Here is a 142,976-nt window from a genome sequence, read left to right as displayed (position 1 = left end):
TAAATTTTCTTTTCTTTTCTTTCTGCGACAACACAAACTCCTGAATGTGTACATGAGTACATGCTGCTGCCACTATAAAACACAACCTGTGTATTTCTACTCAAAGTACTCCTGAGAGATGTGTATCGCACTATACGTGACATCGACTGTCTCCACTCTTCTGCACAAGTCTGTTGATATCATTATTTTCAGCTGCATCAGCATTATGGTATTATATCAGATAAATATCAGCTGAAAATCATCAGCCAACCATACAGCACGGAAAGAGATCTCATGACTACACAGGATTTACCCCAGGGGCCAAACATATGTGGGAAATAAGAGGGAACCCAAAGTAGAGCCTTGGGAGACACCACACACCTATAGGGGAGAACAAGAGGAGAGGCCAAGGCTTACAGAGAAGTTAGATAGATAGATAATAGATAGATATTAGATATTAGATATTAGATATTAGATAGATAATAGATAGATATTAGATATCAGATAGATAATAAATAGATAATAGATAGATATTAGATATTAGATAGATAATAGATAGATATTAGATATTAGATAGATAATAAATAGATAATAGATAGATATTAGATATTAGATAGATAATAGATAGATATTAGATATTAGATAGATAATAAATAGATAATAGATAGATATTAGATATTAGATAGATAATAGATAGATATTAGATATTAGATAGATAATAAATAGATAAAAGATAGAGAGACAGACAGACAGACAAATGCTTTTATTTTACAAACACGCTATCACGTGTGCCGATGAAGCTGCAGCACACTCTCTCCTTGAGTCTGCCCCCCCCACACACACACACACTCACGGCTGTACATTCGTTCTGAAAGGAGGATTTCATTGAAAAATCTGAAATCTGCCCACACACTCTCAGAGAGAGAGAGAGAGAGAGAGAGAGAGAGAGAGAGAGAGAGAGAGAGAGAGAGAGAGAGAGCGGGAGAGAGAGAAAGAGCGAGAGAGCGAGAGAGCGAGAGAGAGAGCGAGAGAGCGAGAGAGAGAAAACATGAAGATAAATAAATAAAAGACATGACAATGGTTGTGGATGGAGAAGTTGGTTTTCTCCCTCCGGTGGCTGGGCTCAGCTCGGGGGGGGGGGGGGGGCTCGGAGTAGAGCTGCTGCTCCTTCTCGTGAAAAGGGAGAGAGGAGGTTCAGGCATTTTATAAGGAGGTCTCCTGGGTGCTTTATATCCCATTTGGCTGAGGAATGGAGCTGGAAAGTGTTGCTGGGAAGTTGGATATCAATAAAATCCTCTTTTAATTTTCTGACATTGTTTCCATTTGTCTGCACTTTTGCTTCTGTCTCTTTAATAAGACTTCAGCTCTGCAGTTAAGTCACAGACTCCCCCACCCCCCCTCACTTCCTGTTAATATTGAACTTTCACTTTCTAGCAGAACAGATCTGAACATTGAACACTCAGCAGATCACAATCATATTCAAGCAGCTATTTTACAACCAGGTCTCTTGTCTGTGTGAGCTTGTTGCTGCCAAATTACTTTTGACCAGATATCAAATCAAAGGCTTGAATTACTTTTTACAATCGTGTCCTGACACATCAGAGAAACCAGGAAGCATCTGTTCCTCCCTGAAGAGACGCAGGCTGAAAACCAGACGATCACATTCACCTTCCAAACCAAACTAAACCAAACCAGACCAGACGTCCTGAGTGAGTCCAGCTACAGGAGAGAAGAGTCAAACTACAACCTGCCGACGCTCCACACACTGACCGTGAGTTTAACAAACACCTCGACTCAGAGGGGAAGTGAACCTCAGTGAAGTTCATGGAGCTGTGACTCACTGACTGTCTGTTTTCAGCTTCACCTGGAGACTCAATGGCTTCCAGATTAGAAGAGGATCTCTGCTGTCCCGTCTGCCATGATGTCTTCAGAGATCCTGTCATTCTGTCATGTAGCCACAGCTTCTGTAAAGACTGTGTGAAGAGCTGGTGGAAAGACAAAGAAGTAAAAGACTGTCCACTTTGTAAGAGAAGATCTTCAAAGGATCATCCGCCTTTCAACCTGGCGTTAAAGAACCTGTGTGAGACCTTCTTACAGGAGAGAGATCAGAGCTCTTCACATGCTCTCTTCAGTCAGCACTCAGAGAGACCCATCGATGAAGATGCACAAAAACACAAGAAGCAGCTTCAGGAAACTCTGGAGCCCTTGAAGGAGAAGTTACAGAGTTTTGAACGTGTTAAAGTAGAGTTTGAACAAACAGCAGAACACATTAAGGTCCAGGCTGGACTCACAGAGACGCTGATCGAGGAGCAGTTTAAAAAGCTTCATCGGTTTCTGGAGGAGGAAGAGGAGGCCAGGATGGCTGCACTGAGGGAGGAAGAGGAGCAGAAGAGTCAGATGATGAAGGGGAAGATTGAGTCTCTGAGCAGAGACATAACAACTCTTTCAGACACAATCAGGACCACAGAGGACGAGCTGAAAGCTGAAGATGTCTCGTTCCCGCTCAACTACAAGGCTGCAGTGGAACGAGTCCAGCAGCGCCTCCTGCTGGATGATCCACAGCTGGCCTCAGGAGCTCTGATTGACGAGGCCAAACATCTGGGCAACCTGAGCTTCAACATCTGGAACAAGATGAAGGACGAGGTCTCCTACTGTCCTGTGGTTCTGGATCCAAACTCTGCTACTCCAGGTCTCGTCCTGTCTGAAGATCTGACCAGTTTGAGACGAGGAGAGTATCAGAAGCTTCCTGACAATCCAGAGAGGTTTGATACTTACTCCACAGTCCTGGGATCTGAGGGTTTTAACTCAGGGACTCACAGCTGGGACGTCCTGGTTGGAGACAGTACTGACTGGACACTGGGTGTAAGAGCAGAGTCTGTCCAGAGGAAGGGAGGCGATCTGTCTGGAACATGGAGATTATTGTTCAAAGAAGGTAAATACAAAGCAGGGTCACCATCAGCATCATCTGATCTCTCTGTGCAGAAGATCCAGAGGATCAGAGTGAAACTGGACTGGAACAGAAGAAAACTGTCATTCTATGATCTTGATACTAACAAACACATTCACACCTTCATACACACTTTCACTGAGAAGATGTTTCCATACTTTAGCATTAAAGATCCCTTGAAGCTGTTACCTGTGAATGTCTCTGTGACGCTGGATCAGAGCCGTTAGAGATAAAGATTTTATTCATCATTATTTCTTCAAGAGAAATCTGCTGAATTTAAAAGTTATACTCCTTATTCTAAAGCTTTGTTTATTTCTCCTTTGACTTTTCCACGTGTGTAAAAATATTTCATTATTTTCTGATCTTTATCTTTGGTTTTAACTTTAATGGAAAATGTTTTCTATTATTTAGATTTTGTGTGGGTCCATGAAGTTGAGCAAACTGATCAAGATCCACATAAAAACACATTTATCAATAACAGCTGATCATTGTTCACATTCAACAAACTTTAATAAAACTCTTACATGAGACATGATTCATGTTTAATCACATAAAGTCTGTTCACATATGAAATAATCCAACATGTATGAACATTTGTCTGTTTGATGTGATGAAGCCAAAATGATTCTGTCTGTAAAAGTGTTTATTCAACAGCAGCCTCGTGATGTGATTTTAATATTGTGATAAAATAATAAAAACTATGAAACAGAAACAGAGTTCTGACCTTTTTTTAAGTTGAAATGTAAACATAACATTATCTGTAATTTAGTAGGATTTAACACTCAGATAGTTTCAGTTTTTTAAATTGAGTTATATATACATGTATTCATTACTCATAACTTTTAAATAAGTTAAACAATTTAATCAATCAATCAAACAACAAGCTGCAGACGTGGACCGAGGAGAGGTGCTTCAGTTAAACACACACACACACACACACACACACACACACACACACACACACACACACACACACACACAGTTTCAGGTGAAGCTGTTCTTCAGCTGCTCAGTGGAGTTTTTTTTCTCAATTTTTTTATTGTCTTTGATTCATGAACCAGTTTATTATTAATTATAAGACGAAGAAACGCAGCGCACAGCGAGCCAGACTGAGAGGATCAACCGACAGCAAGATTCAAGAGTTTATTGTCACGTACACAACGATTACATTAAGCAGTCGCTTGCAATGAAATGCTTGGGTCACAGGCTCTCTTATGACAATGCTCATTAAAAGCAGACAAAAAATTGAAATAAAACAGATATCTAAAATATATATTTATATTTTGCATTGCTTATTGCTTATTGCTTATTGCGTATTGCATATTGCATATTGCATATTTTATATTTTACATTTTATATTTTATACTTTCTATTGTATTTTGTATTTTGTATATTGTATATTGTGTCTTTTAAATTTTAAATTTTAAATTTTAAATTTTAAATTTTAAATTTTAAATTTTAAATTTTAAATTTTATACTTTATATTGTATATTGTATATTGTATTTTGTATATTGTATATTTTATCATTTACATTTTAAACTTTATATTGAATATTGTATATTGTATATTGTATATTGTATATTTTATCATTTACATTTTATATTTTATACTTTATACTTTATTCTTTATACTTTATACTTTATACTTTATTTAGGGCCCGAGCACTGACATGAAAGGTCAGGTGAGGCCCTATTGAAATTGTAAGGATTATTATTATTATTCAGGCGAATGAATTGGCTTTTTGAGGGCTTTAACATGCTCAAATTCTTACCAAAATTTTGAAAGTGTTGAAAATTTACAGATTCTGGAGGAATTTTCAATGGGAGTCGCAAAATGGCTCAACGGTGCCCCCCCGAGACCCCCCGGAACGTGTTCACATTGACCGATCTTCACAAAAATCGATACACAGGTGTATCATGACCAGTGTCAGGATTTCAATATTTTAGCTAGTGTGGCTCTGACTGAACTCTATGCAATAAAGAAAGGGGGGGGGGGGGGGGCATGAACAGTTTGGGTCAGATATTATGCCTTCACACAAAAGATTAATAATAACCTTTTTCTTTCCTAGTCTGTAATCTACAAATTAGAATGTATGTGCGTCACGTTGTTGTTGCCTTGATTTGATTTAGTTGTTTTGAATGTCTGTATAAACAGAACGTACAGCCGATATAACAGAAACATAATAATCTTTTCTCCAGATGTAAACACCATTGGCCCTCACAGCCTCAGCTGTGTCAAAGCCTTGGGAGGGGCTCCTTGTCCCCTTCCGAGGAGGAAGAACCAATATCTACTGTTATAAATATATTAAACCCCTTGTGTCCGGGGCCATTGTTGACTTCCTATTGCTAACTTAACTAGCATAGGCTGTGATAATTGTCCATTGCTTTGCTGATCCATACCTGTTCATTGCTTCCTAAATAAATACTTGATTGAATAAAACCGAGTTCGGATCTTCTAATATATAAGGATACAAGGAACACGCCTGACACCAGACAAACAAAAAAGTCTTTAGGTGCAATTGGAAAAACGCAACAGGTGAGCTAGATACAGCTGAGCACTTTTATGGCTCATTATAAGCTCTAACAAGGCTTCAGTAGCCGTATGTGTGGAGCCCACTGGGAGCTGCTGTGAACACCTTTTCTCACAGGGCAGCTGAACACACACACACACACACACACACAGAGTAAAGAAAACAATTTTCACGCCGTCAGGCTGTGTACACGCTGGATTTCCTAAGTCTGCAAACATTTTTTAAATTTTCTTTTGTTTTCTTTCTGCGACACCACAAACTCATGTGTAACTGTTGCCACTGTATTGCTTTATGTTGTAAAGGTTTTCTAATGTTTATTTTGTTTCTTGTATATAGCATTATTGTGACATTAGAGTAAAGGCTTTTATTTTGAAGCCTTGGCTGAGCTGCTTGTAAGAGGCGGAGCTTCCTGGGAGAGGGAGAGAGCCAGAGAAGGAAGCAGAGGTGGTGACACACAGGGAAGCAAGCTGAGGTGGTCCCACACATGTTTAAGACTTCTTAGAAGTTAAGAAGATTCCTTTTCAGTGCATGCAGCCAACGAGGTATTTTTGTCTGTTTGTCATTTACTTTAAGTTTGATTGTAATCATTGATACTGTGTTGTTAACTGTCTAACGTTGTATGTTATGTGTTTGTTACCGTGTATTACCCAGTTTTCACGGTTTGATGTGGAGAACAAGTCTTCATTAAAGACCCGTAGAAGAAAACCATTTGCTGTCTGAATGTGCTTGGGAGGGAGTCACAGTGAAAACTCGGACTGTTCGTCGACGCAAGTGGACGAAGCAGCAAGTCTCAAGCTAGGCGAGCTAATCTCCACGTGGTGGCTACGGTGCTTGGAACAATCGTGCAGATGAGTCGAAATCACAGACTTTCACACAGTTGAAGACGCACACACACACGCTGAACTGTTGTGTGAGTGATGAATGCAACTTATTTGCTTATTATACAAGTATAACTGAATCTTGCCATTTACTTTACAGCCAGTCAATTTAAAGTGTGTTTTGTTGTTATACTAAGTGAAGGCTATTTTCCATTTGATGTTTAAGTTCTCAATAAGTGTTCCAAGGGAACCGAGATTTAATTTATACATCTCCTAAGTGCAGTTACTGCTATTGATAATCATAGCTTATGATAATATTTTCAGTTTAAATATTAAAACACTGCAGATACACAAATTTAATACAGATTTGAGTAAGCTTTAGTAATTCATCCAGACATTTATTATACTCCAGAGTTCTTTTATTTACAATTTACACGTAAGCTAGGGTAAGCTATTCAAGACCCTTCGATAATGGCAGAGCCTAGTCAGTCCTTAACCCAGGTAAGGGATAATGTAAGGGATAGTGAAAATGAGCTGGCTGAAGATCAAGTTAGAGAAACTGAAGCCCAACCAGAGGAAGTGCCTCAGCCAAGACGCAGTGAACGGATCCGTAATCTAACAGAGAAAGACAAAGAAATGCAAGACGAGAAAATTAAACTACTGCAACAAAGATTTAACTACATTTATCGAAAATGGAGAACACAAGTTAAATCCGCTAAGCAGCCATTATCACAATCATCAGAGCCATTAGCAGACAGTCTGCTTCATGATATCATCGGTGACACCAGAGGCCTTTGTGCAGACGTCCAGAGTGTTTATGAAGAGCTGCGCGGAGTCACAACACCAGACCATGACATGCGTCGAAGAGTGGATTGGTGTGTAGAGATTTCTAACTTCGTCGTGTCCAAAGCCTCAAGTCGTCTGAGTGGGAAGACGCCAGAGAGAGAAGAACAAGATTGGCCAAATGCAAGCTCTCTTTGGAACTCAAGCACGAGTGAATCAAGAAGCAGCTCCTCTATCTCAAAGAGCGCCTCAGAGCATTCAAACAGGTCTTCTGTGAAACATCAAGAAGCTGCCGCCGACGCTGCTGCAAGCCAAGCTGTTCTGGAAGTGTTGCAAGAACAAGAAAGAGAACAATTGGAAATACAGCGCCTGGAAGCAGAGGTTAAAAAGAAGATTGCTGCTCAAGAGGCCGCCGCTCTAAAGCGTAGATTAGAGCAAGAAGCAGAAGAGGTGAAGAGAAGAATAAAGAGAGAAGACGAGGACGCTAAAATGAAAGCTGAACTGGAAGAAGAGCACACAGCTATGCAAAGAACTCTTGAGGAAAGACGGAGAAGAATACAGCATTTGGAGGCCATGAAGGAGCTCAGTGCAGCAAGAGCGAGAATGCAGGTGTACAACCAAGAACCAAAAGACATCCTAGGCCATGGGTTGGTTGCAGATAACCAGCTGTGGAGCCCCACAAGACACCTGTCCCTGCCTGTGTTTCCTGCCCCTCAAGCCGTCACAACCTCCACAAGTGAAAGCACAACAGAGCTTGTCAAGGTCCTGGCAGATGCTTTAAGTGCCAACAGAATCCCAGTTCCTGAACCTTCAGTATTCAGTGGCAATCCATTGAAATACAGTGACTGGAAGCTTTCTTTCCAAACTCTGATAGACCAGAAGAATATTCAAGATAAGGAGAAGATATACTACCTCCGTAGATATGTAAGTGGACAAGCCAAGAGTGCACTGGATGGCTATTTCCTACTTGGGACTGAATCTGCCTATGTGTCTGCATGGGAGATTTTGGAGGAAAGATATGGAAACCCATTTACAGTTGCAAAGGCATACAGAGACAAACTCCAAGCATGGCCCAGGATCGGCACTAGGGAGAGCTTTGAGCTCAGAGAGTTTGTTGATTTTCTCAGAAGTTGCGAGGCCACAATGGTCCACATCAAAGCATTGGAGATTCTAAACGACTGCAATGAAAACAGAAAAATACTGTTAAAGTTACCTGACTGGCTAACTGCAAGATGGAATCGGAAAGTCATAGAAGCTGAAGAGAAAAGCAGCGAGTTCCCCTCATTTAGTCAGTTTGTCAAATTTCTGATAAGAGAAGTGAAAATTGCTTGTAACCCACTTACATCATTGCAGTCACTGAAACAAGGTGAAATTGAAAAGCCAAAACAACAAAGATATCAAAGTGTTAACGCAAAGACACTGACTACAAGCTCCAATGAAGACAGTGTGAAAAGCTGCACTTTCTGTAAGAAAACTGGGCACACTTTGCTCAAATGCAGGAAGTTTGTGGAAAAGGCCGTCTCAGATAGAGTCAAGTTTGTCCAAGCTGAAAGGCTGTGCTTCGGTTGCCTTAGGCCCGGTCACCTCTCAAAGAGTTGCAACAAAAGGAGCGTTTGCGACACATGCAACAGGCGCCATCCTACTTGTCTGCATGAAGAGAGAGACAAAAGCCAACAAAGAGCACCACAAGTCACACAAAGTCCAAGTCAAGACAGGTCAACTACAAGGCAGGAATGGAGTAGGGAAAGGCCCCAAGCAACACAACGTGAAACAATTGCAGTAGCTACTTCAAATAGAGTAATCCTTGAGGATACTAAGAAACAAACATCTGCAATAATTCCTGTCTGGCTGTCATCTGCCGCTCAACCATCAAAAGAAGTACTTACATACGCTCTTTTGGATTCACAAAGTGACACGACCTTTGTTCTCAGTGAAGTAGCTAATGCTTTGGAGGCCGACAAAGAGCAAGTCAAGTTAAAACTCTCTACTATGACTTCAAGAACAACACTGGTAAGCTCTCAGAGAGTAAACAACCTTCAAGTCCGTGGCTTTTACTCCTACAAGAAGGTCTATTTACCACCAACCTACACACGTGACTTTATTCCCGCCAACAGAACTCACATTCCAACAGCTAAAACTGCCAAAGCTTGGTCCCATCTAGAACACCTCCAAGATAATGTGGCACCTTTACAAGACTGTGAAGTAGGTCTGCTCATTGGGTACAACTGCTCGCAAGCCTTACTCCCACGAGAAGTTGTGTCTGGCGAAGAAAATGAACCCTATGCACAGCGCACAGACCTTGGGTGGAGCATTGTCGGCCATGGGAATGCCTGTGTAGATTATGGAGATGCTATCGGAATCAGCCATCGCATAGTAGTGAGGCAAGTGACACCAGGAGTTAACCCCTCAGTCAGTCTGAAAAGTGAAGTACACTATGTGAATAGAACCAAAGTCAAAGAAATCACCCCCTCAGACATCCTTAAGGTCCTTGAATCAGACTTCTCAGAAAGAGTTGGAGAAGAGGATCCTGTGTCTCAAGATGATCTCAAGTTCCTGTCAATGATAAGAGAAAACATCACACAAAAGGATGATGGGCACTACGAAATGCCATTACCGTTCAAACAGGAAAGACCAAAACTACCGAACAACAAGATATGTGCAACACATCGTCTTAATTGTCTTCAAAAGAGGCTAAACAAGAATGAAGCATACTACAAAGATTACGTGAACTTCATGAACGACATAATTTCATGTGGCGATGCAGAGAAAGTCCCTGAAGAGGAAATTGACCACAGCCCGGCTTGGTATATTCCACACCATGGAGTTTATCATCCGCAAAAACCAGGGAAAATTCGCGTGGTATTTGACTGTTCTGCCAAATTTCAAGAAACATCTCTTAACGATCATCTACTCACCGGACCTGACCTGACAAACATGTTAGTGGGTGTCCTGTGTAGATTCCGAAAAGGCTCCATCGCAGTGATGTGTGACATTGAAAGGATGTTCCATCAGTTTCATGTGAAAAAAGAAGACCAGGATTACTTACGATTCCTATGGTGGGAGTATGGCAATCTGGAAACCACACCCTCAACCTACAGAATGAAAGTCCATCTGTTTGGAGCGGCTTCGTCTCCCGGCTGTGCCAACTTTGGCCTGAAACATCTGGCGGCACAAGGGCAGGGTTTGTACAGTGAAGACACGATCCACTTCATACAAAGAAATTTCTACGTAGACGATGGGCTGGCAAGTGTTCATACTGAGAGGGAAGCCATCCAGCTCGTCAAGGAATCAAGAGAACTTTGCTCCGCTGGCAAGCTAAGACTCCACAAGTTTGTCTCCAATGACGAGAATGTGATGGCATCCATCCCAGAAGAAGAACGTGCCACAATTAAAGAGCAAGACATGGCCTTGAGCTTACCTCATATGGAGAGAGTGCTTGGAGTTGAATGGTGCATCACTTCTGATTCATTCAGATTCAGAGTTCAAGTAAAGTCCAATCCACTGACCAGAAGAGGTGTGCTCTCTACAGTAGCCTCGGTGTATGATCCATTGGGATTCATGGCACCTTTTGTCCTTGTTGGGAAACAAATTCTTCAACAAATGTGCAGAGAAAAGATTGGCTGGGATGATGAAATTCCAGCAAACCTAAAGCCCCAGTGGGAGTCCTGGATCAGAGACCTACCCAATCTAGCTGAAATGGAAATCAAAAGATGCTACTTACCTTCAAGTTTTGGCAACATTAAGAGTTATGAACTTCATAATTTTTCCGATGCAAGCACCTCTGGATATGGTGAGTGTACTTACCTGCGAGTCATCAATGAGTCCAACGATGTCCATTGCTCGCTATTAATGGGAAAATCAAGAGTCTCACCAACCAAAGTGACAACAATACCAAGACTGGAGCTCAGTGCAGCAGTAGTTGCAGTCCGCACCAGTGACATGCTCCGCAATGAATTGGAAATCCAAGACCTGCAAGAATACTTTTGGACGGACTCTACAGTAGTCCTCGGCTACATAAACAACGATGCAAGAAGATTTCAAGTGTTTGTAGCCAACCGCATACAAAGAATCAAGTCAAGTACAAAGCCTGAACAATGGTTCCACGTTGCATCTGAGGATAATCCGGCCGACCATGCGTCCCGAGGATTGACTGCAGAGCAACTCAAGAACTCCAATTGGTTCAGCGGACCGAAGTTTCTTTGGCAAAAGGACCTACCTGACAGAGCGCGCAAGGTGGAAGAAGTTAAGGAAGATGATCCTGAGCTCCGCAAGGCTCTTGTGTTGAGTACTAAGGCAAGGGAAAACAGATCATTTTTAGACCGCCTTGAGAAGTTTTCTGACTGGTCAAGGGTAGTGCAAGCAGTTGCCAGATTGAAACGACGAGTTAAAGAACACAAAGCTGACAAGCAAAGAACCAATGAAAGTACAAGCTTGGAAGAAAGGAAAGAAGCAGAAATTGCTATCATTAAGTTGGTCCAAGAAGAAGCGTTCCCAGATGAGATAAAGAGCTTGAAAGTGAAGAAAGTGATCTGTAAGACAAAGCACAGCAAGCTGTACAAGTTATGTCCATTTTTGGATGAAGAAGGGAACCTAAGAGTGGGAGGACGTTTAAGTCAAGCTACGTTACACCCATATGTGAAGCATCCAGCAATACTTCCAAGAAACAGTCACATATCAGACTTAATTATCAAGCACTTCCATGAAAGAGTTCATCACCAGGGACGTGGAATGACTGTTAACGAACTGCGAGCTAATGGATTGTGGATCCTGGGATGCAGCAGTGCAGTGTCGTCACACATCTTCAAATGTGTCAAGTGTCGAAAGTACAGAAGATGTACTGAAGAACAGAAAATGGGTAACTTAACTGAAGATAGAATGGAAACAAGTCCTCCGTTCACCTACACTGGCATCGACTGCTTTGGTCCAATCCATGTTAAAGAAGGAAGAAAAGACATTAAAAGGTATGGACTTTTACTAACCTGTCTATGTTCAAGAGCTATACATATAGAGATGCTTGATGACATGACGACTGATGCGTTCATAAATGCCTTAAGAGCATTCATTGCTATAAGAGGAAATGTTCGTCAACTTCGAAGTGACCAAGGAACCAATTTCATTGGTGCAAGAAGAGAGTTTGCAGAACTCATGAAAGGAATGGATGAAGACAGAGTAAAGGCTCTAGGATGTGAATTTCTGATGAATCCTCCAGCGGCAAGTCATATGGGTGGCGTCTGGGAGAGGCAAATTAGAACTATAAGAAGTGTTCTCACTGCCATTCTTGACCAGTCAGCACAAAGACTTGATAGCTCATCTCTCAGAACTTTTCTATATGAAGTGATGGCGATCATTAATAGCAGACCACTTACCGTTGAACACTTGAATGACCCATCCTCACCTGAACCTTTGACTCCAAATCATATTCTTACAATGAAGTCCACCATCATTCTTCCCCCACCTGGACAGTTTATCAAGGAAGATCTTTATCTTCAAAAGAGGTGGCGTCGAGTTCAATATCTAGCCAATGAATTTTGGATTCGATGGAGAAAAGAATATCTTTTGAGTTTACAACCAAGACAAAAGTGGCAGAAGAACAGAAGAAACCTAAAAGTAAACGACATTGTGCTTTTAAAGGATGATCAAGCCCCACGTAATGAATGGAAGCTGGCCAGAATAACAGCAGTTTATCCAGGGTCAGATGACAGGGTGAGAAAGGTCAGTTTGTTAGTTAGTGACACCACATTTAACGAAAAGGGTAAATCCACTACTAAGACAGTTTTCTTGGAAAGACCTGTACATAAGTTGGTTACTCTGCTTGAAGCAGACCCAGTTTAATATGTCTAATGTTTATCTTCATTCTATGGAAGAAGTTTAATGTTTTATCTTTGCATTCCATATGTAATGGTTAATGTCAGATGTGTAATGTTTTAAGGTCAAAGACTTTAACTGCAACAGTCAGTATGTATGAGGAAATCTCAGAGTAAGGTTTTGTGATTTGGTGGGAGTGTAACTGTTGCCACTGTATTGCTTTATGTTGTAAAGGTTTTCTAATGTTTATTTTGTTTCTTGTATATAGCATTATTGTGACATTAGAGTAAAGGCTTTTATTTTGAAGCCTTGGCTGAGCTGCTTGTAAGAGGCGGAGCTTCCTGGGAGAGGGAGAGAGCCAGAGAAGGAAGCAGAGGTGGTGACACACAGGGAAGCAAGCTGAGGTGGTCCCACACATGTTTAAGACTTCTTAGAAGTTAAGAAGATTCCTTTTCAGTGCATGCAGCCAACGAGGTATTTTTGTCTGTTTGTCATTTACTTTAAGTTTGATTGTAATCATTGATACTGTGTTGTTAACTGTCTAACGTTGTATGTTATGTGTTTGTTACTGTGTATTACCCAGTTTTCACGGTTTGATGTGGAGAACAAGTCTTCATTAAAGACCCGTAGAAGAAAACCATTTGCTGTCTGAATGTGCTTGGGAGGGAGTCACATCATGAATGTCACCAAATGACTGAGTACATGCTGCTGCCACTATAACACACAACCTGTGTATCTCTACTCAAAGTACTCCTGAGGGATGTGTATCGCACTATACGTGACATCAACTGTCACCACTCTTCTGCACAAGTCTGTTGATATCATTATTTTCAGCTGCATCAGCATTATGGTATTATATCAGATAAATATCAGCTGAAAATCATCAGCCAACCGTACAACACGGAAAGAGATCTCATGACTACACAGGATTTACCCCAGGGGCCAAACATATGTGGGAAATAAGAGGGAACCCAAAGTAGAGCCTTGGGAGACACCACAAACCTATAGGGGAGAACAAGAGGAGAGGCCAAGGCTTACAGAGAAGTTAGATAGATAGATAATAGATAGATATTAGATATTAGATAGATAATAAATAGATAATAGATAGATATTAGATATTACATAGATAATAGATAGATATTAAATATTAGATATTAGATAGATAATAAATAGATAATAGATAGATATTAGATATTACATAGATAATAAATAGATAAAAGAAAGATATTAAATATTAGATATTAGATAGATAATAGATAGATAATAGATAGATAGACAGACAGACAGATGCTTTTATTTTACAAACACGCTATCAGCTGTGCCGATGAAGCTGCAGCACACTCTCTCCTTGAGTCTGCCCCCCTCTCCTCCCCCCCACATACACACACACACACAAACAACACACACAGACACACTCACGGCTGTACATTCGTTCTGAAAGGAGGATTTCATTGAAAAACCTCAAATCTGCCCACACACACTCTCAGAGAGAGAGAGAGAGAGAGAGAGAGAGAGAGAAAACATGTAGATAAATAAATAAAAGACATGACAATGGTTGTGGATGGAGAAGTTGGTTTTCTCTCTCCGGTGGCTGGGCTCAGCTCGGGGGGGGGGGGGATCACAAACACATTCAAGCAGCTATTTTACAACCAAGTCTCTTGTCTGTGTGAGCTTGTTGCTGCCAAATGACTTTTCACCAGTTATCAAATCAAAGGCTTGAGTTACTTTTTACAATCGTGTCCTGACACACCAGAATATAAACAGTGAATGTATTGCACATGAACCGTTGATATTACACAGGCAGATGAATCAGGCAGTTAAGAGTTAAAGTGTTAGAGTGCAGTCCATAAGGGAGTGGCAGAGTTTGTACTGGCAGCAGAGATGCTTGTACAATTGTTTCAGGTTTTACATGTTTTATCATCCAGCATCTCAAGCTCCACCCTCTCCTGACACACCTGAGAAACCAGGAAGCATCCGTTCCTTCCTGAAGAGACGCAGGCTGAAAACCAGACGATCACATTCACCTTCCAAACCAAACTAAACCAAACCAGACCAGACGTCCTGAGTGAGTCCAGCTACAGGAGAGAAGAGTGAAGCTACAACCTGCCGACGCTCCACACACTGACCGTGAGTTTAACAAACAGCTCGACTCAGAGGGGAAGTGAACCTCAGTGAAGTTCATGGAGCTGTGACTCACTACGTTTACATGATGGCATAAACCCGATTTCGGCTGAAGCCCGGTTTCTCTATCCATGGGGGTTAACTGCTCTATCTCAGGGTACATGGCACTGAGAAATCCGACTCTTGTCCGAAAGCATTTCATACCCCGCTACGATAGGTGGCGCTGTTTTCATTACAGCTAGTGGTAATACAGCCATTTCCGCTTGACCTCGTCACCACTACCAACAAAAAACAACAACAGCCTGCGAGAAAGATGACGAACGGAGAGCAAAGTGAAGCTACGTACCTCTACATGATGTTGTGCATGTTTACTCTAGGAGTACTGCCAATGCGAACGGCGCATTTCCGGGTCACGGCCAGGGAGGGAGGGGGGCGCAGGATCTCAAGCATGCGCAAAGACAGCATCTCCAGTTGTTGTCTAGCTTCCAGAGTTACATGCGTGCGTTGTCCGATATACAGCCAAATCCGATGTACTTATCTGGGGGAGGTTATCCGTCTTCAGTCTGACACAAGAAATCTAGATTTGTGGAGTTACATGAAATGGATCTTCGATTGAAACCCAACAACGCCAGAAATCGGGTTTCAATCGGACACATGTAACCGCAGTGACTGACTGACTGTCTGTTTTCAGCTTCACCTGGAGACTCAATGGCTTCCAGATTAGAAGAGGACCTCTGCTGTCCCGTCTGCCATGATGTCTTCACAGATCCTGTTGTTCTGTCATGTAGCCACAGCTTCTGTAGAGACTGTGTGAAGAGCTGGTGGAAAGACAAAGAAGTAAAAGAGTGTCCAGTTTGTAAGAGAAGATCTTCAAAGGATTTACCACCTTGTAACCTGGTGTTAAAGAACCTGTGTGAGACCTTCTTACAGGAGAGATATCAGAGCTCTTCACATGCTCTCTGCAGTCTGCACTCAAAGAAACTCAGACTCTTCTGTCTGGACCATCAGCAGCCAGTGTGTCTCGTCTGCAGAGATTCAGAAAAACACACGGGCCACAGAATCAGACCCATCGATGAAGCTGCACAACAACACAAGAAGCAGCTTCAGGAAACTCTGGAGCCCTTGAAGGAGAAGTTACAGTGTTTTGAACGTGTTAAAGCAGAGTTTGAACAAACAGCAGAACACATTAAGGTCCAGGCCGGACTCACAGAGACGCTGATCAAGGAGCAGTTTAAAAAGCTTCATCAGTTCCTGGAGAAGGAAGAGGAGGCCAGGATGGCTACACTGAGGGAGGAAGATGAGCAGAAGAGTCGGATGATGAAGGAGAAGATTGAGTCTGTGAGCAGAGACATAACGGCTCTTTCAGACACAATCAGAACAACAGAGGACGAGCTGAGAGCTGAAGACGTCTCGTTCCTGCTCAACTACAAGGCTGCAGTGGAACGAGTCCAACAGCGCCTCCTGCTGGATGATCCACAGCTGGCCTCAGGAGCTCTGATAGACGAGGCCAAACATCTGGGCAACCTGAGCTTCAACATCTGGAACAAGATGAAGGACGAGGTCTCCTACTGTCCTGTGGTTCTGGACCCAAACTCTGCTCATCCATGGCTCGTCCTGTCTGAAGATCTGACCAGTTCGAGACTAGGAGCGAGACAGAAGCTTCCTGACAATCCAGAGAGGTTTGATTATTACGCCATAGTCCTGGGTTCTGAGGGTTTTAACTCAGGGACTCACAGCTGGGACGTCCTGGTTGGAGACAGTACTGACTGGACACTGGGTGTAAGAGCAGAGTCTGTCCAGAGGAAGGGAGGCGATCTGTCTGGATTATGGGGAATATGGTTCAAAGAAGGTAAATACACAGCAGATTCACCATCAGGACCATCTGTTCTCTCTGTGCAGAAGATCCAGAGGATCAGAGTGAAACTGGACTGGAACAGAAGAAAACTGTCGTTCTATGATCTTGATACTAACAAACACATTCACAGTTTCAATCACACTTTCACTGAGAAGATGTTTCCATCCTTTAGCATTAAAGATCCCTTGAAGCTGTTACCTGTGAAAGTCTCTGTGACGCTGGATCAGAGCCGTTAGAGATAAAGATTTTATTCATCATTATTTCTTCAAGAGAAATCTGCTGAATTTACAAGTTAAACTCGTTATTGTAAAGCTTTGTTTATTTCTCCTTTGACTTTTCCACGTGTGTAAAAATAATTCATTATTTTCTGATCTTTATCTTTGGTTTTAACTTTCATGGAAAATGTTTTCTCTTATTTAGATTTTGTGTGGATTCATGAAGTTGAGCAAACTGATCAAGATCCACATAAAAACACATTTATCAATAACAGCTGATCATTGTTCACATTCAACAAACTTTGTTAAAACTCACACGAGACATGATTCATGTTTAATCACATAAAGTCTGTTCACATATGAAATAATCCAACATGTATGAACATTTGTCTGTTTGATGTGATGAAGCCAAAATGATTCTGTCTGTAAAAGTGTTTATTCAACAGCAGCCTCTTGATGTGATTTTAATATTATAAAATAATAATAAAAACTATGAAACAGAAACAGAGTTCTGACCTTTTTTAAGTTGAAATGTAAACATAGCATTATCTGTAATTTAGTAGGATTTAACACTCAGATAGTTTCAGTTTTTTAAATTGAGTTATATACATGTATTCATTACTTTTAACTTTTAAATAAGTTAAATTAAATCAATCAATCAAACAACAAGCTGCAGACGTGGATCGAGGAGAGGTGCTGCAATTAAACACACACACACACACACACACGAACACACAGTTTCAGGTGAAGCTGTTCTTCAGCTGCTCAGTGGAGTTTCTTTTCTCTATTTTTTTATTGTCTTTGATACATGAACCAGTTTATTATTAATTAATTATTAGACGAAGAAACGCAGCGGACAGCGAGCCAGACTGAGAGGATCAACCGACAGCAAGATTCAAGAGTTTATTGTCACGTACACAACGATTACATTAAGCAGTCGCTTGCAATTAAATGCTTCGGTCACAGGCTCTCTTATGACAATGCTCAGTGTATTAAAAGCAGACAAAAAAATTGAAATAAAATAGATATCTAAAATATATATTTATATTTTGCATTGCTTATGTCTTATTGCTTATTGCTTATTGCATATTGCGTATTTTATATTTTACATTTTATATTTTATAGTTTCTATTGTATATTGTATTTTGTATATTGTATATTGTATATTGTATCATTTACATTTAAAATTTTATATTTAATACTTTATATTGTATATTGTATATTGTATTTTGTATATTGTATTTTGTATATTGTATATTTTATCAGTTACATTTGAAACTTTATATTGATTATTGTATATTGTATATTGTAAATTGTATGTTTTATACTTTATACTTTATACTTTATTTAGGGCCCGAGCACTGACATGAAAGGTCAGGTGAGGCCCTATTGAAATTGTTAGGATAATTATTATTATTCAGGCAAATGAATAGGCTTTTTGAGGGCTTTAACAGGCTCAAATTCTTACCAAAATTTAGAAAGTGGTGAAAATTTACGTATTCTGGAGGAATTTTCAATGGGCGTCGCTAAATGGCTCAACGGTGCCCCCCCCCCCGAGACCCCCGGAACGTGTTCACATTGACCGATCTTCACAAAAATCAATACACAGGTGTATCATGACCAGTGTCAGGATTTCAATATTTTAGCTAGTGTGGCTCTGACTGAACTCTATGCAATAAAGAAAGGGGGGGGGGACATGAACAGTTTGGGTCAGATATTATGCCTTCACACAAATGATTAATAATAACCTTTTCTTTCCTAGTGTTGAATCTACAAATTAGAATGTATGTGCGTCACGTTGTTGTTGCCTTGATTTGATTTAGTTGTTTTGAATGTCTGTATAAACAGAACGTACAGCCGATATAACAGAAACATAATAATCTTTTCTCCAAATGTAAACACCATTGGCCCTCACAGCCTCAGCTGTGTCAAGGCCTTGGGAGGGGCTCCTTGTCCCCTTCCGAGGAGGAAGAACCAATATCTACTATTATAAATATATTAAACCCCTTGTGTCCGGGGCCATTGTTGACTTCCTATTGCTAACTTAATTAGCATGGGCTGTGATAATTGTCCATTGCTTTGCTGATCCATACCTGTTCATTGCTTCCTAAATAAATACTTGATTGAATAAAACCGAGTTCGGATCTTCTCATATATAAGGATACAAAGAACACGACTGACACCAGACAAACAAAAAAGTCTTTAGGTGCAATTGGAAAAACGCAACAAGTGAGCTAGATATAGCTGAGCACTTTTATGGCTCATTATAAGCTCTAACAAGGCTTCAGTCGCAGTATGTGTGGAGCCCACTGGGAGCTGCTGTGAACACCTTTTCTCACAGGGCAGCTGAACACACACACACACACACACACACACACACACACACACACACACACACACACACACACACACACACACACACACACAGACACACACACACACACAGAGTAAAGATAACAATTGCAGGCCGTCAGGCTGTGTACACGCTGGATTTCCTAAGTCTGCAAACACTTTTTAAATTTTCTTTTGTTTTCTTTCTGCGACACCACAAACTCATGAATGTCACCAAATGACTGAGTACATGCTGCTGCCACTATAACACACAACCTGTGTATCTCTACTCAAAGTACTCCTGAGAGATGTGTATCGCACTATACGTGACATCAACTGTCACCACTCTTCTGCACAAGTCTGTTGATATCATTATTTTCAGCTGCATCAGCATTATGGTATTATATCAGATAAATATCAGCTAAAAATCATCAGCCAACCGCACAGCACGGAAAGAGATCTCATGACTACACAGGATTTACCCCAGGGGCCAAACATATGTGGGAAATAAGAGGGAACCCAAAGTAGAGCCTTGGGAGACACCACACACCTATAGGGGAGAACAAAAGGAGAGGCCAAGGCTTACAGAGAAGTTAGATAGATAGATAATAGATATATATTAGATATTAGATAGATAATAAATAGATAATAGATAGAGAGACAGATGTTTTTATTTTACAAACACGCTATCACCTGTGCCGATGAAGCTGCAGCACACTCTCTCCCTGAGTCTGCCCCCCACACACACACACACAGAAACACTCACCGCTGTACATTCGTTCTGAAAGGAGGATTTCATTGAAAAACCTCAAATCTGCCCACACAGAGAGAGAGAGAGAGAGAGAGAGAGAGAGAGAGAGAGAGAGAGAGAGAGAGAGAGAGAGAGAGAGAGAGAGAGAGAGAGAGAGAGAGAGAGAGAAAACATGTAGATAAATAAATAAATGACATGACAATGGTTGTGGATGGAGAAGTTGGTTTTCTCCATCCGGTGGCTGGGCTCAGCTCGGGGGGGGGGGCTCGGAGCAGAGCTGCTGCTCCTTCTCGTGAAAAGGGAGAGAGGAGGTTCAGCGTTTTATCAGGAGGTCTCCTGGGTGCTTTATATCCCATTTGGCTGAGGAATGGAGCTGGAAAGGGTTGCTGGGAAGTTGGATATCAATAAAATACTCTTTTAATTTTCTGATATTGTTTCCATTTGTTTGCACTCTTGCTTCTGTCTCTTTAATAAGACTTCAGCTCTGCAGTTCAGTCACAGACTCCCCCACCCCCCCTCACTTCCTGTTAATATTGAACTTTCACTTTCTAGAAGAACGACCTCTGAACATTGAACACTCAGCAGATCACAAACATATTCAAGCAGCTATTTTACAACCAGGACTCTTGTCTGTGTGAGCTTGTTGCTGCCAAATTACTTTTGACCAGTTATCAAATCAAAGGCTTGAGTTACTTTTTACAATCGTGTCCTGACACACCAGAGAAACCAGGAAGCATCTGTTCCTCCCTGAAGAGACGCAGGCTGAAAACCAGACGATCACATTCACCTTCCAAACCAAACTGAACCAAACCAGACCAGACGTCCTGAGTGAGTCCAGCTACAAGAGAGAAGAGTCAAACTACAACCTGCCGACGCTCCACACACTGACCGTGAGTTTAACAAACACCTCGACTCAGAGTGGAAGTGAACCTCAGTGAAGTTCATGGAGCTGTGACTGACTGACTGTCTGTTTTCAGCTTCACCTGGAGACTCAATGGCTTCCAGATTAGAAGAGGATCTCTGCTGTCCCGTCTGCCATGATGTCTTCACAGATCCTGTCATTCTGTCATGTAGCCACAGCTTCTGTAAAGACTGTGTGAAGGGCTGGTGGAAAGACAAAGAAGTAAAAGAGTGTCCACTTTGTAAGAGAAGATCTTCCATGGAGCTACCACCTTGTAACCTGGCGTTAAAGAACCTGTGTGAGGCCTTCTTACAGGAGAGAGATCAGAGCTCTTCACCTGCTCTCTTCAGTCAGCACTCAGAGAGACCCATCGATGAAGATGCACAAAAACACAAGAAGCAGCTTCAGGAAACTCTGGAGCCCTTGAAGAAGAAGTTACAGTGTTTTGAACGTGTTAAGGTAGAGTTTGAACAAACAGCAGAACACATTAAGGTCCAGGCCGGACTCACAGAGACGCTGATCGAGGAGCAGTTTAAAAAGCTTCATCGGTTTCTAGAGGAGGAAGAGGAGGCCAGGATGGCTGCACTGAGGGAGGAAGAGCAGCAGAAGAGTCAGATGATGAAGGAGAAGATTGAGGCTCTGAGCAGAGACATAACGGCTCTTTCAGACACAATCAGAACCACAGAGGACGAGCTGAGAGCTGAAGAAGTCTCGTTCCCGCTCAACTACAAGGCTGCAGTGGGACGAGTCCAGCAGCGCCTCCTGCTGGATGATCCACAGCTGGCCTCAGGAGCTCTGATCGACGAGGCCAAACATCTGGGCAACCTGAGCTTCAACATCTGGAACAAGATGAAGGACGTGGTCTCCTACAGTCCTGTGGTTCTGGACCCAAACTCTGCTAGTCTACGACTCGTCCTGTCTGAAGATCTGACCAGTTTGAGAGGAGGAGAGAGACAGAAGCTCCCTGACAATCCAGAGAGGTTTGATACTTACGCCTCAGTCCTGGGATCTGAGGGTTTTAACTCAGGGACTCACAGCTGGGACATCCTGGTTGGAGACAGTACACACTGGTTACTGGGTGTAAGAGCAGAGTCTGTCCAGAGGAAGGGAGGCGATCTGTCTGGAACATGGGGAATAATGTTCTATGAAGGTAAATACAGAGCAGGGTCACCATCAGCATCATCTGATCTCTCTGTGCAGAAGATCCAGAGGCTCAGAGTGAAACTGGACTGGAACAGAAGAAAACTGTCGTTCTATGATCTTGATACTAACACACACATTCACAGCTTCATACACACTTTCACTGAGAAGATGTTTCCATACTTTGGCATTTTAGATCCCTTGAAGCTGTTACCTGTGAAAGTCTCTGTGACGCTGGATCAGAGCCGTTAGAGATAACGATCTTATTGATCATTATTTCTTCAAGAGAAATCTGCTGAATTTAAAAGTTAAACTCGTTATTCTAAAGCTTTGTTTATTTCTCCTTTGACTTTTCCACGTGTGTAAAAATATTTCATTATTTTCTGATCTTTATCTTTGGTTTTAACTTTCACTAAAAATGTTTTCTATTATTAAGATTTTGTGTGGATCCATGAAGTTGAGCAAACTGATCAAGATCCACATAAAAACACATTTATCAATAACAGCTGATCATTGTTCACATTCAACAAACTTTATTAAAACTCACACATGAGACATGATTCATGTTTAATCACATAAAGTCTGTTCACATATGAAATAATCCAACATGTATGAACATTTGTCTGTTTGATGTGATGAAGCCAAAATGATTCTGTCTGTAAAAGTGTTTATTCAACAGCAGCCTCGTGATGTGATTTTAATATTGTGATAAAATAATAAAAACTATGAAACAGAAACAGAGTTCTGACCTTTTTTTAAGTTGAAATGTAAACATAACATTATCTGTAATTTAGTAGGATTTAACACTCAGTTTCAGTTTTTTAAAATTGAATTATATATACATTTATTCATTACTTATAACTTTTAAATAAGTTAAATTAAATCAATCAATCAAACAACAAGCTGCAGACGTGGACCGAGGAGAGGTGCTGCAATTAAACACACACACACACACACACAAACACACACACACACACACACAGGTGAAGCTGTTCTTCAGCTGCTCAGTGGAGTTTTTTTTTCTCTATTTTTTTTATTGTCTTTGATAGATGAACCAGTTTATTATTAATTATAAGAAGAAGAAACGCAGCGGACAGCGAGCCAGACTGAGAGGATCAACCGACAGCAAGATTCAAGAGTTTATTGTCACGTACACAACGATTACATTAAGCAGTCGCTTGCAATGAAATGCTTGGGTCACAGGCTCTCTTATGACAATGCTCAGTGTATTAAAAGCAGACAAAAAAATTGAAATAAAATAGATATCTAAAATATATATTTATATTTTGCATTGCTTATTGCTTATTGCTTATTGCATATTGCGTATTGCGTATTGCATATTTTATATTTTTCATTTAATATTTTATACTTTCTATTGTATATTGTATTTTGTATATTGTATATTGTGTCATTTACATTTTAAATTTTATACTTTATATTGTATATTGTATATTTTATCATTTACATTTTAAACTTTATATTGAATATTGTATATTGTATATTGTATATTGTATATTTTATCATTTACATTTTATATTTTATACTTTATACTTTTTACTTTATTTAGGGCCCGAGCATTGACATGAAAGGTCAGGTGAGGCTCTTTTGAAATTGTAAGGATTATTATTATTATTCAGGCAAATGAATAGGCTTTTTGAGGGCTTTAACATGCTCAAATTCTTACCAAAATTTAGAGAGTGGTGAAAATTTATGTATTCGGGAGGAATTTTCAATGGGCGTCGCAAAATGGCTCAACCGTGCCCCCCGAGACCCCCGGAACGTGTTCACATTGACCTATCTTCACAGAAATCGATACACAGGTGTATCATGACCAGTGTCAGGATTTCAATATTTTAGCTGGTGTGGCTCTGACTGAACTCTATGCAATAAAGAAAGGGGGGGGCATGAACAGTTTGGGTCAGATATTATGCCTTCACACAAATTATTAATTATAACCTTTTTCTTTCCTAGTGTTGAATCTACAAATTAGAATGTATGTGCGTCACGTTGTTGTTGCCTTGATTTGATTTAGTTGTTTTGAATGTCTGTATAAACAGAACGTACAGCCGATATAACAGAAACATAATAATCTTTTCTCCAAATGTAAACACCATTGGCCCTCACAGCCTCAGCTGTGTCAAGGCCTTGGGAGGGGCTCCTTGTCCCCTTCCGAGGAGGAAGAACTAATATCTACTATTATAAATATATTAAACCCCTTCTGTCCCGGGCCATTGTTGACTTCCTATTGCTAACTTAATTAGCATGGGCTGTGATAATTGTCCATTGCTTTGCTGATCCATACCTGTTCATTGCTTCCTAAATAAATACTTGATTGAATAAAACAGAGTTCGGATCTTCTCATATATAAGAAAAGGACAGTCAGGACGGCAGGAAAGATCATCGGTGCCAACCTGTCCACCATCCAGGACCTGTACACCTCCAGAGTCAAGAAACGGGCAGGAAGGATCACTGCAGATCCTTCTCATCCTGGTCACAACCTGTTCCATCTCCTCCCCTCTGGGAGGCGCTACAGATCTCTGTTGACCAAAACCTCCAGGCACAAAAACAGTTTCTTCCAACTCGCTGTCTCACTTCTGAATAGCCAACCCACTGTGGCACTTTGCAATAACACTGGATCTTTATAATAACCACTGTACAGTTTCTCCCGAAATTATATTATATTATATATAATATATATTATAATTATGGTTATGTTATGTCATCCTCACTGTATAACCGTAATACACATACCGTTTAATAATTATCACTGCAATTCTTTTCTTAGACTGTCGCACTGTTTGTATTTTGTATTTTTTTTGTTACTGTTTGTATTGTACTGTTTTGTTTTGTGATGTGTATTCTGTGTAAGCACACTGAGAGCCACTTTACTTTACCGAGTAAAATTACCTGTTTGTGCAAACTTACTTGGCCAATAAACCTGATTCTGATAAGGATACAAAGAACACGCCTTACAGCAGACAAACAAAAAAGTCTTTAGGTACAATTGGAAAAACGCAACTGGTGAGCTTGTCACGATACAGGGTGAAGATGATGGACCCAGATGCAGAGATAGTTAACAAAAGAGTATTTGATATAAAAGAGGCTTAAACTAGACAAACACAAAAGGAGTTAAACACAAAACTTAAACACTAAAGGAGTTGCAAATAGGAAAGACAAGAACATGAGGAAGAAAACACGAATAAGCTTACACGAGGCTCAGGAGATCAGGACAGCACCCAGAAACACAGCAGGAAAAACAGACAATCCGACAGAGGACAAAGGGAAGACAGAGGCTTAAATACACACAGGGAAGGCAGGGCAATTGAACACAGGTGAAACACATGAGGGCAGGGCTGACAATCACAGACAGGAAGTGAAGACGGAAACAACACACAAGGAACAGAGACTACAAAATAAAACAGGAAACAGAAACAGGGTGTGCAAACATGAAAACAACTAGAACAAACACAACAGAGATTTACTAAACAGAAAACACTTTTACAATTAAACTTAAACATAGACTAAAGTGCCAGATCCTGACAGAGTGTTACGGCTCCAGGATGTTAGCTTGCTACGTCTAGGGGGGGAGTAGGGGAACCATAACACATGTTACTGTTAGGCTGACTCGGAGAACAACAAAACAGGGCACAACAGCAAACTGGATCAGTAAGTGTGTTTTATTTAGCCAGCGATCCGCCAAGGGGAATAGGGAACTATAAGCGGAGCCAAAGCAAAGAAAACAAGATAAAGTGACAACTAACTAGTGCACACATACAACCTAGCTAATACATACAGAGGGTGGCCCCGCTCCTAACCTGATGTGATAACAGAGTATGGTCTACGTGATGGCAGTGTAAACCCAAGGGTGTCTTACCTATTCACCTAAACCCCGGTGGCATCTCACAAACAAAAGGCAACAGCTCCACACAGCCCACACACAGGCAGACAATGGCCTCTCTCCCTGGAGACAAAACAGGTGCAAGTTATCAAGGCCTGACGACACTAATTGGCCAACAGACAGCTCCCAGATTGGACAGGGGGTTGGACGATGGTGGAGGAACAGCCAATGGTGTGAGACCTGCAGAGACTGAGAGGGGAGACACAGGAAAACAACCACACACGTAACACCCCCACCCATAAAAGCAAACATCACACACGAGAAAGGGCATCCGCACACATATTCTCGGAGCCCTTCTTGTGACGAATCACCAGGTTGTACCCCTGCACAATCAGCGCCCACCGCATGAGGCGCTGGTTCTGATTATACATCCGGTGGAGAAAAACCAGCGGATTGTGATCCGTGTAGACCACAATTGGCCTAGAACTCGATCCCAAATAAACTTCAAAAAACTGGAGTGCCATCAGCAAAGCCAGAGCTTCCTGCTCAATAGTAGAGTACCGTGTCTGGCACTCATTGAACTTCCGTGAGAAGTAGCAGACCGGATGGTCCAGCCCGTTGGAATCCTCCTGGATAAGAACGGCACCGGCACCTACATTGCATGCGTCTACCTCCATCTTGAATGGCTTCTCAAAGTCAGGAGCCACCAGAACAGGGGTACTACATAGCAGAGTCTTAACAGAAACAAAAGCGTGTTGGCAATCTGGAGACCACGCAAACGGGACCAAGGGGCTCAGCAGACTAGTCAGAGGGGCGACAACAGAGGAAAAATTCCTACAGAACCCACGATAATACCCAGCCATACCCAAGAAGCGGCGCAGCTCACGCCGGGTGATGGGCACTGGGAAGGCAGTGATAGCAGTCACCTTAGCCTCCACGGGGCGCACCTCACCACCCCCAACCTGTTTACCAAGGTAAGTAACGGTAGCCCTACCAAACTCACATTTTGCCAAATTCAGCGTCAAGGAAGCCCTCGCCAAACGCTGGAACACTGTTGTCAAGGTATCTACATGAGCAGCCCAATCAGACGAATACACAACTACATCATCGAGGTAAGCAGCACAGTGTGGGACGTCAGCTAAAACAATATTCACTAAGCGCTGGAAAGTGGCAGGTGCATTCCGCATCCCAAACGCCATCACTGAGTACTGCTGAAACTTGTCTGGAGTGACAAATGCGGAGATCTCCGAAGCACGAGCAGTAAGTGGGACTTGCCAATATCCCTTTAACAGATCCAGCTTTGTCACATACCGGGCAGACCCAATGGTGTCCACACAATCATCAATACGCGGCAACGGGTACGAGTCAGGAACCGTGACTGCGTTCACCTTCCTATAATCCGTACAGAAACGGAACGTGCCATCAGGCTTGGGTACCAAGAGGCATGGTGAACTCCAAGGACTAGAGCTCGAAGACGCCAGACTATTCTCTACTAAATAAGACACCTCCTGCGACATGATCAACCTTTTCGTAGCGTTAATGCGGTATGGATGCTGCTTGATAGGTGCTGCACCTCCCACATCTATATCATGCTTCAAAACGTTGGTCAGGGAAGGAACATCACCGAACAGACAAGGGAACCCACGTATTAGGGCTACCATGTCAGCCCTACGTTCCTCATCCAGATAGGCCAGATGCGAGTCCAGAGATGACAGCATCCGAGAGTTCAACAACCGAGGGGTCTGTTGAGGAGCACTCCGCAACTCCAATCCATCCTCGTCACCCTCAGGAACCTGGTAGGAGCCTGGAACCAATACAGCTGGAACGGCAGACTTGACTGTGGGACCCGTAGACCCTTCTACGGAGTCCTCAGGAGGAGTAACTTTTGCATGATACAACTTAAGCATGTTAACATGGCAAACTCTTGTCTTGCGCCTCCGATCTGGGGTCTGTATAACATAATCTGTGTCACTCAACTTCCGTCCCACACAATAAGGACCGGAGAAACGGGCAGAGAGGGAGGATCCGGGAATGGGAAGCAGAACTAGAACCTGGTCACCCGTCTGCAGGGAACGTGGGACAGCCTTCTCATCAAAGTGACGCTTCATCCGCTTCTGTGAGGCGGACAGAGCTTCCCTAGCGAGGGCACAGGCACTGTGCAACCGTTCACGGAACCGGCTCACATAAGTTAACACATTTTGAGAAGAAGCACTACCCGAGATAAGCTGGTCTTTCAGAACTCTGAGAGGGCCGCGTACCGTATGTCCAAAAACAAGGTCAGCCGGACTAAACCCTAAGGACTCCTGAACGATCTCACGAACCGCAAACAAGGCAAAAGGAACACCCTCATCCCAGTCTCTCCCGGTCTCGAGACAGTACTTTCGCAGTATGGATTTAAGCGTTTGGTGCCAACGTTCGAGAGCACCCTGAGACTCAGGGTGGTAGGCACTGGAAACTCTGTGTGTAATAGACAAAGATGTCAGCACCTGCTCAAAAAGGTTAGAAAGGAAATTACTTCCTTGATCAGTTTGCACCACTTTCGGGAGCCCAAACGTCGAGAAAAACTTAACCAAAGCCTTGACCACTGCCTGAGCAGTGATTTTCCGAAGGGGAATAGCCTCAGGATACCGTGTAGCAACACACATAATCGTCAATAAAAACTGGTTACCAGTCTTAGACTTAGGCAATGGGCCAACACAATCAACTAACACGTGCTCAAAAGGCTCACCTAACGCGGGTATCGGACAGAGAGGAGCGGGTGGAATAACCTGGTTTGGTTTTCCTGTGACCTGACAGGTATGACAAGTACGACAGAATGCAGCTACATCACGTTTCAGTCCAGGCCAAAAGAAGTGCCTTAGAATCCTGTCATAGGTTTTCGTGATACCTAAATGACCAGACCATACGTGACTATGAGCAAGTGATAGAATATCCTGTCGATATGCAACAGGCACTACAATCTGATAGATCACACTCCAGTCACGTTCTGAATCAAGAGATGAAGTCCACTTACGCATGAGAAGAGCATTATCTAGGAAGTAACCCACCTTACCGTCGATATCCCCACCCGGAGTAACAGCCTTCCCATAACACTGCTCCAGTGTAGAATCTACCTTTTGCATAGCAACCAGCTTATCACGAGTTATCGGTAGAGGCAATGGGTCGAGACTAAGGCCAGCACTCTCAACGGCACTGTTCTTATCCGGCTGTGGAGGGGGCACAGAGGTAGAACCAGTAACCTCATTTACGTCCCCCACTGGGACAAGAAAGGAGTCAGACAGGTCAACCACATTACTCAATGGTCGGGACTGCGCCCGTGTAACAGCCCCCACCGGAAAAATCCCAGGGAATCTCTCGGCTAACTCATCCTCAGCGTTAGCTTCGGGACAGTCCAATACCTCCAACATAGGCAGCACTCTGCCTCCAGCAATATCATTGCCCATGATAAACTGAACGCCTTTTACCGGCAGGTTATGACATACCCCGACTTTGAAAATTCCACTGACTAAATCACATTTTAAATGTATCAGGTGCAAGGGGACTGGCACAAATCCCATCTCTATGCCCTGAACCAAAACACTGGAACCACAGAATGAATCACCTGACAATGGCACTGCATCAGAGAGGATAAACGACTGGGCCGCCCCAGTGTCACGGAGAATCTGAACCTTTTGCTGTTCCTTTGGATCACCGGTCAGTGACACAAGACCACTCAAAATGAATGGTTTGTAGCTGGGGTCAGGAAGGTCAGAAATGCACACATTCGGCATAACTGCCACAGAGCGAGAAACTGTACTTATCAACCCAACCCCCTTTTGTTGTTGAACGGGCGGTGGATGATTTCTCATACGAAGCTGACAGTCAGCAATTAAATGGCCAAATTCATGACAATAATAACACTCCCGTTCCTCCCTAGAACGTAAAGGTAGCGAAACTGACCTGCGAAACTGAGTGGTTGGAGAGGTAGAGAACGAATGAGCGGGCTTGTGGGTGAGTACAAACTCGTCCGCTAATACAGCTGCCTGGGACATTGACACCACTTTTTGCTCATTCAAGTATGTTACTATACGTTCTGATACACTATTCTTGAATTCCTCCAGCAGGACTAATTCTCGAAGAGAGGAAAAATCTGTAGTTTTAGTGGCGGTGCACCACCGATCAAACAAGGTGGCCTTCTCTCGAGCAAACTCCATGAAAGTACGATCAGGAGACTTTTTGCAACTCCTAAATTTTTGTCTATATGCCTCAGGTACTAACTCATACGCACGAAGAACAGTGGTTTTAACAATTTCGTAATCTAGACTGTCCGCCAATGAAATGGACGCCAACACCTCCTGAGCTTTACCAGTTAGTTTACACTGAAGCTAGAGGGGCCACACCTCTTTAGGCCACTGCATAGAAACTGCGATGCGTTCAAACACACCAAAATAAGAATCGATTTCCGATTCCCGGAACTGCGGAACCAACGCCATTTGTTTAGTCACATCCAATGTGCAAAATGAGCTAGCTAGTGGAGAAGAGAGGGTGGTTTGGGGTGAACGTGCTGCACTTGCAGCCTCCAATTCCAACCTCCGTAGTTTCACCTCCTTCTCTGCCTCAATCCGTCGGATCTCCAGATGGTGCTCACGCTCAGCTTGCCTCTCTCCACGCTCAGCCTCCATTTGCAAGCGGGCCAACCTTACTTTCAGACGGGCGTCCTGAGACGACATTAATAAAGTAGGTGACAACGGATTAAAGCGTGGTAAGGTAGCGGGTGGCTTAGCCTCTGCCCCAGCCTGCATGTCCTCCCTATCATCACTACAAGGAGAAGCCGCATTCACACCAAGCACCTCCTTGCCCACCAGCATATCCACGACACACTCCTTAAGTCTCGCTTTGAGCAGGGTCCCCTGAACTGGAAACTCAAAATGAGCCGCTATGGCATATAAATCAGCCTTCCGGCATCTGTCAATTCGATCCATAGACGGATCAGCCAAAAAGACACCCAAATCAAAAGCCTCCATAACGAGCCCTACAAAAACAACTACTGCCTATCTTATACACACAAACCAGCTACACTATGTGCACACCTGCATCGAACACCTCTAAGCCAGCCCGACGTGGAGTCCTACAATGAGGATCCCGGATGAGCCCCCAAATATGTTACGGCTCCAGGATGTTAGCTTGCTACGTCTAGGGGGGGAGTAGGGGAACCATAACACATGTTACTGTTAGGCTGACTCGGAGAACAACAAAACAGGGCACAACAGCAAACTGGATCAGTAAGTGTGTTTTATTTAGCCAGCGATCCGCCAAGGGGAATAGGGAACTATAAGCGGAGCCAAAGCAAAGAAAACAAGATAAAGTGACAACTAACTAGTGCACACATACAACCTAGCTAATACATACAGAGGGTGGCCCCGCTCCTAACCTGATGTGATAACAGAGTATGGTCTACGTGATGGCAGTGTAAACCCAAGGGTGTCTTACCTATTCACCTAAACCCCGGTGGCATCTCACAAACAAAAGGCAACAGCTCCACACAGCCCACACACAGGCAGACAATGGCCTCTCTCCCTGGAGACAAAACAGGTGCAAGTTATCAAGGCCTGACGACACTAATTGGCCAACAGACAGCTCCCAGATTGGACAGGGGGTTGGACGATGGTGGAGGAACAGCCAATGGTGTGAGACCTGCAGAGACTGAGAGGGGAGACACAGGAAAACAACCACACACGTAACACAGAGCTAGATACAGCTGAGCACTTTTATGGCTCATTATAAGCTCTAACAAGGCTTCAGTAGCCGTATGTGTGGAGCCCACTGGGAGCTGCTGTGAACACCTTTTCTCACAGGGCAGCTGAACACACACACACACACACACACACACACACACACACACACACACACACACACACACACACAGACACACACACACACACAGAGTAAAGATAACAATTGCAGGCCGTCAGGCTGTGTACACGCTGGATTTCCTAAGTCTGCAAACACTTTTTAAATTTTCTTTTGTTTTCTTTCTGCGACACCACAAACTCCTGAATGTCACCAAATGACTGAGTACATGCTGCTTCCACTATAACACACAACCTGTGTATCTCTACTCAAAGTACTCCTGAGAGATGTGTATCGCAGTATACGTGACATCGACTGTCTCCACTCTTCTGCACAAGCCAAGGCTTACAGAGAAGTTAGATAGATAGATAATAGATAGATATTAGATATTAGATAGATAATAAATAGATAATAGATAGATAAACAGACAGACAGATGCTTTCATTTTACAAACACGCTATCTACTGTGCCGATGAAGCTGCTGCACACTCTCTCCTTGAGTCACACAAACAACACACACAGATACAGTCACGGCTGTACATTCGTTCTGAAAGGAGGATTTCATTGAAAAACCTCAAATCTGCCCACACACACTCTCAGAGAGAGAGAGAGAGATAGAGAGAGAGAGAGAGAGAGAGAGAGAGAGAGAGAGAGAGAGAGAGAGAGAGAGAGAGAGAGAGAGAGAGAGAGAGAGAGAGAGAAAATGGAGATAAATAAATAAAAGACATGACAATGGTTGTGGATGGAGAAGTTGGTTTTCTCTCTCCGGTGGCTGGGCTCAGCTCGGGGGGGATCACAAATACATTCAAGCAGCTATTTTACAACCAGGTCTCTTGTCTGTGTGAGCTTGTTGCTGCCAAATGACTTTTCACCAGTTATCAAATCAAAGGCTTGAATTACTTTTTACAATCGTTTCCTGACACACCAGAATATAAACAGTGAATGTATTGCACATGAACCGTTGATATTACACAGGCAGATGAATCAGGCAGTTAAGAGTTAAAGTGTTAGAGTGCATTCCATAAGGGAGTGGCAGAGTTTGTACTGGCAGCAGAGATGCTTGTACAATTGTTTCAGGTTTTACAGGTTTTATCATCCAGCATCTCAAGCTCCACCCTCTCCTGACACACCTGAGAAACCAGGAAGCATCTGTTCCTCCCTGAAGAGACGCAGGCTGAAAACCAGACGAGCACATTCACCTTCCAAACCAAACTGAACCAAACCAGACCAGACGTCCTGAGTGAGTCCAGCTACAGGAGAGAAGAGTCAAACTACAACCTGCCGACGCTCCACACACTGACCGTGAGTTTAACAAACACCTCGACTCAGAGGGGAAGTGAACCTCAGTGAAGTTCATGGAGCTGTGACTGACTGACTGTCTGTTTTCAGCTTCACCTGGAGACTCAATGGCTTCCAGATTAGAAGAAGATCTCTGCTGTTCCGTCTGCCATGATGTCTTCAGAGATCCTGTCATTCTGTCATGTAGCCACAGCTTCTGTAGAGACTGTGTGAAGAGCTGGTGGAAAGACAAAGAAGTAAAAGAGTGTCCACTTTGTAAGAGAAGATCTTCAAGGTCAGAACCACCTGTTAGCCTGGTGTTAAAGAACCTGTGTGAGACCTTCTTACAGGAGAGAGATCAGAGCTCTTCACATGCTCTCTGCAGTCTGCACTCAGAGAAACTCAGACTCTTCTGTCTGGACCATCAGCAGCCAGTGTGTCTCATCTGCAGAGATTCAGAAAAACACACCGGCCACATATTCAGACCCATCGATGAAGCTGCACAACAACACAAGAAGCAGCTTCAGGAAACTCTGGAGCCCTTGAAGAAGAAGTTACAGAGTTTAGAACGTGTTAAAGTAGAGTTTGAACAAACAGCAGAACACATTAAGGTCCAGGCCGGACTCACAGAGACGCAGATCAAGGAGCAGTTTAAGAAGCTTCATCGGTTTCTGGAGGAGGAAGAGGAGGCCAGGATGGCTGCACTGAGGGAGGAAGAGAAGCAGAAGAGTCGGATGATGAAGGAGAAGATTGAGTCTCTGAGCAGAGACATAACGGTTCTTTCAGACACAATCAGAACCACAGAGGACGAGCTGAGTGCTGAAGACGTCTCGTTCCTGCTCAACTACAAGACTGCAGTGGAACAAGTCCAACAGCGCCCCCTGCTGGATGATCCACAGCTGGCCTCAGGAGCTCTGATAGACGAGGCCAAACATCTGGACAACCTGAGCTTCAAAATCTGGAACAAGATGAAGGACGAGGTCTCGTACTGTCCTGTGGTTCTGGATCCAAACTCTGCTAATCCACAACTCGTCCTTTCTGAAGATCTGACCAGTTCGAGATGGGGAGAGAAACAGAAGCTTCCTGACAATCCAGAGAGATTTAATCATTACGCCTCAGTCCTGGGATCTGAGGGTTTTAACTCAGGGACTCACAGCTGGGACGTCCTGGTTGGAGACAGTACTGACTGGGCACTGGGTGTAAGAGCAGAGTCTGTCCAGAGGAAGGGAGACAATCTGTCTGGAACATGGAGAATAGTGTTCTATGAAGGTAAATACTACGCAGATTCACCATCAGGAAGATCTGTTCTCTCTGTGCAGAAGATCCAGAGGATCCGAGTGAAACTGGACTGGAACGGAACAAAACTGTCGTTCTATGATCCTGATACTAACAAACACATTCACACCTTCATACACACTTTCACTGAGAAGATGTTTCCATACTTTAGCATTGGAGATCCCTTGAAGCTGTTGCCTGTGAAAGTCTCTGTGACGCTGGATCAGAGCCGTTAGAGATAAAGATTTTATTGATCATTATTTCTTCAAGAGAAATCTGCTGAATTTCAAAGTTAAACTCGTTATTCAAAAGCTTTGTTTATTTCTCCTTTGACTTTTCCACGTGTGTAAAAATATTTCATTATTTTCTGATCTTTATCTTTGGTTTTAACTTTCATGGAAAATGTTTTCTTTTATTTAGATTTTGTGTGGATTCATGAAATTGAGCAAACTGATCAAGATCCACATAAAAACACATTTATCAATAACAGCGGATCATTGTTCACATTCAACAAACTTTATTAAAACTCACACATGAGACATGATTCATGTTTAATCACATAAAGTCTGTTCACGTATGAAATAATCCAACATTTATGAATTTGTCTGTTTGATGTGATGAAGCCAGAATGATTCCGTGTGTAAAAGTGTTTATTCAACAGCAGACTGATGATGTGATTTTAATATTGTGATCAAAATAATAAAAACTATGAAACAGAAACAGATTCTGACCTTTTTTAAGTTGAGATTTAAATATAAAGCCAAAATGATTGTGTCTGTCAAAGTGTTTTCATTCATTCCTCAACAAAAAAACCACAGACGTTTAGTTCAGCTTCAACATTAAAATTTCTCCTAAAAGCTGAAGCTGCATCGACTCCTGTTTGTGAGCAACATAATAAAACATGTTGTGGTTCATGTTGAACCGTCTCCTGCTGCTGTGACACACACACGTTCAGTAGTAACATGTCGGCAGCCATCTTGTTTCTGACGCTCCGTCCTCATGGGGTCGTCCCCAGTGTGTGACTGCACATCGATCTACTGACTGAATGTTTCATCAACGTGTTCCAACACAGATTCACAGTAGAAATGTTTTGCATCCCAAACGCAGCAGCACGGAATACACACGTGTGAATGAGCTGCAAACAAAGATGGAGGAACACGGAGTTTGGTTTCAAAAGAAACGAGGGAAGCTTCAACGTGACCTTGTGTCTTCCTCCAACATCACAGGTTGATTCTCTGCTGGAGGAAGTGATGGCTGCTTCTGTGACACACGAGGTCAGTAGAGATGCTGCTGTCACTAACTCTGGTCTGGAGCTGGAGATCTACATTCAGGGTAAATTCAGTCAAGCAATGTGATGACATCATCACTCTGTGGTGGAGACTCAGTCAACTGTGATTACATTTCACCAGAATCACACTTTGACCTCATTGTCATGTTTCTGTTTCAGCTCTGTTGATGGATGTTCTCAGTAGATGAGAAAGTCTGCTGTACGTGAAGGGCGCCATGTTTGTTTGGAGGCTCCGCCTCTGATTCACAGAACACTGCAGCGTCAAGTCTGCGTCATTACGTAATATCATCTTTATTTTTTAAACAGCAAAAAGAAAATGTGACAGATCAGTAACAAGTAACTATATAATAATAATAATAATAATAATAATAATAATAATAATAATAATAACATAAAAATTGTGGATTGTTGTCACGTTGACCAGGTTCATGTCAGAAATAAAGTTTGTGAGAACATTCATAGATTGTCGAATAATTTTAAATGTCTTTTTCTCTGTTTTTCTCTGACAAATTGTATTATTTTCATAAATATATATATATATAATGTACATTCTATTGTGTACAATATAAACAGACAGGAGGAGTTTCAGCTCTGTGCAGTTTGATGATTCGACAGCAGGGAGTGCTAGTCACATACTGAAGAGTCAAATGATGGTTCAAAACATACAATAAACCAGTAAATATCAACTACACACACACACAACCACAAACACCATGACACTTTCATGTGACCTCTTCACTGCTGATGTGCTTTTGAGCATTGGTTGAAAATAACAAGGTACTCTACATGAGTATTTCCATGTAATATTACTTTTACTCGACTACATATCAAATGAAAAACATTGTACTTCGACAGGCTGACAGGCTGACAAGTAACAAGTAACTATATAATAATAATAATAATAATAATAATAATAATAATAATAATAATAATAATAATAATAATAATAATAATAATAATAATAATAATAAAAATAACAATAATAATAACATAAAAATGTAATTATACATATTAATATATATTTAATTATCTCGTGTAAGGTTGTGGATCGTTGTCACGTTGACCAGGTTCATGTCAGAAATAAAGTTTGTGAGAACATTCATAGATTGTTGTCTTTTTCTCTGTTTTTCTCTGACAAATTGTATTATTTTCATAAATATATATATATATATAATGTACATTCTATTGTGTACAATATAAACAGACAGGAGGAGTTTCAGCTCTGTGCAGTTTGATGATTCGACAGCAGGGAGTGCTAGTCACATACTGAAGAGTCAAATGATGGTTCAAAACTAGAGCTGTCAAACGATTAAAATATTTAATCGCGATTAATCGCATTTTGTCATAGTTAACTCGCGATTAATCGCAATTAATCGCAAATTTGTATCTATTCTGAATGTTCCTTCATTTATTATTTTTCCATAATTTTACTTTCGTTTTAATGCTCTTATCAACATGGAAAAGTGGATTGGCTTGCTTTATGCAAATGTTTTATATTATTGAAAAACAACATTGCCAAACAGGGCGGTACAAAATAAAATTATAAAGTGCACATTTCAGGTAAACAAGGACTCAGCCTATAGTGCAGTTAAACCATGGCTTAATATTTTCTTTTTTTCAAGTCTGCTGTGAACATAGCAGTCAGTCCTCTTATTTCAGAAACAATGAACCATAACAGTTAGGTTACCAATAAAAGGTAAGCCTACTACTTCTTAGCTACTCAAACAGACAAGCAACAAATAACAAACAAACAAAATACACAGGCAGGTGTCGGCCTACTTTGAAATAAATGAAACACAGAACTTTGTAGGGCTATTTGAGTCCTCCCCATATTTGTGGAAAATGTATGAAATAAGAAGTACCCTATTTTTAAATAAATAAAAACATATAGCTGCAGCCTAATAGTGTAACGGACAGGGCCGGGTCTAGACAGGCATGTATGAGGGGGCAGCCACAAATCTTGAGGGGGCATTGTGCTTTATTATATTATTATTATTATAAATTGGGATTTAGTTTGAGGGGGCACAACATTTATTTGAGGGGGCCAGGCCCCCTCTTGCCCCTGCCTAGAACCGGCCCTGGAAACGGACTGGGTTTATGTTTATGTTTGGTTTTGACGTATGCTCAGTAAAACACTGTTGAATGAGCGCTCTGATGTCTGACGGTCACTGAAGGGGTCTGGGTGGGACATGTGACTGTTTGGACCAATAGGATGGGGGGATCGGGGATCAATGAGGAAGTGAAGTGTTGTTGATGTCTGCGAGTGACGGAGTACGAGCGAGAGGTGCACATGTTCGTGTAGAGGAAAATACCAGTTACTAAACCACGAAGAAGTTCCGTGTCCTGTGGGACGCTACAATAGCCTTAAAATATATATTTTAGGTGGCGAAATATTAAAACAAAAAGCTAGAGCAGGTCAGACTGGAGGCGAACACAGATACTGAAGCTGCAGCTGCAGCTCTGCTTTAACTCGAGTTAAAAAAATTGACGGCGTTAAAATGGGTTTGCGTTAACGCCGTTAATAACGCGTTAAACTGACAGCCCTATTCAAAACATACAATAAACCAGTAAATATCAACTACACACACAACCACAAACAGCATGACACTTTCATGTGACCTCTTCACTGCTGATGTGCTTTTGAGCAGTGGTTGAAAATAACAAGGTACTCTACATGAGTATTTCCATGTAATATTACTTTTACTCGACTACATATCAAATGAAAAACATTGTACTTCGACAGGCTGACAGGCTCTCTCTCAAACTACAACAGCACAGGTTCGTTTAAATCGCTGGGGCAAGAGACGTGTTTAAATCAATATAAAACTACTTTAATAAACAAAAGGCATATAATCAAAACACAATAAACACACAAAATAAACCAAACACTTGAGTTAAAAGATATATAGTATTTGGACAGGGCTGTGACTCACCGCGGCGACGAGGACCAAACAAAAGGGGGAAAGGGATTAAGAAAACAAACCATCCGTGACACAGCACACCAAATAAAACGGGTCGTGAAGAAACTCCCTCCACCAGGAATTGGGTCGTCGCCTCCGGGCCACAGCACCTGCCCACGACAAAAAATGATTAAAACAAGTCAAGGTTTAAAACGATGTAAATAAACAAAACAACACAACTAAATAACACATACAAAACTATCTAAAACACAGTATACTTGATTGAAAAGAGAAGTACAAGATGTGGGCGTCCCTAACTGTCTCTCTCACTGTCTCTCTCTCTCTCTCTCTCTCTCTCTCTCTCTCTCTCTCTCTCTCTCTCTCTCTCTCTCTCTCTCTCTCTCTCCATAATTTGCATCAAACTAATTTAATCTTGTGTAGCGAGGTGGCGGCTATGGGTAATATTGTTGTCTACAACGCCACCTGAGGAGTCTCACCTCAGGAATATTATTAAGTGTGGTGTGCATACAACAGCACAGGTTCGTTTAAATCTCTGGGGCAAGAGACGTGTTTAAATCAATATAAAACTACTTTAATAAACAAAAGGCATATAATCAAAACACAATAAAAACAAAAGACTCCTAGTGGCAGGGCGGGCGCCCGCATTTGGCCACACTTGGATCAGGAGGTCAATTCTATTTCAGCTCAGGAAATGAAGGAGGGGTGAGGAGGAGAGGAGGAGAGGAGGAGAGGGCATAAGATTTCATTGGACCTTTATAAAAATATATTGAAAGATAAAGACAAGGGGTGGGCTGTCCCAATAACTGTTGGGACGGAGGGGTTCAGCCAAATGTTACTGCTGTATAGCCCTCGAAACGAAGAGTTTTCAGACCCACACGTCATAGCAAGGGGGACCCAGAATGCCTTGCGAATCACCGGCAAGCTGGGAGAGCGACCCACAGATGTAGCTTTTTCTCCATGAATAAGGATTAAAATTACAATTATGATTTTAATATCTTAGTTTCAATGTATTATTGTCCTTTTTAATTACAACAACCTTAAAAGAAGATTGCGAGCGTGCTAGTGTTAGCATGCTAGACACTAGGTCACTGATGCCTCTCCTCTGCAGCACCTGACCTTTGTCTATACTTAGGATCAGACACAAACCTCTTCTCGAGGAAGTTAATATTTTATAACAACTTATCTTTACTTTTGCAGAACGATCTCTGAACTTTGAACACTGAGCAGATCACAATCACATTCAAGCAGCTATTTTACAACCAAGTTGCTGGGTTATGTGGACGCCCTGCGTATAGATATACGTTTTAATATACTTACCTCTAGTGAATCTGAATGTAGTTCATTGATTTACTTTATTGGTGGTTGGCTGTAACGAGTCTGTTCTCCTCCTCTCTGCAGAGGATTCTGTAAAAGGCCGGGTCCATACCAACACACTGTCTCCGTCATGTTGTCGGGCTGCACTGCGTAATCTTGTAGTGGTGTGTAGTTTTAAACCTCAGTACTACATGAACCTTTTAGTATTTATTTGATGGTACAGTGTATGTTGCTGTCCTCGCTGTCTCCTCCTCTCTGTCTCCCACAGTTGTCGTTAGGACGCTGTCCCCGAGCAAACCCGACCTTATCACAAGGAAGAAAGCAAACTCCCATGTTTACATATGTCTGTTGTTTTGTTGTTGACTTCATGCCTCTGTTATTTTAAATCATTTTGATTTTGCTAGATTAAAGTTAATGAATCACAGTTTGCCTCGTTACCAATCATTCCTGTTTGGGGAAGCCACAGAGCTTTGCCACATGATTAACTGGTAAGGAGTCAGGGTTTGAGGGATCCTCCTGCCCCTGAGCGGGAGGGGGCTCAGTCGGGACAGTTTCTCCTGCCCAAGGGCAACACATTTAGTTTTATAAATTTTATTTGTGTTGTTGTGATATTTGGTAATACGTTATTTGAAAGCTAATGTTAATTCTGTGATGCTCTTCTTAGAATCAGACTCTTTCCTTACATGCAACTAACTACTTCCTTTGACCGGCACCAACACTCACACACTCCTCTCCACAAACACACACCTGTGAGCTCAGCCCCATGATCCCATCACTCCAGGGGGTCTTTTGTCTTCATAGTGGCCAGCCGCCATTTTGAAATCACACTTTGTCACTCACTCACACACACACACACACACTCACACATGGATACTCACATTCAATCAATCAATCAAGGAGAAGAAGGAGAAGATTGAGGCTCTGAGCAGAGACATAACGGCTCTTTCAGACACAATCAGGACCACAGAGGACGAGCTGAAAGCTGAAGACGTCTTGTTCCTGCTCAACTACAAGGCTGCAGTGGAACGAGTCCAGCAGCGCCCCCTGCTGGATGATCCACAGCTGGCCTACGGAGCTCTGATCGACGAGGCCAAACATCTGGGCAACCTGAGCTTCAACATCTGGAACAAGATGAAGGACGAGGTCTCCTACTGTCCTGTGGTTCTGGACCCAAACTCTGCTGCTCCATGGCTCGTCCTGTCTGAAGATCTGACCAGTTCGAGACTAGGAGCGAGACAGAAGCTTCCTGACAATCCAGAGAGGTTTGATACTTATGCCATAGTCCTGGGATCTGAGGGTTTTAACTCAGGGACTCACAGCTGGGACGTCCTGGTTGGAGACAGTACTGACTGGTCAGTGGGTGTAAGAGCAGAGTCTGAACAGAGGAAGGGAGGCGATCTGTCTGGAACATGGAGAATAGGGTTCTATGAAGGTAAATACTCAGCACAGTCACCATCAGGATCATCTGTTCTCTCTGTGCAGAAGATCCAGAGGATCAGAGTGAAACTGGACTGGAACAGAGGAAAACTGTCGTTCTATGATCCTGATACTAACAAACACATTCACAGCTTCATACACACTTTCACTGAGAAGATTTTTCCATACTTTAGCATTAAAGATCCCTTGAAGCTGTTACCTGTGAATGTCTCTGTGACGCTGGATCAGAGCCGTTAGAGATAAAGATTTTATTGATCATTATTTCTTCAAGAGAAATCTGCTGAATGTAAAAGTTAAACTCGTTATTCTAAAGCTTTGTTTATTTCTCCTTTGACTTTTCCACGTGTGTAAAAATATTTCATTATTTTCTGATCTTTATCTTTGGTTTTAACTTTCATGGAAAATGTTTTCTATTATTTAGATTTTGTGTGGATCCATGAAGTTGAGCAAACTGATGAAGATCCACATAAAAACACATTTATCAATAACAGCTGATCATTGTTCACATTCAACAAACTTTATTAAAACTCACACATGAGACATGATTCATGTTTAATCACATAAAGTCTGTTCACATATGAAATAATCCAACATGTATGAACATTTGTCTGTTTGATGTGATGAAGCCAAAATGATTCTGTCTGTAAAAGTGTTTATTCAACAGCAGCCTCGTGATGTGATTTTAATATTGTGATAAAATAATAAAAACTATGAAACAGAAACAGAGTTCTGACCTTTTTTAAGTTGAGATTTAAATATAAAGCCAAAATGATTGTGTCTGTCAAAGTGTTTTCATTCATTCCTCAACAAAAAAACCACAGACGTTTAGTTCAGCTTCAACATTAAAATTTCTCCTAAAAGCTGAAGCTGCATCGACTCCTGTTTGTGAGCAACATAATAAAACATGTTGTGGTTCATGTTGAACCGTCTCCTGCTGCTGTGACACACACACGTTCAGTGGTAACATGTCGGCAGCCATCTTGTTTCTGACGCTCCGTCCTCATGGGGTCGTCCCCAGTGTGTGACTGCACATCGATCTACTGACTGAATGTTTCATCAACGTGTTCCAACACAGATTCACAGTAGAAATGTTTTGCATCCCAAACGCAGCAGCACGGAATACACACGTGTGAATGAGCTGCGAACAAAGATGGAGGAACACGGAGTTTGGTTTCAAAAGAAACGAGGGAAGCTTCAACGTGACCTTGTGTCTTCCTCCAACATCACAGGTTGATTCTCTGCTGGAGGAAGTGATGGCTGCTTCTGTGACACACGAGGTCAGTAGAGATGCTGCTGTCACTAACTCTGGTCTGGAGCTGGAGATCTACATTCAGGGTAAATTCAGTCAAGCAATGTGATGACATCATCACTCTGTGGTGGAGACTCAGTCAACTGTGATTACATTTCACCAGAATCACACTTTGACCTCATTGTCATGTTTCTGTTTCAGCTCTGTTGATGGATGTTCTCAGTAGATGAGAAAGTCTGCTGTACGTGAAGGGCGCCATGTTTGTTTGGAGGCTCCGCCTCTGATTCACAGATCACTGCAGCGTCAAGTCTGCGTCATTACGTAATATCATCTTTATTTTTTAAACAGCAAAAAGAAAATGTGACAGATCAGTAACAAGTAACCATATAATAATAATAATAATAATAATAATAATAAAAATAACATAACAATTGTGGATTGTTGTCACGTTGACCAGGTTCATGTCAGAAATAAAGTTTGTGAGAACATTCATAGATTGTCGAATAATTTTAAATGTCTTTTTCTCTGTTTTTCTCTGACAAATTGTATTATTTTCATAAATATATATATATATAATGTACATTCTATTGTGTACAATATAAACAGACAGGAGGAGTTTCAGCTCTGTGCAGTTTGATGATTCGACAGCAGGGAGTGCTAGTCACATACTGAAGAGTCAAATGATGGTTCAAAACATACAATAAACCAGTAAATATCAACTACACACACAACCACAAACAGCATGACACTTTCATGTGACCTCTTCACTGCTGATGTGCTTTTGAGCATTGGTTGAAAATAACAAGGTACTCTACATGAGTATTTCCATGTAATATTACTTTTACTCGACTACATATCAAATGAAAAACATTGTACTTCGACAGGCTGACAGGCTGACAAGTAACAAGTAACTATATAATAATAATAATAATAATAATAATAATAATAATAATAATAATAATAATAATAATAATAATAATAATAATAATAATAATAATAAAAATAACAATAATAATAACATAAAAATGTAATTATACATATTAATATATATTTAATTATCTCGTGTAAGGTTGTGGATCGTTGTCACGTTGACCAGGTTCATGTCAGAAATAAAGTTTGTGAGAACATTCATAGATTGTTGTCTTTTTCTCTGTTTTTCTCTGACAAATTGTATTATTTTCATAAATATATATATATATATAATGTACATTCTATTGTGTACAATATAAACAGACAGGAGGAGTTTCAGCTCTGTGCAGTTTGATGATTCGACAGCAGGGAGTGCTAGTCACATACTGAAGAGTCAAATGATGGTTCAAAACATACAATAAACCAGTAAATATCAACTACACACACAACCACAAACACCATGACACTTTCATGTGACCTCTTCACTGCTGATGTGCTTTTGAGCATTGGTTGAAAATAACAAGGTACTCTACATGAGTATTTCCATGTAATATTACTTTTACTCGACTACATATCAAATGAAAAACATTGTACTTCGACAGGCTGACAGGCTGACAAGTAACAAGTAACTATATAATAATAATAATAATAATAATAATAATAATAATAATAATAATAATAATAATAATAATAATAATAATAATAAAAATAACAATAATAATAACATAAAAATGTAATTATACATATTAATATATATTTAATTATCTCGTGTAAGGTTGTGGATCGTTGTCACGTTGACCAGGTTCATGTCAGAAATAAAGTTTGTGAGAACATTCATAGATTGTTGTCTTTTTCTCTGTTTTTCTCTGACAAATTGTATTATTTTCATAAATATATATATATATATAATGTACATTCTATTGTGTACAATATAAACAGACAGGAGGAGTTTCAGCTCTGTGCAGTTTGATGATTCGACAGCAGGGAGTGCTGGTCACATACTGAAGAGTCAAATGATGGTTCAAAACTAGAGCTGTCAAACGATTAAAATATTTAATCGCGATTAATCGCATTTTGTCATAGTTAACTCGCGATTAATCGCAATTAATCGCAAATTTGTATCTATTCTGAATGTTCCTTCATTTATTATTTTTCCATAATTTTAATTTCGTTTTAATGCTCTTATCAACATGGAAAAGTGGATTGGCTTGCTTTATGCAAATGTTTTATATTATTGAAAAACAACATTGCCAAACAGGGCGGTACAAAATAAAATTATAAAGTGCACATTTCAGGTAAACAAGGACTCAGCCTATAGTGCAGTTAAACCATGGCTTAATATTTTCTTTTTTTCAAGTTTGCTGTGAACATAGCAGTCAGTCCTCTTATTTCAGAAACAATGAACCATAACAGTTAGGTTACCAATAAAAGGTAAGCCTACTACTTCTTAGCTACTCAAACAGACAAGCAACAAATAACAAACAAACAAAATACACAGGCAGGTGTCGGCCTACTTTGAAATAAATGAAACACAGAACTTTGTAGGGCTATTTGAGTCCTCCCCATATTTGTGGAAAATGTATGAAATAAGAAGTACCCTATTTTTAAATAAATAAAAACATATAGCTGCAGCCTAATAGTGTAACGGACAGGGCCGGGTCTAGACAGGCATGTATGAGGGGGCAGCCACAAATCTTGAGGGGGCATTGTGCTTTATAATATTATTATTATTATAAATTGGGATTTAGTTTGAGGGGGCACAACATTTATTTGAGGGGGCCAGGCCCCCTCTTGCCCCTGCCTAGAACCGGCCCTGGAAACGGACTGGGTTTATGTTTATGTTTGGTTTTGACGTATGCTCAGTAAAACACTGTTGAATGAGCGCTCTGATGTCTGACGGTCACTGAAGGGGTCTGGGTGGGACATGTGACTGTTTGGACCAATAGGATGGGGGGATCGGGGATCAATGAGGAAGTGAAGTGTTGTTGATGTCTGCGAGTGACGGAATACGAGCGAGAGGTGCACATGTTCGTGTAGAGGAAAATACCAGTTACTAAACCACGAAGAAGTTCCGTGTCCTGTGGGACGCTACAATAGCCTTAAAATATATATTTTAGGTGGCGAAATATTAAAACAAAAAGCGAGAGCAGGTCAGACTGGAGGCGAACACAGATACTGAAGCTGCAGCTGCAGCTCTGCTTTAACTCGAGTTAAAAAAATTGACGGCGTTAAAATGGGTTTGCGTTAACGCCGTTAATAACGCGTTAAACTGACAGCCCTATTCAAAACATACAATAAACCAGTAAATATCAACTACACACACAACCACAAACAGCATGACACTTTCATGTGACCTCTTCACTGCTGATGTGCTTTTGAGCAGTGGTTGAAAATAACAAGGTACTCTACATGAGTATTTCCATGTAATATTACTTTTACTCGACTACATATCAAATGAAAAACATTGTACTTCGACAAGCTGACAGGCTCACAGGCTGACAGGCTCTCTCTCAAACTACAACAGCACAGGTTCGTTTAAATCGCTGGGGCAAGAGACGTGTTTAAATCAATATAAAACTACTTTAATAAACAAAAGGCATATAATCAAAACACAATAAACACACAAAATAAACCAAACACTTGAGTTAAAAGATATATAGTATTTGGACAGGGCAGTGACTCACCGCGGCGACGAGGACCAAACAAAAGGGGGAAAGGGATAAAGAAAACAAACCATCCGTGACACAGCACACCAAATAAAACGGGTCGTGAAGAAACTCCCTCCACCAGGAATTGGGTCGTCGCCTCCGGGCCACAGCACCTGCCCACGACAAAAAATGATTAAAACAAGTCAAGGTTTAAAACGATGTAAATAAACAAAACAACACAACTAAATAACACATACAAAACTATCTAAAACACAGTATACTTGATTGAAAAGAGAAGTACAAGATGTGGGCGTCCCTAACTGTCTCTCTCTCTCTCTCTCTCTCTCTCTCTCTCTCTCTCTCTCTCTCTCTCTCTCTCTCTCTCTCTCACCATAATTTGCATCAAACTAATTTAACCTTGTGTAGCTAGGTGGCGGCTATGGGTAATATTGTTGTCTACAACGCCACCTGAGGAGTCTCACCTCAGGAATATTATTAAGTGTGGTGTGCATACAACAGCACAGGTTCATATAAATCACTGGGGCAAGAGACGTGTTTAAATAAATATAAAACTACTTTAATAAACAAAAGGCATATAATCAAAACACAATAAAAACAAAAGACTCCTAGTGGCAGGGCGGGCGCCCGCATTTGGCCACACTTGGATCAGGAGGTCAATTCTATTTCAGCTCAGGAAATGAAGGAGGGGTGAGGAGAGGAGGAGGAGAGTAGGAGAGGAGGAGAGGGCATAAGATTTCATTGGACCTTTATAAAAATATATTGAAAGATAAAGACAAGGGGTGGGCTGTCCCAATAACTGTTGGGACGGAGGGGTTCAGCCAAATGTTACTGCTGTATAGCCCTCGAAACGAAGAGTTTTCAGACCCACACGTCATAGCAAGGGGGACCCAGAATGCCTTGCGAATCACCGGCAAGCTGGGAGAGCGACCCACAGATGTAGCTTTTTCTCCATGAATAAGGATTAAAATTACAATTATGATTTTAATATCTTAGTTTCAATGTATTATTGTCCTTTTTAATTACAACAACCTTAAAAGAAGATTGCGAGCGTGCTAGTGTTAGCATGCTAGACACTAGGTCACTGATGCCTCTCCTCTGCAGCACCTGACCTTTGTCTATACTTAGGATCAGACACAAACCTCTTCTCGAGGAAGTTAATATTTTATAATAACTTATCTTTACTTTTGCAGAACGATCTCTGAACTTTGAACACTGAGCAGATCACAATCACATTCAAGCAGCTATTTTACAACCAAGTTGCTGGGTTATGTGGACGCCCTGCGTATAGATATACGTTTTAATATACTTACCTCTAGTGAATCTGAATGTAGTTCATTGATTTACTTTATTGGTGGTTGGCTGTAACGAGTCTGTTCTCCTCCTCTCTGCAGAGGATTCTGTAAAAGGCCGGGTCCATACCAACACACTGTCTCCGTCATGTTGTCGGGCTGCACTGCGTAATCTTGTAGTGGTGTGTAGTTTTAAACCTCAGTACTACATGAACCTTTTAGTATTTATTTGATGGTACAGTGTATGTTGCTGTCCTCGCTGTCTCCTCCTCTCTGTCTCCCACAGTTGTCGTTAGGACGCTGTCCCCGAGCAAACCCGACCTTATCACAAGGAAGAAAGCAAACTCCCATGTTTACATATGTCTGTTGTTTTGTTGTTGACTTCATGCCTCTGTTATTTTAAATCATTTTGATTTTGCTAGATTAAAGTTAATGAATCACAGTTTGCCTCGTTACCAATCATTCCTGTTTGGGGAAGCCACAGAGCTTTGCCACATGATTAACTGGTAAGGAGTCAGGGTTTGAGGGATCCTCCTGCCCCTGAGCGGGAGGGGGCTCAGTCGGGACAGTTTCTCCTGCCCAAGGGCAACACATTTAGTTTTATAAATTTTATTTGTGTTGTTGTGATATTTGGTAATACGTTATTTGAAAGCTAATGTTAATTCTGTGATGCTCTTCTTAGAATCAGACTCTTTCCTTACATGCAACTAACTACTTCCTCTGACCGGCACCAACACTCACACACTCCTCTCCACAAACACACACCTGTGAGCTCAGCCCCATGATCCCATCACTCCAGGGGGTCTTTTGTCTTCATAGTGGCCAGCCGCCATTTTGAAATCACACTTTGTAACTCACTCACACACACACACACTCACACATGGATACTCACATTCAATCAATCAATCAATCAAATTTTATTTGTTGCCATCTTCTCAGACACACACGGACAAACTTAGATTTAAAAATCCCAACTGTAACGGTCTGTCATCATAGTTTGTATTTTTCAGTCTCTTTGTTAAGAGGGTTTTTTCCGTTTCCTGTTTTATTTTGTAGGTCCTGCTCCTCGTGTGTGTTCTTCCCTTCCTGTTCTGTGATTGTCTGCCCAGTCCTCATGTGTTACAACTGTGTTCAATTGCCCCTGCCTACCTTATGTGTATATAAGTCTCTGTGCGCCCCTTTGTTGGATTGTTTGTTGTATCTAGGTGATGTTGTGTCCTGCTCTCCTGTCCCTGGACCCTGCAGCCTCAAAAAGGGTCCTGCTGTGGGTGGCGGCCGTTGGAGAGGGGGGGGGGGGAGCCTCTCTCCTCTGCAGCGTCCTCGCAGGTTCCAGTCCCCAGTCCTGGCCGAGTCCCAGTCTCCTCCAGGTCCGAAGTCAGGGGTCCTTGCAGCGCCTGCTCCAGTCCCTGTTGCATTAATGTGAAGTTTGCTAAACTCTGAACTCCATAGCCCTCATCTTTGCTACTACTGATGTGGTCATTTCGTGAAAGTTAATAATTTAATTATTCATCAATGTTCCTAATATGTAGCAATCATGAGAATTAATCAATACATTGTCTCTTTTCCTTCCTTTGAAGGCTGGTGCCCAGAGGTAGCTTTAATGTAAACTACAGTTATTATTTAATATCAATATGTTTCCACATTTATTGATTGCCCAGAGTCACACCATATAATGCTGTCACACTTAAGGTATAATAATCACAACAAAATGTACAATCATTTGATGTCATAATGTTTACTGCACGCACACACAAATTAATCAGCAAATTTGAGATGATTTTAATTAATAAGACCTTTGTCTATAGGATCTGACACAAACATCTTCTTGACAAAGTTAATATTTTATAATAACTTATCTTTACTTTTGCAGAACGACCTCTGAACATTGAACACTCAGCAGTAAACGATCATATTCAAGCAGCTATTTAACAACCAGGTCTCTTGTCTGTGTGAGCTTGTTGCTGCCAAATGACTTTTGACCAGTTATAAAATCACAGGATTGAATTACTTTTTACAATCGTGTCCTGACACACCAGAGGAACCAGGAAGCATCTGCTCCTCCCTGAAGAGACGCAGGCTGAAAACCAGACGATCACATTCACCTTCCAAACCAAACTAAACCAAACCAGACCAGACGTCCTGAGTGAGTCCAGCTACAGGAGAGAAGAGTGAAGCTACAACCTGCCGACGCTCCACACACTGACCGTGAGTTTAACAGACACCTCGACTCAGAGAGGAAGTGAACCTCAGTGAAGTTCATGGAGCTGTGACTGAATGACTGTCTGTTTTCAGCTTCACCTGGAGACTCAATGGCTTCCAGATTAGAAGAGGATCTCTGCTGTCCCGTCTGCCATGATGTCTACATAGATCCTGTTCTTCTGTCATGTAGCCACAGCTTCTGTAAACTCTGTGTGAAGAGCTGGTGGAAAGATAAAGAAGTAAAAGAGTGTCCACTTTGTAAGAGAAGATTTTCAAAGGAACAACCACCTTGTAACCTGGCGTTGAAGAACCTGTGTGAGGCCTTCTTACAGGAGAGAGATCAGAGCTCTTCACATGCTCTCTTCAGTCAGCACTCAGAGAGACCCATCGATGAAGATGCACAACAACACAAGAAGCAGCTTCAGGAATCTCTGGAGCCCTTGAAGGAGAAGTTACAGTATTTTGAACGTGTTAAAGTAAAGTTTGAACAAACAGCAGAACACATTAAGGTCCAGGCCGGACTCACAGAGACGCAGATCGAGGAGCAGTTTAAAAAGCTTCATCGGTTTCTGGAGGAGGAAGAGGAGGCCAGGATGGCTGCACTGAGGGAGGAAGAGGAGCAGAAGAGTCGGATGATGAAGGAGAAGATTGAGGCTCTGAGCAGAGACATAACGTCTCTTTCAGACACAATCAGAACCACAGAGGACGAGCTGAAAGCTGAAGACGTCTCGTTCCTGCTCAACTACAAGGCTGCAGTGGAACGAGTCCAGCAGCGCCCCCTGCTGGATGATCCACAGCTGGCCTCAGGAGCTCTGATAGACGAGGCCAAACATCTGGGCAACCTGAGCTTCAACATCTGGAACAAGATGAAGGACAAGGTCTCGTACTGTCCTGTGGTTCTAGACCCAAACTCTGCTCATCCACAACTCGTCCTTTCTGAAGATCTGACCAGTTTTACACGAGGAGCGAGACAGAAGCTTCCTGACAATCCAGAGAGGTTTGATATAAAAGTCTCAGTCCTGGGATCTGAGGGTTTTAACTCAGGGACTCACAGCTGGGACATCCTGGTTGGAGACAGTACAAGCTGGTCACTGGGTGTAAGAGCAGAGTCTTTCCAGAGGAAGGGAGACCATGTGTCTGGATACTGGAGTATACAGTTCCATGAAGGTAAATACAAAGCACGGTCACCATCAGCATCATCTGATCTCTCTGTGCAGAAGATCCAGAGGATCAGAGTGAAACTGGACTGGAACAGAAGAAAACTGTCGTTCTATGATCCTGATACTAACAAACACATTCACAGCTTTGTACACACTTTCACTGAGAAGATGTTTCCATCCTTTAGCATTAAAGATCCCTTGAAGCTGTTACCTGTGAATGTCTCTGTGACGCTGGATCAGAGCCGTTAGAGATAAAGATTTTATTCATCATTATTTCTTCAAGAGAAATCTGCTGAATTTAAAAGTTAAACTCGTTATTCTAAAGCTTTGTTTATTTCTCCTTTGACTTTTCCACGTGTGTAAAAATATTTCATTATTTTCTGATCTTTATCTTTGGTTTTAACTTTAATGGAAAATGTTTTCTATTATTTAGATTTTGTGTGGGTCCATGAAGTTGAGCAAACTGATCAAGATCCACATAAAAACACATTTATCAATAACAGCTGATCATTGTTCACATTCAACAAACTTTATTAAAACTCACACATGAGACATGATTCATGTTTAATCACATAAAGTCTGTTCACATATTAAATAATCCAACATATATGAACATTTGTCTGTTTGATGTGATGAAGCCAAAATGATTCTGTCTGTAAAAGTTTTTATTCAACAACAGCCTTGTGATGTGATTTTAATATTGTGATAAAATAATAAAAACTATGAAACAGAAACAGAGTTCTGACCTTTTTTAAGTTGAAATGTAAACATAACATTATCTGTAATTTAGTAGGATTTAACACTCAGATAGTTTCAGTTTTTTAAATTGAGTTATATATACATTTATTCATTACTTATAACTTTTAAATAAGTTAAACAATTAAATCAATCAATCAAACAACAAGCTGCAGACGTGGACCGAGGAGAGGTGCTTCAGTTAAACACACACACACACACACACACACACACACACACACACACACACACACACACACACACACACACACAAACACACAGTTTCAGGTGAAGCTGTTCTTCAGCTGCTCAGTGGAGGGTTTTTTCTCTATTTTTTTATTGTCTTTGATACATGAACCAGTTTATTATTAATTATAAGATGAAGAAACGCAGCGGACAGCGAGCCAGACTGAGAGGATCAACCGACAGCAAGATTCAAGAGTTTATTGTCACGTACACAACGATTACATTAAGCAGTCGCTTGCAATGAAATGCTTGGGTCACAGGCTCTCTTATGACAATGCTCAGTGTATTAAAAACAGACAAAAAAATGTAAATAAAATAGATATCTAAAATATTTAGTAATATTTTGCATTGCATATTGCATATTGCATATTGCATATTGCATATTGCATATTGTATATTGTATATTGCATATTGTATCATCTACATTTAAAACTTTATATTGAATATTGAATATTGTATATTGTATATTTTATCATTTACATTTTATATTTTATACTTTATACTTTATACTTTATTTTTTATATTTTGCATTGCTTATTGCATATTTCATATTGCGTATTGCGTATTGCATATTGCGTATTGCATATTGTATATTGTATATTTTATCATTTACATTTTAAACTTTATATTGAATATTGTATATTGTATATTGTATATTTTATCAGTTACATTTTATATTTTATACTTTATACTTTATTTTTTATGTTTTGCATTGCTTATTGCATATTGTATATTGTATATTGTATATTGTATATTTTATCATGTACATTTTAACTTTATATTGACTATTGTATATTGTATATTTTATCATTTACATTTTATATTTTATACTTTATACTTTATACTTTATACTTTATACTTTTTTTTTATATTTTGCATTGCTTATTGCATATTGCGTATTGTATATTGTATAATGTATATTGTATATTGTATATTTTATCATTTACATTTTAAACTTTATATTGAATATTGTATATTGTATATTGTATATTTTATCATTTACATTTTATATTTTATACTTTATACTTTATACTTTATACTTTATTTTTTATATTTTGCATTGCTTATTGCATATTTCATATTGCGTATTGCGTATTGCATATTGCGTATTGCATATTGTATATTGTATATTTTATCATTTACATTTTAAACTTTATATTGAATATTGTATATTGTATATTGTATATTTTATCAGTTACATTTTATATTTTATACTTTATACTTTATACTTTATTTTTTATGTTTTGCATTGCTTATTGCATATTGTATATTGTATATTGTATATTGTATATTTTATCATTTACATTTTAACTTTATATTGACTATTGTATATTGTATATTTTATCATTTACATTTTATATTTTATACTTTATACTTTATACTTTTTTTTTATATTTTGCATTGCTTATTGCATATTGCGTATTGTATATTGTATAATGTATATTGTATATTGTATATTTTATCATTTACATTTTAAACTTTATATTGAATATTGTATATTGTATATTGTATATTTTATCATTTACATTTTATATTTTATACTTTATACTATATATATTTTTTTTATATTTTGCATTGCTTATTGCATATTGCGTATTGTATAATGTATATTGTATATTGTATATTTTATCATTTACATTTTATATTTTATACTTTATTTTTTATATTTTGCATTTCTTATTGCATATTGCGTATTGCGTATTGCGTATTGCGTATTGCGTATTGCGTATTGCGTATTGCGTATTGCGTATTGCAAATTTTGTATTGTAAATTGTATACTTTATATTGTGTTTTGTCCCTTTAACACCACTTCCCGTTCCAGCTCAACTCTCGCGGGACTTGCGGGTCGCATCACGCAGTCTCGTCCATGAACTCAGACTCTGAAGAACCGGCCTGTGATGGCGGCTCCTCGGCGGCTCCAGCCCGCTTCTCGTCCCGCTTCTCACTCCGGACCAGTGGAGCTCGGACGGTCCCACCGGGCCCAGTGCTCCCAGTGAAGACGCCATCCCTCCAGGGTGAGAGAAACCACCGCTAGAGCCCCGGGACCGGCGAGGGTCGATGCCCGCCGTTAGTCGCCATCTCATCGGCGTCACGTCGTCCTTCATCCCGGAACGAGACGATGTTAATTCAGTTTAAAACAATAAGGTTTTAAAATGGCTGATCAGCGTTTTCCCTCCTTCACACGTTTATTATTAATGGCGTCGCTGACAATAACGTCACGTCATCGACCTTATTGTTAAAAATAAAACCTTAAAATGATATGATGGTAATGGTATTGTTAGACAGTATATAAGAATAGTACAGTATATATGGTATATAATATAACATAATATATATTTATATATGATAGTAATTATACCAATATACACAATACAATATAATCACATATTTCAATATATCCATTCATTACTGTTCAGGGATGCTAGTGGTATTTCTATATCTGTGTGTGTGTACATGTGTACTTCACATTCTCCTGTGAGTCTTTCATTCATTTATCCAGATGGTTTAATGATTTACACATAATCAGAGTTTAATTGCCTGTATATTATCTACAGTGTGAATCCTCTTCTCCAGCTCAGAGAGAGGAAGTTATGAATTCTGTAATCTGCCTCTGGAATAATCCAGCCGAGCCTCCACTGGTTCAAACACGACATAATCTGCTTTAATGGTGGAAATACATCAAACACACAAACCTCTAGTGTAACATCTTGTTTTAACCAGTATGTTTATTTTATTCTTTTAACATAAACTATAGAAAATATCTACTCAAAAAATACCTTTATTCTTTATTCATACAATTCTTGGGATGTTCTCCAAACTCTGTATAACGAGAGTCTGCCTCAAAGTATGATGGATTACATCATCTCATGTGTGACCTTTGACCTTTTATGTCTCCACAGTTGCTTCCCTGGCCTTGCTGCTTACCCACAATGCATTGCCAGAGGCTTCTGTGTGTCTCCTACACTCCGCTGTAACGTTGCCAACACTCCATCTTTAGCAGTTTGCAGTTTCTTAGCAGGAAGTTAAAGGAGCCGTCTTTCTGAAAGCATGTCCGGCTCAGGGGATTTACCAGGTGAGGGTTCGATATGATACTTAAACAACTTTCATTTATCCTTTTATATCCCTGTGTCTATTCTCTGGTATCTCGTCAAATGTGTTTTTCCAAAAGAAAACTCTGATCCAGGATTATTTGCTGTTGTTAAGTTGTCATCCCTGTTTGTGTCCGCAGCCATTGAGGGTCCTGGGATGGACGGGATGAGGCTTCCCCTCGGGATGACCCGCCGGGCCCTCAGCTACGACGACAACATGGAGGCCCCCATGTCCACGCCCCCCAATGACATCAGCATCAACAACCTGTGGAGACGCCCCATCATCCCGGAGAGGAAGTTCTCAAAGCTGGCTGAGGTGAGACGGAGCTTCCTGAACATGGAGATGGAGATGGAGGAGGAGGAGGAGGAGGAGGAGGAGGAGAAGGAGGATGATGATGATGAGGAGGAGAAGGAGAATGAGGAGGATGATGATGAGGAGGATGCGGAGGATGAGGAGGAGGATGCGTAGGATGAGGATGCGAAGGATAATGAGGAGGAAGAGGAGAAGGAGAATGAGGAGGATGAGGAGAATGAGGAGGATGATGAGGAGGAGGATGAGAAGGATGAGGAGGAGGATGAGGAGAAGAAGAATGAGGAGGAGGATGAGGAGGAGAATGAGGAGGATGAGGAGAATGAGGAGGATGATGAGGAGGAGGATGAGGAGGAGGATGAGGAGAAGAAGAATGAGGATGAGGAGGAGAATGAGAAGGATGAGGAGGAGGATGCGAAGGATGAGGAGGAGAAGGAGAATGAGAAGGATGAGGAGAAGGATGAGGAGGAGGATGAGGAGAAGAAGAATGAGGAGGAGGATGAGGAGGAGAATGAGAAGGATGAGGAGGAGGATGCGAAGGATGAGGAGGAGAAGGAGAATGAGAAGGATGAGGAGGATGATGATGAGGAGGAGAATGAGAAGGAGAATGAGGAGGAGAATGAGAAGGATGAGGAGGAGAAGGAGAATGAGGAGGATGATGATGAGGAGGATGCGGAGGAGGAGGAGGAGGAGGAGGATGATGATGATGAGGATGTTTCTCTGCTTCCAACAGGAGGATGAGAGCGGTGCAGTGAGTCAGCCTACGTTGCCGGACAGCGCCCTCACCAGGTCACCGAGCGTAGTGAAAACCAAGGCCTCTTCCGTCATCATGCACTCCCTCATCACCAGTATGTTACAGTTATTAATAACAGTTATATACAGGCACACTTTTCATATTTGACCCAGTTCCTTTTGCCTGAGAACAAACTACCATGTTTAATATCAGGGCTCCAGCACTGAGAGGAGATATGAGCTTGTAAGACATAAAGTTGTAAAGTTGTTTTTCTTAAATCAGACAAACACAGTGTGTGAAGAAACTGTAAATATTATATTTGAAAACGAGTGGTAACCCTAAAATGAGGTTAAATTAATAAAGTTTTTATTTACTTATTGTGGAAAAGGTGGAAAGCTGAGAGATACCTTCTGCAGTCACGAGTTCTGTAGATGTTTGTCACCTTTTTGTTCAGAACATCCAGCTGGTTTTAATGTTGGATTTTTGAAATGTACACTGTCACTTATTATCGTAATTGATTTTAAATATTCTCTCTCTGTGTGTCTCAGAGCAGACTCAGGATAGTGTGTACAGGTTTGAGCAGAGGGCGGGCCTCACCGACAGCAGCTACACCCCCCACAAGGGCCTCACGGCGGAGGAGACCAGGCTCCACCACCGCATGCCCGAGTCCCTCCAGGTGAACAAATACACTTCATAAACCTAATCACACAGACGTCACCACATAAATACACAATGCATCCAAGATGGAGCTGATACTTGATTTGTATGAGCACGTGTTCACGCAGAAAACTCCTTGAAGTCTTATTTAAGTTGGAAAGTACAAAGGACAATAAACCTCTGTTCAGCTGTTCCTAAGAAACTAGATTATTCGTTTTATCTTTTGATTTACTGATGGTAGTAATATGGCTTAAAGTATCTAGGACATTTAGAAATATGGGACAGAGATTCAAATGAATTTTGTGAAAGTCCCGGTCCATCTGATCTGAACTGAACTCCAAACTGAAGATTCCTTTTGTCTCTCTTTAGAAACTACAGATCCAGAGTATGGAGGCGAAAGAGGAGCGTCAGAACTCCTCGGCTCAGTCCACTCCCTCCAGCACGCCGCACAACTCCCCAAAGCATCAACGCAGGTACACACACACACACAGACACACACACATTCTCACTGTTTCCTTCATCCTGTTGGAGTCTGTTCCATCCCGACCTGAAAACAACTGGACATCGTTAACTGTCTCGACTTTTAACACTGTTTGGTTTCATTTTGTTTTTTCCCTAGGGGCTGGTTTGGGAGTTCGGGGTCAGAGGTCAGCAGCTCCTCCAACAGCAGCATGGACATGGGAGGAGAAGCGGGCGCGGTGGAGAAGTGGAGCGTGTTCTCCACTCGGCCCTTCCTCCACAAGTCGACCTCTGACCTGGGATCAGATCCGGCACCTGCAGGTAAACCTCACAGCCAGACACAACTTCCTGTTTGTCTCCAGCTTCTGAAGAAGAACAGTCCAGTTAAAGCTCAAATAAACACAGACTCCCTCCTGACCATAAACAGACACTCACCGGGGGGGTGGGGGGGGGGTGTTGTTCAGTATTTGGGTTAATAGTTGAACATGTGACCTTCAGACCGACAGTAAACACTGAATAACATCCAGAGCTGATGGTCGGTGAACAGTTTGCTTGTGCAGCAGAGTTTCTCAGCAAGTCAGTGATTTTTAAAGTCGGATTCAGATCATTGAAGATGAGAAACTGTGTTTAGATTTTCACATGTTGGACGATTCTGTTTGGAAACTGAGAAACTCTTTTCCCCAGGATGACTTTGGGTAAGTGATTTAAGAGACGTGACAGAAGTTTGTGTTGGGTTTAGTTTTACGAGCGAAGGAGACAAGGTTTGTAGACTTTTGAACAAACTAATTTGACGTAAATAACAAAATCCCTCACATTCACCTCCCTCCTGATGTTCAGATATTGTCAATTATCAGCTTTAATAGTTTATGTTAACGTTATTTTTCTTATTCTAACTAGAACTCACACAGACCTAAAACAGTTATTTAGTTTGAAGAATTAAAATATACATTTGAACAGGTATTATTATTGGCTCTGAGACTCTGCTGTCATTGATTATTGCCACTATCATAAAATACATTCCGAATCATCTATAAAGGGATGGTTCATCACAAAATGGCATGAGGTGCATTCAGGGACCGTTGGAAATGCTAACGTCTGTAGCTTAGCCTGTGTTCCTCCTCCGTGATGACAAAATAACCTCGGGTGTCTTCTTTGTCTCTGTGCACACTGAATGTTTAATTGACAGAACATTATGTCAGTGTGTTGAACAACATGATAAAACACAATTCACATGATCTTCTACCAACAATCTCCTGTTTCCCTGATAAACCCAAACACACCACAGAAACATAACAAATACAGAAAGCTGATTTGAGAATCTGGTTTCTCCTTCTGTCTTCTCCCAGCAGGCTTTGCTCTGCAAGCGTACCGTGGCGCCCAGAAGCCGACGCCCATGGAGGTGATGAAGTCGCAGGGCACGCGGATGGCCGACGCCACCGACCCTCAAAAGGTGGCTCCGCCCAAGATGGAGATCCCCTCAGTGGAAGGTCGGCGGCAGGGGGCGCGACCTCACAAGCTCCGACCCCGAGACATGAACGTCCTGACGCCCTCTGGCTTCTGAGTCTGTGGAAGCTGCTTTAGGTCCCGTGAGATAAAAACCCCACCGTGTTGTTAGCAGGTATCTCTGAACCCACAGTCACACATCCACCGTTTAACTACAGCGTATTCACCGAGGTAAAGATCTGGGAACGCAGTGATGTCGCTGAAGACATGTTCCGAAACCTTTGTGACCGCTGGAGTCTTAGATACGGTACAAGTTGCTTCCCTTTGTAAATCATTACAAAATTAGTGACATAAACTTGCATAAAGGTCGCGAGAAAGCTAATTTCCAGGGAAAAGAAAATTGCACTTTCACCGGGGTGACACTAATATACTTTAGATTTGTGTGCTGGTCAATACCAGAGCTTCACAGTGGTCTTTTATAAAGTAAAGACTCTTTCACGGGACCTTTAGCAGAAACACCAGACCAACACTGAGATGTCCATCATCTTCACAGCTTTCCCATCCGCGCTGCTTCGACGTATTTACTGTGCTGCTTAGCTGTCAAATCAAACATTTCTCCTAGTCGTCACTCTCCTACCTGTTACATGTGTCTGCAGCATGTTGAACCGAGCCCCCCCGAGTCCAAACAACACGGAGGGCCACTGTCGGATTTATTCCTGAGAAAAAGTCGAGCTGAAGTTGAAGATGATTCTCTGTAAAACGCACTTTATTCCCACTCGACTCAGAGCTGCTCTCCTGCAAACCAGCAGGTTGCTGTTGGTTTAAATCTCTCATTCCTGTTGTTAATGGGTTCGTCTCACTAAGCAGAGCGGAGACAGGGTAGACTCATAGTTGAAAAGAACAAAAAAATATTGAATATTTGACTCAGGTAATTTGGCAGGTTGCTGCTCACTGATTTGTTTTGTGTTACCGTTCTTCTCTAACAATGTTTTAATGTATAGAATTTGTTTGTTTTTTACCTGCCACTGAACTTACTAAGGACCAGAAGAAGAAAAAAGTTTCCACCTGGTGTGTGAATATGTAAAAGTCTGAGCTGCTTCTTTAAATAATGCAAATGAGGAAGAAGGTTTAAAGTAGAGTCCAACCGACATGGGGGAGAAAAAAGATTTCAGAGGTTACGGCCGATATATTTATTTTTATAATTGGGTTCTGACGTTCATCAAACTCGTAGGACAAAGAAATGTTAACGAGACTTGGTATATTTTATAACTTGACCATAATTTCAAAATAATTGAACCATTATTACAAATAACTATAAATGAAAACAGAAATACAACAAAATGCACTTATTTTCTGCATTTACTCTGTAAAATAACACAAACGCAGATACCGATGTGTCGGTAAAAGGCTCATCTCCTTTGATTTCTATCGCCCAACCATTATATCGGTCTGACTCTATATCAAAGCCAACGAGAGGTTTACGTTTTCTGACTGCAAATATGAAGGATTTCTGTTTTTGATGATTTGATTTGTGCTGTGTGCACTGACTGAAGAGAGAGAGAGAGCTGCTGTGCACGCCGGCTGTTACTGCAGTGATCTTTTACTTTAATTTAATTTGTTGTACTCAAAAGAAGGTGAAAGAGCTTCACACACACACTCTCCTGCTTAAGTTTTAGGTGAATTCAGTCGCCACAGTTCACAGGAAACACTGAAGAAGAAAAAATCCCACCTCGCAAAAAACAAAAAGCTGAAATATATGATTTAATTTATAGACCACTACATTTTCCAGTGATTGCTCCTGCTCCCGAGGTGTAGAAGGTTTCTACAGTTTGCAATTGGTTATTGATTTTTTTTATGCAAGGTCACTGTCAGATGGTTTATTTGAGGGTTTGGTAGAGTTTGCAGTGAGTTGAGGTTCACTCTGATGATGAAAACACAGGCGGGTAGTTGTTATTATTTTTGCACTTTGAGTTATTATGTGGAAACAGTCTATTTCCTGGTAGTAGAGTCTCTCCGTGTGTGACGTGACCTAGCAGAGTTTGTGTTTTAATGGAGTGAACGTGTCACCACCTGTTCCCTTTTTCACGTGAACAAAGCTAAAGCTGGACACAAAACAAAACAAGCTCTCGAGCCAGCGACTGTAAATAAGAAACTGTTTCTCCTCAGTTACATGTCTTATAGCTGAAGTGATTTATTTGTGTGTAAGTGACGCTGTTCCCTTTAAATCTGTCCCTGACTGAAGCGACTCGTCTCACTTCCCTCTGTACCATGACGTCGCACTAAGAGATGAAATCTGTTTCTGTTGATCTGTTCAGAATTTCTTCCAGTTACTGTTTGAGACATTTGACTTGATTTATACAGTTTGTATTTGGTTTATTTCCCTTTTGCCAAAACAGTTTGGAAATTGAAAATAAATGTCAGTCTCATCACATTTGTGGTTTGATAAATGTGTGATTTTTTTTTTTACTGCACCATCACTGTTGTCTTTCTCAGAGTTTGAAAAAGCAAATCAGTTCAAGTTGAGCCTTTTCCATTGTATGAGTATTTCCCAATCATCTGCAGGAACTAGTTTCAGCCTCTAGAGGGCAACAGTTCGACATCCAGTTCCATCAGGTCTTATATATATTTATATTGGTTGTAGCTTGTGACTGATATTATTGGTAGGAAAAGTTTATGCATTACATCAGAACATGACTTCACCTGACACACTATTTCTTCTTCCTCTTCTTCTTCCTCTTCTTCCTCAGTTTGACGGCAGCTGGCATCCCAAGCGTTGCATTACTGCCCCTTCAGTTTTCACTATTACATCATCAGACACATTATATGACATCATATACCTTCATAGTGATGATGATGACATCATGTAACATCATGACATCACTATGAAGTGTCTATAGTTGTCTTGGATGCAGAGATACCCAGAACAAATGTTTTTTTTAAACTATGCATGAAGTAATTTTCTGACTTCATGATGTTAATGATCATATGATTGGAATAATCTTATGAAAAATGTGCGGCTTAGATTATAATAATAAAACTGTATTTCTCCCCCCGAGTTACCCAGAATCCTTCAGTGATACCAAGTGATGAGATGATCTGTAGCTTTAAAACGAACCAGGATCAAATATACTGAAAATATGAACATATCTCATTGTGTGGAAAACACTTTCTCTTGTATTTTATTGAAAGTTGTCGTCATGCACAGTGAACAGATGATTGACAGGATCGTTGAACATGTTCAGTCTGTTGCTCACACTGTGAAACAAACTGTTTCAGACTGTAGGAGCTCCTGCACTGCAGGTTTCTGGAAAAACAAAACATTCAATGTAGCATCCAGTCAATATCTTAGTATTATTATTATTATCATAGCAAAAGAAGCCAGTGGCAAATCATCCAGAAATCTCTAAACTCATTTGATGTTTGAACATTCTGTGCATCAAATTGTGATTTAAATTTTTTGAGTCCTTTCTTTATGAAGTTGGTTTCAACTTTGATCTGTCTGGTCCTGAGACGGGAAAAAACAAAGAACCAGAGATATTCAGATTTTCAAATCACAAAGTGAATCACTTGCAGGAAGTGAAGGGTCCGTCTGTTTGGAGGTTAATAAAAACCTCGAAGTGTTTAGTGTCTCCTGACACGATGAAAAGAGTCGGACGAATCTTCAACGCCTTAAAACTTTACCACTTGGATTTCAAACTTCCTTTACATCTAGACAATCAAAGCTCAGAACCTTGAACTCAATGACCTCTGGAAGATCCCAGTTTTCTCTAGTTTTCCCACTTCACGACTTCACTATGAGTTCGCTGCCCCTCATATTTTTTAGAACTGGGACTGAAACCTTTTTTGTCAGTAAGGAATTCATCGTCTCTCACAACAGTTCTGAGATTCATTTATTCCTTTCTTCTTGAAATGCTGTAGACTCTGAGACGGTTAACATCAAGTGTTTGATTGTGTTGTAGCCGAGGAAACGGGACACGCTTGTTGTCTGAGAATCTTGGAGACAATTCTGAGTGTGAGGTGGACCGACTCAGATCTGGACCTCTGGACCGAACCAGTCAGATCTCTCCAGGTGTTGTACTGTGGGCATATAGACGAGGATGACAACATCCCAAACTGCCATCTGATTTCTTCAGACTCTCCTGGATCACAACTTGTATTTCTTGCCCTGGTTGTTTAGGATTTGAAACCTTAATGTTCAACGTGAAGTTGGATCTTCTGCGTCATCTTCTTCTCTCCCTTCCTGTCTATCGTCCTTTGACTATTCCAAACATGTCACATAATTTCTATCTTGTCTTTTTAGAGACTCCCCCCTCCTCTCCCATCCTCTCCTCCTCCTCTTCTTCGGATCTCTCCGTACATCTGGAAGAACTGCTCCATCTCTCTCTGCATGGTGTCGTTGCGTCGGTCTGCATCGGCCTTGGCTCGCTCCATGTTGCGGATCTTGATCTCGGTGACGCTCTGGCTTCGCCTCTGCTGCTGGAGACTGACCCGGAGTAGCGCCACCTGCCGCTCCAGGACGTCATTACAGCGCTCCAACCTGCAGCACAGACAACATATCACTGACACGGGGATTCTAAGCAAACACGTACGGAAGCGTATTGCATTCACTTAAAAAAAAAGAGAAAAGTTCGAACTTCTTTTTTTTTTCCTGTTTTTGGAACTTTTTTATTTTCTGATTTTACGAGATAAAAATCCTGTTTTTCGGAGTTAAGTTTTCTCCGGAAAAGGCGTTCCCTTAACCCTGCCTGAAGCTCTCACATGCATGGAGTATGGTTGCTGCAACAGACTGACTAACTAGCGGTTTGTTCTATTTTACGAAAGAGGACACCAGATGGTCATTGAATCGGGACAACACACTTGTTTATTTTCCTTCACACTTTTCTCTATCGATAGAACCCCTTTCCGTTAGAACCCCTTTCAAAACAAGAGTCCCAACCACCAACCTGCTTATAACAGGAACTACACGTCAATCTTCTATAATAAAGCCACTAACGGGACAAAAATAAAAACTATCCTCGACCTATCTGTAGCATATCCCCCGAAAGATGGTCGAGACTTTCAACTGATGTTTTCAGGTTTATTTGACGCTACGTCTATGGACGCTATACGTCACTTTCAAAAAAATGGAAAAAAAAATTAGCGAAAAACAGGATTTTCTATCTCAGAAAAACAGGAAAAAAAAAGTTCAAAAAACAGGATTTTTATCTCGGAAAAACGGGGGGGGGGGGGGGGATTTTGAAAAACAGGAAAATTCCGGTTTTTCAAACTTTTTTTTTTTTTTTACCCAGAGCTTTTTTTTATTTTTTCAAGTGAATGCAATACGCTTCCGTAAACATGGCTGACACACCACATGTTTAAAATAAGGCTGGAGTCCGTTTGCATTGATTTAGGATTTGTTTTTCAGCATATCATTTGAAATGTGTATTAAGTAAGAAAAGACTGTGAATGAACGGTCTCACCTGTGTATCCTGGCCTGGTACTCGGCCTTCTGCTGGGCCATCAGCTGCTGCAGCTTGGCCAGGCCGGTGTGAGCCCCCCAGGGCTGAAGTGGATCCACCGGCCCCCCGACGTCTGGAGGACCCGAGGGGAGGAACACCTCGGAGCTGCCTGTGCTGATGGGGCTGGCACTGAGGGCAGAGGCTGGGGAGTTCAGATGGTGGACGCTCTCATCTTCATCATCATCATCATCGTTGTTGTTATTGTTGATGTCTTCATGATCAACATGATCACTGTTTTCTTCTTCTGCCTGATTTGAGGATAAGCTCTCAGGTTTCTTTGGTGAGATGTCGGTGTTAACCGCCTCCACAGCGTCGGTGCTCTCGTCCAATGGCAGAACTTCGTAGGAGGAGCATGACGAGTCGTCCCTCCTCTGCTCAGCGTCCTCTGGCTCCTCCTTCTCTTCACATGTCCCAACGTCTTCTCCTGGATCATTGGTTTCAAGATGTTCACCAGTGACGTCCTCCATCCTCTGGTGTGAAGACCCCCGGTCCAGGTTGTCGTAGGCGGACGTGGTGCTGTCCTCCTGCGCCTCACTGCTCCCCCCACTCGCTGCCTCCTGCACTGCACCTTCTCCATCTGCAGCACCAGAGCTCCAGAAACCAGCTTCTGCTTCTGTAGGACCAGGCCACGGCTTGGTCCAGTCCACCAGCACCAGTCTGGGCTTGGAGCTGTCTGGGGGAGGGGCTTGTAGCTGGAGGCTGGATGCAGAAGCTTGTACATTTGAGGAGAACGATCCTTCACCAGCATGATCCTGGTGATAGTCGGGTCCGTCAGGTTGGTGCTGAGGAGGCTGACTGGAGGAGGGCGGGGGGTAGAAGCAGTTCCCCGGGTGGGAGGAGGTGTAGCGATGGCCGAGGAGTCTCTTCTGGGCCCAGGACGAGTCTGGGTCGGCGGCTGCACCAAAGATACAGCTACTGGAAGGAAGAGGAGATTTCAAGATCATCAACTCTTTAGTGTTGTGTTTAAAATGAGCATGGATGGATTAGGTAAGATGTCGAATGTAGGGGGAGAAGATGAGACAGATCTGGGACAGGAAGGATTGTGGATTCGTCTCAGGTGTCGTCTGAGCCCTTTGAGCTCCAGACAGAACCTGGAGAAGTGAGAGAGGTTTAACCAGGATTTAATGAAACAAGCATAGAGAGGGTGAGTGGAAGAATTTAGGTTCAGAAACCTCAGGCAAATAGGAAAGGATGTGTAGAGTTGACTGCTCCTGACACAATATTCAGTTTATATTTTGATAGGTAAAGATTAAATACTTGCATTTGTTAAAGTTTCTTAACCTACAAGTCTTCTAATAGTAGAAATGTACTAATCCTGACTTCATGTATATAGATCTAACAAATCCAGTTGGACAAAGTCGTGGAAGTGGAGTCGTCTGCAACTCAAACCTACAAATGATCATATTAAATTAGCACCAGATAACATGTCTCTACTCTGACTTGTACCTGTGGTTCTGTGTGTCGGTGCTGGACTCTCCTGCGATGAGCGGCATGGACAGCTGACGAAGACGAGGGTGCCTCAGAGCACCGGGTGAAGCATGCGAGCCTTCAGGTGGATAGGAGGAGAGGGGGGGGGGCACTTTGGCAAACAGAGACTCGTGCTCTCTGATGAGCTCCAGCATCAGTACCTGGACCAAGGCTGCACCTGGAACACAGAGAGAAAGAGAAACCCTGAGTTTAGAAGCATGTTCCTGGACAAGCCTTTGTGTTCAGTGCTGGGGGTCAGCTGATCTCTCTACCTCCCATGATGCTTTGCGGGTCTTCAGCTTTGCCTCGGAGGATGTTTGGTCCGAACACTGTGGCCAGGTTCTGGTCGCTCATCTTGTTGCTGCCAGAGAAACTCTGCACTTCATTCAGAAACCTGCACACAAACATTTACATCAAGGTTGATATCCAGTCTTTTTTTTTTTTTTTTTTTTTTTTTTTTTTTTTAACAATCTGTTTATTGAATTTTACATAATTAACAAACAAACAATAGTGTAAAAACGGTAAATATTACAGATGTAATTTCAACATACCACAGAACAGATACCAGCCCCCCACCCCCCTCCCTCCGGCACCTAGCCCCAACAGATGAGCACATATAGATGAAAAATAAAGAAAAACAAACAAAACAAAAACAAAAAAAGATGGGTTGATAGAGGAAGAGAGAGAAAGGATAAATAAATAAGCAAGTAAATACATTAATAAAAGAATAGATGACATAAATCATAATAATAATAATAATAATAATAATAACAATATAATAGTAATACTAAAAATAAATGAATGAATAAATAAATAGATACATACGATCAATAAAAAATAAAAAATAAAAATTAAGAAAATAAATAAAATAGTTAAAGAAGAAAACAAAACAAAACCAAAAGAACAAACAGACAAACAAGCAAAATTAATTAATTAATTCAAAAAAAGAAAGAAAAAAAAAGAAACACAAGTTCAGCGATCAGACAGCTTGTGCTATTGACATAAGACAAAAAGGGATTCCAGGACTTCTATTCAGTAATTTTCTAACTAAACAAACAGGAAGGTGGGGGGACTCACTGGCAGATGAAGTTGAGCAGGTTAAAGTTTGCAACTGGCAAATCGTGAAGAAGACTCCGCAGCTCCCCCAAACCCTGAGTGAGGAAGAGGAGGAAAAGAGAAGACTTCAGGGTCCAGTTCACTTGAAGTAAGAAGTGAAACCACTGGAGCTCATCACAGAATTCTTCCAGGAGCATGTTGCCGGCCTCCTGAGCGTTTACCTGTGTGTGGTCACTCTTCAGCGTCTGTCCACACAACAGGAAGTCCTGGAAGCAGCCGTAAGGAACCAGCGGCTCCGGCAGCTGCCTGAGGTAGAGCTTCAGCAGAGACGCCACCGTGTGGACGTCTGTGCTCCTGCTGAGCAAACACACAGAGCTGAGCAGACGTATCTCACTAAAACCCTTTTAAAAGAACTCACGATCTGGACAAAGCTCAGACAGGAAGAGGGACTGTACCCGTCCAGCGAGGGTCTCTCCCCGGCATCGAACGCCTCCTGCAGCTCTTTCACCAGACTGGCCTGCCCCGGCTGTCGGAACAAGCCCACCTCCTGAAGGCCTCTCTCCCGGATGAAGGTCACACACTGCTCCACCACCAGAGGAACCAGGCGCAGGCCGTAGCGCCGCTCGTAGAGAACCGTCTCCTCCAGGCGCTGGCCGAAGACGCCTGTCAGGACACAACAAGATCCACTTCATCAGCTGGAGATACAACTCTAACACAGCAGAACGACACAGGCCTCTGCTGCCGTCTTATTGATTTATCCCAGGAGCAGAAAATCTGATATTGGCTCTCATACAAAAATGCATGATGATATTTCTTTGAAAGGATTGTTTAAGTTCAGGGAAACCAATAACTGCGTCTTAGCACCGCACGTGAAACTCATCTCCCTCTGTCAGAGTCACCATCACAGAACTGCACTAAACAAACCTGTCTCCTTGCACTGTGAACCCTGTACAACACTCCGCTTCATATACACTTACTTCACATCATATGTGATATGTGTTAATATAAACCATATTGATATTATATATCATTTTATACAATAATATTGTCTTTTGCACACTCTGTCTACATATTCTTACACTCATAGTATATTATATTATCTATTGTATAGTCAAATACTTATATTTATACCTCTACTATATATCATATCATATTATATCATACTCTTTGTATATTCTTTGTATATATAAGTCCATATACACATATTTATACATGTGTACATGTTATTTTTATTATAATTATTATTATTATATTTTCTATTATTATTATATATACTGTTGCTGCCAGTATTACTATATACTGCTATTATATTGGTATAATTGCTATCATATATAAGTATATATTATGTAATATTATTTACTATATATACTGTACTATTTTTATAAACTGTCTAAAAATAACATTACCATCATATCATCAGTACTATTACCATCATCTTGCCACTGCACCTTATCTACCTATTTATCTTGTGTTTCTGTTTTTTATTCTTTCTACCTCAATATTTTTTATTTTATTCGATTGTATTGTATTTTATTGTATTCAAATATACCGGCTGCTATGACGACTTCATTTCCCTTCGGGGATGAATAAAGTAATCTATCTATCTATCTATCTATCTATCTATCTATCTATCTATCTATCTATCTATCTATCTATCTATCTATCTATCTATCTATCTATCTATCTATCTATCTATCTATCTATCTATCTATCTATCTATCTATCTATCTATCTATCTATCTATCTATCTATCTATCTATCTATCTATCTATCTATCTATCTATCTATCTATCTATCTATCTATCTTTCTATCTATCTATCTATCTATCTATCTATCTATCTATCTATCTATCTATCTATCTATCTATCTATCTTTCTATCTATCTATCTATCTATCTATCTATCTATCTATCTATCTATCTATCTATCTATCTATCTATCTATCTATCTATCTATCTATCTATCTATCTATCTATCTATCTATCTATCTATCTATCTATCTATCTATCTACCTTTAACTTATTGTTCTTTCTGTATATATTGTTGTTTTATGTCCGATTGTTGCTTTATGTCAAACGCACCAACCACACTAAGACAACTTCCTGTATGTGTAAATATATACTTGGCAATTAAAAGAACTCTGATTGTGATTCTGAGAGACGTGTGTACCTGTGAACGGGATCCAGACTCCCTTGTTGAGGCTCTTCAGCCACTCGTCCCCCTGACCTGCACTGTTGGACAGGAAGAAGTACGAACCTGGACTGGCCAACACGTCTCTGTTACCTGCACACACACACACACACACACACAGACACACACACACGTTCAAGGGGGTCGTCAACTTGTTATAACAGAAGATTCAACTCTGTCATCTCAGGCTGTTACAGTGAGATAATGGGGATCATGCAAGAACCATAAAAAAGGTGGTGATGACAGATTCTTCACAGAGGAAAACAGGTCAGAGCATCTAAATCCTCTGATGTCCTGATGTTTGTCTGCAGGAGTATTGACGTTAACAGTCGCCTCCACCTCTGTCTCCTGCTGTAGATGGAAGTGATGAGTGGGACCAGGAGGAAACGGAGGAAGACGCTGATCCTGATTAAATGGGTTTTGGAGCGAAGCCATAACTGTTGGATCCTAGATTTGCAGCCGGCGGTGCATTTACATTGGAGGCAGAATTAGTGCAGGATGAGTCATCAGAACATTTGAAACCGAATGTAAAGACAGAGATTTGGATTTTTAAAAGTTCTGTAATCTTTCTAATACATACGATGAGATAAATGAACAAGCAACGTGTGGACACAACTTTACGAATCATAGTGATTCTGAATGTAAAAAGAATATTCTGATTATTGCATCACCATCGTCATCATCATGGGTTTTCAGTTTCTTTATGGGCATAGTTTGAAAAAAGCAATATTCTTTCCTCTCTTCTCATGTCCCATCATGCTTCACTTTCTGTCCTCGTCAAAGTCATACATCAAACACATGTGATTGTATGAAACACACACACACACACACGCACACATGCACACACACGGTCACCTCAGACAGTCTCCTAAAGAACCTGAGTCAGCGTTTATCTAATGTCACTAAAGGGCAACACACAGGACTGGAGGGATTAAGAAACACTATGTTGATGGTTAGTGTGTGTTTGTTTGTGCATGTGTGTGTCTGTGTGTGAGTGTGTGTTTGTGTGTGTCTCACCTTTGCGGCCGGTACCTTCATGTTTCCAGGACTTGAAGCAGCTGAGGCCCATGCTGCAGCAGCTCCTGCTCCAGCAGTTCTACAGTAAAGCTTGTAGATGCTCAGTGGAAATTAAATGCAACGACATGAACGTTTATGCATAAAAACTGAATCACTTCAGATTATTTATGATCTGTTTTGAACTTGTAGGCTGAAACTTTGCCAACTTTTAAAAATGTTTAGCACCCTGGAAGATGTAGTAGTGGTTTTTGGGGACCAACCATCCTTAAATAAGAAACATCCTTGGTAGAAATGGATCCTTGATGGTTCCTTGATGGTAGATCCAGGTGATAAGTGTCTTTTTGGTGCAGGGATTTGCAGACAGGCCCCTGGGGAAGGGGGGGGGGGGTTCAACCCCTTAGTTCTTGGTGGATATTATCTGATAAAGACCTTGAAACTGAGGTTCTGGTGGATGTAATGTCTTTAAACGAGATTCCACTTGGATAAGTGGTCTTATCTTTTCTACGGATCATAAATGTTATATTAACCCGTAAAGCTAGGCTCCAGATTTATACAGTTCCCAACGGAGAGTGAGAATTCAACATCTAGGCCCGTGTAGGAAATTCAGCCAAACAAGAATTCATTTCATTTAAGAGCTATAAGGTTTCGAAAGACTTTCCTTCGAGAGGAATTCCTGATAACTTGAGATACCTGGAGTTTAAAGGAGACGAGTTCAAGAAGGATATTCAACTTTTAAAAGAAGATCCATGTGGATATGAAACCTCTTATTTTAGGTTGGTGTCCCTAAAATCCAAAGTTGGGAAGAGGCTTTCTGTGGATGGACGAGTATCGAATGAGAACCCAGCGTTAAAGAGAAGTTCCCAGTGGATAAGAAGGGAACTTGAGGAAGGATTCTTCTTGGATCGGCCGTAACAACCAGTTCCAGTTGAGTATTAGCGAAAGCAAAATCCCAGGAAGTCGCGACCTCACCCCGACCATCAAGCAGACTCCTCCTCTCACACGACTCCTGAAATCATTTCGCCGACTCCTCTCAGAAATCTCCATCTGCCGGCTCAGTCGATTTATTTCCTGGACGAAGACGACATTGTCCAGCCTCCTCTTCTTCACAGAGCTGCTGAAAACACACAACTGACCCACTGGTTTCTAATTGGTTTCCAGACACAAAGCTCAAAACCTGCTTTTTAAAGGAATCTAAAAACTCATCTGTCCTTTTGATGCTTTCATGAGGACAGACTCCAGGTTCGTCTCACTGTGCTTTGTCTCTCACTGTAGTCTCTCATGACTGTCTCACACACATGATCTGCACTGGTTCATCTAGTTCCCTCTGCTTGTGTTGGATGTTCTCCTTGAAGAAACCTTCTACTCTTCTTCTTCTAATCTCGTTTCTTTGCTCCCCCTCCGGTCCCTCTGGTCCATGGTCCACGAGAGACGAGACGATCTTGGTATTCCCTCCTCTGTCCTCCCACCCTCCTTCTCCTCCTCCTCCTCCTCCTCCTCCTCCTCCTCCTCCTCCTCCTCCTCCTCCTCCTCCTCCTCCTCCTCCTCTCTATGTCCTTTCCTTTATGAGCTCCTCGGCTGGACGTCCTGCTCCATGTCCACGACTCACTCTACATGTCTGAGTGTCGCCGTCTTTGTCGTCCTCCGCCTCCTTCTTCCTTTTCTATTCGTCTCCCCTGATGTCCATCTCTTTGTCCCCGTCCAGCATGTCCTTCTCTCCCAGTCCCACTATCCTCTCCCTCCCTCTTCCACCCTCTTATTCTCCCCCTCTCTCTCTCTCTTTCTCTCCATTTCCCAGCAGAGTGTGTGCCCCTTGTTGCCCCCCTCCCCATTTACCTCATCAATAACCGTGTGTGGGTCTGTGTGAGTCTCTGAGTGTGTGTGTGTGTGTCTGTGTGTGTGTGTGTCTGTATGAGTGAGTAAGTGTGTAAGTGAGTGTGTGTGTGTGTGTGTGTCAGGCTGTGCATTAGGAAAATTGGTTCTCTGCGACGAGCGCTGTTTTACCAAAGTAATCACCACTGATGGTGAGAGAGAAAGAGAGAGAGAGATGGAGAGAGAGAGAGAGAGAAAGAGAGAGGGGGGGAATCTGGCTCGAATTCTGCTGCTACTGAAGTATGGTCCTCACACACACACACACACACACACACACACACACACACACACACACACACACACACACACACACACTGTCACCATGATTCAAGTGGACATAAAAGTGAGGGAGGCCGGTCAACTTTTGAACTCAATTAAAGTATTAGAAACCTCTCTCTCTCTCTCTCTCCCCCCCCTCTCTCTCTCTCTCTCTCTCTCTCTCTCTCTCCCCTCTCTCTGTCTCTCTGTCTCTACCTCTCTTTATCGTTCCCTCTACTTCTCTGTCTCTCTCTCTCTCTCTCTCTTACTCGCTCTCCCCCCTCTCATACTCTCCCCCCCCCCCTCTCTCTCTCTCTCTCTCTCTCTCTCTCTCTCTCTCTCTCTCCCTCTCTGTCTCCCCCTCTCTCTCTACCTCTCTGTCTCCCCCCCCCCCTCTCTCTCTCTCTCGCTCTCTCTTTATCGTTCCCTCTCCTTCTCTGTCTCTGTCTCTCTCTCTCTCTTACTCGCTCTCCCCCCTCACTGTCTCTCCCTCTACATCTCTCTACCTCTCTCTGTCTCCCTCGCTCTATCCCTCTCTCTCTCTCTCTCTCTCTCCCCAGTACAAACCAGTTTTAAAGCGTTGTCCATATAAGTAATCGAGTATTATCAGTAGTACTTCCTGCAGGTGAAAATACACACAGACATGTCATCAGAAGTATGTGGACGTGTGTATTTAATGGACGTGTCATCACAAATAAAACAGTGACAGTGTATTTAATATTTGGTCCAAAAACAACTTTATAACTTTGAAGGGATTTATTTTCTAAATATAAGTACACTTTGCATTCCTTTACAAAATATCGTAATATATTAATAGTCTACAAGTTTTATCTATTTGAAAATTAAAACAGTTGCATAAATGTTCTTCCAACCGAGTTTTGTGTAAATCCGTTTTGTACTTTTTACGTCCTGCTGATAAACAAACAAACAAACAAATAAACACGCAAACAGACAGAGAGGTTAATGAACTGGTCACAGTAGAAAAGGTCAAAGGCTTCAATATTCCCACGTGTGTGTTTCCTGCTGTGACATTTCAACACACAATTGATTGATAGGGTCACTCACACAAATACAAACACAAACATGAAGCTGAGATGATTTGTAGGAGCACACGAGTGGGATCAACACTTTCAGGAGGAAAACGTTCAATAAAACAATTAAATCAAGTTATCTGTAACATACTGAAGGTTATTTCAACTCAATATTTATAAATGTTATACTGTAAGTCTTTGTGTGTCTGTGTGTGTCTGTGTGTGTCTGTGTGAGGCCCAATCACAGCTGAGAGCTTTCACATACGTCTGTCAATACAACTGGCACCAGACTCTACTCTTCATTACAAAGTGCTGTGTGTGTTTGTGTGTCTGTGTGTGTGCATGTGTGTGCATGTGTGTGCTCTCCTCTAAATTAAAACCCGTCACCCCCTCTTCTCTTTCACTTCACGTCTTTGATAAATCACTCACACGTGAATATTGATAAATAGTCGCAGTCGGCTTCTGAAAAATCGACAACCTGCATCTTCTGCAGCAAACACACAGTCCAACAACAGCGCCTGCAGGTGGCCACTCACAGTAACTACACTTTGTCCAACAATGGAACAAATCCCACACAATAGGAACTTTTAATATTGTGTACGTGAGTTCAGGTAAATCAAGTTTTAATATCCTTTATCTTTTTGTATTTTCCAGATTAATTGCACAGGAACATTAGTTTATGTGGATAAAGCTCCACATTTATGCATAAATTGTATTTTACCTTGTCTGTTCTTAAACGTGTGTAGACAAATTGAGAAAAATATAAAAATATGACACTAATTAAGACAGAAATCCCCCCAAAAAGTGATTAAGAATGAAAATAAAACACAAAAATAAATCGTCACTTTTCCAGAGGAGAGCAGCGAGTGTGCCTGGGATCCGCTGAGCGTCCTGTTCCAGAATCTGAACTATGCAGCTCGGTGAAGGTGAGGATATATAAGCCCCCCCCCGGTGTTGGTTGATGTGCGTCAAAGCCAAAGTAAAGATTCCATCTGTAACCTTTCACGTCGTCCTCTCACCGGACTGCAGTCAAACATCTGTCTGTCCAGAAAGACGCTTCATCAGGTTGATGTGACCGGGACTCGATGGTACAAACAGCCGAGTGGGTTTTAAATGTTAAACTGTCAATCTTATAATGTTTGTGAAATACTTCAGCTGTTTGAGTTCATTCATTCTTGCTGAGTTGTAAAGGAGGAGTGAGGCTACACAAGATTAAAAACCTTCAACAGTATTTGATCGAGTTGTTTTCAGACTTGAACTCCGGTCATCAGCCACAGAGTCGAGTCCGGACTTTCTCCGGAGTTTCACTTCCTCACGTAAACAACAGGAGAGCAGGAGATTCTATAGATAGATAGATAGATAGATAGATAGATAGATAGATAGATAGATAGATAGATAGATAGATAGATAGATAGATAGATAGATAGATAGATAGATAGATAGATAGATAGATAGATAGATAGATAGATAGATAGATAGATAGATAGATAGATAGATAGATAGATAGATAGATAGATAGATAGATAGATAGATAGATAGATAGATGGATAGATGGATATATGGATAGATAGATAGATAGATAGATAGATAGATAGATAGATAGATAGATAGATAGATAGATAGATAGATAGATAGATAGATAGATAGATAGATAGATAGATAGATAGATAGATAGATAGATAGATAGATAGATAGATAGATAGATAGATAGATAGATAGATAGATAGATAGATAGATAGATGATAGATGGATAGATGGATAGATAGATAGATAGATAGATAGATAGATAGATAGATAGATAGATAGATAGATAGATAGATAGATAGATAGATAGATAGATAGATAGATAGATGGATGGATGGATGGATGGATGGATGGATGGATGGATGGATGGATGGATGGATGGATGGATGGATGGATAGATAGATAGATAGATAGATAGATAGATAGATAGATAGATAGATAGATAGATAGATAGATAGATAGATAGATAGATAGATAGATAGATAGATAGATAGATAGATAGATAGATAGATAGATAGATAGATAGATAGATAGATAGATAGATAGATAGATAGATAGATAGATAGATAGATAGATAGATAGATAGATAGATAGATAGATAGATAGATAGATAGATAGATAGATAGATAGATAGATAGATAGATTAGCCGGTATATTTGAATACAATAAAATACAATACAATAGAATAAAATAAAAAATATTGAGGTAGAAAGAATAAAAACAGAAACACAAGATAAATAGGTAGATAAGGTGCAGTGGCAAGATGATGGTAATAGTACTGATGATATAATGGTAATGTTATTGTTAATCAGTATATAAAAATAGTACAGTATATATAGTATATAATACAACATAATATCTATTTATATATGATAGTAATTATACCAATATAATAGCAGTATATAGTAATAATGGCAGCAACAATATATATAATAATAACAGTAAATATAATAATAATAATAATAATAATAATAACATGTACACATGTATAAATATGTGTATATAGACTTATATATACAAAGAATATACAAAGAGTATGATATAATATGATATGATATATAGTAGAGGTATAAATATGAGTATTTGACTATACAATTGATAATATAATATATGAGTTTAAGAATATGTAGACAGAGTGTGCAAAAGACAATATTATTGTATAAAATGATATATAATATAAATATGGTTTATGGTTTATGGTTAATATATGGTTTATATTAACTTAATTAAGAGAACATGCAGAGCATACAGAGCACTCTACATTAAACATTACAGAAAATTACATAACAAAATAAAAAATAATACACACATAGATGAAATAAAACTAATTAAATAAATAAAGTAAATAATTCCCCCCCACCCAAAGAGAAATACCGCAATGACACAGTACATAATGTAATTCAGAGCTCCATATAGTAACAGTCCCATGGTACCGTTGGTGGTGTATCCATGTATTCCAAATAAGGCTGCCAGATTTTAAAAAATAACTTATATTTTCGGTCACATTATTAACGGGAAAGAAACCTCCGGAGCGTTTTGTGGTGAGGGGCGGAGCCACGTGCACAAGGTATAAATACCACTGTGGAGATGGCATGCTTTTTGTTTACAGGTCATCGACTCCGTCTTCTACGTGTGTGTCTGTGCGTCTTCATCCTGAGATATTTGTCTTCTTTGTGTCTTTTGTGTTTGCGTCTCTCACTCGCAGTGAATTTTAACATTTTTCCAAACCCACACAATATCACATCTCTCTTGACTAACAGTTCTATTTACTCACCGAGGCAACTGGGTTCCTAGATCTTTTAAAAGTAGGATCAACTTGTCAAATTTAAGCGAGACTAACTCATTTGATTTATCTCTAATTTGTTAACGAGTAACGGGACTGGATTTATTTCGAGCGTGAAGCAGTAAACTTGTTAAAAATACCCAGTCTATAAAACCGTATATTCCGCTGAGGGACCTGATACTGGACGTACAGAACATAGTGTTGGAGTCAGTCTGCAGCTGCTGTTGTGACTTCAGCTCTTATGTAACTGCAGGAGTTTAACTTTGCAGCTGATGGAAGAAAAGAAAAAAAAGAACCTAACAATATATTGTGATGATCTGAGCCGGGATTTCATACGACCAACTTTAGCTCTGCTGTCGGATTTAACTTGTACATGTCGTATAGATTGTTCCGTAGACTGAATATAAACATGTGAAGTCACCTCCTCCCACGATCCACACACATGATGATGACACTTATATTTAGTTCTGATGATGATATCGTGAACTATGAGTTTAATATGTTTGTTTTTCACTGGACGGATGAGACAGAAGAAATTGGAAGCTCAAATAAATGTGTCACAAGAGTAAAACAGCTGTTCTGGTGAATTGTGGGACGGCATTTTCTCTTTTCCGGTCATGGAGGATCGTCCGATGTGTCCTCTGCTAAAGGAGATAAGTGAGGAATCATCGAAGCTCCTTTCCTCATCGCTCAGAGAATACGAGCTGCTCTTATTATGTCGGCTGCTGGAATACTTCAGATCATTTCAATGAGAAGGTTCGAATGGACTATTCAAAGCAACCCGGGTTTTTCTGTAAGTTGCAGACGGACTCAACAAATTCAAATACATGAGATAAGCAAAGAGGCAAAGAAAGCTCAGTGTTTTACAGCTGGTTCCTCTGAGCTCATGAGTTACAGCCCGGTCTTTGTCCTGTCCTTGGACGTTAACTGAGGCGCTAACATCTCGCTGGGAGCAGAGACCTAAATATCTTGTTAAGACCTGGTATTAACATGTTTCGTCCTCGAGTAGTTCAGTCACATGTGAGCAGGTCTGAACGCTGCTAAACACGTCCTCAGTGCGGCGCCGTCCACGTCGGATCGGATCTCTGAGGACGGACAGTAAAGTAAAGTAAAGTAAAGTAAAGTAAAGTAAAGTAAAGTAAAGTAAAGTAAAGTCAGATCAGTACAAAATATCGTGTCCACAAACATCAGTTGACAGATCCTGTGAAATCCTCCTGGTTCCAGTTGTGGACCTGGATTTTTCTGCCACACTTTTGTTGACATGGACCCAACACCCCCCCCCCCCCTTGTATCACTTACTACATCACACAACCTCCTGCATCGTCCTGCATCAACAGGTCCCGATCGGACACGGTACACTGTGTTTTCTCCGGGGCGATGAAAGCGGAGCTCCCCTGCTGGGTCGGGCCAAGGGTCGGGTCCCCCCCTCCCACCCCCCACCCCACCCTCCACACCCCCCATGGCTGAAGGTTTTTACGGCCCTGGGCTGCGCAGGAATGTCTCCGTGTCGGTCTCCTGTGGGACATCGTGTATTATTTTGCACCTCGGACGTCATTTCTGCCGCTCGGCGGCGCGGCAGCGAGTGTTAGCATTCCCCCGTGGTGAGTGGGGGGGGGGGGGGGGACGGGGGGGTATGTTGGTCAAACAGAGCAGCGGGATCCCAAATGGCTCAGAGTCATTGTGGATGAGCAGCAGAGGACATCAGAGCTTCAGTGAGACAGACAGGTGAGCAGAGACATCACAGCTACACACAGAGTCTATTCAGATTTAATATTCAAAGGTTTCTGGAGCAGAATGTTTCAGAAATGTTTTATTATATTTAGCCAATAACAGATTTTTTTATCATATTTGCCGATAACTGAACATTTTCATGCTGATATTTGCTTTTATTTACTTCAGCTGCTTTACCCACCTGTCTTTTCAAAGCTTTGTGGTAATGGGACGTCTCCATTTGAACTCGATGGGACAGTTTGACGCAAGACCTGCAGAGGTTATTAAAGTATCTTCAAATACTATATAATCGTTTTAGAAAAATCATATTTGACATGAAGGATTTTCAGATTTTGGCTACAGATCCACCGACATTGTTAGAAAATATACGTGTGATCTTATATTAGTTTTAGTCTTTTACCAACATTGAAATCAAAAGCTGTTCGATAACCTAGAGACAGTAAATTATAAAGAGTTACAGCCTGAGCAGCATCGACAAGGAAATTAAATAGTTTTATGAAAAGTGAGATTTGTTTCTCTGAAGAATAACTTTGACCTCATCAGCTCCATTTCGTACACAACCTGCAGAAGTGATAAATCTTCAAACAGATCTTCTACTGCTGCAGAAAAGTTTCGATGAAGATTTGAATTTGACTTTTACAGTTTCCTCTGATAGCGTTTTTCTTTCACTTATCCTTTCTCCACAGTCTAAAGTTTTACTGAAACAAGTTCAATCCAAATTTTTTTATTGAACTGTTGTTGTTTGTTTCACCCAAAGTGATTCTTGGTTTAAAAAAATACAAACAAGCCAGAATGTATTTTCCCCACGACAGCAGAATGATAATTGTTGAAACATGATATAGTTTTATCTTGTTTTACTCTCCTGATCATGATGGGAATCTAGTTTTAATGCGAAAATGAAGACTGATTACAACTAATACTAAACGATCAGATTATTATACAATATGGGAATTTATATAACAGTAACCGTACATCATACAAAGGGCATAATCTGACAATGCTGTTTATAACATGAACATTTACAAAGTAATCTCAGGTCCCTACGCCTGATCATTGACTCTCAGCAAAAAGAGAAGCTATATTCAAATCGTCTCATTTTTTACAGCCATGTTTCCTGTTAACGAATCTGATTAGATCACTTTCAACACTCAGAGTCAGAGATTAAATTGTGTTGAACAGTTTCACGGCTCCACACTTCCCTCTGAGACAGTGACTCAGTGTTCTCTCCTCTCCGGGGTGGACGCCCCCCCGCCCCGCGGTATGGTTAGCATAGCGCTAAGTGTTGGAGCCGGGTCCGTTTACAGAGTCAGGACTGAGATTTCACCTCAGTGTATTTTCAGCCACGTCAGATGAACTGTTAAACCACAACTGATAATCTCCCTCAATTACAGCTCTCACTCAGAGATCTCAACCATCGGCATCGGATTCCTTCCTCTCAATTTTCAATTAGAGTCGAGCCAAAGGTTAAAGAGTCAAGTTCTTTATTGTCGTTTTACTGCTGCAGACAACAACACAACCGACTGGAGAACGGCAAAATGATTACAACAAAAAGAAATGAAAAACGTAAACAAACATACACAAGAAACGTTATTTATGCTGAAAAATATTCAAGTGCTTCCATGGGAAATACACAATGAGCGAGTGGTTGTGTTGAGGATGTTTAAAATGCAAATCCTCCGGGTGTGATAGAGGAGCGATGCAATAGAGGACAAAGATGTCAGCTTGGAAAGACGAGGAGATTCCTGAGCTTGTTTCCGATAAGGGATGACGCTGGTGTCTATGTGCTGGAAACAAAAACACAGTCGAGTTTATACGTCAGATCCTCACAGGCTCCGCCTCCATCGCCTGAAGGTTACGGTCGTTTTCCTGCTGTTGTGAATTCGTCTGACCCGGAAAATCTCCTGCTGAGTTTTTCATATGCAAAAAGAAACTCTTTAGTTTCCGATCTTACAATTCTGCCTCTGTACGTCACTAATGGTGAAATTAAAACAATATTAAAAACAATACAATCAAAACCAGAATCAGAAAGGATTTATTGCCAAGTCGGTTTACACCTACCTGGAATTTTCTTTGGTCAATAGGTGCATACATTTTAAAGCATAAAAACGCAATAAGTACTTCACATAAGAAAGAAATAACATAATATTAGAATTTAAATGACAAGGGGACAGAGACTGATCCCTGTGGGACGCCACACGGAGCATTTACTTTTAGGCCTTTAGGAGGAGTTCCTTAGTTCCTTACCCAAACAGAGACAAGTCTTTTATCCCAAATTTTTTTTGTTTAAGATCAAATATCCGCCCGATTCTGAATTAAATCGTATAAACTGTCCTGTTGGAGACGCGGCTGCAGCTGAACCGTGTCCGGGTCCGTCCCTGGTTTCCTGAGGGTCCCCCCCCCCCCCCCCCGGGCTGCTGGCACTGGCCTGTGATTAGTGAGTGTCGGAGCATCTTAAGTGAGTGACAACGCTCCCGCAGGTTGTCAGCAGGAGCGAGTCGTCCTCAGCCGTGATTTACAGCCGCTCAGACGCAGCTGAGCCCGGCGCCATGGAGATACAGGTCTATTCCTGGGAGAGCCCCCCCCCCTCACATTGTTGGCTATAAAAAGGAAAGTCCCTCTGCAGCTTATCAGCCAGTCAGCTTAGTGCAGATATTCCAATATACAATTAACGTGCATTTAATAATAAAAAAAGGAGTAAATACTTGAGTTTAAACGTTTAGGATGTTCTTCTGAATCTCTGCTTCCTGCTACTGGTCTGGAGAACTGGTCAAACTGGTAACTGGAGCAGGTTGTTGGAGGCTCAGATGTTAAGTCTCACTTCTGACGTGATGAAGGTGAATGTACAGAACAGACGTGGAGCAGCAGGTGATGAAACGAGGATAAATAACATGAAGAGAAAGAGAGAGGCCTCTGCTGTGAGAGGCATGTCAGCTATTTGTGGACGAGGGGACGGACGGGTCCCTCACTGCATGAAGACGAGTGTGAAGCACTGACAAGCTCTCTGGCCGAGCTCCAGTGAATGTGACGAATCTGCGTTCCGTCACGGCCGCTAGTGCAAACTGTAAAGCTGTGGACGAGCTGGTGTTGAGGCGTCGGAGTCCGAGAGACATTCTGATTTAGCTACTTGAAGTAAAAGGTAATATTTGGTGTTTTGCTTATTTTCAGACTCAAACCATTGAAAGCAGTGATTTGATTTGACTCTGTTATCTTTGTATTTAAAGTCTCAAACTGTGAAGCTGGTTCCTCTTCGTCCCGGAGTCTTCATCGTGGTCAGGAGAACCTTGACCAGTGGACCAGTGTCGGCTCTGAGAGGAACGTGAAGTTATTTTCAGTTAATCCCACGAACACAGGAACTAAAGGCTGGAAATAGGTCGTTAAAAATATAGTGACAATGGAAAGTATGTGAGCTCTGAGGAGTCACCTGGTTCTTCTGCTCAGAGATTTGACTTCTGATTCTCAGGAGACAAAAGTGAGATTCTCACTTCAGCCTCAGTTTAGTTTCTACTTTGATTTCTCCCCCTTAAAGTCTCTGGAACACCAGAAACTGTCTTTCACAGGAGAATGTTCAGGTCCGACTCGTTCACAACAACAGAAACACTTTGGGAACGTTCAGGTGTTTTCTCACATGGACTCATTTAGACATTATACTTCAGGGCTGCAGGAAAAGTTCTGGTAAACATCCGAAGCAGCTGACTCGAACATTTACATTCTCACATATATACAGACGCTCTGGAAAACGTCAGGAAAACACTCAAAATTCAGTTCAGGTCTGAAAGCAGCATTTACATGTTAGTGGCTCTTTTTACTGCTTTGGAAAATCAAATATACAGGATAAGTTTCAAGATGAACATCTATAATTAAATTCTAGGAGAGATGTGAAAATGATAAAGATACAATAAAGTACCTTGTACAGTAATATCTTAGATTAAAATTAAGGTTATTAAAGGGAAAGAAATTCAGAGAAAGGAAATAAAGTAAATGATTGAATAGATTGAATAGGAGAAATGGAAGAAACAGACAGATAAAGAAGTGAAATTCAATTTAAAGTTAATAGTAATCGTAATAAGCTTTAAACATATATTTGCTTTGTGTTTTTAAGTGTTAGAAACCAACAGGCACTTGTTCACTCGTGCTTTTCTATCTTTATATATTTGAATTTTCTACTCTTGTTTCCCGGCTTTTTAATTAAATTTAAAAAGCTCTAAAAAGCTGATATCCCCACAGAGATCATAAAGGTTTCATGTTTTCTTCTCACCCTTTCGGACTCTGCTCCGCTAAATGTGAACTCGTAACTCAAGCTTCTCCAAGGGCCAGGGGAAGCCCTGGAGATAAGGACCAATGGGCCGGAGGGGTCGGACACTATGTTTAGATCTGAAAACAGAAAGACGGCTTTAGGGACGGACAGGGAAACCTTCGCCCCCTGTGGCTGAAGCTCCGTGGAGGACGGAGGGTTTGAATACCAGGAGGACGAGCTGTGAAGTTTCTCTGAGGCCCAACGTGACGGATCAGTTCTGTGTTTATGTTTTATAGATATCCACCTTCACAGAGTGTGACCGAGCAGCTGAGAAGAGGAGGAGGAGGACGCTGAAGAGTTTGTGAATTCTTCAATCGGCTGCTGCAGCAGATCTCGTGAGTTAAATGTATTTACTGTCACTTTACCTGAACCAGGACAGAACAACAGGTTAATAGAGATTTAATATTCGATGCATGGGTTAGGGTTAGGATCAGTCATCTGTCAGTCTTGTAAACTTGTGTCCTTCTGTCAAATTTAATCCAGAATAAAATATCTTGATTAATCTCTGCTTGACTTCCATGATATTTGGTCCGGATAGAAGAACAGAATGAATCCTAATGATAATCAAATTATGATAAATTACTCACTTTCAAAATATCCTTTATGTTGCTAGGGGAAAAAAATAGCAAATTCTAGTACAGATTAAATTCTAGTGGTAATTTTAGACTGTAAATAAAGATGGAGGACGCGTCTCCACTTCCTCTCTCTGTACAAAATGAGGCTAAAATTGACTCTGACTCTTGAATCAACAAAAACTTGAACATACGTCGTATGATGAGAACTTTCTAAAATGACAGAAACCATAGATTGGTCCCATCTGTTAACATATAAACTAGATCCGCCCCAACATGCATATATTTGCATAATAATACACAAACACACATAATGTCAATGGATCAATATTGAAAATATAACGCTCTGGACACATTATGTACACATCCAGAAGTACAACTACTTCATGAAGCCTACAGATCAAATCCCAAAAGATCTTGAATACTACAGAATCTATGTAAATATATTAAGATTAAGATACATTTTTAAGATTACATACATTACATACATACCTATAAGTGCAGAGAAATATAGATTAATTGTAGATTAAACCGATTCCAGAGCCGAGCCTGAGGAGCTGAGTCTGAGCAGCGGAGGATAAATAAATCATCCTGATTTTTTTGCAGTGTTGCTCTCAGGCCAAACTTTCTTTTTTTACCTCCCTCATGTCTCAACCCTCCGTCCCTGTGATCCTGTTTCCCTCGTGTCCCGTCCTCAGCAGACGTCCCGGGTCTGGAGACGTGGGAGCAGAGACAGGAGACACAGCCCGGCGTGGAGATCGGCACCATGGGAATCAGAGAGGACGGCTGTGGCTACAAGAGAGGTAGAATCACTTCCTCTTAGAGATTCAACACGAGTTCCCTTTAAGAGGACGTGTGAAATGAGAAGAGGTTTTCGTCCAGTCGGTATAAATAGTGTGTCGTCAGTTATCCGGAAAGAAAATCTGACTCCTGCAACAGTTGTAAATGTATTTATACATCAGGAGCTTCTTCTTCTTCTTCTTCTCTCTCCGCTGGTAGATGGCGACGAACCCAAATCTGACCTCCTGCAAACTGAAGGAAAGAGCGGAAGCTTCAACACAGTCGTCGTCGCCACGGGAACAGAAACCTCGGTATGAGAGTCTTCTTCTTCTTCTTCTTCATCCTCCTCCTCTTCTCTGATTGTGAACATAATAATTAAATCTCAGGCTCCCGACTGGGCAGTAATCCATCATTCACTCTGAGGGTCCGGACATCCATCATGTCTAAGTCCAATAAATGTGTCGTCCCTCACATGAAACATGGGATGTTTGTATAAATTATTCTTTTGCTTTCACTATTGAAATTATGAATATGAAATTATTTGTGTGTTGTTTATATTTGCCTGGTTTTATCTAAAAACACAAGAGGACCAAACTTGTATTCGTCATTTTTGGTAGATTTCCTTCCTCTCGCACAAACTGATGTTAATTTTATTTTTTATGGTTCTTCATCTTAATTCCAACATTGCTTTAACCCTTTTGAAAGATTTAAATAATTCTAATGTCCTTTATTGTCTCTTATATGTCTTGTTGTTTTATTGTCCCCCTCGTCCTTGTCCACATGTCGCCCTGAATGTCTCTAATGTTGACCGCCACCACCAACACAACACTCACTTCGTCACGTCACCACCGCCTCAGCCGGTCCACCCCTCCCTCCTGGAATCGGCTTCTCTCGGTGACAGCGCTGTCAGTGCCGGTGGTGATGGAGTGAAGACGAGTCAGGAGGTGCCGAGCTGTGAGGAGGACGAAGAGGAGGGACACCTGGTCTATCACGTCGGCCTGGTGATGAACGGAAGATGTATTCAACGCCTTCATTCCTCTCTAAGTGTCTTTTTGTCCTTGTTGTGGCTTCGTTGTGTCGAGTTCACATCGGATTTGTATTCACACCAGCAGAGGAAAAGTTGACATTTGTCTCACGTTCTAAGATTTGAATTGACAAGTAGCAGCAGTTGGTTCCAGTGAGATACTGGTGGTGTGAACACAGAGCTATAATATAATAAACTCCAATAAATATAATAGTAAATTGGACAATAGTGCCTGAACCCATAATTATCTGGACTTGTTTCTATAGAAAGTGACTCTACTTCTCACTTTATAACGTCAGGAAACATTCAGGAGTTTAAGTCTCAATCTTTAGTTTCAAGTCTTCTTCAAACAGCTGATGTTCATTTAGTAAACAGACCAGATAGGCTCCACCCCCAGCTCCTCCAAATATGGTTACTTCGGTTTCAAAAACACCAAAAAGACAAAATGCCAAACTCAAGATTTTGAAACTGAAGTTCATCGTTGGTTTCTACTCATTGTTTTTATATTTTTAATAACTTTACAGCCTGATGCTTGAAAATAAATTCCTGCCCAAAGCAAACACTGACTAAAAAATGTTTAAGATAAATAAAACTGAAAGTTTGTGTATAAAGATAAAGGGAAGAAAAATAAATCTGCTGAAGGATGTAACATGGACTTTTCAAGTGACCTCTGTGAATTGTTGTCTTCCAGACGAGGTGGTTTCTACGCTGGGATCTGGAGCCTTTGGAAAAGTGGTCGAGTGCATCGATAGAGAAAAGTAAGAAAACCAAATTTAATGGGTTTAGTCCTCGTGGAAACCGAATGTGACAGAAACACACGTTTTGTTTCTCCAGCAGAGACGAGCACGTTGCTGTGAAGATCGTGAAGAACATCGACTGTTACCGTGAAGTCGCCCGGTCGGAGATCGCAGTCCTGGAGGAGATCAACAGCCTGGATGAGGACCACAGATTGTGAGTGAAGCTGCAGACGAGTTCATCCTGAATCATAAGTCAATAAAACAAACATCTGTAATATAGTGATTGTTGTACCATTCAATTTGCTGTAGTTGAAGATAACTTGTTTTTAAATTGATAAATGTGCAAATAAAGTCGTCAGGATCCGTTTTGTAATTAAATTCGTCAGCGTCGTTGGTTGATTAAACGCCGCGGCTCACGTTGACGGGTCACTTCCTGTCCCCAGCGCCTGCGTGCGGATGCTGACCTGGTTCGAGCACGAAGGTCACATCTGCATCGTGCTGGAGCTGCTCGGCCTCAGCACCTTCGAGTTCCTGCGCCTGAACCACTTCCTGCCGTTCAGCGTGGAGCAGATCCGCCACATGGCCTTCCAGATCTTCAGAGCCGTGTGCTGTAAGTCCAGTGTGTGTCTGTGTGTGTGTGTGTGTGTGTGTAAGCACAATAACAAATGTGTGTGTTACATTGTGTGTTTCAGTTCTGCACCGTAACAAACTGACCCACACCGACCTGAAGCCAGAGAACATTCTGTTAGTTTCCTCCGACTGCGAGTTCAACGACAAGGAGGTAAAACTTCTGAACATGTGGGTGTCAGCGTTTAGAAAATAAGAAAGTAGAAATAAATGTGTGTGTGTCTATATGTGTGTCTGTGTGTGTGTCTGTGTGTGTGTGTATGTGTGTGTGTTGAAGGAGATGAAACTGAGGAGTCTGGACGTGAAGGTGGTGGATTTCGGCACCGCCACATTTGACCACGAACACCACGAATCCCTGGTGTCGACACGGCACTACCGAGCTCCAGAGGTCATACTGGGTACACACACAACTCACACACACACACACACAAACACACACACACACACACTTTACCATTCCAGATAGTGGCAGGTCAGTTTGTATTAGTAAGTGTGTGTCTGTGCTCAGATCTGGGCTGGAACCATTCGTGTGATGTTTGGAGTCTGGGCTGCGTCCTCATGGAGTTTTACCTGGGACACACACTCTTCCAGGTACACACACACACACACACACACATACAAACACACACAAACACACAGCCATACATTGCTCTGATTATCTGTCATTTCAGACCCACGACAGTAAAGAACATTTGGCCATGATGGAGAAAGTCCTGGGACCGATTCCCCCGCAACTGCTGAAACAGACCAAGTAACTTCACACACACACACACACACAAACACACACACACACACACACACACACACACACACACACACACACACACACACGATCTAGATCTAACTATAACCCACGTGTCCTGTGTTGTGTGTAGAAAGCAGCATTACGTTCACAACGAGCGACTGAACTGGGACGAGAGAAGCTCCTCCTCTGACGATTCCAGCTGGAAACACTGCAAACCACTGAAGGTACGTGTCACACCTCTCTCAGCCAATCAGCTGCGGTCCTGAGGCAGTGAGAGGTCACAGGTGAGAGGTCACAGGTGAGAGGTCAGTTTAAACCTTCGCCTCCCGATCACTTCCGATAGCTGCGAGCTGATCTGAGGTGACAGGAAGCGGATGTTTTATTCGCCTCCTCGCTCACTCATATTGGAAGTGAACAGGAAGTGAACAGGAAGTGAACAGGAAGTGAACAGGAAGTGAACATTGGCGACTGTAACCGTTTGCGTGCGTGTGATTGGCTCCTCCTGTCGTTCGCCCCTCAGCAGTTCATGGAGAGGAAGAGCGAGGAGGAGCGGGAGCTGTTCGACCTGCTCGGCCTCATGTTGGAGTACGACGTCTACAGACGCATCACCCTGGAGGAGGCGCTGTGGCATCCGTTCTTCAGCCCCATGAGGAGCCAGGGGCCCCAGCGCAGCTAGCACACACACACACACACACACACACACACACACACACACACTCGGGATCAACCTCGGACTGTTATTTAATGTGATCTCACTGTGGTTGGGTTTATTTTTCTCTGAATCGTTGACGTGGAGGATTTGATTATTTTGTGTTGTGGAGAACATTCCAGTTTATTATTAGAAATACATATTTACAGTCCGGTGTCATTGTAAAGAAATCAGAGTGATTCCATGTTTCCCTTCATTGATTCTCAGTCTCCAGTGTCTGCAGCTTGTTAATAAATATGTTTGCCTTTTGATTTCTCTTCATTTTTACACTTTTTGAGATTTTTTTGAGATCCTGGGCCGAGCAGTTTACTAATATTTTCCAACATTTTCCTTGATTTCTCAGAGAATGTTTCACGAATCTTGGTCAGAGGAACCTTTCACACTGATATTTTGGTTCAGACCATAAACGCCGGTTGTCTGGACCAGGGGTTCTCAACTGGTTTGTCCCAGGGACCATTCTGACTCGAAAGTAATCCGCGGCCCACTGATGTGCCTACGCACGCGTATGTGCCTAAGGAAGTTTTAACATTTGGTTTTCCATGTTGGTTTTATTTAAAAACCTCAAATAAATCTAGAAAAATCTGTGAAAACAACAAAAACGGTTGATTTTCAGTGCTTAAGAATTGAAAACAAAATGAAAATGCAGTTTGTAGTTGAACTGCATCTCAGAACCATATGAACATCAATATATAATGTTCATGACTTAAATGTACAGACATGTAGCTGACATGTTGAGAGAACGTTAAAGTAACGGTGATCAATAACAATCAACATAAACTGGGGCTACAACTGAAGAGGGAAGATGACAAAGTAATGCAGAATATGTCACAAATGATAATCATACAATATCACACAAACGATTGAGGCCTACTTAAGTTTAACCGCATAATCACCTTTATATTATTTTAGACATTTTTTTCTTATTTTAGATATTTTTCACGATATTCAAGAGAAATCTGGAAATGTGTTGAAATATCAAAGCGAATTTTGCGGACCCCTTGCAATGCTGTCGCGGACGACCAGGGGGCCGCGGACCCCCGGTTGAAAACCCCTGGTCTGGACCAAACTAGGAAAGTGTGAAAAGTCCCTGAAGATTCACAAACTCAAATAAACAAATAAAAAGTGACAATAAAGTTTGAATGAAATCAGAAATGTCCTTTAATGTGTGTTACAGTGCCACAAGTCTTTTCTCACTGTTTACACAAGGACACAAAAAAGGTTAAACCGATAATGTGACACACGGCAAAACAAGCAAAGATAAATCAGCTGCATTTTCCACTTCTGCTCGTCTGATTACACTTTATAGACTCTTCACGAGCTGAGGTAAATGTTTGCCGTGTGATCCCCACGTAGAAATCACAGAGCTCATCTGGTGTGAGTGCTTCGTCGATTCACTCGCTAAGTGGACGGTAATCATTAGCCAGCGGCAAAACAAGTCCTGAGCAGACAAACCCGCTCGTCTGTTATCTGACCAGCGTCGGCTCAGAGCTGCTTAATCACAGGGATGTAATAAAGCAGCAGAAAGCAGAGCTCAGCAGTCGTGTGTGTGATGCTGCAGGTTCCAGGCTGTCTCCTGACCTGTGATTCACTCGACTCTGCACAGACGAGGTTTCAGAAATCTTAAAAACCGAAAAACTGATTCAGTTAGGACTGGAGGATTAAGTTTTTCTTTTGGTTAACCTGGAAATCTCCAACCTAAGAGGCTGAAGTCATCTTACACTGATATTTGGTTTCTAGATTACGTTCAAAATGATGCATCAGTGAAGCCTCTGCACATTTTCATTATTTCAGCTCCTCACTGTGTTTAAAATCCTTGTTTGTTGTTGTTGTTGTTGTGTTATGTTGTGTACTGTTTGCTGGTTGTTGCTCTGTGGTTTGTTAGGTTTTATTTACTACATATTTCTTTAGTTATGTCCCTTTTTTAAAAACGGCCTGTGTTAAATGTTTAATATCTTGAATTTAGAGGTGTTTTATGTGTTTAATGGTTTTTCTATTCAGCAATCGAATCTTGAATTATTTATGGTCAATTTATAATTTATGCAATAAATGTGTTACAGATGGTTTTACATTAAAGGTTTAAAATTTGTCACTGAGTTGAGATTAAACCTGAACCAAGGCCCAACAGGCCCCTTAAGAAAAACATATTTAAATTCATTTCATCCACATTTTTATTTGGCTCTGCAGCAAATATCACACACTCATAAATATCACGTATCATGTCAGATTGTTTTCATCAAGATCCATGAATCAAGGAACAAATCTCGTTAAACACTGGTTCAGGATCGAGTTCTTTTTCCGGATCATAACGAATCCTTAGTTTCGTTTGGACAGAGGTAAAAACTCTGAGCTCATTCATTCTCATTCATTGTCATTAGACGAGATAAATGTATAAGAATATCGTCTAAGTTTTTAGTTTTAGTCGAAATTGTGCACCTGATGAAAGATTAATAAACAGTGGCTCAGAAATCTGCCCGACCACAGCAACAGCCACCTGCTCAGAAGCTTTTATTAACGCTGGACTCTCACATTTACGACTTTTCCCGTGCGTCATTGGTCACCTGAAGACGCAAAACTCAAGAGCCCGTAATGTGAAGGACATAAATACTTTTCATGGTCGACATATCGCGGCGCTCATTGAGTTACCGCGAAAACAAACATGCAGTTCTCCATGTTTGTTTGTATTTTCAGATATTCGTATATTATTTCGCGCCAAATCGGATTCATTACAGCTACTAGAAAAATCTGAGACCCGGTCGTTGACGTAGAAGGAACAGATGCACTGAAGCGTCAGTGTAAATGAGATGAGGTATCGGGGGGGGGGGGAGGTTTCCTGGTTATATTTATAAATAACATTCTGGAAAAGAAATGGCTCAAATCAAGCTGAGGCTCAGTGGCACTGTGAGATATTATTAACATCGTAAAATAACATTTCTTATTTTAAATTCAGTTGAAATTAAAGTACTTAAAGGTTCAGTGTGTAGGATTTAGTGACATCTAGTGGTGAAGTGTCATGTTGCAGCCGAACACCTCTTACCTCACCCTCCGCTTCCAAACATGAAAAAGAACCTTTGGTAGCTTCAGGTTTCATAAAAACTCAAAGAACCTTTAGTTTGTCCAGTTCGGGCTACGACAAGAAACATGGCGGCCTCCGTAGAGAGGACCACGACCACGTTTAAATGTCCGATGGTTCCCTGACATGTGGACCAATGAATCTTTGGATAGGTTAGAAGAGGAAGGTCCCGCCCTTTGGAAGGACACATTGGTCGGCTGCGGTTGAAGAAGCCATCGAAACGGGAAAGTCCTGCTGTGCCACTGCGATCCAATCGGTCCCCAGAGGATTCAGCCCCTGAATGGAGACACAGCCGTCAACAACACTCAAGTTTTCTGGTGTCTTTTATAAACCTGTCGTGGCAGATTGTCCCGCAGCGTGAGCCTCATTGTTAATTTGCCGCAGCAGAATGGGGTTTACCGTATCTCCACCGCAGACGTAGGCTTGAGTCGGCACAGCCGCCTCAGAGTCGTGTCTTCCTGCGATTCCTGGAGGTCCGGCAGCCGGCGACCGGCCCCTGAAGCAGGAAAACATGGCCGCCAGCTGCAGCCGCACCTCCCTCTGCCAGAAGGCGTACACCACGGGGTTGATCAGCGAGTTGCTCAGCCCCAGCAGCCACAGGTGATTCTCCAACACCACGGTGAGCTCACAGCTTTCACACAGGAGATGCACGATGCACACCACGAAGAACGGAGTCCAGAGCACCGAGAAGCAGCCGACGAGCAGCGCCACCGTGCGCAGCGCCTTGACGTGAGTCCAGTAGCCGCTTCTCAGCTGCTGATGGTGCTGAGGGTGTGGATGGCCGTGGTCGGTCGTCCGGGAGCCCGCCTGTCTGACCTGGAAGATCTGCTTCTGGTGGCTGCAGGCGATCTTCAGGATGTCCAGGTAGATGAAGATGAACATGGAGAGCACGGGGAAGAAGCAGACGCTGAACAGGACGATCACGCCCACCTCATGGATGACGGAGAAGAAGGCGCAGAAGCCTTTGTAGCCCTCGGCCTGCATCTGCGTCACCATGACTGGGAGGCAGGGGACACGAGTTACTTCACAGATTATCTCAGTTCATCTCAGTTCTTTCTTTCTTTTTTTTTTATAAATCTGTTTATTGAAACACATCACATCATGTTACATGTCCTTTACAAATAGATGCATGTTTTGGGGTTTTTTGCCAAATAAACAAACATACAAACAAACAAACCAACAAGTAGAAAACATACAAAACATTATCCCACCCCCCACCACAGTTGGTCTTCCCTTTTCAAACAGAATATCTCATCAGCCACCTTACATTTGTACATTCACATTGATGTAAGAGCTCAGCTGGACAAAAAAAACCATAACGTGTTGTTCACCCCTACACCGTAGGAGTTGTAGCTACATTGTCGAAATATGAGATAAGAGGTTGCCATATAGTATAGAATTTCTCAGTTGACCCTCGGAGTGAAAATTAGATTTTTTCTAATTTAAGGAATGACATTAGGTCAGTTTGCCAGGATTGTTCTGCCGGGGGTTTAGGCAGCTTCCAGTGTAGAAGGATACGCCTGCGGACAATCAGAGAGGCGAATGCTAAAACATTTAATGTCTGCTTACTGAATTCTGAATAATTTGAGGGGACTCCTAAAATAGCAATGAGCGGGCAGGGAGTGATAGCTACACCTAGAACCTCCGACATGATCTCGAAAAAGCTCTTCCAGAACCCTGTTAGCTTCGAGCATGACCAGAAGGTATGGGCTAAGTCAGCTGGGACAAAGGCACATCCTTTGCAAGCTTCACTACTGCCAGGAAAAATCTTAGCTAGTGTTGCTTTGCTGAAGTGCATTCTATGCAGTACTTTGAATTGTATTAAGTTAAGACGGGCACAGGATGAGGAGCTATTCACTCGTAATTTTGCTCTCTCCCACCAAGGATCCTGGAGTTGGATTCCTAGCTCTTTTTCCCACCCCTGTTTTGCTGTGATCTGTGGAGAGGGGTTAGCCTGGAGAATACCTGTGTACAGCTATGATATCATTTTTATCCAAGTTTCTGGTTTGTCAAGAATTTTAGGTAAATCTGCCGGTAAATGTGGAAATGTACTGCAATGATCTTTAATAAAACTGCGAACCTGGAGGTAACGAAAGAAGTTGGTCCGGGGGGCAAGTCATGCTCATGGGACAGACTCTCAAAGTCAACAAATGTACCATTTAAAAACAGGTCTCGAAATGATATGATACCTTTCTCCTTCCAAAGTGTAACTGCGGAGTCAAGTTTAGAAGATAAAAAAATATGATTATTGCATAACGGACCTAGGAGGGCAAGATTGTTTAGCCTGAGATGTTTGCGAAACTGTGTTGACAAGATTGCAGGATTTGAGGTATAATTTGAAACTGAGAATGGCAAAGGGGAGCATGTCAGAGCCAAAAGTGAAGAGGTGAGGCAGGAGAGGGACTCCATCTTACACCAGTCCAACTCACTCTCGTACCACCAGCTGAGTATCTTTTGTATATTTGCTGCCCAGTAATATAACATAAAGTTAGGTAGACCCAGCCCACCTTCCTGCCCTGCTGTCTGTAGGGTGCTTTTATTAGTCCTGGATACCCTGCCCCCCCACACAAATGAAAGAATAGCTTGATCAAGTTTCTTAAAGAATGTTTTTGTCAGGAAGAGAGGTAAACATTGGAAAAAAAACAAAAATCTCTTCAGGATATTCCTAGTTATGCATTGCACTCTGCCTGCTAATGATAGAGGCAACTTGAACCACTTCTGTAGGTCAGTTTTGACTTCATTTACTAATTTGTCAATGTTGTTTTTATGCAATCCCCTAAAAGAGTGTGTGATGTTGATCCCTAGGTATTGAAAACTTTCTGGAGAGAAATTAAAAGGAATTTGTCCCCGCGTGAGTGTTTCGGCTTTGAAGTTAATTGGGAAACAGACAGTTTTTCGGAGGTTGATTTTGTAACCTGAAAATGCACCAAAATCATCTAGTATCTGTATTAAATTTTTGGCACACGAAACAGGGTCTGTTATGTAAATTAATAGATCATCTGCATACAGGGAGACACGGTGCTCAATGTTTCCCCGTTGAACACCTTGCAGATGTGCGGAAGATCTCAACCGGATGGCTAGCGGCTCAATAGCAAGAGCAAAAAGTAACGGCGACAGCAGGCGGCCTTTACGGGTACCACGGGACAAGGGAAAATATGATGAATACTGTCTATTCGTGTTCATCTCAGTTCTTTCAATCGTTCAGTTTGACCTTTTTAAATCTCACCTGGCGAGAACCCCACAGTGAGGGCGCTGATCCACAGAGCCAGCAAGGCCACGGCCGCCGTGCCCCTCCCCGACAGCAGCGAGTACTGCAGCGGCCTCTTGATGGCGGCGTACCGGTCCAGGGAGATCAGGAACATGGACATGATGGAAGCTGTGCTGGGCGATATCACAAAGGCCATCCGCATCAAGCAGCGGGTCCGACCCTGAGCAGGAGGCGTGGCGTTGGTGGGCGGGTCGGCGGGGGCGTGGCTGTGCTGGCCGTGAGGGAAGCCGTTGCTGTTGAAGTCCTCTGTGGCCAGGCCGGTGATGGCCACACCCACCAGGGCGTCGGCCAGTGCCAAGTTGAGGACGAAGCACCAGCTCTGGCGGTTCTTCTTCAGGAGCAGCTTCAGCAGAGCGACCGCCACCAGCAGGTTGGTGGAGACGATGAGGCAGGAGGCGGAGGTCAGGATCCAACCCATCGCCCGAGGCCTTGTGGCGCAGTGGGCGTCGCCGCAGTCGGGAGTCATCCTCACAGACGACTCAGTGCTCGCTAGTCCCGTCAAATACGACATTCTATCAAAAAACTATTAAGGTGAAACAGGATTGTGTGTTTTATCCGTTACAGCCGTCGTCCGTCATAACACGACAAGTTGCGGTTGCAGTTAAACTCCATCAGGTTTAAAACGGTGAAAATAATATATCCCAAAATATTAAATAACTTCCAGTAGCTTAACATATAACTGCGCTTGAGTAGAAAAGTGTTTTCGTGAAGAAGTTTAGCAGCTAAAAATCGTCCTGTCACATTTGTCTCTGGCCTCATGTTAAGGTTTTAGAAACTGATCTTGTTCCAGTCGATCTCATCCCAGAATAACAAACACAGAAACACTCACAGGACTATCAGCAGCTCTCGCTCGTCCCCTCCCCTCTCTCTCTCTCTCTCATACACACACACACACACACACACACAGGACCGACCCTTGCCCCAACAATCCTCCTGCTGGCTCTCGTCCGGGGAGATTTCTGTTTTTAGAATCAATTAACTGTATTTATCATTTAAATATAACTTTGGTTATGGTCTTGATCCGTGTAGATAAATTAAATAATGAATGAAAGGAAGCTCCTCATGTAGGATGTTCGTCCTGTTCTCCTCTAAAACCAAACCATCACCACCATCAAGTGGTTTTCGAACTTTTCCAGTTAAGCCAGAGCTAAGGTTTTTTTCAACTTTCTCTTTTTAATGCTTAACCTTCCTTACAGATTTTTGAAATGCAGAATTTAAAACATGGACAGAACAGGTACAAATGAAGCAGATAAATACAAGGTAATAAAACCCTGCAACAAACAGACTGTCTTTGTGCTTTTCACTGATATTTGTATATTAAAATAGTTTTCATTGATAGAATCACAAAGTTTTATGGTTTTAAATAAATCCATATAACAGCTGTAAATAAGTTTTTTTTTAAATACTTTTGAAGAGTTGCTTTGTTTATTCAGCTTTTAAAAACTTAAAATAAATCATACAGGTTTGCAGAAAAAAACGTGCAATTTTCAGCTTTGTTTGTATCCATACAGTCTATGTTGCATCATTATCATATTAAAATAAAGTTTATATACAATTCATCTACCAGCACTGATATTTGAATGAATTAGCCTCTACTACACTATCTCCCTGAGGAGCCCTCCTGACATCTGTAACATCCAGGACATTCATCCAGATGTTGATCGCTGATACAAACAGTGTCATATTAGAAACTCTTTGCTAAAAGTATAACAAACATGGAGCTGCAGCTACAGCTTGTGTGTGTCTGTGTGGGTGGGTGTGTGTGTGTGTGTGTCTGTATGGGTGAGTGTGTGTGTGTGTGTGTGTGTCTGTATGGGTGAGTGTGTGTGTGTCTGTGTGGGTGAGTGTGTGTGTGTCTGTGTGGGTGGGTGGGTGACAGAGGTGTCAAGTAATGAAGTACAAATACTTCCTGCCATGCTCGACCAGAGTCGATTTAAGATTACAAAACAGGATTGAGTCCAAAAGTATAAAGGTCTCTTCTAATAAAGGTTATTGATAACATTCCACTGAAGTTGGACTTTTTGAACTATTACAATATTTACTGGCAACTAGTTATCATGTCTTATCATGTTAATGCTCAGTAGTACACATATGGTACTTTAATGTATTTGCATTGTAATAAAATGTGATCATATTCAACGGGTAGCCTAGTGCATCCCACATTTTTCAACATAACATTTTAATACAACATTATAGTCATTATGGCCTTTAGAAAAATGTTTTTTTTGAGGAGGGGGGGTAGTGCACTATAGGCCCGTGAGACGCGGCTTAAGAGTTTGTCCTTAATGGGAAAAAATGTCCCCTTACATTACTTTTATACTTTAAGTGGTTTTGAAACCAGTACTTTTACACTTTTACTTAAGTAAAAAACTGAGTTGATACTTAAACTTCTTCAGAAGTCTTTTTAAAACCCTAGTATCTATACTTCTACTTGAGTAATGAAAGTGAATACTTTTGACACCTCTGGTGGGTGAGTTTGTGTGTGTGTGTGTGTGTGTGTGTGTGTGTGTTTGTGTGTGTGTGTGTGTGTGTGTGTGTGTGTGTGTGTGTGTGTGTGTGTGTGTGTGTGTTTGTGCAGATTTGACTGGAGTTTAGTTAAACTCTAACCCTGATGGCTGCCGTTCTGCTCCGGCCCCTCGAGAGACATCTGGCACGACGGGACCATTTTCCACCAGGATTCACACACACACACACACATCACAGACACACACATCACAGACACACACATCTGGCTAATGACGCTCTCTCACTGCACACGCTCAGAAAACATCTGTGACACGGCACCAGCTTCTCAAAGTGCAGAGCAGCTGCCACAGGACAGATCCAAAGATTAAACATTACAAACGATGGAACAGTCCCTAAACCTGAATTGTTTTCTGATTTATTTATTGTGTGTTTGATGATGAACTTTCAGCTTTTACTCATCTACACAACATTTCACTTTCACTTCCATTTGAAATCTAAACAACATAAACTGAAGCAGCTTGGGGGTAAAATTGCCACAGAGATTTTAAAAATAAACAATTCTCAGTCCCTCATCCTGAAACCTCAGCCCTGAGCAGCAGAGCCCAGTTTCACAAGGTTCAATACGAGTCCAGATCAGCCCCCCCCCCACACACACACACCCCTCCCTCCCCTGAAAATAGCTGCAGCAGACACACAATGTCAGAATGTTGTTCACCCCTGCTAGACCTTTCAGGAGCTTTCAAAACAAACAAAGCCTGAGTCAGCAGTTATTGTGCCCGGTGCCCGGCTGCGCCCAGGGAGCCGGGGGTCTTGTTTACACCTCTGCCCAACGCCAACCCCCCCCCCCCCCCCGCCGGCCGTGACGGGAAAACTTGTGACTCCACCGCGGCTCCGGGGATCTGGTCTGAGGAACGTCTGAGAACTGAGGAGTTCTCCACATCGGGAAGTTCAACCAACCAGTCTGGAAGCAAAAAGGTTCCTCAGGCAGGTTTGTTCAGGTAATGATGATGTTGTGTGATGGGGTGTTGTCATGGTGATGTGGGGTGGGCAACATTATCAGGGTTAGGCTGCTGCTGCACAGTCCAAGGTCTTTGGGTTGTTGTCAGATTACAAAGAAAATCCAAAGTGTTTTTTAACGCTGTTCATCTAGATTCTAAGGGATAAAACACCAAACCTGTAAAATAAGAAATCAGGAAAGGATGTTATTCATTTATTTGTGTCTCTAATTGACTTAAATGGAATTGTTCCTAACTGTGTGAGTGTTCCTGTCAGAGAGAAGATGTCTTTGAAGAGACGGCTGCTCTCCATGTTGTTGTGCTGTGTTTACTGCGTGGCCTCACTCTTCTGCCTCCAGCCCAACCGCAACAACTGCTTCTCTGCCGGAGCTCGGTGAGTCCGGACGCTTTCTGTAACTCGCAAAAATGTTTAAACTAGGAACTTTCTCTGTGGAATTGACTGATGAAGACTGAAGGAGACTTAGACCTTCGTCTCCATCGAGAACGGAGGAGTCAGTGATGGATCCTGGGAGATTTAAACAGCTTCACCCAGAACAGAGAAACCAGGACCTTCTGCTGACTCACATTTCTGAGGGGAGCTAGACAGTGAGGATCTGGTGACTGGGCCTGAACCCATGAGGCCCAGTCGGGTAGCGGCATGAATATATTAATATAGTGACACTGTGATCCTAGACCAGTCCGACAGGGAACACTGGTTTGACCTGGAAGGAGCCGATGCTGATGACGGGAAAATGGAACATTACAAACCAGATAGAACTCTTCTCCAGCTGGATTTGGCCCTTGGATAATTCTTATTTGTAGAATGAAGAGCAAAATGGTGGCGACCGACACGGGACAATTTCCAGGTTTCAGGAGTTTCTTTGGAAATTTGCCCAGATCTCTGCCGTTATCTTCTAGTTATTAACAAGATAAATACTTATCTTTGAAGTCCAAAAGTTCTTGTCCGGTGTCAGAGTTTTAAAATATTGTTGAGTCAGACATTGTTAAACTGTCAATAGAGTAATGACAATAATAGATAAAAGATTCCTGATCCACCGGGGGGCGCTCTCCGGGATATCTCGATTTAATTTTGATTAACAAACTAGTGAATGAGATAATTTGTACTCTTTAGTGAATTTCATGAAATTAATACAAATGATGAGCTGATAAGAATTTTTGTTTCATATTTATTCTCAAAACAAAAGGTGCAACAGTTGATTTCTCATTATTTACTCAGTAATCTTAGTTTTCCACTCTCTGCTGCTCTTTCCTTTTCATCACTCTATATCTTTTCATCACTCTATATCTTTTCATCACTTTCTCTCACTTGTCTTTCTTCAGGAATCTGGCGTCGGTCGTCCAGCAGCTCTACCAGCGCGTCGTCCGCCTGCTCCGCACCACTCTGTGATCCACAGCGCTTCCTGAACCCTGAACGCATCCTGTGGTCATGGCGGCTGTCGTCCAGCATGTCCTCCTGTAGTGCACTGCCAATTAGAGAAGACAGAGAAGAAAGAGAAGAAAGAGAAGAAAGAGAAGCAAGAGAAGAAAGAGAAGAAAGAGAAGAAAGAGAAGAAAGAGAGGAGAAGAATGGTGTCATTCCACCTGTGGACAACATGGAGTTTCCATTTACTCGTTAATCTCTGAAGTGCAAGAACCATCTGCCCTGATCGACTGCATTTCCCAGACTCTGAGGAGAGTGTAAAAAGGTTTATTTCTTCTACAGATGAATGTTCACATGATGGATCTTTGCAGTGGGAGGTGGAGAGGACATCTTCAAGCTTCTATTAGATGCATATTGAGGGTTCTCACATGCATATTGAGGGTTCTCACTCTATGAAACTCCTGGATTGGGAATTTGAAGGAGAAAATTCTTCTCTCTTCTCTGTAACAGAGGTTTCCTGAGAGGGGGGGGGTCCTGAGAATGTCTGATTACCTCAGTCCACAGAGATTGAAAAAATTTGAGAAATGTTATGATCTGCTTGGTAAAGGAGACTGGTCAATGGCCGAATGTGGCCTCCTGCATTCGTAATTTTAGCTTTGTTTGGAGGGTTGCTCTGTATATGTCGACATAGCCCCCCCCCCCAGGTCTTCTGAAAGGCCCCTGGGTGAGAGAGGGACTGTTATAAAGAGTGACGCATAAAAACAAACACATCCGAGGTCTACTGGGGTTCATTTGACGAAACCAGAGACATAGTAAATAATAAATAAAGATATGACTCAGCCATCTTGTTCCGTTTCCATGGAGCCAGACACTGTGCACTAGCAAACATACATCAGTGTGATAAGAATTATGGAGGAGACAGGGTTTATGACATGTGACCGGGGGGACAGGGATCAAATCCCCGACCTCCTGGTTTGTGGATGACCCGCTCTACTTCTTGAGCCTCAGCCGCCCGATCAAGATTCTTTAGGCTTCATTTTTGTGAATCTGTTATGTCGTCTTAATTCATACACAATCTGTGGGTGAAACCGAGAAGCACAAATTAATTTTAAAAGAAAAGACCTGAGAAGAAATCGGGATCGGTCTGAAATAGTCTAGGCAGCAAGCAGATGCTTCAACAAATAAGTGTCATTTGCAATCCGTCAAAGTTGAGATGCAAGAAAAAAAATATTTGATAACTTTATACAGAGAAGGTTTTTGGTGAAAGAGCAGATTTTATTTGAGTGATGTGAATGGACCATAATACTCTGTGCCGTCTAAAAAGAGGTCGTTCTTGTGGTGAGAAACTTCTTAAAACTTCTACTTTCAAAGTTCTCTGACCACTTTTGTACGAGCTGAGTGACTGTTCTCCCTTTAGTCTAACACTGAGGTTAGAACTCAGTGTGACTGCGTCAGGAGGAAGTACCTGTGGTAAATGGAGTGTGAACATTTGTCCATTGAGGTGAAACGATTGATGACTCATCCTCACGTACAGCAGCTGAGTCTTGACATTTATTAATTCACTTAATACCTCTCTTACTCGGTTATTTGATTTAATTCCCCTGTCGAGGTGTACGTGCAAAATAAAACAATGATAAACTATATAACTTCACAATAAATCTGATTTGTATAATTTCATGTTTTGAGACATGAAGATGAAGCAAATAGGCTTCACTTCATGCTTTTATTCTGAAACCCCCGCTGTGTTTCCATGGTTACGGGCTGCCCAACGCTGTGTCCTTTACAAGAGCGTGATGCGTTCAGGGTGTGTGGGAATAAAGCCTTCACATGACCTCAACGCGTGTGAAGGACAATAGAGAGAAGAAATAAACCCTAACCCTAACCCTATGTCATATTTTAGATTAAACAATATTTGCTTTTAATGGAAACTTTGAGACTTGATAATAATTATTATTAAATATAAATTAAAATAAATAAACAATATATATGTATATATATATAAAAAATATAGAAATTGTCACAATATTAAAAATATAAATAATAGAAATTATTATTATCAAATTTAAATGATATATTTTTATAAATAAAAGCAAATACTATTCAATTACAATATTAAAATTGTCATTATAATAATAAAATTAAAGATAATTATCATTACCATCAAAATATTAATAATTCTTATTTTTATTGTTATTATTATTGTAAGTAGTAGTTGTATTAGTGGTATTAGTAGTAACAGTAGTAGTAGTAGTAGTAGTAGTAGTAGTAATAGTAGTAGTAGTAGCAGTAGTAGTATTAGTAGTAGTACTAATAACAGTAGAAGTACTACTACTAGTAGTAGTAGTAGTAGTAGTAGTAGTAGTAGTTGTAGTAATAAAAATAGTAGTAGTAGTAGTAGTAGTAGTAGTAGTGGTAGCAGTAGTAGTAGTTGTACTAACAGTAGTAGCAGTAGTAGTACTATTAGTAGTAGTAGTAGTAGTATTTCTACTTTGATGATCGTTGTGACCTAACACCACAGCTGGTCAATAGAGGGTTTTATTTTGAAGGTTCCAGCGGATATCCTGTTCCGGTGACTTGTGGGTGTGTTGCCATTGGCAGAGCAGCTAACCGGAAGCTAACAGCGGGACAGAAGTTCCTGAGCCGGTTGTGCACCGGAGTCACGTCACATGTCGAGTGACGGAGCAATACGTCAGAGAAGAGGTCACTGACACACCGGGGACACGTGACCCCGCGGCAGGACTCATCGGTAACCGGTGACTCATCGGTAACCAGGGCAACAGGTAACTAGTTAGTGTTAACTAGCTGTTAGCTTAGCACAAGCGCTGCGCCTCGAGCTGCAGGCACGTCCGGTGACATCACAGAGAAAACACGTAAAACTAATTTATTATTTAAAAACAAACTTAAAACGTGTTTAACTTCCGCGTTGATTCAACTTCATTTAACTGTTTGTTATTAACTTTGAATTATCGTGACACTGTTGCTGCCGCTGTCAGTTTATCCCGGTTGCTCCTCCCCCGGCGCCCCTCTCAGCCAATAGAGTCGCTCGGTGGCTTGATTGACAGCCCTCCCGACCAATGGCAGCCCGGTATCCGCCCCTGCTGGCTCTCTGAGCGGCTGGGGTCGGTTTCCGGTGCAGGAAGCCGCCGCCGCCGGGGCTGATGATGCTGCTGATGATGCTGATGATGCTGATGATGCTGCGGCGCTGATCTGTCGCTTCTCCTGCCGTCGCTGTGATGGTCGTGGACATGTTGTGTTGTGTGAAGCGTCATCACTGTGTTGACCTGTGTGTGTGTCTGCTGCTCCTGCTCCTAGCGGCGCTGCAGGTGGTGGAGGCAGCAGCAGCGGCCGCCGACGGGGGGATGGACCACCTGAACTGGAAGCCCTTCATCTACGGGGGCATGGCCTCGATCGTCGCAGAGTTCGGTACGTGATGCACCAGCAGCCCGCAGACCACCACCACCGGCTGCTCCACCAGGCTCCACTGCGGTGGTCTCACATGCATCATGCAAACAGGGTTGTGTATTTAGAGCAATGTGCAGCCATGGTGGGGGGTGGGTGGTGGGGGGGGGATCGTGCACCTGCTGCTGCAGAGTGATGCTAGTGAAACACGGGGAGGATGCATCCAGATGAAAGAGATCCGATCTCTCCTGTCCCTGCAGATTCACTTCAAGATAAATGTGAAAGGATATTTAATATAAAATAATCCTGGTGATGTTTAATCATCTAAATTGTCCTAAAATTGTTGTTTTCTTCACCTTTAGAATGGGCCCTTCATATATCATAAATCAAAATTTGTCTTATCTTAACAAGGGGCGACATCCTTTGTTCTTTTAGTGCAATAGATGCCACATAAAGAGGAAAACATCAGCAAAAAAACTGTTTTTACAACATTGATTAAAATGAACAGTTTGTAGAACATATTTTAAAGTAATATTTATTTTATATTACATTACATTTCATTTAGCTGACGCTTTTATCCAAAGCGACTTACAATAAGTGCATCAACCCCGAGGGTACAAACCAAGAACAACAAGAATCAAGAAAGTACACATTCTTCAAAAATAAAGCAAAATAAATTTAAAATAAATTTTTGAGCATACTTAACTTCAAAAGATATCTAACCAATTTTATTTTAACCTAATCAAGGACCTGGTCCAGAATTTAAAAGTTTCACTAGTTATTCTTTTTGATAATAATCTTTCTGTCTTTTGTGTTATGTTATAACTGAACGTTACAAACCACAGTTAATATCCTCTGTGCCTAATTATTGTCCACTCTGGTTTTTCTGTAGCTCTACCACCTTAGTTTCCTTTTAAAAGTTAAACTTTCACCTAATAGGATGAATATTAATTGTAACTAACTAATATTATGAATAAGAGAACGTTATTTTATCTAGGCTTTTGATTTGATTGATTGGAATTTCATTTTATTTATTTGTATTTGTATAATTATGTCTTTATTTACTTCCATTTATTCTTATATTTTTATATATGTATTTTTTTTAAATTATTTTATTGAATCTTATTTAAGTTATTTAATTTCTGCCCTTCTTTTCTTTACCCTGAGTGTTTGATTGTGGGTTGGGGTTGTTCATAAACGTTTGTATGTTTATAAATGTTTGAATGTATGTTTCTTATATGTAAAACTCAATAAATATATTGTTAAAAAAAAAAAAAAGTTAAACTTCCTGTTTATTTTCTCCTTCCCAGGGACGTTTCCTGTTGACCTGACTAAGACCCGGCTGCAGGTCCAGGGTCAGTCCCAGTACACGGAGGTGCGCTACAGAGGCATGTTCCACGCCCTCTTCAAGATCGGCAAAGAGGAGGGAATTAAAGCGCTGTATTCTGGGTATGGAACCTTTTAATAACAACTATAACAACCTAATATCTGTAATTCATGCCTTTGCTCATTTTAAATCTTCCTACAAACGACTACATTTACATCTGTGTTGGCAAATTGGTGAATTCACCAGTTCACCCATGTGCCGTTTCCAATCGGAGCCAATTAAAACCTGTGTGAGTCATTAAGTCATTTGACCATCGAGCAAATACCAATTTGATCCATTCCCATTGCAGACAAAACCAGATGTAAGTGGTAACTAGTGTTTTTTTTGTCTCAGGCTCAAGTTTAAATTCCTTGAAACCATCAAGAACTTCCTCAGACGTTCTGGAGAAGTGACTCTTAGTCCCAGAGAAGTGAATTAAGTCTAAGATGCTTTACTCCCTCGGTGGGAGAGAGATTTCCGTTTAAATACTTAACGTGCTGTTAAATAAATTTACTTGCTTCTCCTTTCTTCTCCCTGGCATTGAGTTCCCTGCTGACACAAACAGCATGTGCTCAATACAATATGCAGTAATGAGCTGCTCACAGGGAGCTGTTAAACTTGGTGGGAGGTTGAACTGTGACTTTGACGAATCCCACTCCAGCTCTGGAAGAAGCCCAGTGGGACGGAAAACGTTTTGCATGTGGAAAGTGGAATGAGCTTTTCTGTTTTAAAGCAGCGGGTGTGATTCATGTGTTTCGTATTTACACTTGTTAAGATTCGCTACAGAGATCCCATGTTTTTGTTTAGAGCCCATTGAATCCATTGTCAGCAGTTATCACCAAAAGTTCTCTTGACATCCTCTTTGTCGTTCATCAATCACTAGCTCACAGTGAATCCTCTGGAGAATCTGCTAATGTTTTGTAACCTGGGATGATTCGGACATTATCTGGAGGTTTTTCTCAGCGACTAGCAGGAAAAACTCCAGAGAAAGTCCGGAGCCTCTCACTTAGAAGTTTGCATTCTCACACACGGCCCCTCAGGAGAATGTCAGGAGTTTATCTGGAGTTCGGTGGATGTCTAAAAGCAGCTGTGATGTTCCTCTCCTTTCAGGATTTCCCCGGCTCTGTTAAGACAAGCTTCTTACGGGACAATCAAGATCGGAACCTACAACACTCTGAAGAGGCTGTTTGTCGAAAATCCAGAAGGTGGGTGTATCCTGTCGTCTTCTTCTCCTCTTCTGCTTACTGCTCATATTCTGTCTTTCATCTGAAGGGTCTAAACCTACAGTCGGAGGGAAGGAGGGAAGGAGATCGCCTTCTTTAATTCACAGGCTTCAATTTCTCTGTCACACGAGTCACCTGAAACCTTTTCATCTGCAAGATATGAGTCAGGAAAAACTTAGACAGGCAGTGAGTTGAGCTTTGCAACCGGCCCAACAGTGTTTTAAATGCTACCAACATGTTAAATATAAATTTAGTTTTGTAGAGCCCCTCTGTCTGGTAGAAGACTGATGCTTTGTCCTGTAAATTAAGTCTGGTTTATAAGCGGTGGTGATTTCCTCCAGTATCATAATGAGCAAAACTCTTTTAATAGACCAAAATCAATACACAGACTTAAGCCCTCGTTCAGACTTGGTCCTAAAATCCGTCCTGAGAGATCCGAACACAAGTGGACAACTCGTCATTTCAGTCCTGCTTTTAAAATGTGTCCCCTGTGTTCTCTTGGGCTCAGATCTCACTTCTATTAATAGTAATAGTCGTTTCTGGTTGCAAAGAACAAATATGGTTTTTAGTAGAACCTGAACAACTTGTATTTTTCGAGGCAGATGCCGTTTAAACCTCGGACCCGAATGAAACAAGTCTGGAGCCAATCATTAAAATATAAGTGACAATTCAAACATGACCCAAGCTATTTTTATTTCAAGGATGCATCCAGCCAGAGTATATTAAGTAAGTTAATCTTATTTATAGGACAACAAATCAACTCTGCAGATCACCAGATGGCTTTAGTGCCTTCTTGTTCTTCCTCTTCTATGTCATTCTTTCTCTTTCTGTTTGGACTCACAACACATTTTGTGCCTCACAACACAAACGCCTCACAAGCCGTCTCTGTTCTTTATGGTAGGGAAAATGCACACGTTTGCATGTTTTGGTGGCAGGTTGCTTCTGTTTACAGTGCAGACAAGAAAGTTAAACGACATTTGGTTTTAAATGGCTTCAAGCACAAGATGCTTTGACTCAAAGATGATTGAGATCAATTCTTAGATCTAGAAAAAGACATTTTAATGTGGAATCAAATCACAGACACAAGATTTGCTGGTGATATTGGATCCGGGACATTACCCAGATTTCTCTCTGCAGCAGGAACACTGTATCTCAGCTGAGGTTATTTCTGTTAACTGTTCAGAACCTTGATTGTTTGCTGTTTGCCTCCACGGTGCCACTGTGTGTGTGAATGCTTGTTTTGATACAGGCTTGGGTTTGCCCTGTGGTTGTGGTGGGATCGAACTCCCGGTCCCCAGCCCCTGAAAGTGAGCGGTGTGAGGACCGCCACACTAACTGTTGGTCAGATTGATCTTGGATCACTGTAACTATTGTTCTAACCTCCATCTCCTGTACTTACTTTACTGTAGACACCTGTTCTGGGTTACTACTAATGAGATCCACCACTTTCTAACCCTGACAAACTGCTGAAGCTAACGGCTAACTCTTGTTTCTGCTCATTTAAAACCCTGTTCACTGTGTTCAGTCTCTTTAGCAGCATTACAGCTTAGAGTCAGTTTGTTTGGATCTGCTCAGAGTGTCACATGGGTGGAGTTTGAAACATCAGGAGAGAGAGATAGAGAGTAAATACGTTTGTAGGTTTGACCAGTGACCACGTAAATTCACGTAAACACCCGTGTGTTCCTCCAGGTGGAGACAAGCAAATGTAAACTTGTGTTTAGACAAAATGATTTCTAATAACTGACAATAACAATGTATGATTTACACACTGCACACTTAAGAAGATGTAGTTATTAGAGATTGAATTTATAAAAATGATCACTTCTCTTGCTTTGATTTGATCCAGATACAGTTTTCTGACTTCATAATGATCTTAATTCTGTGACTATGTGAGGATCCAACAGGATGCAAATTTAATTTTGATTCTTAACGTGTCATTTTCAACACGTTGTCTTGTTTGGAATTCAACGCAAACTGATTAAAAGAAGAGTTATGTTTGATTTTACTGTTTAGGTGTTTCCCTCAAAATGAATTCAGTATTTGGCAGTAACAGTTACGATCTGTAAGTTATTTACACACATATATATGATCGTCTTTATATTTAATAGAAGGATTTTATCAAAGTAGCTCAGGACATGATCACAAACAAGATCAAGTCGTGTTTTGAAAGTGACACACGAGAGTCTGTATAATGATTTTTTGATCTATGTGAATTTAAAAGTTTAAATCACAGCTGATCTTGGCTTCATTGTTTTCGTGTTGAATTAATAAACTGTCTCTCGTCTGTCAGATGAGACCATGGCCATCAACGTCTTCTGTGGCGTGGTGTCTGGAGTCCTGTCCTCGTCTCTGGCCAACCCCACCGACGTCCTCAAGGTGACTCGCTCAATACCTAGACTAAAATATTTAAAACTTTGATTATTTAAACCTTTAGTAAACAGCAACTACAGACTGCTGTGCTTTACCACATATTTGTGCCTGATAACTTTAATCGTTATGCTCTGACATTTTTGATTCTTTATTAAATAACCTTTTTAATTCGATGTTAAACACAAGCAAATCTTCAGACACATTTTTCATTTTTGTGAATCAGGGTTGATCATGGGGTTTATATTTACTTTGTGTGTGTGTGTGTGTGTGTGTGTGTTTCAGATCCGGATGCAGGCGCAGGGCAGTCTGCTCCAAGGCAGCATGGTGTCCAACTTCTACAACATCTACCAGACCGAGGGCACCAGGGGGCTGTGGAGAGTGAGTGCTGCTTCACTCTCTGTGGGGATGTGTGTGTGGTTCACCAGGTGCTGAAGGAAATACACTTGTCATTATTTTATTTTGTATTAACCCAGTAAGACCCCACGGCCAGAATGAAGTCTCATTTCCAACGTTTAGAAACCTTAATGTCTCAGCCTGTGAAGCAGATGGAGACATGAAATAAAAGCATTTTAGAAAAACTCTCCAGGGTCCAGGTCAAGTCCAGGTTAACGACAGAGCTTGTTTTATTCTGTTTTAACTCTGGTAAGTGAATTGTCTTGTAATATCTTGTAATATCAATACAATCAGACTCATTCTCTTCACCCTCCTTTTCCTCAGGGTGTCATTCCCACAGCTCAGCGAGCCGCCATCGTCGTCGGGGTGGAACTTCCTGTCTACGACATGACGAAAAAGCACCTGCTTAGCTCCGGCGCCATGGGAGACACCATCATGACCCATTTCATGTAAGTTAAGTTGTTCTTAAACTCTCTTTTAATCCCATCAAGGCCTTAGGCGCTGAATTAAAGCTGCCGATAGAGACTTGAAATAAAAGGATTTAGTATTTTAAACATTGTTCTTTCATCCTTAATCATTTCTTTTCCCTAAAGTTCATGAGCATTATGTTTTTTTAAACAATATAACCAGATTCCTCCTCCTCCAACATGTCTCTTACCGACGTCTGGGCCTGAATCTTCTTCATTATTCTCATTGTTGGTTTTGTGTATGAAACTCTGCTGTAATCTCCACCTGGTTGTCAGCAAAATTGTCTGAAACTGTATTTTAAAAACTCCACGGAGGCTGACAAACAGACAACATTTTCCATAATGCACATTTCCTTTCCCACAAGTCTTTTATCAGTCACATAAAAACGACGCCAGCTGCTGTGAAGTGAGGCTCCACACTCACATGTTGCATCTGATCTCAACGGGTCTCTTGTGTTTGAACAGTTCCAGTTTTGCGTGCGGCTTGGCAGGAGCTCTGGCCTCAAACCCCGTGGACGTGGTCCGGACTCGTATGATGAACCAGCGGGTTCTGTCGGGCGCCCCCATGTACAAAGGAACCCTGGACGGACTGATGCAGACGTGGAGGAACGAGGGCTTCTTCGCTCTCTATAAAGGATTCTGGCCCAACTGGCTCCGACTGGGGCCTTGGAACATCATCGTATCCTTTTTAAAAACCCACAGAGTTCCCTCGTAGAAATGGATCTCCAGATAAAAAGCCTGGAGTGGGATCTGTACACCAGACTGTTAATCTACCTGCTAGTTTCACACACGTCTTAAAGGGGACATATTATGAAAATGCCACTTTTGCAGTTCTTCTACACGTTAACTTGGGTATCTGGCATGTCTACCGTCCCAAAAACTCTGATCAAAAACAACTCCTGCGATTTGTTGTGGTTCCTCTATGTCAGAAACGATACGCTAGATGGCGTCGAATGGGATTAGGACTAGGGTTGCAAAATTCCGGCAATATTCAAAGTTGGAAACTTTCCATGGGAATATACGGGAATTAACAGGAATAAACAGGAATATACGGGAATATACGGGAAATGTTGTGGGTAATTTATACTAACTGTATTTACCTTGTCATATACAGACATAAATATAAACATTTTGTTTTGTTATAGGCTGATTTGAGCCCTGAGGAAACTTTGGGCACTTGACTATATGCTTCTGCATCGTTGTGTCATTCTTAACATAGGTCTTTGCACAGTATTTGCAAATGTACAGAGCCTTTCCTTCTACATTGGATGGGGTGAAATGTCTCCACACATGAGAGAGTGCACGTGGCATTGTTCTGTAGAATAAGATGAGAAAAAAGTTTGTAAAAAAACACTAATGCAATGCCAGAGATATAAATAGTTAGCCAAACTATTGGAATCGTCTGTAAACATATTTTACAATTGATGAATAAATGAATGGAAATAGGCTAGATGAACAGATGAACAATCCTCAATCAGCATGCTAATATATTTTCCCCAGTAATATCATGGAAACTTACCTGACTAGTCCTTCACTCTACAGCAGGCCTCAATAGCCCTGCTGTAGAGTGAAGGATGCTGGGAGTTATCTGTGCATGTGATGGAAGAATGAACAGTGGAGGGTTGAAACTCAACGTTCCATACATCTTTAAAATAGAGTTTTGAATGATGTTTTTATTGCTCAGCGTTTAATTTTGCGTCTTTTTTTTTTTGCTTTAGACAGGGTGCTGTTTTAAATGAACCTTGTGGTATTTTGACCAAAATATGTTTCAGACATTTGATTAAGACCCCAATGAACCATATCAACTGCGGTAAAATGGGCATAATATGTAAGTATCTGTATCGTCTTCAGTCTGAACTCTGATGTGATTTGAATCATGTACGTTTTTCCCTTAACTTCCCTTCTCAGTTCTTCATCACCTTCGAGCAGCTGAAGAAGCTTCCGTTTTAACAGGAAACAGGAAGTGGGACTGCGCTGGTCTGTGTGACTGTGTCGGGGGAGACGTGTGAGCCCCCCCCCCTCTGAATCCATACACAGGATACCACACAGTGTCCGTCATCTGCCCATGCTCTTCAACACCTAACGTTGAGTTCTCCTTTTCATGTGATTTATATTTATTGTCACTGGTTTGTTTCTTTTAAAGCAGTTTTGATTTGAACTGTCACCCCCCCGATCCCCCCCGACACTCCCCAGGCAGCTGAATGTCTGAATTTAAATCCTCGAGCTGCTGAGAGACGGAGTTTAACTCTGGATTGAGTCGACTCTCATGAGAGTTGGCTTCTGTGGAAAATAACCCAGAGGTGCTTGTGATTGTTTCCTCAGGATTCATTCACAGAAGAAACATGTGTCGAGTCAGACTTGCACAGTTTGTGGCGTCTGATAGAGAAAGAAAAGAATATGAAGGTCATCGATGATAAACCCTGTATCATCTGGGCATAAGCACTGCATGAACGTGAAACCTGTTCAGTAAATAACTCAGATTTTCTGTTGAATGTTGAGGAACTGCATGGAAAAAATATGACAAAACTCCAGTTGACTGTTACAAGTTTTTGCTGTGGAAATCTCCGTGTTTTTTGTTTACAGCAAATCGACTCCGGCTTCAACTCCTCTTTTTCATCCCGACATTCGTATTCTTTTCATTTTTCTTCTGTTTTGCGTCAGTTACTCGCTCGCTGTGAATTTCCCGGACATTCTCCTGCTGTAGTCTCACATGGTCTCACTCATTTTCCAGACATGTTACCCGGGGCAACTGACTCGGACGCTTGCATTCTCACAAACAGCTCCTCTGGAAAACTTCTGGAAACTGTTGAGACTTCGGTGCAGGTCTGAAAACAGCTTTACATTGTTTTAGTTGTTTATTGGAACATAAATTTAGTGATCTTGATCTATTTAAAGACAAAAATGTGAAATCTGAACCAAAGCCTCCGATGAGAACAGGGAGAAACTTCTGTCTTAATCATTCACAACCAAAACAACTCTGTTTTCTATTTGTTTTTGAGGCTTTAAATGTATTTATTATTTTAAACGAAACACTGACAGACTGAATCCAAACAGATATTGAAGTTTTTTTGTTTTGTTTCTGTTTTGTGTCGACATTTCATTTCCTGCACCTCAAGTCGGTGTTGAGGTTCTGCTGACGTTCATTTCATTATTGACCCACAGTGTAAAGTATTTATAGCTCTTTTGTTTTATTCTTGAAGGTTCTTTAAAGTGGTCAGTGGAAGGATTCTCTTCGTTGTGCAGCGTTGATCCGATGTTTGACTCAAAATTGTCTTGAGATCGACACAAATCATCGCAGATTAGTGAATTCTTCATTTCAACTCGTGCACTTTGAAACCAGCACCTCAACGTGTGGCTGCTGATGAAGCTGGTTGATTTCACTGTTCTGTTGGACGGAGTTGCATGTTCTCCCCGTGTCTGCGTGGTTCTTCTCCAGCAATCATGTGCAGCTTACGTTAATTGGAGACGTCTAATCGCCAGTTGGTGTGAATGTTTGTCTCTATGCGTCGGCCCTGTGATTGGTTGACCTGTACCAAGGTCAGCTGTGATTGGCTCCAGCGTGCCAACACGTCACAGATATTTTATTTAGCTTTATTTCCACTTTTAAGTGTACTTCCACTTTTGTGAATCTGCAACATCGTTGTAAAGCAACACTCTGTAACCGTTACTGGGAAACAGCGCCCCCTGTAGCCAGGAGATGGAACCCCCCCACCAGAGTTACAGATGTTCAGGGAGTGAAGGAGGAAACTTTCTCCTTGGTCACACTCACTGATATGTTAAGGTCAACAGAAAGTTGCAGTGTTGCTTTAAATAGATCAGATCCTTTGCCACTGAAGAGCTGTGCTGGTTCGAGTGGTCGTTGTGGTTCTGAGTGTGTGTGTGTGTGTGTCGGACTCCAGAGAACTGTGTGTTGTGTGTTAAAGTGTGTGTCAGCAGTGTGTTGCTGCTCTTTCTGACGAACCTGGTGTCAAACACAGTCCTGGAGTCCCGGGAGTCTTGCACTGTTACAGCCTTACACTTTGCATCGATCACTGGTTAATTATGTGAGTTTTTCATTTTTCTTTTACTGTCCATAGATTTTACTTTAATTTAAGATGCTTCACTCTGCTTTTGAAATCACTCCTGTGAAATAACAAGTGGCTCCTCACTCTGGTAAAGTTACAAATGTATTCTGGTAATATTACAACTTGTTTTCATGGCACTTATACTCCGTTGTATTTAAAAACCAAGAGATGGAAGAAGGAGACTTTTCTGCTTCTGTGTTGTTTTTAATTCCAAAAGTTGATCGACTGAGTATTATGGTTTTATTTATCAATCAAACATGTTAAAACATTTCCTGGTTCCTGCGCACGTGGTTATAAAATGTAAATGCTATCATGAAACATTCATTGTTCTTCACTGGTACTAGATGATTATTTTCATCCACTAATATGGAGGAGTGATTGTGTTCAATCAGATAATGCAGTTTTATTTATGATGATTATGAGAAGATGTTGATTTTGACCTTGGAGTGATCGATGGATCAGCTGAGGCTGCTTCTCCTTCCTGCTTCGATTCCTCTCAGATTCCTGAAGAGCTCCGAGTCGACCACATTCAAACCTGCTTATGAATTTATTAATGTTCACGTCACGATGAGCAAACCGAGCTTCCTCAGTGAGAACAGCACGTTGCAGACAATCTCAACTGAACTCCAACCTTCATGAAAACCAAAAGAAAAGAACAGTTTGATGGTTTTAAATGTCACAGTGACTAAAGGTGTTTGAGCAGTTCTCATAATTACTTTTTTAAGGACTAAGGAATAGTTTGACATTTTGGGTTTAGATCCACAGAACTGCTCTTTGGCCCAAATCACAGAACACGTGACATTAAAGCCTTTAAAACAATCTGTTTAGGGAGAGGAGCTTTTTCTTTAATCACCATAAATGAACTGATTGTGATCGTGTGGTGGATTGTGTTTCTGAGCGAGAGCAGGAAGAATGGTCGTGTGTGTTTTTATTTTATTCCCAGTTTTATTTTTTTAACCTGAAGTCAGTGAACTCTTCTGTATGTGTTGTTGTCTTATGAATATTTGGTGCTCTTCCATTCTCTTACCTCCGAGGTAATTAAACATCTGGCAGATTCTAAACCCCTGACTCTCTCTCTCTCTCTCTCTCTCTCTCTCTGCCTGTGACTGACCCTACTTTGTTTAAAGCTGTTGCTACTGTAATATTACGGCATTACTCCGAATGATCCAGCATCACTAACTTCAGATCTGTACTTCACACTGAACGTCCTTATTGGTCACACATTATATCCCTAAAGGAATCTCGCCTCTTTTTCTCCTAATTGTTTTTAATTTTGTCTCAACTCCCTGAGATCGGTTGGAAAACCAGTTTGGCCTTTCACAAAGCTATTTTGTCCTGGAGGGAAACTGAAGCACCGTTCACACCTTCCTTGTTTATTCCAAACCAAAGTACCGGGTGTGAAAGGCGCCTCAGACCCCGGATCAAACTTATACTTTCAGACCAATCACAGGAAGTTCAGACTCTAACAGAACAAGAAAACGAAGCAGGATGATTGAAGCGTTCTCCACATGAATCCCTTCTCCCACAGACTCGGTGCAGGTTTGTTTTCTGACGTCCGGCCTCCATCATCCTGCTGTTACAGAGACTCGAGTTCAGTGGAAACGAATAAACCACGTCTGACAGGACCAGGAAATCTATAAATCTCTATTTTTCTCAGTCTAGTTGTTTGCACCTCGGTGTTTGCTCAGCTTCATGTTTCTGTCTGTAACCTCTTTGCTTGTTCACTTGATGAATTTCTCTGCTGGAAGTTTTACGTTGAGTCCTTTCTTATTTTTTTCTTTGACAGAATGGGTTTATATAAATTCAATGTTCCCTCAAATAAAAATATATGCTGTGATTGTTTCCGTATCAGTGTGTTTCTTTCTTTGTATTTAGTTATGTGAATTGTTTTAAAGGAGACATGATGCTTCCTCAGTGTCTCTTTCCTGTAGTGTGTGATTAACACTCAGGTCCATAGTTGGACTTTCAGCTTTAATTCAAGATTTTTAACAATTAGATTAGATTAGATTTCTTTATTTATCCACACAACGAGGAAATTCACTTGTTACAGCAAGTATGAGAAAAAACAGAATTTAAGTAATAGTGCCGAAGCACAATAAAAAATATCACAATATGTACACTACTAAACTACACATAATAAGAGTACAGAAACAAACAACCTGCAAAACAGACACTGTACAAAAGCAGGTACTGGGGAGAGTGGAATGATGTAAGTGTTATTGTAATGAAAACAAAAATATAAGTAATATTGCAACAGTAGTGACCATGATACAGAAAATAATTAAAAAGTAAGTGACCATAATATAAATAATACTACAAGATAGCATAATGGAAATATAAATATTGCAATGTAACCAATATAAGTGACCATGATATAAATGTAGATGTAAAGTGTTGAATATTATTGTGCATGGTAGTGATCTGAGTAAAAAATAAAAAATAAATAAGAAAAATACAAATACAAATACAGCTATGGTGTAAAAATATCACATCAACCATTTAGAATTACACCTATTTGTGTTTATAGTCCCTCTATTTTTTCCGACGCTCAAGAATAATTGGACAATTGACTGACATATTAAAGTCAAAGTCAACAAACAAGATACATCTTCATGAATGTAAAGACAGATGTTTACACGAGGTTCAAACTGATGACACTCGGGAACAGAAAGGACAAATTAGAAAACATCTAAATAAGCCTGGCCAGTTCTGGAACAAGATTCTCAAATGAAATCAAGATTAATTTGAACCAAAATGATGGAAGAGAAGAGTATGAAGAAATATTAAGATGAAAAGAATGAAGTGGTTTTATTCAGACATTTGATTTAGATGTTTTTAGGATGAAAGATTATAGCATTGTGTGTGAATGAGTGCAGCTTTCCAGATTCCCACTTAAGAAGAATCACTTTATCTTTGATGTATTTCTTCTTTGCTTTTTTGATAGTGATTGTTTCTCTACCTTTCAACTTTATTCTCAATATTCCTGATCTCATATTATGAAAACTAATCTACGTCCTTCAAAATAAAAGGCACAAGAATAATGAATAAACCAAATAAACGCACATTTAGAGAAACAATAAACTTTATCTAATTAAATGCACCAGTATGTAAAGATCTAGTCGACTTCCTGTTCCCTGGTTACTTCCTGACTTGGGACTTGGGACATAACTTCACTATCCCAACTTTTCTTCCACTTTCTGGGACATTTCAGAGGACTTCCTGTTTGATGTGATGTCACGGCCTCGCCCCCTTCCCAGAGAGAGAAAGCGAGTGAAACGGAGCGAGCAGGTGATTAAGTGAAGCGGCCTCAGGTGCTTCATCTCGTCCCACACACCTGAAGTGATCAGCTCTCGAACCTCCGGACAAACTCCTCGTGTGTGACATCCTCTGGTGCACATGCACACACAGATTGTGGAGAGATTCGATTTGTCGTTCCGAGCTGAGTTCTCTCCTGAGCTGCAGCAGCAAATATGTTTGCTTGAGTTGGTTTCCAGTTAGTTTTATTTCTCCTGAGTTCCTTTAACGTTCAGGTGGGATCAGCAGGTTTTATTGTCTGAGGGATTTTAGCAGCTGGGAGGTCAAAGCCAGGGAGAAGATGAAGGAGGAGATCGCAGCCGCTGTGTTCTTCGTGGCTCGGCTGGTGAAGAGGTATGGATGTCTGGACACCGGAGGCAGGATGAGGTTCGCCACAGCGCTGACCTCTGCCCTGTTCGAGAGCTACAAGAACCACTGGCACCCGAAGGCTCCCAGCAAGGGTCAGGCCTACAGGTCAGTCACATCCCATCAGCAACCTTCTCATTCCTTCCTCAGGCCCTTTGGACTGTTATACTATTCTTTCAGCAATTTAGAAATATTTAACAATCAAAGATGGAGATTCCACTGGCGGAGAGTCAGAAACTCTGAATTCACACCTGAGAATAAACTAAATGTTTGGATGAGGCCTGGGACGCTAGAATGTAATTAGAAACTTGTACCATTCATGTAGTAAGCTCCACAGAGTTCTGCTTTAATTGAACATCTATTTCTTTCATTACAATAAAAAGTAAAATGTCATTTAACCTATTTACTTTTCTTTTACCAATTAAAGTTGACTTTTGAATTGTTAAAATCCACCATCCCTTCGCTATGAAGACTTGAGAGTTTGAAGAAACTATTGATTCCAAGAGAAGGCGTGAAAGTATAAAATAGACGATAGAGAACATTAATAAAGAGTATATGAACATAGGAGGATGTTTCTTAAAATGCATCGTACAGACTTCTCATTCATTGCTGTGATTACATGTGAGATTGAATTTGAACAATCAAAACTATCACAGTAGATGCTAGAGAATGTATTTTCAAATCAAACATTAATTTCCTGTTTTCAGCCAAACTTGTAAAGATGTTTGGTTTCAGTCTCACAGACTCATGGATCTTCTCTGCCTGTGTGTTCTAAATAATGCTGCTAATGTTGCATCCACACAATGAATTGTTGTCTGACACTTTTCTGTTTCTTGATGGAGGATCAAGCTTCATAATGTCCTGCTCCTCACTCCCTGTGGTTTCTCAGGTGCCTGCGTATGAATGGCGTGCGGCGGCAGGACCCGGTGCTGCAGCAGGCCTGTGAGCGCAGCGCCGTGCGGTACCAGGACCTGGGCCTTCCCCACGAGCTGACCGTGTGGGTGGACCCTGGAGAGGTGTCCTGCAGGTCAGCCCGACTCACTGTTGTAGCGTCATGATCTGAGTGTGAAGCTGAAACCGGTTCTGGAGAAGAAGTCTGATCTGGAACCAGTTGTTTGCGTTTCAACGACCAAATAACTGGCTCTTGGTTAGAAACTCTGGTTTAATGGCATCAACTCTTTGCTGGTCCACAAGAAAGAACTGCCTGCAGCAGAGGTTGGCGGCGAGATTAGCGTGACCAATGTTGCCACCAATTTAAAAAATCTGGCACCAACAGCTTATTGTCTCGTGCAGACGTGGGCAAAGTACGGCCCGTCGAACTTGTCCAAATAATAAAAAATCAATTAAAAAATAAACTAACAATTTTGTAGCACTTAAATGGCACATACTTATAGTACTTCGTAGTTTTGCTTTATTTTTGAAGAAGTCCTACTTTCTTGATTCTTGTTGTTCTGGGTTTAAACCCTCGGGGTTGAATGCACTTATTGTAAGTCGCTTTGGATAAAAGCGTCAGCTAAATTAAATTTGCCCGGGAGTGTGGGTGTTATAGGGCTCGAAAGGTCACATGATCTCCCTTCACTGTTTCCCTTTGCCCTGTGAGCCCTTCTGTAAAATGAGAGGATCAAGGAAACGAAGAGTGGACAATGAGTGCCGAGTGTTTAACACTGAGTCGACAACAAAATACTTTTTCACTGAAGTCCAGTCGAAGGCTGTATGCCTGATATGCCGAGAAATTGTCGCAGTTTTCATGGAGTACAACATCATCCGTCACTTTGCTACGAAGCATGCTAACGCTAGCAAGCAGTCAACGCAAGTAGAGCTCAGAGGTTGGCGACTACTTTACAGACTCAGCAACATTTTTTTTCACAGACAAACTGCGATTAAAGAGTCATTTACCAAGGCATGTTTTTTGGTGGCATTCGAAATAGCAAAGGCTAGCAAGCCTTTCTCTGAAGGCTAGTTTGTTAAATGGCCTTGCAAGTAAGTGCTTTGCTACTTGGTAAAGGCCAAAACCTTTCATGTAATTTTTCCATGTCATTTATATTAGTTCACAAAAACACTCCATTCATCTGTTCCTGGCCCCTCTGTCAAATTGTAGAACCCATTGTGGCCCGCGAGTCAAAAAGAGCTTTAGACGGAGCTTTGAGGACCTTCTTAAAAGGTTGAGCCAGGACTACGAGTGACTTATGATGTTCGAGGCCACAGATTATCAACGTGTGACTCGAGCCGTTTGATTAAAACTGGTGTCAGAGTATTTGTTTGTTTCTCTCAGGTACGGTGAACGCAGCTCTCCGTTCTGCGTCTCCGTGGTGGACAGCTGCCGGCGCGATGGAGGATTCTCCCGACGTGTCCATGACGCCGTGGAGCGGGCGAGCCTGGACATCCCGTCAGGAAGCTCCGACGACGAGGAGGAGGCCGGTGGAGACTTCAGCATGAGCAGCAGCAGCATGAGCAACAGCCTGAGCAGCAACAGCCTGAGCAGCTTGAGCAGCGGCAGCAGCAGTTGCGGCAGCGGCAGCGTCCTGTCGGTTCTCTGCCCGGCTCCCATCCCGGCCAACAACCTTGAACCCAAAACCATCCCGACTGTCAGCAACCCCAACAGCGTCTACCGGGTAGGTGGAACCTGACGCCATAATCACAGGCTCTAGATGATTTGATCTAATGCAAAGAATCGTGTTTTCATAAGCATATTGTATGTGGGGTGGGGGGGGTTGCAGATCTCTTGTCACCGCCCGCTAGCCATCGGCTCTTCTCGTCCTCAGTTCAGCGAGTTCTCTCCCGGCGCCCCTCAGACCTGGGTGAGGGAGAAGAGGAAGGCCTTCGCCGGTGACTCGTACCCTCCTCATCCTCCTCCCCCTTCTCACCCCCCTCCCCCTCATCACCCCCCTCCCCCTCATCACCCCCCTCCCCCTCATCACCCTCCTCCAACCAGAGGCCCCGGCTCCCACTTCTCCGTCCAGAAAGGCTTCAAGTCCTATCGAGCCACGTTCACCTTCACCGGGCCTCGGGTGGACAAGTACCACTGGGTCAGCAAGTCTCGGTCCTGAAGCCGGAACCGGGCTCGGGCTTCAGCTCTGCATGAATGGGAAAAAAAGTGTCTGGAGAGTTTGTCTGTTGTCTTTAAAAGTCTAAGTTTATTATTCATATGTGGTTTAAAGTAATAATGGTTTAAAAAAAGTGAATGCTATTTCAGCACGTTTTTAAGCTTTGAAATATTCAGGTTTTAATAAATTCTTCCTTCTAAATGTGTTTTTTAATTAAAATGAATCTAAAGTGTGAATAAAGTAATATTCAACTGTCATTGAAAAGAAATAAAACTGGTTATTCTAAAGCGTTTGCTTCATTTCACGTCTACATGTCCACCAGGGTTCTCTGACTCATAGAATTATAAATTGTTGTAACTTAAATGAAAGTGTACTTAACCAGAAACAAAATACAATCAACAAACCATAATCAAGGTCAAACTAAATGAGAACAAAACATTGTTGCTGGAGAACAAATACAATGAAGAACAGTAAGTATGGAAACGGACGTATTGTTTATGACGACTCTGGTAAACATGGATGTTGCATGAGCTGGATACAGATTATAAATTAGTTTTATGAACCTTTTTAAAAGCATTTCGGTATAGATAAGAACTTATTTTACAAAACAATGTAGAAATGTGCATTTGTTTTTTGATTGGAGTTCTATTTTGCCTCAATTACATTTCATTATTCAGGTTTGACATCTGAGAAATCAGGTTGTGGAAGGACTCAGTGTGAATCAGAGAAACATCCATTCAACTTTGGTGTTAAATTAATTACAGGATTTCTAATACAGAATATAAACACTGCTGCTCTCTGGCCTGGACACTCGTGAAGAAGAAAGTTTCTCTCCTTGCAGCTGTGTGGTGGTTGTACTGGGTGTGAAGTGAGTGATTGGTGTGTGAGAGAACAATCAGCTAACAACACTGCCTGCACAGCAACCACAGTCTCATTATAACCCTTAGTCCAGCACTTTCATTAACAAAACTCAATTTAAGAAGCCATTTAAACTAACCGATTCAAAATGTCTGATCTCAAGTCCTTCCAGAGTGTGGGGCCTCGACACCTCAGTCACCAGTCGGGCTCTGGGAACGACCAGGGGCCACTGTCAGCTGATCTAAGAGGGCGCCCAGGCTCATACAGGAGGATATAAATCCTCAATGTTCACATGGGCCTGTGGGTGTAAAGCCTGAAGAAAACCAAACACAAATTTAAAATCAATATAAAACATGTGAATGGTCGGGAGCTGTGTTCTTACCTGTGGTCGCTGCAGTCCTCAACACCAGTGACCATGGCTGGAGAAACACAACTGTCATGTTTCAGTGTGTACTTGCAGGGAGCGTGCAGGTCGCGTGTGTGTGTGTGTGTGTGTGTGTGTGTGTGTGTGTGTGTGTGTGTGTGCGTGTGTGTGCTCATATCTCAGGTCAGGCCTGGACTTGCCCCTGGCTGGCAGGCGTAGGTCATGTTGCCCGGGTGAAGCCAAACACTCACCCTGGGCCTCAGGATCGGTATTTTTATCATGTGTTTTAATGTGATCAAAGTTTGATAAGAACATAAAATCAAGAAGTTTTAGATTCACAGTTTGGGAGCAGAGAGAGAAAGGTGAATTTATGAATTCAGCCAGATCAGGTTGGACATGCTGTGAGTGGAGGTCAACAGGGGTCCATGGAAACGTCTTTACTGAAATAGAAACTGTTAAAACCTAATTCACTTCTTCATAGATTCATTCCTCGAGCAAAACAAAGGCGTAAAACCAAAGCACGGTGGAGAGAGAGCTCAACACACTGGAAATTAAGAAAACATCTTTATCAGTTTGATGACACAAAGTCACATGACCTGCAAAGAAAACGACAAAGGAAATGTTTCCTGGGGCCTCAACAAAGTGAAGAACCTGCTGTAGTTCAACTTCACGTTACTGGAGTCTGCTACTGGTCAGTGGTGAAGGAACTTCCCTAAACACTGAACTACAGCTGGTTCTTCAAAGTGATGAAGATGTTTTATGTATCTGCACGTGTTGTGACTTTGTGTGGCTAGTTTCTGTTTTTGCACATGTTGTGACTTTTTGCAACACGTTTCTGTTTTGGACATGTGACCTTTTTGAAGAACGTTTCTGTTTTTGATCATGATTTGACTTTTTAAAGAAAGTTGCAGTTTTTGCACATGTGACTTTTTGCAACACGTTTCTGTTTGGGACATGTTGTGACTTTTTGCAGAACGTTTCAGTTTTTGCACGTTGTGACTTTTTGCAGTACGTTTCTGTTTTTGATCATGATATGACTTTTTAAAGAAAGTTTCTATTTTTGCACACGTTGTGACTTTTTGTGGCTTGTTTCTGTTTTGGACATGTTTTGACTTTTTGCAACACATATCTGTTTTTGCACATTTTGTGACTTTTTGAAAAACGTTTCTGTTTTTGCACATGTTGTGACTTTGCAGCACATTTCTGGTTTGGGACATGTTGTGACTTTTTGCAGCGCATATGTTTTTGCACATGTTGTGACTTTGCAGCACTTTTCTGGTTTGGGACATGTTGTGACTTTTTGTGGCTTGTTTCGGTTTTTGCACATGTTGTGACTTTTTGAAGACGTTTCTATTTTGGACATGTGACCTTTTTGCAGAACGTTTCTGTTTGGGACATGTTGTGACTTTTTGCAGCTTGTCTCTGCATCTGCACACATTGGGACTTGTTGCAGCACATTCAATCAAATTGAGGAAGACACGTTTTCTACTTGCACATGTTGTGTGTGTTTGCACGTGTTGTGTTAATGCACCGTGTCGAGCCTGTGAGTCCCATAGTGTGAGTTTCACTATGCTGCAGAGGCTTTGTGCACATGAGGAGCTTCCACACACAACTCCTCCAGCTCAGCGTTTGTTCATAAAGAAGTTTGAATCCTTCCCTCAGGAGGAAAACTCATCTATAAACTTAAAGTCTTTTAAAAACTTTAACTCAAGACTTATATTCTGTCGTGTTTTATAATCAGAACCCAACAGGAGTGGAAGGAGCAGCAGGGAGGCGACAGGAAGCAGGAAGGTTCTCCACTTCCTTTATGCGCTGCCTCCTCTCGTCGTCAGCCAATGACGTGACGCCTTTAATCGCGCCGGGGCCCGTCTCGTCCAATCAGCGCCGTCGTCACTGTGACGTGACGCTGCGCTCCGTTACATCCGGTCATATAAATCCTGCCACGAGTTAGCGGCGAATTTGGAGAGAGTCCATTTTGAGCAGCGGGTCGGCGTCGCTGGTTTTTTCCCCTCAAAGTAAGATTGTGATTCATTTGCTGTGTTTGCGGAATCGAGCCCGAACCACGATGCTCGACCCACCGCACCCGCTTTACCCTCTGCGCCGCCCGGCCTTTTAATCTCCGTGTTGTCCTCTCGTTAGCCGCGGATGTAGCTTAGCTTCCCCGTTAGCCGCAGCGATGCTAACCTGGCTACACGCCGCCATCGCTGTTGAATGGAAAGCTCGTTTCTGCGGCAGCACAGGAACCGAGGCCCCGCGGCCGCTGCAGCCGGGAGGTCGGTGGTGTTTCCCCCGCATGATTCAGTGTGTTCCCCGGTTCTTCCACCACCGGGGTATGCCCCTCCTGCTAGCCGGGCCTACACGCCTCTCTGAGCGGTAACGGAGCAAAGCGCGGTCCGCTGCAGCGTTAGCATCGTTAGCATAGAAGCTGCAGCGTTAGCATGGGAGCTACAGCGTTAGCATTGAGCTGCACGTTTTCTCTTTGTGTTTCCCGGTTGACCCAAGTCACGTTAACCGGGCTTTTTACTCGATAATCAGCGGATTCTTCCACGATTTATCCATCAAACTGCAACTAGTTATTTGCCAATGCAACGTTTTAAGGACCCAACGGTTTCCTGACGGGTGTAGCAGCTGCATGCTAGCGGGTGTAGCTGCATGCTAACGGGCATGTTAGCCGCCGAAACTGAAGCACAATGAACGATCCGCATTGTTGAGCTCCAGCAAACGATCGGACCCGGATTCTTTGTCTTTGTTTGAAAACGTGTCCTCGGGTTCTGAAGCGGAACCTCTAGCTTAACGTTGATCAATAGAAAACACGATGTTCCTGTTGTTTAATGGATTAACCCTTTCGGTTGTGCACGCAAATTTAAAACGATTGTTCATTGTGTAAGAGGAGCATCTGGAGATTGTGGATTTGTTGTTTTGCTTTGTAGTATTTCTGTTTTAAATGAAGTATGCTTTTATTTTGTAAAATGGTTTTGTTCTCATTGTTGGGAACCACATGTTCTGATTGTTTGAATAAGTTCAAAAAGCAAATCCAGCAGCCTTGAGTAAACAGAAACCATCATAAATCTGCTCCCAGCGTTTCACCAACAAGAAATCAGATCACCAAACCTGTTCCTTGTGTCATTAAATCAAGGTTTGTTACTTATGTGTTGTTCTTTTCCTTGTTTCAGTCTTTCAAAGAGCCTCACCGTCACAATGTCAGACTCCGAGAACCTGCTCATGGAGACCTCCGAGCAGAACGGCAACGAGGGCGAGGACGAGCAGAACGGAGCCGAGCAGGAGCAGGAGCTCATGGCCGGGGACGAGTGCCCGGAGGAGGCTCCCGAGGAGGTGCAGGACGAGGTTCCAGAAGACGTTCAGGAGGACGCGCCGGAGGAAGCTCAGGAAGACGCTCTGGACGAGTGTCTGGACGAAGGCGAAGGTCAGGGAGACGGACAGGACAACGGGACAGACAACGGCACGGACGGAGGCAAGATCGATGCCAGCAAGGGAGAGGAGGATGCTGGGTGAGTGTTTGCCTTTGATCGTGAACGCTAAAACTGTAGGAGCAGCACCTTTTGGTATTCAGAAATTAACTTACTGGTAGAAATGTCTAATCTTCCTCTTCTACCTGTGAAATAAGTGGGAAACCAGAGCAGGACATTAACGGTCTCACGTGGTCTCTCTTTGTTTGCAGGAAAATGTTCGTCGGTGGTCTCAGCTGGGACACGAGTAAAAAGGACCTGAAGGACTACTTCAGTAAGTTCGGCGAGGTGTCGGACTGCACCATCAAGATGGACTCCAGCACCGGACGCTCCCGGGGCTTCGGCTTCGTCCTCTTCAAAGACGCCGTCAGCGTTGACAAGGTGAATGCACGATTCCCTTTCTTGAGGAACAAACAATCAGATGAGGGCCTGATGCTGCCTGTGATAAATTACAACCCATCTTAGGATGTTCTTGCCCCGTGTTAACCACGTGTTTGTGTGCAGGTGCTGGAGCAGAAGGAACACAGACTGGACGGGCGTCAGATCGACCCCAAGAAGGCCATGGCCATGAAGAAGGAGCCCGTTAAGATATTCGTCGGAGGTTTGAACCCCGAGACGACGGAGGACGCCATCAGGGAATACTTTGGCACCTTCGGAGAGGTTGGTTTCACCGAACATTCATCTGTTGCTCCACAGACCTCCGGGTGTGACAGTCGACTCCTTTGATCTCAGCCTTTCAACTGATCGGATTGACGACTTTGATCATTTTTGACTGAACTAAATCTCATTGAACTGAAGTTTGAGTTGCCTAAGTAAACACTCCTGGTGACATATCACTTCATTCCTAATTAAGCTATTGGCTAACGTACGAGTGACGAGTCCAAACTAAGTCGCAGGTTCATGCATACCAAGCTTCTGTTGGAGCGGTTGAGACTGAAGAGGTGTTGCGTAATTGTTGCAGTTGTGACCGACGTGTTCTAACAGATTCCTCCGCCCTGTTCTTCCAGATCGATACCATCGAGCTTCCGCAGGACCCCAAGTCGAAGAAAAGGCGGGGCTTCATCTTCATCACGTACAAAGAAGAAGCGTGCGTCCACAAGTGTCTGCAGAAGAAATTCCACAACATCCAGGGTGGAAGGGTACGTACACACAAACACACACACACTGTTACTTCAGCACCCCTGGGTTGATTGCCAACTATCAACTGAAAAGATTCTGGCTCTCGCCCATTTCTCACATTACAGCTGTGAGCTCTTTGCTCTTGGCAAGAACAGTTTGGTTGTTTATTGTCATTATTTTATTAATTGAACGTGTAACGGCCACCTCTGCACTCTTGAACACCTCAGGGATTCCAGTGTTTGCTGGGTAGGGCCAGGATTTTAAAGTGTGTGTTTCCATCTCCTCTGCAGTGTGAGCTGAAGATCGCTCAGCCCAAGGAGGTGTACCAGCAGCAGCAGTACGGAGGAGGCCGCGGCGGCGGCGGTGGTGGAGGAGGCGGCGGCGGTGGTGGCGGTTATGGTGGAGGCGGCGGCCGGGGCAGAGGCCGTGGAGGTAAGGAGGAGGAGTCTGCACAGTGGCCTGACTTGTGTGTTTTTTAAAATCCTGTGTTGTGGGGCTCGTATAAGAAGACTTGCCCCATTTATTCTACCTGCAGCAAGTTCTTTAGCTCAGTAACGAGAGGAATGGTTCGACCCAGCAGAGACTGTTCTCATTTCATCTGTCTGACTATATATATATTTTAATTAACTTGCGATATTGAACAATTGAAATCCAGTCGGTTTACCTGCTCATAGAGTTCTTAACCTGATTTGTGAAGTGATGGAGTCAAATCAGAGTTTCACTATGAACGTTCACTAAACCGTTCTGATAACCCGACCTCAGGACCGAGAGCTAATTCAACAAATCCACATTTTGAAACTCAAACTGTTTCGCTCTTTGTGACTCAGGTCAGAATCAGGGCTGGAACCAGGGCTATGGTGGAAACTACTGGAACCAGGGATATGGTGGTAACCAGGGCTATGGCTACGGTGGATACAGCGGCTATGGCAACTATGACTACAATTCTGGTTACTATGGGTATGGCGGTACCGGATATGATTACAGTAAGTATGCGGAGACAAAACTGTCATATGCTTGTGTCCTTTTTTTCCTATTTGTCGCCAGCTTTTCCCGCTCTTTACGTTGCACCATTAGCTACCTTTGAGCCGCTGCAGTCCGGTCACCCGCACCGTTAGCTCATTAGCTTTGTCACCCGCGGCACGCAACTAATCCTGATAGGTCGAGTCCTTCAAGACCCACCAGTCGAAATGCGTAGTTGCTCGGGAGCGGACGGACGCTTTTGAAATGGGACGCTGTAGTTGTAGTGCTGTGACGCCATCAGTCTGCAGCCTCTGGAGGAAACGGCCCCTGAGTTCAGACACGACTCATGAAATCAATACTTAAAGCTTGTGTCTTTTAACAGGAATACACATTAAACGATGAGCGACCTACGGGAGCTCCATCTCCTATTGGCCTGTTAAAGTGCAGACACCGTTCATAGGAGTGATTTGACATTTTTTTGCACACGTGTTAAAACTCACCACACCAGTCACATGCCTTTTGAGTCCAGGACATGTTTGACCACAACAACTCCTTTTTTTAACATCTCTAAATTGAAATCTGTTTCTAACTTGGTCTATTCTGTCTTTAGGCTCCACAGACCAGGGCAACGCCAGCTACGGCAAAACCCCCAGACGGGGGGGACACCAGACAGGCTACAAGCCATACTGATGATGACATGGTATTGCAAGGTATCCCATGGCTTTAAGAACCTCCCATTTACATACTCTCACGACACCATGAGCACAGGCACTGAAATCCCACCCGCACAAAGCCATAGTTTCCGATTTAGGGCTGTACGTGACGGGTAACCCCCCGACCGCCGCAAACTCGAGAACCCTTTTGTGCACGTGTGTCACCATAGCTGAAGAACTCCGTCGATTGCCATTCATGTTAGAAAGTCTACGAGGCTCCAAGGCTTGTATCACTCTGCTTTCAGGTCATTTGAACTTTTGCTTTGCCTGCCTTTCCTTTTTTGGAAGAGAACTGACGCTTGTGTTCATCTTTTGCTTTTCTGCAGCTCTTCCTGCATGACATGTTTTTGTTTTGTAGTTTAGGTCCAGCTCTGGCTCTCACCTGTACTACCATGTAATCTTTTGGTTAAATTACCAATAAAGTCATTGTTTTTGGTTAATTCGAGCCTTTATTATGTACAGAAGTGAACCGCTGGTCCTCCAGTGGACATGGAACAGGTTCAGAGTCCAGGTCTGGACCCTGAATCTACATGTTGGAGGAGTTGAACTGGAAACTGTCTTTTATTTTGATCAGGATGATCTGCAAATTAAATCCACCGGCTCTGATCTCAGGATCACGAGCTCAAATTGGATAAAATGTTGAAAGTGTGAGATGTTTTATTCGATGAAGACGAAGTGACCAAGTGTTTGTCTCCTCCCGCAGGACTTCAGCGATCCAATGAAAGCGACCGCTGACCGGACACACCAGGCCGAACTCGACCTCTTTTATGACAGAAGACCATTTGTACAGAAAACATCTGAAATGTAACTTTTCCATGTTTATTTTTTTTTCCTTTTTTTTGTTTTTTTAATCCTATATTTTTTAGCTTTTACTTTTCCCTTCTGTGTTTATTTTTTTTTTCTCCCCCCTTCCACATTTCCACCGACGGAAGTGTAATTTTTACTGTACTTTTTGGTACCTGTTTTGATTCTAATGTATTGTAAGGGTTGTATTTTACATGTTTGTTGGCTTTACAGGTTGAAAGAAATCATGGCGCTGTAAAGGAGCTTTTTTGACAATAAAAACAAGTTTTCAGTATTTTTTATTTTTTTGTTCTGATGCTTCCAGGTTCGGGGGTTGAAGAGTCAAAGGTTTAGAAAGTTCTGTTGTCAAAATTGGTCGAAACTGGCTTTGTTTTGTAGCAGCAACACAACCCAGTGATCTGTAATGACAAAGTTATTCTGCTTCACTATGAACTTTTCTTTTTAAAGCTGGAGTCCAGTGTACCAAGAATGAATTTATACTTGTGTTGTGTTTCCTCAAAGGCTGAAGCGTCTTCCAGGACGTTCTGATTTTTACCAGGGAACTAACATCTGGAAATATCCATGTAGAAGGGGGGGGGGACGTGACTCAACCACATGTAACTGTGGGTCAACTAATTGTTTTCTAGTTTGCTTTAGTTTGTGTTTGTTAGGTGTCACCTGCGCTCAAGTTAAATGTCTGCTTCATTTCCTTTTGGTCTGACTTCAGGCCTCTGAAGTCTCCTCAGCTAGTGTCTGACCATTTATTAGTAATAAACATTCTCGTTTGTGATTTTGTGTACTGTTAATGATTAATATTACTCTTGATAATGATGTGAGGCAAACATTGACTAGTAAAATAAGTTTTTTTTTCGTAACGTTTCTTTGTAAGAACATTGTTTTCAGGGCACACAGAGTGTTACTGTAGAGAAATACACATTTTAAACTTAGAGGACTTCAGAATATCAGTTCATATTAGTGCATGAATCAGATGTAGTTGTATATTCTCTAGTGAAAGTGGAAATTACTTTATTGACGGTTTCCTCTAGAAGAAATGATCAATAACTGAATAATTTCCTGGTGGTTGTATCTATACAGAGTTCAGGGGGCACTACATCCATTGGGGGAGGGGCTTTAAATATCGACACTAGATTTAATTAACTCAGATTTGTACAAAACTCAGTTATGAGTTTTCCCTTCGGGGATGAATAAAGTAATCTATGAGGAGATTGTTACAAAACTAAAATAAATAGATCTTAGCTTCAGTGAGTAGTTTTACTGGGATAATTTAACTTTAGTTGATTAGTTTAAAAGTATTGATGCCCTGAAACACATTTACGTAGTCAGTTGGATCTAAATAAATCAGAACTGTTGCATAAAGGATTTATTATAAGTTATTAAATAGTTATCTCGGCCTACAGACCTAGATAGTGTGTGTGTGTAAGAATCTGTTTCCGTAGTGTAGTGGTTATCACGTTCGCCTCACACGCGAAAGGTCCCCGGTTCGAGACCGGGCGGAAACATCTGTTATGAATTTTTTTTTTTAGATAATGAAATTTACAATCTACACGGTTTTATAAAAATTCTCCATCCAGCCAGAGCAGATTATTATAGTTCTTTCTATAATAAAAGCATTAGGATGTTTCTGACACGTCATAAATCAGATATAATTATTTATCTTCATCTTTTAATTCTCCCGTTTAATCATAGGGTTAATGGCAAATCGAATTAACTAAACATATATGTAGGTGTTAGTATATAATGTTTAATAGTTGGGTTTATTCTTAATAATATAATTAAATATAATTAATGTCTTTATTACTGGTGTATTCATCACCTTTACTCATAAGTGCAATGACAGGTTTTCTGTCATATTTGCCTTAAAACCGTCTCAGGAATGCTACATTTTTATCGTTTTTACTTATTTATTTAGTTTGTTTAATTTATTTGAACTGTTTATTTGTTATTTGCCCAGCATCTCTTTCCTCTTCTGCCTTTTCTGCTTTTTACTTCTTCTTGTTAAATGCTTTGTAACACAGTGAATAGAAGTGTTGTATCTATCAAGTTTATTATAAAGACTGTTATTATTATTCTATAGTCAATGAGCTGCTTTTTTCTATTTCCCCTTGAGCTGCACAACCAGACTTATTGAAAATTATATACATTTTTGGAGACTTATTTTTTAACGGGTATTTCCTTTTTATACTTTTACCTTCATGTCTTAGTTTTCATAAAGACTCCATGAGGGTGTTCATCATAGTTTGGTCCTTGTCCCATCTGTTAACCCCGAGGAGACGCCGATATATGACCTCCACTGCAGCCAGCCACCAGGGGGCGGTGAAGACACTTTGGCTTCACTTTCTGGGAACCTGTCATGTCAGCCATCTTTATTCACAGACTATAACTCACACGACGGCACCAGAAGACCCACACGTATTATTTCGGACACATTTGAATTTTAATGAGCAGAACACAAACACAACAATCACAAGAAGAGTTTTCATAGTTGTCGCTGTCCTCCCTCCGTGGCTACACACGACTAAACGCTGTTCTAACCTCGTTGTTGTTTCCTAACGCACTCGACTACATCTCAGCTATGACCGGAAGGATCGGCGCCTTGAACCTCCGAGGTCGTCTGACCGTGATGCGACATCCAGACGCCCAGATACACACCACGCCCTTCTGTCTCTCCACCTGTCTGTGCACTGAGAACGCCCGTCCAGCTTTCTGTTTGAGTCCATCTCTCTCTACTCCTCCGTCCGCTGCTTTTACGTCCTCTGCAGGTTTCTCTGAGTCTGTCTCTCTGTCCTCGGCCGTCGTCCCACAGAGTCGTCCTCTCCTGGCGTCCTTCAGACAAACCTCCACGTGGCTAGGATCTCCACCGAACCTGCGTACACAGGTTTGTCGTGCCGGTTGAGTTGAATGGGAAAGCTGCAGCTCCTCCACCCATCCACCGCGGAGGAGCCGGGCCGCGGTGAGGAAGGAGTCTGTCGGGCTGGTCAGCTTCTCCTGGAGGTCAAGGAGTCGAGGCCCGGGTGAGGTGGAACTCCTGCCCAGGACAGGAGCCACGGTCTCTAGGTTTCTGACCACCGGCATGTCTCCACCTCAGCTGCAGGAACTCCTCGTAGGAAGCAGGGAATCTTCAATGCAAATTGGAAAAACCTGTAATTTTAAACCAGATTAAAGGAAAGAGATTAGAAGAGATGACATCAGTGGGATTCTCAATCTAAGAAACAGGATCTTGAAAGAAAAAGAGGAATGAGAAATAATAGCAGGAATAAAAAAAGCTTATTTTCAGACTTTTGCAGTTTTATTATAATTTCTATCACCTTCTCATTTGCAGTGTACTTGGCCATAAGCAGTGAATTAAAACGCTGTGGCCTTCTGCTATGGAGCCAGAACAGTCTTAAAAGGAATAAATGCACACAGAAATGAATACATGCGCAAAAAAGATCCACAAATGTATTTGGGGATTTATATATATGTGTGACTCATAACACAAATACATTTTCTACAGACGATCCCCTCTTAGAAAAAATGCATTTGTGGATCAGAGTCACGTCAGGGGAGTCTCAAAAGTCTCACACACAAATGCAGCGAGTTTTACAAATTAAAAGCACTTTGTAAATGCAGGTCCAACAGTTTATGTATGAATGTAACAAGCTACAAATATGTATTTGATGAAGATTGCAAATACTTTTGCATGCATATATTTGTGAATTTTTTCACAAATATATGCATGTAAAAGTATTTGTTATGTTTTACATGTGAATTTCTTTTGCTGATATATGGAATGAAACATATTTGTGTGTGCATTGAAAATGTATTTGTTTTTTGGGTCACATATATATATATAAATCCCCAAATACATTTGTGGATCTTTTTTGCGCATGTATTCATTTCTGTGTGCATTTATTCCTTTTGAGACTGTTCTGGCTCCATATTCTTCTCCATCACCAGGGGGCGGCAGAGATCCAGTAACAAGTCTCCATGAAGAAGTGCAGAGGTGAAACAGGATCTTTTCCTGCCTGTAGTTCGTCACGGTTCAGTCTGAACTAACCTGAGGCCCCTGAAGCTGCTGCTCACAAAGTCTGGAGAAGAATGTAGCCGAGACCCTGACTGCAGCCCCTGAGCTGAGGGAGGACGTGAAGGTCAGCTGCTTCTGTGAGAAGGTGCAGGAGGTGAACCTGCAGTGGTGGAAACACAATAGGAATATGAAATTAAAACACATTATTGTACAATATATCTCTGAAATGGAATAAGTTGGGGCTGTTGTCCGAGGATCATCAGTGTACTTTCTGGGTTTGATGTAAAAAATCTCTCAATGCCACAATTTAAACCAGTTTTTAAGTCTGACTCTGCATGTTTGACATATTAATAAAATAATGACTCAAATATGTTTCCACCAAAAACCATGGTCCTTAAATCTAACTGACCCACTCAGACATTACAAACTCAGGCTTCAAATGACACAAACTATATGAGCCTGAATTTGTGGAACATTTGAATCATTCTGAGTTTAGCTCTGGATGCAGATTATAAATGAAGCCATAAAATGTCAAGTCAAAATTATATAGAAACAAGAAGTTATAGGTTTGAATTCATTCATCAGCTCTTTTGAGCTTTTGGTAGTTCAGCGTTTTTGGTTTGGTGACGGAAACATCTTCCATCTCCAGGTCTTAAGACAGATATTATAGATTTATGAGCCAAGAAATTATCGACTTCATGACTTCCAGACTCCTGTAGGAAATGTATTTAACTGATGTTTCTAATCTATGCCACAGATTAGAAACGGTATTTTTTGTCTAAACCGGTGTGTTCTTATTTTGACTTTATGCTAAATATTACAGTTTTCTTTTGTGCCTGTGTTGCAATGTGCTGCATATTCTCACGTGTTGAACCGGTGCTCTGCTGGAAGGTGAAAGTCGATCAGCAGGACAATGAACTGCTGAACTGACCCGAGTCTCATCAACGCCCTAAATTAAACCATGCAGATCGATATATAACAAAGAAATCAGAAAGGAACCTCTTCATTCTTCATTTCTAACTTTACATCTGCAGACGCATGAACACACAACGATGTGCAGCAGATCCAGATGCAAACAGTTCAATACATATGAACAGAAACACACACAAAGAAGTAAATGAGCACAAAGCTGTAGATTCAGTTCAAACCTGATTTCTGTCTTCTCTCCTCGTCCTCCTCTCAGGACCGACTGCTCCATATGACTCCTCACTCGCTCTTTTCCAATCCCCCCCTCACTCTCTCTCTTTGCCTCTCTCTCTCTCTCTCACACACACAGTCACACACACACACACACACACTGCAGCCCCCCTTAAATGAGCTTTACTGGGACAAAGTTCGACCCCTTACGTGGCCAAGTTCGTGCTATAGAATCTGGCGATGAAATTTAGTTTAACAAGAGTTTGAAAAAGGAACACATGCCAAATACTTACAACTCCACATTGTGTAATAACTGGAGACAATGGAAAGTAGGGCAAACAGTCGGTGTGTGCATCAGACGAAAGCACATACATGTCACATTTTACATGTAAGAAACCCAACATCCTCATATCCAGGTCAGTTTGGCAGCTTCTCCCGAGCTGTCAGCCGCCTCATGTGGTTCTCATCAGCACATGGAGCCGGCTCCGTTGTTCTGGAGATGTACTTTCCCACATGTGAGCAGCAGCTGTTCTGCTTTAATCCAGAGCACTTATAGAACCTCTCCTGCAGACTGGGAGCATGCTTCCTTCCAGCAGCTGAATCTCTGCTCTGTACCTGCAGCAAAGCGCCGGCAGGACAGGACGAGGACGAGACCGGGCCGGGGAACTGAGGAACTGAGTGGAGCATTAAGGAGCTGAAGCTGCTGGAGATAAAACAGAGCTGGAGTGAAAAGGAGCCGAGGCCCGGCAGTTTCCTCAGATTCAGCCCAGCCGCACAGACTCACACTCATGGAGTCATCTGAAAGAGTCTGATGATTTCATCTAGATCTCTGGATTATCAGCTCCACCAGGAAGTTCTGGTGTCATCTGCTTCATTTAGCTTGTTTGTTATTTCGCTGGATTACAGAAAAAACTACCAAACAGATAATCTCAAAGCTCGGTGGATAGATCCAGGAATTCCTTTTCTCCTTCTTCTGTTTAACTTTTTTTTATAGGTTTTCTTTGGGTACTCAATACAATTATACAATTATAAACACAAATCTGATGGATATACCCCTACCCACAATACTACCCACCCACCCCCGGCCAGCCTACCCCATGCAGCAGAAGTACATAGAATGTATATATATATATGTTGTTTAGGAATATTAGATTATTATACAATACAATTGCATACATCACTGCTGCAAGACAAAGCAGAGAAAAGAAAGAAAGAGGAAAATAAAATAAATAAATAAATAAATAAATAAATAAATAAATAAATAAATAAATAAATAAATAAATAAATAAATAAATAAATAAATAAATAAATAAATAAATAAATAAATAAATAAATAAATAAATAAATAAATAAATAAATAAATAAATCAGTAAATAGGTAAATACAATTTTAAAATAAATAAAAATAAAAGAGGGGGGGGAAGGGGGGGAGGGGTTGCCATCTAATCTTCCTCTTAGTGGGCTTTGTATGCTCTCATAGTACGACAAGAAGGGGGTCCAGGTTCTCTCAAAGCTCTGTATGGAAGCTTTCAGAGTATATCTGATTTTCTCCAGTTTCAAGAAAGACATCTCCTTCTTTAACATTATGAGATATAATACGATTTTGCAGAGGGGTTATATCTATAAGTGTTTGAAATTTGGTGCAGACTAAAACAAAAACCTGGAACTAGTGAATTTAAATGTGGCGTAATAAGGGGACGGCTGGGCCTTGAAGGTGGTCTGTGTCATTCTTTAGACTTTCACAACCATGCTACTGTCAAACAGATCATTAGAAAACCTTTTTAGACATGAAACCATAACATTTGACCAAAGTTCTTGATGGTGAAACTGTATAATAACTAGAATGTCACCCAGAAGAGCTCAGACCTCTGCCAAGGAAACAAGGGTAAAAAACCACAGTGATCCACCAAGTTTCATGGAAATCCATTCTGTAGTCTTTGTGAAACGCAGATGAAAACTCCTTGGTGGAAGTACTGAGCTGGTTTCAGATTCATCAGGTCACAGGCACAACCCTCATGTGATGCTAATGCTGCTACGTGTACATAAGCAGTACATGTTTAGAGGCAACTACATGTTTTAAAGGTTCAACCCGACACGTGTAGATGATAGGGTTAGTACTTTGTTGATTTGAATCATGTAGTTTCATTTCTTTGAAAATCTGTGGAATATCTTGAATATGAAACGTTTTCTGGAGACAGGTTTTCTGCAGCTGCTTCATTCGGTGTTTGATTAAACTCTGAGTTATAATCTTGATTTATCGGCTCTGTGTTAATCTTGATCAGCTCATGAGGCAAAGTGGACCGGTCGTCTTCATGGTGTTGACAGGAGATGGACTGTAACCTCCGGGTGCTGTTTGCTTTGAGTTCAGCAGGTTTGTCAGCCAGATTGACACCAGAGTGTGTGTGTGTGTGTGTCTGTGTGTGTGTGTGTGTGTGTGTGTGTGTGTGAGGTTCATTATGGGCCTCTCACACTCTTATATGAAGACATTTACCTTCAATATGGAAAATCAGAAGTGGTCCTGTATGAATTAAAAAACTAAACAAGAAAAACACTTATTTGACTTGATTATGATTTAGCAATTGTTGAAAATTTCAAAAAAGTTTGATCCTTCCACCAAATTCAGTTGAAATCTGTTGTGTGTTTTACAGTTCACAAACAAACGACTCTAGACAAACTGCGAAATACAACATGTCCTTGCTTGAGGTAAGAAGTTGTAGAACAAGGGAACTGGAATCACGATTGTATATATAAGTTCTTAAATTATAAAGACATAATCAAGTTCAGTATGTCGTAGATATCTGTTCAGTAGTTTCTAGATGATCCTGCTGATAAATTCGATTTTTTTCTATCAAGATCTATTAATTATTCTCTCGGACACCTTATCTCACAAAGTCAAAGTAAAGGGAATTAAATCCTGCGTCTGCTAATTTAGGGAAACCTGTCCGGTAGTTTATTTGTAAAAGACAAAAACATAATCTTGAGTTTATATTATAAAACTTTCTCTTCTGTTCACCACACCGACACTATTGTGATGTCATCTTTTCTTACTGTTCAATAAATGTCCCCAAATACAACCTGTGCATTTCCTGGATGTGTGTCTGTCTGTTTGCACGTTGTCAGTTGTGCGACAGGCAGGAGAACGCTCCCTGTCGTAATCTGCTGTTACGACACGTTTGCAGCTATTCCAAATATTCAAGGATTTCCCTGAATCATGTGCTGAGCGCCTCTGAACGCTGCTGTTCACATGCTGACTCACTGCGTCACCACTGGAGCTGGATGCTGGTGCACTGGGGCCATGTTTGCTCCATATGTGCTGGCTCATGGAAATCAGAGAACTGGGCCAGAGGTAATGGGAAAGCTGCCGAGGCACAGGCTGGATCCACTTATATCCACACATATAGGCTACACTGTCATGTTAAGGGACAAAGCTTGAAATGAATCTAATATTCAGCAGGAAACTTTGAAAACATGATGAATTCTTTAACAGAGTTTGGTGGATTTGTTACAGCCACAGGAAGCAGAGGATCATGGGTAATATCCAGCTTATAAATTGCATTTCAGCTCAGTGGGACGACAGAGTCTGAGCTCAACTCATTCACAGACGTTGGGTCGATACTCGTTCAGATGCATGTGCTGATTATTTCAGTGGAAGCCACAGACGTGAGGTCAGGTGACATTGACCTCCAGCTGCTCTCATCTTAACCTGCCTGCTCATCTTAGGGATGTCGCAATAGGCCGAGTGTGAGCGGTTGTTGGTCCCACGTGAGTCCAACACAACGTTAACACAAACTCAGGTGTCGGCAGCGTCTCGAGGGTCAAACACAGACGTCCACTTTCCCTCGATTCAACCGTGACCTGTAATGATTCATACTATCATGTGATAATCTTCTCCATCCCTATAAGCCTTCCCCGGAATCCCTTTGCTTTATCTCCCGCAGATCCAGGGCCTCTGTGGCCGCACCATGGATTACGATTTGTGGATCTTGCATCAGAGGTTGCAATGGTGGATCCAGTTTGGCAGATTCTATATCGTGCGGGCTGATCGTAGAGGGAATGGCGGATCCTTTGTCGCATTGGCATCGGATGGCGGTGGACCAGGACCGAGGTGGCAGCCCATGATGGATCCTAATAAGCGGCAGTGGGCAATGACTGTGGACCAAAGTGGCCTCTGACCGGATGGTGGATCATGATCCTGCTGGTTGCTGACCAGAGACTATGCTTGCAGCAGGACTGCTTGACATATAGTATTGAAGTTAGCCTTCAAAATGTTTACCCTATCAATGCTGCTAAAAAACTTTAATCCCGATGATGTTTTCCTACACTTGACATCTATTGCACTTCTGTCCGTCCTGGGAGACGGATCCTCACATGTGTCTCTCTGAGGTTTCTATATATTTTTACCTTGCTGAGGGTTTAGGACAGAGGATGTCTCACCATGTTAAAGCCCTATGAGACGAATTGTGATTTGTGAATATGGGCTATACAAATAAAATTTGATTGATTGATTGATTTGATTGAATATGATATCATATGATTCGTTACAGGTCTCTTCCTGCAAAGTTGATCCTTCGTGCTTTTGTGGTCATTCGACAGTTGTTTCATGTTTTCAGCTCATGGCCGAATCGGCAAATGAAAGATGTTGTCATCTTGTCGCTGATCAGCCGATGTCTCGTTGAAGCTTGACGTTCAGTTTCCATCCACAACAAACACAACATGTTCAGGTTTTTCGAGTTTGTACTGTGAGAGTTAATTCACCGGTGATTAAATGATTCCAGCGCGCACGTTGAAAAAACTATGACCCATCAATCCAAAGCTCGGCGTCATGAAACCTTTGTCTCTCGGCTGAGCAGGAATTCAGGGCAGAGCAGCCTCCAGTTTCTCCTTCAGATCCCTGATGTCTCATCAAACCTTTGAAACCTCCACACAGAACGTTTCTCTTCTTCTCCAACAGGCAGTGAAGCGTCTCTCCTGTGGTTTGTGCTTCACAGTCGACTTTGTTGCTTCATTACAAAGTTTCTGAAGAGTAATTGTTAAAATAAGGGAGCGGTTTATTTACATAACGTCTCGCGCCCTGATTTTTCTAAAGGAGGCGACGTCTGTTGTGTCGTGTGCATCTGTTCGGTTATTGAAAAACTTTGTGAGTCTGTGATGTGACTCGTCGGTTGTGCGACTGGAACATCACAGGTTTGATCCCGGCTTTTACAATGTTCGGCGCTCAATAAAAGGGGAAACCGAGCGTTTCATTATTTTAAAATGCTTTGACGACATCATTTATTTACCCTCAACTTAGTGGTTTATGAACAAAGGTTTAGAAGAAGAGTTATGACGAATACAACCCCCAACCCCCCCCACCCGCCGTTCTCCACCCGTCATCCTTAAAAAGTCACGTTTGACTTACACATGACCTCCACCGAGAATTCTTAGCATTCCCGTTAATGAGATCTTTATCGGTCGGCTGTGGAGAAACCCAGTTCCCAGTCAGAGGAACAGGAAAGACAATTCTTCCTGGTTCGCGTCATGAAATGGAAAAAAGCAAGTTGCTGTTCAGGGGTCGGAGGTCGAAGTCGGGTTAGATTTAGAATTAGGGTTAGGCTCATGATTTGAGTTGGGGTTATACCTGGGGTAAGGATTAGGGGTTAGGGTAATGACCTGGGTCAGGGGTTAGGGTCACCCTTTTTATAACTGTTCCATAAATCAGTTTTTAATGATATGGATATCAACTCGAACCGATCTTAATAACAAGTGTCACTTTATATTCTCAGGTCAAGGCCACGCCCTCGTCTCGATGCTTATAAAGGCTGATGATGGGAAAGTCGTGCAGGAAGAACCAGTCCGTCCAGTTCCTGCTCTCAGGCGTCTGTGGGTATTTCTGCTCTGACGGAAAGTGACAGCTTCTCATCGAGTCCTCAGCTGTAACACAACGACTCCGAGCTCCACAGACACACAACAGGTGAGACCACCGGGATCTCAACTACATCCACAACTCCTGTGGCCTCCAACCTCTTGTTTCCCATGTAGAGGTTTAAATGTGATGTCCTCTGCCGTGCGGTTGGTAACTGTACCTTCATTTATTTCCAGTTTCATATCTAAGAAGTCAAGATGTCGCGGATGGTCGTGAACCAGCCGCAGCCGGTGATGGAATCCAGGGAGTCGGACGAGTGGGGGTCAGGGATCTGTGACTGCTGCCAGGACGTCCCTGAGTGTAAGAGACGCTCGATGAAGAGTTAAAGTAAAAAGTAATTTACTTCCTCATATCTTAAACTGTGTGTCCGTGTGTGTGTGTGTGTGTGTTTCAGGCTGCTGTGCTTTCTGGTGCTGTCCCTGCTTCGCCTGCATCGTCACCAGGGACTACGGACAGTGTCTCTGTCTCCCCCTGCTGGACATCTTTGGCCTCATCCCGCCCGCCGCCATGTCCCTGAGAGTCTCCATGCGGCAGCGATACGGAATCAAAGTGAGGACAAAACTAAAAACCTTTATTCGCAAACTCATTCTGGTGGATTCTGACAGAAAATATTATGATATGGTCTAACCCGTCCTCTCTAAAGATTGTTTTACTTGTTTCTTATTTTAAATCCTATTTTATAACAAAGCTACTCATCAGCTTTTATTAAATTTTAATCTGACCGAGGTGTTTGCGTTGCCCTTGTTTGAATTTTTATTTAAAGTGAAACCTTCTTGTAAAAACCAACGTGTTGATGTGTGAATAACAACATTAATGCATCTTTAAGTTTACTTTGGCCAAATAATGACTAAACCCGATCTCCTCACAAGCTGCAGTTAACAAGTGTGACTGATATTATAGCAAAATAAAGTTTTCTAGTCATTTAGTGAAGTATCTAACTCAGAGTTATTATATCAGAGGAAGAAGTTAGAAGCCGGCGAGTCTCCTCATGAGAAACTCTATTAGATTATTGCACATAAACAAAGAGATCTTCATTTCAAAATAAGACGATTTGCTCCGTACGTTGTTGCAAACACAAAAAGTCACTCGGTGAAAACATCACCTGCTTTAGAATCCGACCTGACCCGGACTCGTCCCTGTGTTGCTTGTTTGTTGTGCAGGACACCATCTGCAGGGACTGCCTGTTCGCCAGCTTCTGCAACCCGTGCAGCTGGTGCCAGATGTCCAGAGAGATGAAGAGGAGGAAGATCCCGGTCCTACTGGTCGGAGCCAAAACCACATGAGAAGCACGTGAAGAAGAACACTCGACCTCTCGTCACTCGTCACAGGAAACGGACGAGGAACCGAAAGTCCAGACTGAAAAACTGCAGCAGTGAATGTTTGCCTGAAATATCAAAGTTATTTAAGTTGCTAAAAAGAGAAATGAATGGAAACAAGTGGATTTTTGTGTCTTTTCTGCTGAGACTAAACTTTAATTCTTATCATTTGTATTTAATCTTCACTTTACTGTCAGAAATAAATGACGCAGTTAGAGTCACAAGAGTCTTGTATATACGTTTAGTATTTTTACTTTATTCAAAAGATAGATTTATATTTTTTCAGATAAATATTCAAACGTTCATACATTGAACAAATCCAGTAACTAAAAACAAATCCACAGTGGATCAATTTCAAACTTAAACCAAGAGTTTAGCTCAAAATTATAGATTTTTTCCAGACTGTGTTTTCTTGATTCGCTGCAGCAGAGAAATAATGAAACAAACAGAGAATTTAATATGAAAAATATTATAATTTTGGCTGAAACTTCAAATTAGCTTTAATTTCATCTAAGGAATAATTTCTATGTGATTTTTATACCTCATCTGTAAAATTGGAAACACTTTGTAACACAAACCTTATTGTACCAGTGTGGACGATTCCAATGACCAATAATTACCACTTGACATATTGATGATTATTGACTAAATCCCTTTGCTTCTTCTTGTTCTTATAATCAAACCCGTTGCTTATTTTCATCATCAGTCAAACCTGAAGAAGCTGTTGTTGAGGCTTTAATTATGATTTATTGTCAATAAAATGAATTAAAATGTCCAAAGTTTGCTGTGTGTTATTGATGTATTGAATGGTGTTAAGATGACATATATCTATAAATAAAAAAAATTATTAAATATAAAAGGAACATGTCAGGGTAAGAGGGAACGTTTAATAAATTAAATAAATACCTTTCTCCACTGTAGTGATTCTCAAATGGGGTACTAGTTCCCCTAGTGGTAATTTGGAGTACTGCATGACTGACCATCTTTTTCCACTTTCGTAATCACCTGGTGTAAATAAATCCTTCAGGAAAACAGTTCTCTGGCTGAAGCAGAGAAACTTTTCATGCTGTTTAAAGTTTTATAAATCTGACTGCAGCTTCACAAATATCAACTCAAACAAAACCACAGAACAAGTGTCGAATTATATTCGTTCTTCACGTCACGGCCTCGTCTTCGTGCTCAGCTCGGAGAAGCTGCGAGACGTGAACTGATCCGAACTCCAGTCAAACCAGTCTGTCCAGTTTCTGCAGTGACGGTCAAATGACAGCTTCTCCTGAACCTTTTGTTTCCCATGCTGTGTGAAAGTTTTTGTTCTTTGTTACAATACTGTAATTATATTCTATTAATATTTTGAAATGTTTACACACATACATTCTTCTGCTGATCTGGAAAGTAGAATCCAAATTTAAATATTCTAGAAAACAGATTAGAGTATATGACATTTTTTATTGTATTGTATATATATTAATGTTTTATGAGCTAAACAATATTAACTAAATAATTCAAAAAGTTGATTTTCTGCAGAAAAAGTTCTAATGTCAGTGAAAATAGAAATGTCAAGCTCAATTTAAATATCCGTGTCCCTGATATTTTGGCATTTTTAAACTCAAACATCACACTCACATAGTTTCTTTAACATGACGTAGTTTTATAAAGAATAAATCATAAACAAACACCACAAACTTTATAAAACTGTGTTGATGTGGGAGCACAGGTACAACATATGTGTGTGATTATGTTTCAGACATTTGACATTAATAAACACATTAAATACAAACTCTACATTAAGTCATTTGTATGAATAGTGCTGTATGAATAAAGTCTGGTTGGTTGGTAGATTGATTGTGTGTGTGTGTGTGTGTGTGTGTGTGTCTGTCTGTCCGTGCCTCACCACCAGGGACCACGGAGAGTGTCTCTGTCTCCCCCTGCTGGACATCAGTGGCCTAACCCCGTGTCCATTAAAAATCTCCATGCTGCAGCAGTACGGCATCAAAGTGAGGACAAAACTCAAAGCTTTATTGTCACTCATTCTGGTGAATTGATTTCATACTGGAGACCTTCAATTAATCTACATTTGCATTCAAAGGGAAGTTTTGGATATTCACTTAAAATCTTCCAAGACAAGTGGGACTGATATTACAGTACAGTGAAGTTATCTAGTTATTAAGTAAAGTATCTTACTCACAGAGTTATTATCTGATCTAAACTCTATTAGATTAGAACTCATGTTCTTTATGCTTTTGTGTAACTCTTCATCAGTTTTTCTTACACACACTCATCTAACAGTTCCCTAAATGTGTCTGATCTAAATAGTATTAAAAGATACCTGAGTTAAGTTTATATTAGTTTTAAAATCCATGATTTAATCTGATTAAAATGTTTAAAAAGATTACAATGAATATCAAGAGTAATACAATACTTCTGCATATTATTAGTTTTGAAAGTTATATAAAGTGCACTGCTGCTTTAAGAAAGCACAGCTGCAAGAGCCAATCAGAACAAAGGTAGTCTTCCTGCACCGGTGAACGGCATGTGGAAGAGAGAGAGAGAAAAGAGAAGAGACTCTAGTTTGCAACCAGTGAGCTAAACTAACTAAAAAGACTGGATTTATGTTGTGGTAAACTTTTATTTTATTTCTGAAAGTGTTTTGCGTTGTTTTCTGTCCACGTCGGTGGACTGTGGTTTTGTTTGACATTTGAAAAGTTACTGAGAGTCACTGAGAGAACACGTGGAGCTGAGCATCCATGCTGACGTCCTAGCTCCACGCATGCAGAGGATTAGATGGCGAGCTTCCCAGCGAGTAACCACACCTTCCCAGCGAGTAACCACACCTTCCCAGCGAGTAACCACACCTTCCCAGCGAGTAACCACACCTTCCCAGCAAGTAACCACACCTTCCCAGCGAGTAACCACACCTTCCAAGCGAGTAACCACACCTTCCCAGCGAGTAACCACACCTTCCAAGCGAGTAACCACACCTTCCCAGCGAGTAACCACACCTTCCAAGCGAGTAACCACACCTTCCCAGCGAGTAACCACACCTTCCCAGCGAGTAACCACACCTTCCCAGCGAGTAACCACACCTTCCCAGCGAGTAACCACACCTTCCCAGCGATGTAACCACACCTTCCCAGCGAGTAACCACACCTTCCCGGCGAGTAACCACACCTTCCAGGCAAGTAACCACACCTTCCCAGCGAGTAACCACACCTTCCCAGCGAGTAACCACACCTTCCAAGCGAGTAACCACACCTTCCCAGCGAGTAACCACACCTTCCCAGCGATGTAACCACACCTTCCCAGCTAGTAACCACACCTTCCAAGCGAGTAACCACACCTTCCCAGCGATGTAACCACACCTTTCCGGCGAGTAACCACACCTTCCCGGCGAGTAACCACACCTTCCCAGCGAGTAACCACACCTTCCCAGCAAGTAACCACACCTTCCCAGCGAGTAACCACACCTTCCCAGCGATGAAACCACACCTTCCCAGCGAGTAACCACACCTTCCCAGCGAGTAACCACACCTTCCCAGCGAGTAACCACACCTTCCCAGCGAGTAACCACACCTTCCCAGCGATGTAACCACACCTTCCCAGCGAGTAACCACACCTTCCCAGCGATGAAACCACACCTTCCCAGCGAGTAACCACACCTTCCAAGCGAGTAACCACACCTTCCTAGCGATGTAACCACACCTTCCCAGCAAGTAACCACACCTTCCCAGCGAGTAACCACACCTTCCAAGCGA

At 41.7% G+C, this 142,976-nt stretch overlaps 11 protein-coding genes and 1 non-coding gene across 15 annotated transcripts; 10 read left to right on the top strand and 2 right to left on the bottom strand.

The window, feature by feature from the left end:
* Nucleotides 1-15,692: 15,692 nt before the first annotated feature.
* LOC133019740 (E3 ubiquitin-protein ligase TRIM35-like) lies at nt 15,693-17,499 on the top strand. Its single transcript, XM_061086297.1, has one exon. The coding sequence runs from the start codon at nt 15,693-15,695 to the stop codon at nt 17,073-17,075; it is 1,383 nt and encodes a 460-aa protein (XP_060942280.1). The 3' UTR covers nt 17,076-17,499.
* Nucleotides 17,500-33,250: 15,751 nt separating this feature from the next.
* LOC133019961 (nuclear factor 7, ovary-like) lies at nt 33,251-35,069 on the top strand. Its single transcript, XM_061086559.1, has one exon. The coding sequence runs from the start codon at nt 33,251-33,253 to the stop codon at nt 34,631-34,633; it is 1,383 nt and encodes a 460-aa protein (XP_060942542.1). The 3' UTR covers nt 34,634-35,069.
* Nucleotides 35,070-39,435: 4,366 nt separating this feature from the next.
* On the top strand, nt 39,436-42,044 carry LOC133019756 (zinc-binding protein A33-like). The gene is made up of 2 exons (XM_061086313.1): nt 39,436-39,549; nt 40,983-42,044. The coding sequence occupies exons 1-2, from the start codon at nt 39,436-39,438 to the stop codon at nt 41,592-41,594; spliced, it is 726 nt and encodes a 241-aa protein (XP_060942296.1). The 3' UTR covers nt 41,595-42,044.
* Nucleotides 42,045-53,685: 11,641 nt separating this feature from the next.
* On the top strand, nt 53,686-60,935 carry LOC133019243 (putative monooxygenase p33MONOX). Of its 2 annotated transcripts, none has more exons than XM_061085650.1 (8): nt 53,686-53,828; nt 54,714-54,886; nt 55,043-55,218; nt 55,946-56,060; nt 56,494-56,621; nt 56,972-57,075; nt 57,222-57,382; nt 58,411-60,935. In XM_061085650.1, exons 2-8 carry the CDS (start codon nt 54,862-54,864, stop codon nt 58,620-58,622), a joined length of 921 nt encoding a protein of 306 aa, XP_060941633.1. In that variant the 5' UTR covers nt 53,686-53,828; nt 54,714-54,861; the 3' UTR covers nt 58,623-60,935. The 2 variants fall into 2 exon arrangements, with proteins under 2 accessions (XP_060941633.1, XP_060941631.1); XM_061085648.1 differs by having other exon boundaries at nt 58,408-60,935.
* A 1,865-nt stretch (nt 60,936-62,800) lies between these two features.
* Nucleotides 62,801-69,784, bottom strand: LOC133018892 (rho GTPase-activating protein 24-like). The gene is made up of 9 exons (XM_061085214.1): nt 69,733-69,784; nt 68,695-68,808; nt 66,981-67,188; nt 66,747-66,879; nt 66,547-66,620; nt 65,742-65,863; nt 65,449-65,647; nt 63,964-64,917; nt 62,801-63,041 (listed from the first exon to the last, which is right to left on the bottom strand). The coding sequence occupies exons 1-9, from the start codon at nt 69,782-69,784 to the stop codon at nt 62,801-62,803; spliced, it is 2,097 nt and encodes a 698-aa protein (XP_060941197.1).
* A 7,872-nt stretch (nt 69,785-77,656) lies between these two features.
* LOC133019755 (dual specificity protein kinase CLK4-like) lies at nt 77,657-87,383 on the top strand. Its single transcript, XM_061086312.1, has 13 exons — nt 77,657-77,798; nt 83,493-83,597; nt 83,794-83,885; nt 84,432-84,591; nt 85,290-85,356; nt 85,436-85,549; nt 85,779-85,945; nt 86,028-86,116; nt 86,240-86,360; nt 86,471-86,553; nt 86,634-86,713; nt 86,838-86,931; nt 87,228-87,383. Exons 1-13 carry the CDS (start codon nt 77,657-77,659, stop codon nt 87,381-87,383), a joined length of 1,470 nt encoding a protein of 489 aa, XP_060942295.1.
* Nucleotides 87,384-90,639: 3,256 nt separating this feature from the next.
* On the bottom strand, nt 90,640-94,265 carry LOC133019754 (glucose-dependent insulinotropic receptor). Its single transcript, XM_061086311.1, has 3 exons — nt 93,713-94,265; nt 90,886-91,484; nt 90,640-90,762 (listed from the first exon to the last, which is right to left on the bottom strand). The coding sequence occupies exons 1-3, from the start codon at nt 94,263-94,265 to the stop codon at nt 90,640-90,642; spliced, it is 1,275 nt and encodes a 424-aa protein (XP_060942294.1).
* Nucleotides 94,266-101,921: 7,656 nt separating this feature from the next.
* slc25a14 (solute carrier family 25 member 14) lies at nt 101,922-109,821 on the top strand. The gene is made up of 8 exons (XM_061086398.1): nt 101,922-102,019; nt 103,306-103,444; nt 104,472-104,566; nt 106,875-106,960; nt 107,237-107,332; nt 107,672-107,796; nt 108,280-108,493; nt 109,723-109,821. The coding sequence occupies exons 1-8, from the start codon at nt 101,956-101,958 to the stop codon at nt 109,762-109,764; spliced, it is 861 nt and encodes a 286-aa protein (XP_060942381.1). The 5' UTR covers nt 101,922-101,955; the 3' UTR covers nt 109,765-109,821.
* Nucleotides 109,822-115,473: 5,652 nt separating this feature from the next.
* btg4 (B-cell translocation gene 4) lies at nt 115,474-118,585 on the top strand. 2 transcript variants are annotated; one of them, XM_061086525.1, is made up of 5 exons: nt 115,474-115,646; nt 116,428-116,565; nt 117,811-118,150; nt 118,301-118,383; nt 118,465-118,585. In XM_061086525.1, the coding sequence occupies exons 1-5, from the start codon at nt 115,474-115,476 to the stop codon at nt 118,583-118,585; spliced, it is 855 nt and encodes a 284-aa protein (XP_060942508.1). The 2 variants fall into 2 exon arrangements, with proteins under 2 accessions (XP_060942508.1, XP_060942507.1); XM_061086524.1 differs by having other exon boundaries at nt 118,301-118,585.
* A 3,154-nt stretch (nt 118,586-121,739) lies between these two features.
* LOC133019386 (heterogeneous nuclear ribonucleoprotein A/B-like) lies at nt 121,740-127,636 on the top strand. Of its 2 annotated transcripts, XM_061085845.1 has the most exons (9): nt 121,740-121,819; nt 122,978-123,313; nt 123,484-123,652; nt 123,776-123,931; nt 124,279-124,410; nt 124,681-124,822; nt 125,218-125,373; nt 125,961-126,060; nt 126,767-127,636. In XM_061085845.1, the coding sequence occupies exons 2-8, from the start codon at nt 123,003-123,005 to the stop codon at nt 126,038-126,040; spliced, it is 1,146 nt and encodes a 381-aa protein (XP_060941828.1). In that variant the 5' UTR covers nt 121,740-121,819; nt 122,978-123,002; the 3' UTR covers nt 126,041-126,060; nt 126,767-127,636. The 2 variants fall into 2 exon arrangements, with proteins under 2 accessions (XP_060941828.1, XP_060941829.1); XM_061085846.1 differs by lacking the exon at nt 125,961-126,060.
* A 657-nt stretch (nt 127,637-128,293) lies between these two features.
* On the top strand, nt 128,294-128,366 carry trnav-cac (transfer RNA valine (anticodon CAC)). The gene has a single exon. It is a non-coding gene; the product is annotated as a tRNA-Val (tRNA).
* A 9,730-nt stretch (nt 128,367-138,096) lies between these two features.
* On the top strand, nt 138,097-139,319 carry LOC133019943 (cornifelin homolog B-like). Its single transcript, XM_061086540.1, has 3 exons — nt 138,097-138,208; nt 138,303-138,457; nt 139,069-139,319. The coding sequence occupies exons 1-3, from the start codon at nt 138,106-138,108 to the stop codon at nt 139,189-139,191; spliced, it is 381 nt and encodes a 126-aa protein (XP_060942523.1). The 5' UTR covers nt 138,097-138,105; the 3' UTR covers nt 139,192-139,319.
* Nucleotides 139,320-142,976: the final 3,657 nt, after the last annotated feature.

The sequence above is a fragment of the Limanda limanda genome, chromosome 14, assembly GCF_963576545.1.
Source record: "Limanda limanda chromosome 14, fLimLim1.1, whole genome shotgun sequence".
Classification (NCBI taxonomy): Eukaryota; Metazoa; Chordata; class Actinopteri; order Pleuronectiformes; family Pleuronectidae; genus Limanda; species Limanda limanda.
The sequence above is the reverse complement of the archived record's forward strand: the minus strand, read 5'-3'. Positions and strand labels throughout refer to the sequence as shown.

Bases quoted from the DNA above. Each gene is read 5' to 3' on its own strand.
- LOC133019740 (XM_061086297.1), top strand. From the start codon at position 15,693: ATGGCTTCCAGATTAGAAGAGGACCTCTGCTGTCCCGTCTGCCATGAT.
- LOC133019961 (XM_061086559.1), top strand. From the start codon at position 33,251: ATGGCTTCCAGATTAGAAGAAGATCTCTGCTGTTCCGTCTGCCATGAT.
- LOC133019756 (XM_061086313.1), top strand. From the start codon at position 39,436: ATGTTACTGCTGTATAGCCCTCGAAACGAAGAGTTTTCAGACCCACAC. The intron at 39,550-40,982 runs GTAGCTTTTTCT...GATGATCCACAG, and splicing joins TGGGAGAGCGACCCACAGAT to CTGGCCTACGGAGCTCTGAT.
- LOC133019243 (XM_061085648.1), top strand. From the start codon at position 54,862: ATGTCCGGCTCAGGGGATTTACCAG. The intron at 57,076-57,221 runs GTACACACACAC...TTTTTTCCCTAG, and splicing joins TCCCCAAAGCATCAACGCAG to GGGCTGGTTTGGGAGTTCGG. The intron at 57,383-58,407 runs GTAAACCTCACA...GTCTTCTCCCAG, and splicing joins ATCAGATCCGGCACCTGCAG to CAGGCTTTGCTCTGCAAGCG.
- LOC133018892 (XM_061085214.1), bottom strand. From the start codon at position 69,784: ATGGGCCTCAGCTGCTTCAAGTCCTGGAAACATGAAGGTACCGGCCGC. The intron at 67,189-68,694 runs GTACACACGTCT...GTGTCCTGACAG, and splicing joins AGTCTGGATCCCGTTCACAG to GCGTCTTCGGCCAGCGCCTG. The intron at 66,880-66,980 runs GTACAGTCCCTC...TTTGCTCAGCAG, and splicing joins GAGAGACCCTCGCTGGACGG to GAGCACAGACGTCCACACGG.
- LOC133019755 (XM_061086312.1), top strand. From the start codon at position 77,657: ATGGCTGAAGGTTTTTACGGCCCTGGGCTGCGCAGGAATGTCTCCGTG. The intron at 85,357-85,435 runs GTAAGAAAACCA...TTTCTCCAGCAG, and splicing joins GAGTGCATCGATAGAGAAAA to AGACGAGCACGTTGCTGTGA. The intron at 86,932-87,227 runs GTACGTGTCACA...TTCGCCCCTCAG, and splicing joins AACACTGCAAACCACTGAAG to CAGTTCATGGAGAGGAAGAG.
- LOC133019754 (XM_061086311.1), bottom strand. From the start codon at position 94,265: ATGTCGTATTTGACGGGACTAGCGAGCACTGAGTCGTCTGTGAGGATG. The intron at 91,485-93,712 runs GTGAGATTTAAA...CCTGCCTCCCAG, and splicing joins CACTGTGGGGTTCTCGCCAG to TCATGGTGACGCAGATGCAG. The intron at 90,763-90,885 runs GTAAACCCCATT...GTCTCCATTCAG, and splicing joins ACGTCTGCGGTGGAGATACG to GGGCTGAATCCTCTGGGGAC.
- slc25a14 (XM_061086398.1), top strand. From the start codon at position 101,956: ATGGACCACCTGAACTGGAAGCCCTTCATCTACGGGGGCATGGCCTCG. The intron at 103,445-104,471 runs GTATGGAACCTT...CTCTCCTTTCAG, and splicing joins ATTAAAGCGCTGTATTCTGG to GATTTCCCCGGCTCTGTTAA. The intron at 107,797-108,279 runs GTAAGTTAAGTT...GTGTTTGAACAG, and splicing joins ACCATCATGACCCATTTCAT to TTCCAGTTTTGCGTGCGGCT.
- btg4 (XM_061086524.1), top strand. From the start codon at position 115,474: ATGAAGGAGGAGATCGCAGCCGCTGTGTTCTTCGTGGCTCGGCTGGTG. The intron at 116,566-117,810 runs GTCAGCCCGACT...TGTTTCTCTCAG, and splicing joins CCTGGAGAGGTGTCCTGCAG to GTACGGTGAACGCAGCTCTC. The intron at 118,151-118,300 runs GTAGGTGGAACC...TCTCGTCCTCAG, and splicing joins ACCCCAACAGCGTCTACCGG to TTCAGCGAGTTCTCTCCCGG.
- LOC133019386 (XM_061085845.1), top strand. From the start codon at position 123,003: ATGTCAGACTCCGAGAACCTGCTCATGGAGACCTCCGAGCAGAACGGC. The intron at 123,653-123,775 runs GTGAATGCACGA...GTTTGTGTGCAG, and splicing joins ACGCCGTCAGCGTTGACAAG to GTGCTGGAGCAGAAGGAACA. The intron at 124,823-125,217 runs GTAAGGAGGAGG...TTTGTGACTCAG, and splicing joins CCGGGGCAGAGGCCGTGGAG to GTCAGAATCAGGGCTGGAAC.
- LOC133019943 (XM_061086540.1), top strand. From the start codon at position 138,106: ATGTCGCGGATGGTCGTGAACCAGCCGCAGCCGGTGATGGAATCCAGG. The intron at 138,209-138,302 runs GTAAGAGACGCT...TGTGTGTTTCAG, and splicing joins CTGCCAGGACGTCCCTGAGT to GCTGCTGTGCTTTCTGGTGC. The intron at 138,458-139,068 runs GTGAGGACAAAA...TTTGTTGTGCAG, and splicing joins GGCAGCGATACGGAATCAAA to GACACCATCTGCAGGGACTG.